Below are 144179 nucleotides of genomic sequence, written 5' to 3'. Positions count from 1 at the left end.
CCATGCAGTGACAAAGTGAGACTGGGGAGGTGGTCCACGTCGTAGCGTTGCCCTCTTCTGTGACTTTTCTCATCGGGGTGTCTGGGTAAAACTACCTCGCTGTGAGTGGGAGAGAGCTTCCCCTGAAGGGGATACATGTTACCCCTGCCAATCACCCTGGGAAGAGGCGGGCTCAGGCAGGAAATAAGGATTCAAGGAGACAAGGCCTTGATTGAGATGAGGACAAAAATCCTTTCTTTCTAGGACTGGAGGTGGTATCACAGAAAAGGTCTTATCTCCAGGGTTGACACAAAAGCAGGTGTACATGCTACCAGCTTGGCTCACTCCCTGGACTCGTTTTTCCAGGCCACTCTCTGCCAATGCTGCCTGAGTCCACAGAGGCACAGGCCCAAGTCGGCGCCCGGGCAAGAACAGTAAGCAAAAATCTCACTGTGGGCTGGGCAGCATGAGCGGCCTATGCCGCACCGAGCAGAAACCGTCAGTCTGAATGTTACAGTCAGTGCCCCAGGTCCACCAGCCACGCCTCTCCAGCTCTGGGCATCAGCCTGTCTCCTTAGCCTCTGACCTTCAGCCTGTTGCCAAGACCCCCACCAAAACCTTGTGGCCCAAATCTCCTTCTCCAAGGTCCTCTCAGAGGAAAAATCATTTCATGCGCCTTTCCCAATCAAAATATTCCGCTATTTCATCCAACTGCAGGTGACATCCATTTTCAGTTTGCTTTTGACATTTACTTTAAACAGAACTTGTTTAGCTTCCACTTGCCTTAAACCTTTCCACTCCAGAAGAGGGGCTTGCCTTTATCCTTACATAACCAGGAAGCCTATCAAGGTTTTGCTTTTGTTATAAAAGGAGAAATCTTCCCTCAAAAGTGAAGTCAGACTTCCTCTTTAGGAAAACGGAAAAAACTCTAGCAAGTTGTAAATAACTATCGCCCACCTCCATCCCAACCACTACTTCTTGCCCTCAAGGCTTAAAAAAGAATTGGGGGTTCCATCTAGTACCATTACAAGTTCCGGTGCTTTCTCCAAGTAGTTACAGACACATGCCTGACCTGTGGTGGCACAGTGGGATAAAGCGTCGACCTGGAAATGCTGAGGTCACCGGTTCAAAACCTTGGGCTTGCCTGGTCAAGGTACATATGGGAGTTGATGCTTCCTGCTCCTCCCCCCTTCTCTCTTTCTCTCTCTCTCTCTCTCTCTCTCTCACTCCTCTCTCTCTAAAAATCAATAAATAAAATATTAACAACAACAAGTAGTTACAGACACAGATGTTTACATGTTTTCCTGTTTCCTTCTGACCTTCACAGAATCTTCATATTTTTAGAGCTCTGACAACATTTTTTTTTATTTTATTTATTCATTTTAGAAAGGAGTGAGAGAGGGAGAGAGAGAGAGAGAAGAGGGAGAGAGAGAGACATAGAGAGAGAAGGGGGGGAGGAGCAGGAAGCATCAACTCCCATATGGGCCTTGACCAGGCAAGCCCAGGGTTTCGAACCGGCAACCTCAGCATTTCCAGGTCGATGCTTTATCCACTGCACCACCACAGGTCAGGCCTCTGCCAACATTTTTTTTCTGCCTCAATACACCCAAGGAAGATTGGTCCTGTCAGCCACAGCAGCTCACAGAGTCCAGCAAGGATTCTCATTCTGAAGTTGGCGTATGCAGATCTTATAGAGACATGGTAGAATCTTTGGGGGGTTGGGGGGCTGGCATAGTTTGGAGAGATGGTTAAAAGACTTCTCTCAACCCCCATGTTCCCCTTAAATAAAAATGGGTTCTTTGGAGGCTCTAACTTGCACACTTTTCCCCCCTCAGCCATCATATAATTTAACTGGATGTAAATTCAAGTCCTCGAGCCATAGTCAAGTCTGCTTCCATTTTTTCTTTCTTCTCTGCCCAACAAGTTGCTACTATCTAAGGTTCAGGAGGACCCCTGTAGGGAAACCTAATGCTCAATGCATTAGAACCAAATTTTATGTTGATAAAAGGGCACAAACACTGCCTCAAAACACAGTCATCTGATTCCTTCTATATACTCTCTAAGGCCTTACAGGTATTCTAAAAACTGATGTGCATTTCAAGCAGGAGCTTGGAAGTGCGCTCTCCTACAAATGTGACGCCTCACAGCCTTTCTGGGCTTGTTCACCTTCAGATTTCAGAATGATGGAGCTTTCTGGGGTGCTCCTCCTTCAAGCAAGAACAATATATGAAACTTTTTTTTTTTCCCGAAGCTAGAAACGGGGAGGCAGTCAGACAGACTCCTGCATGCGCCCGACCGGGATCCACCCGGCATGCCCACCAGGGAGCGATGCTCTGCCCATCCGGGGCATCACTCTGTTGCGACCAAAGCCACTCTAGCACCTGAGGCAGAGGCCATGGAGCCATCCTCAGCGCCTGGGCCAACTTTGCTCCAATGGAGCCTTGGCTGTGGGAGGGGAAAAGAGAGACAGAGAGGAAGGAGAGAGGGAGGGGTGGAGAAGCAGATGGGCACTTCTCCTGTGTGCCCTGGCTGGGAATCAAACCCGGGACTCCTGCATGCCAGGCCAACGCTCTACCACTGAGCCAACCGGCCAGGGCCCTATGGAACTTTTATTACACAAAAGAAAAAGAAATGCACATTCACTCTGGAAAATCATTGACCCATTGAGTTTCTTTACTAGCAAGTTTCCCTGGTACTTATGAAAATAATTCAATTTTCTTGAAATTTTGACTTATACTCACAAGGGGGGAAGCAGCTTTATAATGTAAAGCGAGGTATATACCTACACCCATAAAGAAAATTCTTCCTCACAAACTCACCAGCCCTCCTCAACGCATTCCGTGCAGTTATTTATCTATTTGTTACAGTCATGCACAGCCCAGTAGATTCAGAATAGGAACAACTGCACTAGCATATAGCGGCCAGCTGCTAGTTGGGTACTGATGCGGGAGAACCTCGGTGTTCCACATTACATCAGGATAGATGGAGCGGAAATGTCAGTTTTCAGACTGAATTCGTTTAGGTGTGTGAGCAGGTGAGTTAGGAGTTAGGTATCTCAGGCGCCAAAGGCTCTACCCTAACACTGACTCACTTTTACAGAAATTAAACAGCTATGTTGAGTCACAAGCAGAAAGATAAGAAAACACTTGAAGTTTGTAAAATAAGGTTAGTCATTCATTTTGCAACTGTGTTCGCTTCTGACAGCCTTGATGGACAAAGGTTCTAGGGGAAACTGTATATAAAGGCGACAAGTTGCCATCTGGAACTTGTCGTGCCTGGCACCCTTGAGCAGAAAAGAGCCCCATCCTTATTCTGCACACGGCACTTCCTGCTGCTCTGTTCTTTATTTAGTTCTCTTTAAAGTTCAGCAGCATTTCAATTCTTTCTAAATTCTCCAAAATTCTAAATCACTCCGCACATGACAGGATTTTGAACAAATCCTCCTGTTCTCAGAACATGAAGTCCTGAGCCACAAGGGAACGCAGCAGCCGCTGGCTTCCTCCTCGGGAACGACGCAGTGCCCCTGGCCAGCACCATCTCTCTGCCCGCTGGTGCCCGTGACCACAGCCGTCTGCTCCTCACGCACCGCACCGCGGGGCCTCCCGGTCGCATCATGTCAGCCTCTCAATGGCTCTCTCTGCACTGCGTGCACGCTAGTCTCATCACCCCTGCTCCGTCCCAATAAAATCCTGGCTTCGTCTTCAAATAGCCACGCCTCCACCCAGTCATATGGTTAGTCTAAGCAAATCAGGGCACAGCACTCAGAAAAGACAGAGCTGAAAAGTCGGTTTTCAACCTCACCACATTTAAGAGTCTGATCAGGTAAGTTAGGATTTAGGTATCTCAGGTGACCATGGTGACTAGAGTTGGTCCAATGAGACTTGCATAATTTCAAAACGGGTGCTTTGGTCCTCCCGTCCTTCTGCGGACATGAATGATGAAGTGTAAGGTCCCAGAAGCAGCCATCTTGTGACCATAGGAGAATCCTCTTTAGTATGAAACTGATGTAGAAATCTCTGGAATGGATTTTTGGTGTCCTCACCGAGCCTCCTCTGAAGACCATCTGACTCCTGAACTTCTTTCTGGAAGCACTCCCTGGAGGCTTTACTATTCCAAAATGCACTGTGATCTTTCAGGAGAAAAGTGTGGTATACTGTCTTTTCCAAGTATACTGTCTTTGCAAAATACAGGATGAGGCAAAAGTAGGTCTACAGTTGTAAGTACATAAAACATAGTTTATTACTGTTATTAATTATTGTACTTTTCACCTGAACAACTGTAAACCTGCTTTTGCCACACCCGGTCTATGAAAACAAAAAGCCCTATCTCTCGCAAAGACGAGTGTTCCATGGAACCCTGCTTGAGAAACATGCACTCTAGTCATTTTAGGGTTCTCTGGTGCAAAAATTTCTCCTGAGAAGTTAGCAATCTCCAGCCAATGAAGAGCTAGGGGTAAACAATGCACAACATAAGCCCTTAAACCTAAGGGTCTCTGCTTGAGATGCATACTCTATATTGGCAGTTTGGAAACAATGACTTAATCATTTCTTTCCTTTTCCAAATCAAGTCAATATGCATTTGTTAAATCATATATTTATTTCATTCACAAACAGTGTGTATGGCATGATTCCTCTGCCCAAGAAATTTAAATGCCAACTACAGCAAGTTTTACTTCTTCTGCCTAACTTCCAGAGCCAACCTGACCACCATTTCCTAGTTGCCATTTCTCAGAAGTCCCCAACGCCATCTTCACCCTGGACTCATTACCCATTCCCACCCCTGGGTCCTCGGCTCACACACCAAGCATCGCAGCCTCAACTTTCCGATCCTTTTCAGGTCTGAAATTTCAAATTAACTTTAATTACACATTTAATTATATAAGCAATACATTAATACATTCACCTTATAAAAACTGAAATACTAAGCTAATACCCCCTTCGATAGCCCCAATTCTGATTCTTTTCCAGAGGTTATCACCTTGGTGTGTAACCTTCCCGACCTTTTCCCTGGCATGTGTATACATGTATATGAACACAGAATACAGGGGCCATATTACATTCTACTCCCTGACCGCCTTAACATCGTGGAAGCCAGAACAGCTGTTTAGCTCCCAGAAACTGAGAATAGGGAGGAGAAAAGCACAACTTAGCCTCTCAGGAAAATTCGATGGTGCACAGAACCCAGTACTGCACAGAAAACGCCGTGTGCTCAGAGGGCAAATACCCAGCAGCAGGGCCCTCTCACCAGCAGGCTCGGAAGAGAAGGGGGAGGAGCCACGGGGTACCAGGAGCAAGGCCGTCAGGCTCCCTGAAGAAGCATTCCTACTGCCAGCAGGTGTCACCTAGCCACAACGGTTTGAGATCGGCAACACTCCAGCTGTCACCAACACTACGTAGTCCCACTTTCCAGTGGGACCCTCTTTGCAGCGTTGGGAGTCCCCAGCCACACCCTGCTCCACCACTCCCTCCATTTCCAGCCCTCTGTCTGGGAAAAGGGAAGGGCTGCCGTTTGGGATTCAGATAGGTACTTCCCAAAATTCCAAGCCAAGGGAGAACAGGGTTGGGAAAAGGGGCCTGCTCGTGTTTAAGCTGGATTTGCCTGTTCCTAGCCCACTTCTCATCTCCTGAGTTTGACAGAAACACACACAGGGCAAACGTGTCCGTGGCTATGTTTTCCCCCGGGAGCTCAGAGAGAATGTAACTGGGGCCTGGGGTGGCAGGGACCCCACAGACACCCATTTGCAGTGTCTCCAGATTCCCACCTTCATCTCACCCGCCCTCTCCCTCATTTCCTAAATTGGACCTTTGGTTATGGAGCCTGTTTTGTTAATACCCAGTAGACTGACTGGAATAAAATAATAAAATAGCCAAATATAAACCCAATGATTCCACTGGAGATGACCTCACTGAACTCACTACTCCCCCCGGAGCAGCAGAGCCGTGTGAAGCTGGCCAGGTGGGTGACAGGGAGCGGCACTAAGTCAGACGGTGTTTTCTCTCGGTTGACTGTGATCCTCAGTCCTGGCTCGTGCTCCAGAACAAAGGCCAGCCTCCTCTCTCTGGCCATCGACAGTCTCTGCTTTTACATTTATTTTTTTTTTTTTTTTTTTTACAGAGAAAGAGAGTCAGAGAGAGGGATAGACAGGGACAGACAGATGGGAACAGAGAGAGATGAGAAGCATCAATCATTAGTTTTTCGTTGTGACACCTTAGTTGTTCATTGATTGCTTTCTCGTATGTGCCTTGACCGTGGGGCTACAGCAGACCGAGTAACCCCTTGCTCAAGCCAGTGACCTTGAGTCCAAGCTGGTAAGCTTTTGCTCAAACCAGACGACCTCGGGGTCTCGAACCTGGGTCCTCGCCATCCCAGTCCGACACTCTATCCACTGCACCACCACCTGGTCAGGCCTCTGCTTTTTCAAGTGGAAAACCCCAGGGCAAAAAAATAATATATTATGCATTTGGAATTCTGCCAGATAATCTCGGCCTTCCCCTCAACTTCCTGTCATACCTCTCTCCCCACCGCCATTCTTTCCCCTCTCAGTTCAACGAGCAGGCCACATTCAATTCCGTCGTAGGCCTTCACACATGCTGTTCCCTTTGCCTGGGATGATCTGGTCCCTGTTTTCTGCATGGCTGTCTCTATCTTGTCATTCACCTTAAATGTCTTGTGCCCTAAATGTCATCTCCTAAGAGGTGAATGAGGCAACCTAACATGTTCTCTAAATAAGATGTGGTGCTTTATTTCACTGGGTATTGGGGCAGCTCTTATAGGTTAGTATGGTATGGTGCTTGGAATTGTACCTTGAGGCTTACTTAGAATTACAATTCACACACACACACACACACACACACACACAGCTTTAACCTAACCTACACTGTATAATTTCCTTCTCTTAAAGAGAGAAGTATACATATCATCTATTTCATTCTGCTCATAAACTTTATAAAGGGAGAAAAAGGACCCCTGATGCTCCTTCTCGGGTCTGTGCTGCCTTACATAATTCTAACCAAAGCTATTTCCTTCTATCCTCCCTTATTTCCTGGTGGTGCCAGGGTGTGGGCTGGGATGCAGATAAGCCTCTCCTGACATCAGGCTTTACTTCTGTGACACAAGTTCCTGCACTGGACCTCCTAAAACTCATAGTTAGCTGAATTTTTCTTCTTGATGTCCTAAGAGAGAAAGGAAATTATTTTCTAAAAATTGCAGGCTAACAGGTTGATGGTCCCATAACAAATAACAGCATCTTTCAAAGATGGAATCAATACTGATACAACACATAGCTGCACGACAGGAATATAATGCAAGAAGACAGATTTCCCAAGATTCATCCAGGCCTATTAGCTTCATTTCTGCAGCTGTACCTCATATGTCAAATGTCTCCAAGAGGGAGAACTGGTCACCTAGAGGCATAATATCCTCACTTCTCAAATCATCAAATACCTGCATTTGCCCTGGCCAGTTGGCTCAGTGGTAGAGCGTCGGCCTGGCGTGCAGGAGTCCCAGGTTCAATTCCCAGCCAGGGCACACAGGAGAAGCGCCCATCTGCTTCTCCACCCCTCCTCCTCTCCTCCCTCTCTGTCCCTCTCTGTCTCTCTCTTCTCCTCCTACAGCCAAGGCTTCACTGGAGCAAAGTTGGCCTGGGCGCTGAGGATGGCTCCATGGCCTCTGCCTCAGGTGCTAGGATGGCTCTGGATGCAACAGAGCAATGCCCCAGATGGGCAGAGCATTGCCCCCTGGTGGGCATGCCGGGTGCATCCCGGTCAGGTGCATGTGGGAGTCTGTCTGACTGCCTCCCCGTTTCCAACTTCAGAAATAAATAAATAAATAAACAATCAAATACCTGCATTTACTAAGGCAGTAAAGAACACCGTGTTCTAAGCATCACTGTCCCTGAAAGCTACCTGGGGGTAGGACATGGGGAGACCAAGAAGAGCACCAAGTCAAGGCATAAATACGGCACATCTTCCTAAAGTTCAGTTTTACTAAGAGATTTACAGGGTGAAATAATATGAAAAAAGTTTTTTAAAGTAGCTAAAAACAGTATTTGGTATACAAATAAGCTGGATATATTATAACACCCAATGCGAAAGACCGTGAATTTCAAAGACTAAATGGGGGGGGGGGGGTGAGCTTGCTGCAGGCAGGTTTGGAATCTGATCCCAGCCCCCTTCCCCTGACTGACCCTAACCAGGCTGGTGTTCACTCCACTTTGCCTTGGGGTATTTTTCAATGGAAAACTTTAAGAAGCCTTGAATCCTTACAGATTTTCAGAAATATTGAATGAGGGTTGAAACCAAAAGGGATGCTTGCGTGTACTTCAAATAAATAGAAAATTCGCCTGGGATGTGGTGGCACAGCGGATAAAGCGTCATCTTGGAATGCTGAGGTCGCCAGTTCGAAATCCCGGGCTTGCCTGGTCAAGGCACATGTGGGAGTTGATGCTTTCTGCTCCTCCCCCCTTCTCTCTCTCTCTCTCTCCCTCCCCCTCTTTAAAAATGAATTAAAAATTGTTTTTAAAAAAGAGAATCTCTAATAAATTAATAAATAAATAATTTGTATAATCAGAATATAGCTTCTCTTCATTCTAGAATCTGGCTCCTTTTTTTTCTATTGTACCACAGTACCCCTCCCAACCCCTGCAAAAAAGAAACCCAGGCACATATTCCCACTGCATCCAAGCATTCTCAGCCAGCAAAGCTTCATCCTGACGGATGACAATGTGAATTACACATGGGCATAGCTATCTACCCCCACGACTAACGATCACTGGGCTGGGGGATCACTCTGAGGATACAAACATAAGTGCAATGTTATCCGTACCCTAGAGAAATTCACAGGCATGTGAGGGATTGAGATATCAATTTTAAATGACTTGAAATGTGATAAATCCATTAATAAAGGCACAAAATCCTGCAGGAGCCAAGATGGATAAGGGATGACCTGCTCCTCACTGAAAGGATCATCTGGGAAGATTTCCCAAACAGAGCAGCACACAGGGCTGGACGCTCAGAGACTTGGCGCTGGCAGCCTGCGCCTCCATTGGGGTGAAATCCAGATGTGCTCTGGACACTCCTCTGCGCAGCTGGCTTCTTCCTCACACTCTCCCCAGCCCAAGCCCAAAGTGTCTTCATTGCCTGCACTGCACCCGAAGACACTTTCTTACTTTTTTTTTTTTTTTTGTATTTTCCCCCTGAAGTGAGAAGCAGAAAGGCAGTCAGACAGACTCCTGCATGCGCCCCACCGGGGTCCACCGGGCATGCCCACCAGGGGGCGATGCTCTGCCCATCTGAGGCATTGCTCTGTTGCAGCCGGACCATGGAGGCGTCCTCAGCACCCAGGTCAACTTTGCTCCCATGGAGCCTTGGCTGCAGGAGGGGAAGAGGGAGACAGAGAGGAAGGAGAGGGGGAGGGGTGGAGAAGCAGATGGGTGCTTCTCCTGTGTGCCCTGGCCAGGAATCAAACCCGGGACTTCCACACATCGGGCCAACGCTCTACCACTGAGCCAACCAGCCAGGGCCCCTTTCCTACTTCTTAATCATTGCACCATTTGTTGACCATCTGCCCTATGAAAGGCTACCTCTGCATAGCTTTTACTCTTAATGTTTAGTACTCCCAACGACCATATTTGATAGTTCCTTCTCTCCTCATGAGGAGATTGAGGCTCAAGGGGCTTAGGTTTCAAACCCTGACCTGTCTGCACTCACCATTGTACCGACTCTCTCCCTCAATTATAAAGCTGTCCTTGCCTGCAGGTATTTGACACGCCTATTTTTATGAATGAAACGCCAGTATCTGTCCTGCCTACTGAAAATATTCAGGAAGGAGAGGGTCATTTTTAATGAGAGAATTTTAAAAATTTCTAAAATGTTCTTTCTACTTTTTCCTGTTTCAAAAAAATGTCTTAGTCTGAGTATAAAATGGAAGTTCTGCATTATTTATGTATTTATCCAGAAAGGGGCAGTGCCATGCTCAAGAAGGTGACAGAGCAACCCAGGTGAGAAGGTGAGTGGGGAGGGGTCACCCAGCATGAGAGAACGACAGCGACAGCACAGCAAGCAGAGACAGGAAGTGAGGCAGCTTAGAGGGAAAGGCCACAGAGCCCAATTTCCACGCCTTTGAAGTTTTAAAGGCCCAGAAGCAGAGTCCAGAAATGATTGATCTAAAACCTGGAGGCGTCCGACTGCAAAATGAGCGTGGGTCGGGACTGCGCTCCCTGCTCAAAATGCACAGTCGTGCACAAGAGGGAGACCAGCGTGCGGGTGGGGTCCTGCTCCACAGTCAGATGTGGAGGAACAGCTGTCCCTTGGACTGGTGCTGTCAGCGCCTCTGAGCCCGGATGCAAAGCTGCAGCTGGCCACGTGACGCCCCCACGTGGCGGGCCGCGTCGGAGCTCAGCACTGCCTGCCCAGCGGGATCTGCACCGGGATCTGCTCCAGGATCTGCGCCGGGCCGGAGCCCGCTGCCAGAAGTCACCAGTCAGAGAGGGAGGCATGCAAACACCCTGCCCCTGTCAGCTCCTTGCCTTCTGCCGTGGGCTCTGAGGGTGATGAGAGTGAGCACTTCCCCTGCCACTCGGTCAAGGAGCAGGTCTCAGGGCACGTTTGTCAGGAGATGAGGCAGAGCCGGCTGCAAAGTCCTCCTCCACCTGACCCAGGTGGCGGCAAGAAGGCGTCTGGGCTAAAGACACGTCAACAAGGAAGCTAAACCTGACATTTTCAACTCCTCCTTGATTTCCACTCCATTTCTGTGATGAGGCCTTTTAAAAATCCATGTGGGCTTATTAAATGCTCACTTGAACCTATTAACAGTTGAAAAAGAAAAAATCAGGAACCCAAACAGGCCTCATCATTCTTTTCCTCTGTAGCTGCCTGTATCAAAGGGATGGTGGGTTGGGTCCTGTGCCATTTCCAGGAGCTGGTTATCACAAAGGAAAAGGATCTGATTTAAGGTGCTGGGGGAAAAGCCAGGAAGTAAACGAACGTCTGTGTGTTGGGAGCAGTGGCCGCCAGGGCAGGGCTGCAGATAAGATTACCTGAACTAAAAGTGGATAGCAGGGTAGCCTATTTCCCAGCCCATTGCTGATATTCTGCCTAGTGATAAATTGCCAATTAAAGAAATCCTCAAGCTGGTGTCTGTCAAAAGGGACATCAGTAGTCAGACTGAAAAACTCAGATGGGAGGAATCAGCAATATTCCAGGAAGCAAGCTGAGAAAAAACGTTTTATAAGTGAATACACAAATGAATACACACACACACACACTATAAACATATGGCACCAGGGGGTTGTCCTGCTGGTAAAAACATATGCAGAGCCCTGAGCTACAATTAATGGCTGTTTCTGTAACCTCAGCAAAATAGAGACTGTTCTCCTCCTAATCCCAAAGAGCCTGTCTAAATGAGTCAGGGGGGAAAAACGGTCCGGTTCCCCTGGTCGGGTGTGGTGATGTAGGTGGAGAAGCAGACGCGCCAGATGCAGGGTTCTCCTTACACTGCAAACGGTCCTCCCCTGGTCGGGTGTGATGATGTAGGTGGAGAAGCAGACGCGCCAGATGCAGGGTTCTCCTGACACTGCAAACGGCCTTCCACGGGGGGCAGCTTCTGATCTCCCCTCTGGCGGCAGCTACAGAGGAACGTTTTCATATTTCTAGGGATGCTCCTTCTACAGAAGGCGAAACAGCCTTCTCGGCAGCCACCGCCCTGGGCTAGGAGCCTGTGCTGGGCACCGGAGCTCATGGGGGTCATTTGTGTGCTGTCGCTCTGCTCAAGGGTCCCAACTATGGCCTGCATTTCCCACCTTGCGCTTTAAGTGACGCTCCCTGTGCTAATGACTGCTTCTCAGGGAACAGTCAGTGGTCTTCTCTCCTTTTCTGTAGGCTTTCGGCTAGCCCACTTCCCCACCTCTCACAGAGGGATGCACCACAGAAAGGTGATGGTACACAATTACCTCACTGCAGCCCAGCATTTCCCCCAAAGAGCAGTAACCCTGGGACATAGGTAGGGCCATCTTGGCAATGAGTTTAAGAGTGCACCTGTGTTTATGCAAACTGACCTATCATGGAGTCTGAAATTCTACCCTAAATGATTAATTTCTGGAATACAACATAGTCATAGGTAGCCTTACAAAATCCCACAAGTAGAGAACACTTAAAGCATTATCAGCGTGCGGCGAACCGTTTTCTCAACTATGCTGGATGACTGTGTGGGAATGTGGCAGAAGGAACAAGGAAACTCGGAACTTCCACAGCAACGCAGTAAACCCTGCGCCAGCCCAGCCCCTCCCAACCGGTCTGCCCTGCCGCTCAGAGGCCCAGCAGATAGGTATCTTCCTGTGCGACTTTTAAATAATTTTACCTTTAAATATAATACTAAACCCTCTGCTTGGCATGACAACTATTGTTATTACTGGCCTTTAGCTCCTAGCCATTTGCCATCTAAAACCAGGGTGCCCTGGCTGAAAAACTACCACCTTTTTCTGGCCACTCCCTAAAAAGTTTTTTTCTCTTTCTCTCTTCCACTCTTCCTCCCTTCTACCACCACCCCCCCACGCTACTCCCTCCTTTCACGCACTGCCCATCTCCAAAATTACTCTCCTTTATTTTACAGAACAGAGATGAGTTACATTGCCAAACACATCACGGGAAGCTTCATCCCAAATGGATTTCTAGTGAGTTAAGAGAAAAACCTGGAGTTAATATTTTTTGTGTTTCCATTGAGTTGGAAAAAAAAACCCTAGATACTGAGAGTTTGGAAACATGGAAGACAGTAAGACTATAGGAATTTAGTGACTGCATAAGGGCTGTATTGAACCCTGCTGGTAAGGAGATATGGTAGAAAGAGCCTGGGCTTCGGAGGCTGTCGGACTTGAGAGTCAGAAACAACTAGATTGAAATCCTGGCTCCAACACTTAATAGCTATACAACTTTGGACAAATTGTTCAATCTTTCTTTTTTTTTTTTTTTCTGAAGCTGGAAACAGGGAGAGACAGTCAGACAGACTCCCGCATGCGCCCGACCGGGATCCACCCGGCACACCCACCAGGGGCGAAGCTCTGCCCACCAGGGGGCGATGCTCTGCCCATCCTGGGCGTCGCCATGTTGCGACCAGAGCCACTCTAGCGCCTGGGGCAGAGGCCACAGAGCCATCCCCAGCGCCCGGGCCATCTTTGCTCCAATGGAGCCTTGGCTGCGGGAGGGGAAGAGAGAGACAGAGAGGAAAGCGCGGCGGAGGGGTGGAGAAGCAAATGGGCGCTTCTCCTGTGTGCCCTGGCCAGGAATCGAACCCGGGTCCTCCGCACGCTAGGCCGACGCTCTACCGCTGAGACAACCAGCCAGGGCGTTCAATCTTTCTGAGTCTCATTTTTCACATCTATAAAATGGGAATAACAGTATCTCTCTTTCAGAGTTGTACTAAATGAGGCAATAAATTCAAAGAAATACAATAAATGTAAATAAAAGTGTCTTTTTCATTTACTCTCTTCTCTTTTTCAGTAGTTTCTTTTGATTTTAAGAACAGAGAGCTCAGTTTCCAGTTCCATTTCTGGGATCCCGGGACTTCAGTTAAAAAGGAAGCTTACTGCCGTGGCCAGATAGCTCAGTGGGTTAGAACATCATCCTGTACCCCAGAGATTGCCAGTTTAATCCCCGGTCAGGGCACATATAGGAACAGCTCGATGTTCCTGTCTCTCTCTCTCTCTCTCTCTCTCTCTCCCTTTCTCTCTCTCTAAAATCAATAAACAAAATTTTTAAAAATGAAGCTTACTAAAATGAACAACAAACAAAATAGAAACAGACTCATAGATACTGATGGTTTGCTAGAGGGAAGGGGAACGGAGGGGCTGGGTGAGGAAGGTGAGGAATTAAGAACAACAAAACGGTAGTCACAAAACAGTCCTGGTGATATAAAGTACAGCACAGGGAATACAGTCAGTGATATTGTAACCACTACGTCTGGTGCCAGGTGGGCACCTGCAGCATCAGGGGGACCACTCTGTACAGTATATGACTGTCTGACAACTATGCTGTCCACCCGAAACTAATACAAAATGACACTGAATGGTAAAAAAATAAAAAAGAACCAATGATGCTTACTATATGGGCATGATTAAATCAACATCAAATAAAGAGCATGGAGTCAGATGACAATTCCGCTCAGGCTCTGCGTCACACTTGTCCCTCTCTTTATTTCTAGACAAGTCTACCTGAGGGATTCAAACCAGCTAAAAATCACCTCCTCTCTGAAGCCATTCAAAAACAGTAATTGACTGCCCTCTGTCCTCATTAGACAACACGGATAAAATAGTGAGAACAGACAGGAGGCCTGCCCTCCAGATGTGATTATGTATTTATGGATACACCTCTTTCATTACACTCCAGAGTCAGAGCCTAGTGTGCTTTATTCCAAGCTTGTCCTACAGGGGCTCAAAAAAAATGTTGAATGAATGTATGATTGGTTGAATGCAACACTTCATAAAATTTATGCTTTCAAAGAGAGAAAGAGAGAGAATTCAGACCCTGGCCAGGTGTCTCAGTAAATAAAGCATCATCCTAGAGCACCAAGGTCTTGGGTTCAATCCCCGGTTAGGGCACATATGAGAAACAACCAATGAGCGCAAAACTAAATGAAACAACTAAGTGGAACAATGAATTGATGCCTCTCTCTCTCTCTCTCTCTCAAATCAATGGGAAACATATTTTTTAAAAAAAAAGAGAATTTGGGTATAGTTTAACCATGATTGTTTTTTACTTTAAAAAAAACTAGTATGTTTATTCCTAATACATATCTAGTTGATTGGCTATGGTCTTAGTCTGCTCGAGCTGCCATAACAAAATACCATAAGGTCCTGGAGGATGATTAGCCCAAGATCAAGGTGCCAGCCAATTCAGTTTCCAGGTGAGGGATCTCTTCCTGGTTTGCAGATGGCCACCTCTAGCTGTGTCCTCACATGGCAGGAAAGACAAAGAGAGAGGGCCCCGTCTCTCCTCCTCTTCCTAGAAGAACACTGATCCCACGGCGGAGGAGTCCAGCCTCAAGACAGCATCTAATCTAACTGCCTCCAAACACCATCATATGACAGTTAGGCAATTTGGGAGAAGGGGACACAAATATTCGGTCCATAACAGTAACAGTCTTTCTTAATTTACCCAATGAAGGCAAAAAAAAAAACTTTTCCAGGGAGATACTTTTAAGTGATTCGTTTGTTTTAAATATTTTTTAATTTTAAAAAAAAGAAAAGTAAGTTTCCCAGAGACACACATCACATTTCATGAAACAATCAGTCAGGAGTGGTGGATCCTAACACCAGCTCTGTAACAACCTACGCTGGACTTGGATCCAGTCACCTCACCTCTTGTTGCCAACACGGGGAAGGAGCTGGGCTGGGCGACCCTGGGTCCCTCTCCAGCGCTGCCATCCTGGGACTCTCGTAGCAGTAGCCACCCTAAACATTATTTTTTAATTTGCAAGTCTCTATGGTTGCCTTTCCGCATCAGTCCCGGCACAGAGGAAATAGAATCCCACGAAGAGTGATAGCTGGTTCACGCACTGCACATCCACCAGGGGGCCATGGCCCTCGGGGTCCCCTCCCCACATGGGCGGCCAGGACTCTGCCTACCGCACCCAGAGCCCTCCTGGACGCAATCTGTACTCGCTTCATTTAGTGCAAAGACAGAAACAGAAACCAAATTGAAGGGTACCTTGAACCGGAAAAACTACCGAATTCCACTTACATTGAGATGCTCCTTAGGAGTTTGTGTATGCCTATCATCAAGCCTAATATATTCTAAAAAATAATGACTCAACACCAAAACCAAATAAATTCTCAATTTTTAAAAATACTGTGGCTGAGGCAGTGCTGCTATCGACATGCACTGTATTTTCTATTGTGAATTCTGCAAATGTATGAGTACAGTCAAAACAAGATGTCCCCACAGAATTCTCAAAGAACAGAAAGCCCCTTTTGAAGGCCTAATATAAGGAATGTTCATGTTGCTAGTTCAGGCTTCTTCTCTGTTTCTCCCAGATAGCCTTCATCTCAATTGGGAATTTTAATAGAGGTATATGAGTAATAAAAATGAAAAGGCCTTCTCTCTTTCCCCCTGCTGTTTTCTATTAGCAGTGCATTGTGTTGGATTATTATCCAGTGTTTACTTAAAACATCTCATAAATATTGGATGGAGGAACAGGCTAGCAAGAATGGTGACCACAAAATAACGAACACATTAGACATTTGAACAGAAGCAGCTCGCAGAAGCCACACTCACGTGCACTTCGCCAGACCAGCCCCCTTCAATGCAGTACTCCCATTAAATCACATGGGAAAGAAAAGCAGACTTCCTCTCTTTTGCACTGAATCCTATAGTTACTCCCTTTTTGCTGGGAGATGGTGACCCTGCAGTTGTAAATGAAAACCATGAACTCCATTACAGAACATCACAAATAAGCAAAGTGCCTACTGATATGCAAAACTACCTATTCACAATCACCATCACCGGGCAGGGCAGGGCCGGAAGCCTCCACAGACACTGCCTCATGCAGTCAGTCTCACAATGCTGTGAGAAGGCAGCATTATCTCCCTTTTAAAGGTAAGAGAACTAAGAGAGTTCAGCAACTTCCCCTCAGTCACTTAGTTGGTAAATGATAAGCACCCAGTTCGGGTGGATCCTAAGCTCATATCCCTCTACTGTGAACGGAGGGCACTGAGGGGTAAAGAGACACCCTGTGCTATGGACTGAATTGTGTTCCCCCCCTCCCCAAATAAAATCCATGTATCAAAGTCCTAATCCCATTGTAACTATGTTTGCAGATAGGGCCTTTGTGGGGGCAATTAAGGATAAATGAATTCATAAGGGTGGGGCTCTGATCCAATAGGCTTAATGTCCTTATAAAAAAAGACACTGAAGAATCCCTGCTCTCTCTGCCACACTCCCGTCCCTCCAAGGATGCACAGAAAAGAGGTCGTGTGAGCACACAGCAAGAAGGCAGCCCTCCGCAAACCAGGACACCCCACTTGCCGGAATCTCGGTAATGGATTGCTAGTTTCCAGAATTATGAGAAACTCACTTCTGTTTAAGCCACCCAGTCTACGGTATTTTGTTGCAGCAGCCTGAGCAGACAGATACCTGCTGTAAGGCCAGGAGCCACCATTGTGGCCATTCACATGCAGGTTCGCATTAGATTCAGACAGACGGTAATGAAACAACGGAGCCACAAACTGGTGGGCCATTATCTTTAATCCTAGCTTGCACCCAGCAAACAAGCAAAACACACACTGGGCTCTAAAACCCACTCATTCAGTGCTCACAAAGCTACTGACTTATCCAAGTTTCCTAGAATCCAAGGTTTCTAGCTCACTAGCCTCATTCTTCTTTGTTCCCCATCTCCTTCTCTCTACACAAACTCTGCACTAACTGGCTTCTCTTTCAGCACTCTGTCATCTTGGCTACCTCTCCTCTCCTCCACGTGGCCTTACTCTGATCTCCAACCTGCTCTCTGCTCTAATGCTAATCTCAGGAACCGAGCGAGAGCAAGCTCCCTGTCTGCCCCACTTTATAGTGTAGAAACCAAAACCTTTAATCCAATGTACAAACAAGGAAGTCTCTGATATAAAGTCACTTATCTGAGGCATGATGGGATTGCACCACCCCACATCAGAAAGGGTAGAAAAGGCTTAATCCTAAAACCAAGCCCCAGGCTACAAGGATCCTGCCTGCCCAGAGCCTGCCCCCAACACACATTAATATCACCTGGGCAATGGGCTTCCATGTGGGCAGCGCCATCTTTAACAAAGTGAGCATAATCTATTTTATCTGCCCAACACCTGCATATCCTGAGAACCCACTCAGCCTTCTCTAAACCTCCCACCACTTCCTCTCACCTGGTGCACTCTCCTCGGTCCGCCCTTCTGTCCTACCACCAACATAATCTTTCCAAAAGGCAAACTTCATCCGCCTTCTCCCTGAAACACTTCCTTTTGTTGTACAGGTAGGTTGTCTGCAGGCTTTTTCTATTACAAACAAAGCTACCACGAATAGCCTTGTGCATGAATCATTTCACACATACAAAACACACTTAACCTATTTTTTTCCACTGTATAGGCATGACATTGGCATGTTATAGAATTGGCTCTTGGGTTTTTGGAATTAATCCTACTGTTAAACAATTCTCCCCACGTTCCCATTTTTTGCCATTTTGTTATTTTTCGTCTTTCGTCTCCATCCCGATCACATGCCTTTTAACCAGCAACATGCTTCCTGTTGCACTCAAGAATAATGAGGCTGATAATGGTCATTTACATCCCCAAGACTAGATGCAAGCACAGCAGACACGCGGGAAACTGACAAGCACTAAGTGGCTGCACACACACTGCCACCATTGGCTCCTCGGTGAAGAAGGGCAGAAATTATATGTTTCGGTTCTGGAGTTTTAGCTTTGCTCCTGACCTGTGACTTTGGGCGAAACTGTGAATCAAGGAGTTTCAACAGCAGTAACAAAGACCATGCCTTCTTCACTATGGAGCCTAAATCCTCAGAGTCTGTCAATGTTGGCTTATGGGCAATTCTAATGAATAAAGCCCTCTATGTTCTCACCCTAGAAGACTAAGAGTAGCACATAATAAAGCTTGAACCAAACATTAACATCTAGAAGTGATGCTTTTAGAGTGAAGGTGAGGCATCTAAACTATCAGAACATAAAATAACACTCTAAGACCATTTAATGTAGAAGAAATAGCCCTGTATACGTAAACTGCTTCTGAGGGCACCATTAATGTATTAAAGCACAAGTAGGCAATGAGGCAGAGTCAAAGAAACACTGAATCATGCTCACTCTGGTATCTTTAAGAAAACAGAAAAAGGGGCAGGGAGCCCCTATATAAAAAGATTGGGAACAACTTGAGAAGGATTTTCATATTGTATTATCTCATTTAATCACCAATCACTTGAGGGTAGACATTATCATTATCGTGCTACAGAAGAGATTCAGAAACTAATGTAATTTGCCAGGGTTACCCAAATAGTCAAATTCAGGTCTATGAGTCCAAAATCCTTGTTTTTTACACTGTATCACACCCTCTCTGGCCACGCTCACGGACACATTAAGAATTAAAGTCCTGTGAGCCAACCCAGGTACCTTGATCCTTGTTCATATCACCATTTCTGTGGGAAGAATAGGTGACCTGTGTCAAGCAACCTACACATGAATTTTAAAAACCCAACGTATTCATTCCCTGGGTTCTTTCCGTAGGACATCTATTAGCCCTTAAAGTCCTACCTAGCACAATGCAGGAAGAGAAAAGGCCCCATAACTATTTGTTGGGCTTTTAGACAGTTTCCCATATGACTGTTTAAATAAAAACTTACTTGATTAATTATCTGATCATTAAGTGTTAGAAAAATGGGAAAACAGAGGCCAATATCCACTTTGGATGCATATTAGCATCATATTAAGTCAAGAGAAAGCTGGGATGTTGTTGAGGAATGTAACGCCTGAACATATAAGATATTTTCTGAAATGCCTTTTCCACAAGCCCTTAATGGTTCCACAGAGGCGAAACCTGTTTGGATATACTCTCTATCAGAGAAGTAGTGAGATGAGAAATACAGGTTCTGTAGCTGCTAGGGCATCCATACTACATTTGCAGAGATCATTAGAGAGTGGAAACTAGTCTTAGCAAATTTTCAAATTTTTGATAAAGCACATATCAGTAATGAAAAGAAGCACATTAACTTATGTACTTACATTTTCTTATTCATTAATTCATTCAAAGACTATTTATTAAGTGTCTATCATGTCTGAAGCACTTTTTAAAGCTTTAGACTTTTAACAATGAACAAGTTAATTCCCTACTCATATAGAGCTTACAGTTTTGGTAAATCCTTATAATTTTTTGTGTGTGAAAATAAGACAAGTATGTGCTGTATACAGTGAATGAAAGCATTCCCTTCCACAGAGCCACAGACAGTTCTCTCCAAGAATAGTGCCAGACACACAGTAGGTGCTTAAAAACCTGTGTGTGTGAATGTATGTGTAAATCAATGTGGCTTTAGAAAGGCAACTCAACTTTGGCAAACTGCTTTGACTGGGGAAAGTAAACAATTCACTGCAAACCAACTCATTGAATAAGCAATTTTCCAATGTTACAGTCAAAGGGAAACAAATTGATGAATTGATTAACTGACGAATTAACCATTTGGTAAATTGATGTTGGCAGACTAGTTAATAGGTAAATTGCTCATTTGAAACATTAGTAGTTTTTCAATACTTCTTGAGCAACAATTGAGCCTTGCATTTCAAGAGCAGGGGTGCAGCCGGGACTGTCTCTTCCCTTCCCTTTTCTGCGTCCTTCTACTCCTCTAGCTATTGTTTCCTGTCACATTAAATTTTCCCTTCTCTTATCTCTGGCATGCGCCTCCATCATTCCTGTCAGGTCCACAGCTCTGGGCACAAACTGTTGAATGTTTTAGTCCTTTCTGCTCTCACCCCTCCTCACCGGAGTTCTAACCTAACCCTCCATACCCACTGAGGTCTATTTGAGGCAAACATCTGGTGAGGAAAACAGAGAATGTATGTGCCAATGGAAGTAGGACAGGCCTCTAGGTCACGTGACCAGCCTGCATCGCTGGCACTGCCTGCATACAGCTCACTCTGCCGGGTCACCTGATTCTAGCCCTGCTCATTGTCTTTATTTTACAACTCTGTATAAATGCCTGCTCTTTGAATTCCTTCTGAACCAGTTATAACATCTGCCTACTTCTCTCACTGAATAAGCTAAACAAAATCGTTAACATATGTTCATTTTTATATCTGCATGAGAACCATGAGTTTTTTTTATTATTATTTTTGAATACATTCCTTTTTCTCTAGCTTACTTGCCTTTGTTACAGTGTTAACCTGCTTGCTGCTGTCTCTGACCTTGAATAGCCATTACAAGCCAGGGCACCTGGGTTCAATCGGTGCCCTTTGACCACTTCCTCCTAGTGCTCATAGTGTTTTCTTTGCCTTTACTTTCTATCATAATAAAAATATTTGGAAACATTTGAAGGAAACCATGAGCTTACTTTCAACAGCTTTGTTGGTACATAATTTATATGCCATAAATTTCATCCATTTAAAGTATATAATTCAATAGTTTTTAGCATATTCACAAAGTTATGCAACCATTACCGTAATCAGTTTTAGAACACTCTCGTTATTCCAAAAAGATTATCAGTTGCTCCCAATTTACACACAACTCCCTGAGCCCCTGGCAAGCACTAATCTACTTCTGTCTCTATGGATGTGTCTGTTCCAGACATTTCATATAAATGGAATCATACAATATGCAGTCTTTTGTAACCGGCTTATTTCACTTAGCACAATGTTTTTAAGATCAGTCCATATTGCAGCATGTGTCAACACTTTATTTCTGCTTCTAAACAAATTATCAAATTATGTCCCATTATATAAACCTACTACATTTTATTTATCCATTCAACAACTGATGAATATTTTACTTTTTAGCTGTTTTAAATAATGCTGACATAAACATTCTTTACGCCTGACCAGGCGGTGGTGCAGTGGATCGAGCGTCAGACAAGTGTTTATGTGGCTGTGTGTTTTTATTTCTCTTAGCAGGCTCACATGGTAATTCTACGTTGAACCTTTTCAGGAACTGCCAGACTTTCCCAAGGCACCATTTTACATTCCTACCAGCACTGTGTGAGGGTTTCCTTTCTTTCAAACTGACAATGAAGAGTAAAAACAAAAACTAGTTCACATAACTACTGTATTTGTTTTCCCTCAAATTTGTGTAAAGTCAATAAACCCACTTTAATCTCTTACTCAAATCAGAACTGGCAAATTTTGCATTCCATTATTACAGTCATTTATCTGTTCTACATAAATGGTCTCTGGCACTGGCTTTTGCCTGAAAAATGAGCTTCAACTATAAACTTTTTCTTTTTCTTTTTTTGTGACAGAGATAGAGAGAGGGACAGATAGGGACAGACAGACTGGAAAGGAAAGAGATGAGAAGCATCACTTCTTCATGGCAGGACTTCAGTTGTTCATTGATTCTTGCTCACATGTGCCTGGACAGGGGGGCTATAGCACAGCGAGTGACCCCTTGCTCAAACCAGCGACCTTGGGCTTCAAGCCAGCAACCTTTGGGCTCAAGCTAGCGACCATGGGGTCACATCTATGATCCCACACTCAAGCTGGTGAGCCCGCACTCAAGCAGGTGACCTCAGGGTTTCAAACCCGGGTCCTCTGCATCCCAGTCTGACGCTCTATCCACTGCACCACCGCCTGGTCAGGCTAGAGACATTTTCTATAAAAGAGGTCTTACCTCCTGCAATAGAGTATTCTGATAAAGAAAAAATTAAACATGCACAGAAATTAAATTTTATCTCTTTGCATGTTTAGTGCATCTTTCTGCCAGACATTCAAGGAAATGATCTTCACATTTTGAAACTACAAAGCTTCAAATTTAGTAAAGTAGTTAAAATAATGTGTGGCTTGATACCAAATATAAGAACATTTTATTTCTTGTACAGAAGACTTCCTTCCGTGTCACTTCAAAAATAATCTGGGGGCCTGCCCTGTGGTGGCACAATGGATAGAACATCGACCTGGAATGCTGAGGTCGCTGGGCTTGCCCGGTCAAGGCACATAGAGGGAGCAACTACTTCCCGCTCTTCAACCCCCTTTTTCTCTTTTAATGCTCTAAAATCAATTTTAAAAAAACAATCAGGGGAAATAGATTTTTAACTCTCTCAAAAATGTAAGAGCAGTAAACAGACTTATGCAAAAATGGTGGAGTTACACTTCACTGTAAACACTACCAGGGTCAAGTCTTAGATAGGTTTGCTGACCCAAAGGTCAATTCCCTTTTGCTAGGACACACGACTATAGTTTTAATGGCACTTAGCAAGCAATATTTGTCTCTCTCTTTTTCCTTTCACAGATACACCATGTCTTAACAACCATACTGAAGACTTGATAGAACAAAGATTCATACATCTTAAGTGTCAACAGCATCTCTCCTGGTGCCCCTCACATAATTTCAATGAGGATAAATGTGACCCTTGCCAAGAACTTAGTCTCTCATGCCTCACTTTCTTTCCTGCTCTGTAAAAGAGGAATATACTTGCACTTTTTAGGGTCCTTGGGAAGATTAAATGAGATCATGTAGACCAGTGGTAGTCAACCTGGTCCCTACCGCCCCCTAGTGGACGTTCCAGCTTTCATGGTGGGCGGTAGTGGAGCAACCAAAGTATAAAAAGATAGATTTAACTATAGTAAGTTGTTTTATAAAGATTCATTCTGCCAAACTTAGCAAAAATCTGACATTAAGTACTTGATAATTATTATTATATGCTTTAACTTACTATAACTCTGCTTTATAAATTTTATAAAGTTACTTCCCTACTTGATAAATCACCGTTACTGTGGAACCAGTGAGCAGTTAGAAAATGTTACTACTAACAGAGATACAAAAGTGGGCAGTAGGTATAAAAAGGTTGACTACCCCTAATGTAGATGAACCACCTTAACCCATGCACTATGGTAATTTATTTTACCACAGCTTTTCATTATGAAACAACATTTCCAGGCTGCAGGAATTTTTTACATAAAAAGAGGTGAGAATTGCAAATAGTAGATTAAACAATCAAAGTACATTTTAAGTCAACTGTTGTATCAGAATATAAGGGTTTCATTAATTACATTAAAGTTATCTATGGCTACTACCCTGGCTCAGATTTTCACTCTGTATACGTTACCATCCTGTTAAACAAACAACATCCCTTTCCAATTTACAAAAACACAGTGAAATAATTTTGTCAATCTTATTAATTGGTAAAGAATCAAATTTAAGGTCCTGGCTGGGTGGCTCAGTGAAGAAAGCATTGTCCCCACACACCAGAGGTCACAGGTTTGACCCCCGGTTAGGGCACATATGAAATACAATCAGTGAGTACACAACTAAATGGAACAACTAAATGAAACAATGAATTGAAGTTTCTTTCTCTCTGTCTCTTTGTTCTTCTCTTTCCCTCTCAAATGAATGAGAAAATTTTTTAAAAGAAGCAAATTTAACCTGACCAGGCAGTAGCACAGTGGATAGAGCTTCGGATTGGGATGTGGAGGACCAGGTTTGAGACCCCAAGGTCGCCAGCTTGAGCGCGGGCTCATCTGGTTTGAGCAAAGCTCACCAGCTTGGACCCAAGGTCGCTGGCTTGAGCAAGGGGTTACTCAGTCTGCTGATGGCTCCCAGTCAAGGCACATATGAGAAAGCAATCAATGAACAACTAAGGCGTCGCAACGAAAAATTGATGATTGATGCTTCTCATCTCTCTCCATTCCTGTCTGTCTGTCCTCTATCTAGCCCTCTCTCTGACTCTCTCTCTCTGTCTCTGTAAAAAAAATTGAAATAAATAAATAAAATTTAAAATAACCTCTAGCATGACTTCAAACACTATGAAACAAAAAATAAAAATTATTTAATGGGGCATAAGTTTATTGTTTGCTTTAAAGAGAAAGCCTAACATTCTTATAACACCCCAAAAGAAATTATCCAGGTTTTCCTGCTAAAGCAAATTGTTATCTGCTACAGCTGATGATTATGTGGAGTTGACAAAGATATAGTAGAAATAAAATTTTGTGAATCATAAATCGAATTGCAGAAGATGATGCAAGCCATGACTCAGGTAAACACAATAATCATGATCAAAACTATGTTTGCATTTTTCATGTATTTTGTCATAGCAATTGTAATTTGTAGTCACCAGTTGATTGCCATAAATGGAGTTGATATCACATAAAAATGAATCATGATGTTCAAGGAAAAGCAAAAAAAAGTTAAAAGTATTAATCTGCATGATATTTTGGAGCAGTTATAAAGACATCTTTATTATATGCGGCTTAAGTGTCTGTTTGTTGCCGATAGCTTATTGGTTGCTTGCGTAACTGTACTAGCCAATGGGGTGAAGTTGCCACGGCATTCAAATAGTCCCACCTTCTGGCATGCCACCTCACAAATTGAGGTTAAAGATTGGAGCAATTATTATGCTGTTAAGAAATCTTAACACCAGAAGGGGTCTTTGCAATGGTACAAGACTAGAGGTTCTCCAATTGAAAAATAATGTCATAATAGCTAAGTCTTTGACTGGCTCCTCTAAAGGTGAAATACATGTCATTCCAAGAATTGATTTGGCTCCATCTCAAACAGGGTTGCCGTTTCAATTGAGACGTAGACAATTTCAAGACGTAGACAACTTGCCTTTGCTATGACCATCAATAAGTCTCAGAGCCAAATACTTAAGCGTGTTGGCATTTTTTTACCTGAGCCTGCATTTGGACACGGTCAACTTTATGTTGCCTGTTCAAGAGTTCATAAAAGAACGGATGTAAAATTAAAAATAATTGATGGTCCTCTGCAAGGCGAGCTTAAAAATGATGGAAAGATCTACACAAGAAATGTTGTGTACAAAGAGATCTTTGACATGTGAATTAACATTTTATTATTTAAATCACCTTTATTTATTGAGCTAGCAGTGGCTCTTAAGAAATGTACCTACCGCCAGTGGTTTCCTTCATTGGACTCTACTTTAAGCAATTAAGCAAGTAGAAGGGGGAAACCCCGTGGGGCAGTAAGCAAAGGAGCGTCCTCGCCGCCTGCCCTGGGTAATTCAGTTTGAATTAGCAGACTCCTTTGCACAAATCATTTTAATTACAATTTATAATATCTAGAACAGCGGTCATTTCGTATGACCGCCAGGCTTTCTAGTAATAATATAATAACCTAAGTCTGTACCTTAGTATCTTAGCATGAAATTGTTCAAGGAATATTTTATGTTTCCATTCTATCTGTTGTAAACAGCAACTTAGTTCTTTCAGCAGTAACTAATCTTTCTCTAAATGAACTACTAGTGGTTTTTTTAAAAAAGTGAGTGGAAGGGAGGTGCAGGAAGAAAATAAATGGAGGGGAAAGAGGAGAGAAAAGAGGAAGAAGAAGGTATGCAAGACAGATAGCAATATACACATTACTTACCTTTCAAGAAAACGAAGGACAGGAAAGACCTTCAAAGTCCCTGCCATTCTTCCTTGTCAAGTACAAGTGAAAGAATACATGTAAAAGCAGAATAGAGAAAACTAAAAGTTTGTCAGTAATTTAATTCTTGAGCTAAGTCATTTTATGTGGTCTTATTTAATCTCTGGAATTTCTCCTCTTTCTGTAAAATAAGAGTCCTAAAAAAACAGCTATTAATGTTTCTTGTCTTCTCTCTTGATAGTATATCATTCTACTATACTATCAGAAATTCGAAAGCATGACACTAAATTCCTCGAGAAAGACATCTCTACTTAAACTAAAATTCTCCCAACATCTTTTACTCTGAATAGCTTCATTTAATGAAAAAAAAAATACTATTTTTCATAGAGAGCTTATCAAATATTCTCTTCTTTAAAAAAAAAAAAAAAACCTTCAAATTGGGAAATCCTTACCACAAGTTATTCCAGTAGACAGTTTAATTCACTTGACTATGTTATTAGATTTTTGCCTCCATAATTTTATTCTCGGTATAGCTGATGACATCTAACAGAGAGAGAAACTGAAGATTGATAGTTGATGATATCTAACATAGAAATTGAGGATTTCTTTAAGGTAAAGAAGAGAAAAATATTTATGATTAAAATGGATTTCAGCATACATAGGCTATACTTCCCTTTAAAAATGACTGTTGTTTTTCACAACTAAAAACAAAAATATATTTTCATCTGGGAGTTATTTTAATACTATGAAAAATATTTAAAGTTGATCCTTTTATCATTAAAATAAAGTTAAAATGGAACAAGCACACTTCTTAGAAAATAGATTTACAAATTCCTACAAAATGGCCTGCAGTAAAAGTTTCAATTAAGTCTTTATATTTTTTCATTCAACAAATATTTATTGAATGCCTGTCGTTGTGTCGGTAAAGTCCCAAACTTTATTGAGTTTAAAGACATGCAGACATTAATCAAATAATCACACCAAAGAAAAATTATACTTGCAATGAGTTTTCATTGTACAAAAAAAAAAAAAAAGTCTGAACATTTCTAATTCCATAACAAACCAAAACCTCCTTTAAAATTATTTCAAAACCTGGTAACATAAACATATTTGCTGCATACCCAATACCAGGGGTTGGGAAACTTTTTGGCTGAGAGAGCCATGAACATCACATATTTTAAAATGCAATTCCGTGAGAGCCATACAACAACCTGTGTATGTTATACATTATCCAATAAAAATTTGGTGTTGTCCCAGAGGACAGCTGTGATTGGCTCCAACCACCCGCAACCATGAACATGAGTGGTAGGAAATAAATGGATTGTAATACATGAGAATGTTTTATATTTTTAACATTTTTTTTATTAAAGATTTGTCTGTGAGCCAGATGCAGCCATCAAAAGAGCCACATCTGGCTTGTGAGCCATAGGTTCCCGACTCCTGTCCAAAACTTTTACCTGGAGGATGTGGTACTTAAGAAAGTCAAGTTTCAGGTAAGAGAAATTATGGCAAAAACTTTTTGAACAATAAAATGAATCTATAACCTAAACTACTTTAGATCTTAAGAATTAAGATCTCCTTCATTAATGAAGAGGAAATGTCCTATATCTTCATCCAAATAAACGAGTTCGATTGCATTTAAAAGTTCCCTTTACTAAAATCTTCCTTGCAGATGTTTATCCCAGGATGCTATGGGCCCAGAGCTACACCTGGTGGCCATACACAAACTTACAAAAAATTGTTCTAAACCTTTTAAAGAAAATTTAAGTCACTCTTCTGTTAATCAAAAATAGCACATTATTACTTAATGACTGGGGGAAATTTTAAACTGTTAATGAAAAACAAATATAAAAAGATTAAGGTAGATAAGTATAAGATAAAGTAAAACATGTGATTGGTAGAATTTAAGTGAGACGATATGAATATTCACTGTAAAATTCTTTTAAATTTGCTGTATGTTGAAGAAGTGTTCCTAATAAAATGTTGAAAAATTAAGAATTTTTTAAAAAATATTTCATCACCCATAGTTTTACCACAATCATCTTTTTAAGTATTGTTTCTCTTACGTATAAGCATAATATACGTCTTCATCATTCATGCTGTGAAACAGCCTATTTTATTACTGTGCAATGAATTATAAAACAATTTACTTGTTCTGCATTTAGTCAAGTTTCAGTTGAACATTTACATATGTGATTTTTGTTTATGATAAATCATATTCCTAAGACAAATTAATGATTTTCTACTAAATTCATACTATTTTTGTAAATGAAAACCTGCATCAATTTAACCAATATCATAGGACTTACCCATTTTAACATTTCTCTGCTTTACTAAGCATAAAAATATTACCCAGAGATTAATTTTCACCTGTTTGATTTTTTGAACTTTTTACATATTTATGCATTTACTGAACTAGAGTCTTAATCATTTTCTTATAAGTCTGAACAGTCGCCATGTTATAACTGCAACCCACTGTCTCCTGAACTCATGCAGATCTTTCTAGTCAGCTGTCATCCTTTATTTTCACTGTGTTGCTTTTCATCTATTCTAATCTGTCAGTCTCATCCTTTGTGATTTTTTAATCCATTCAGAACTAAGAAATATACCATTTCTCCACAAATATGGCAAATATTTTAAATATTTTGTTTTAATCTATATGTATTCAATTTGCTGCCTTTAAGAAGGTAAGAGGGAGGCCCTGGCAGGTTGGCTCAGCGGTAGAGCGTCAGCCTGTCGTGCGGGGACCCGGGTTTGATTCCCGGCCAGGGCACATAGGAGAGGCACCCATTTGCTTCTCCACCACCCCCCCCTCCTTCCTCTCTGTCTCTCTCTTCCCTTCCCTCAGCCAAGGCTCCATTGGAGCAAAGATGGCCCCAGGCGCTGGGGATGGCTCCTTGGCCTCTGCCCCAGGCGCTAGAGTGGCTCTGGTCATGGCAGAGCGACGCCCCAGAGGGGCAGAGCATCGCCCCCTGGTGGGCAGAGCGTCGCCCCTGGTGGGTGTGCCGGGTGGATCCCAGTTGGGCACATGCGGGAGTCTGTCTGACTGTCTCTCCCCGTTTCCAGCTTCAGGAAAAAAAAAAAAAAAAGAAGGTAAGAGGGAAATAAAAATATGGCTGGTAAAATTGAGACTTTATTCTTCCAGAACACTGCTTCTAAATGTGTTCCTCTGGAGTAGCTGCAACAGGGATTCCCAAGTCCCATCTCTAATGTACTGAGGCAGAATCTCTGGGTGTGGACACTGGGAAACTGCATTTGAAAACATAACCAGAGGACCTGTATGTAGATTTAGGGTTGAAAATCACAAACTAGGAGAAAGACTAGGTGAGTCACACAGAGTAGAGTTAATGGAAGAGCAACATAAGATGCCTGACAATCCATTAACACTTGTTTGAATTTTAGTTCTTTACTTTCAATCACCAATGTTTTATAGTTTTATAATTTACAAGTCTTAAACTTATATTAGATTTATTCCTAATTATTTTGTTTTGATGCTTTTGTAAATGGAACTGTTTTATTAATTTCACTTTCAGTTATAGAAATTTCTAGTAATTTAAATGCAATTTATTTTTATGTAACGATCGGGTATCTGTAACCATGCTGAACTTATTAGTTGTAAAGTTTATTAATGGATTTCTTAAGATTTTCTATGTAAAAAATCATGTAAAAAAAGGAGGCATTAAATCAGGATTTATATCTACCTTAGTTGAATGGCTTTTGATAGAATGTAGCAGGAAGACTAAATTGTGATTTTTTTGTAGATCCAGTATCTCCACTGCTGTAGTAGAACCTTGTAACTCTATCTCACCATTCATCATCCTAGAGTACCCCCCAGAAAGTACTTTATGGTAGATAATGAAGTCATCTGTGACATTCATACTTGGTGTAGAATGCCCTTCTTATGCTGATAGGTATTCCATTACTTTTGAAGCAGTAAAGAAGTGAAAACTGACAGAATTGAAGGGAGAAATAGACAATTCAACAAAGCTTCAGAAAATCGAAAATCCTTGAAGTCCACTGCATTGTTCTGCCAATGTTTGGATCCTCTGTAGTTCAAGGTCAACATTCTCAGACCACCCCCCACCCCAGACTAGTGACCTCAGGCATACTTGTGTGCAGCATCCTCCTTTCTGCTAACTAGCTGCTCTGGTTGAATGAGTAAATGGTACTTACCCGTATGAATCCCGTCTGTAACAGTTAGTTGTAGGTCTGGAAGAGTACTCTGGGTACAGGCTTCCCAGCTCTTGTCTCACAAAAAAGGAATCAAAAGATGCATTCAGATGCTCCATTTTAGCATTTCCCAACTGATCCTTTTCACTGCGAAGAATTATGCCATCTCACTGGATTCCATATTCCAGGCAATAGTTCCCAACAAGTGTCCCCAGTCTGGACGCCCACTTGGACAATGTGAACGAAAAGGCAAGCCCTCATGCAAATCTGAAGATGTTGACATTGCCCTGTGGTAATGACCCTAAACTGGGTCTCTTATAGATGGCATATATTTGTATTTTTTAATACACTTTTCCAGTTTCTACTTTTTGAATGGAAAGTTCATTATATTCGTATTTAATATAATTACTATAGTAGAATGTATATCTTTGATTTTGCTGTTTTTCTGTGTCTCGTGTCTTTTTTGTCTCTTGGCATCTCCACTACTGTCTGCTACAGTGTCAGATAGTTCTAGTGTACCATTCCCTTCTTGCTTCCTTTAACGTGGGGTTTTTTTTTCCTTAATGGTTGCCCTGGTAATTACAATTAAAATTTTAAAACAATCCAGTTTGGATTGATACCAGCTTAATTTCAACAGCACACAAAAGCTTTGCTCCAATATATCTGTTTGCTCCCCTCTCCTTTGTACTATTATTGTCATACAAATTATTATATGTTGTAAGTCCATTAATACACTTTTATTCTTCAGTTTTTTTAATCAGATAAGTTACAAACAAAAATACATTTATATTGTCATATTTAATCATATATGAGATATATATCTCACTAATATAGCATATATAATATATAAGTCATCTAAAGGTGGAAGATTAGGGCCTTTTTAAGGTCTTGCCTGAGTATGCCCACAGCCCTGAACATGTGCATGGTCTTTTAGGACCCAGGAAATTTGTTGGAGGTCTTAAGCGCACCCTATGAACATTATTCCCAGATCTTCCTTTTATATTAATAACAACTGCTTTTTATTTTTGTGTATGGGCTGAAGTTACGGCCTAGTGTGCTTTCTTTTCAGCCTGGAAGATGCCCTTTTTTGCTTTTTGTAGGGCAGGCAAGTATCTAGTAACAAATTCATCAGTTTTTGTTTATGTAGGAATATCTTAATATCATAAAGTCTTGCTATCTCCTTCATTTTTCTATAAAATGAAGATATAAAATTTTTGGTTGACTCTTCCCCCCCCCCCCCCCAGTGCTTTGGAAACATCATCCAGCTGAAACCTAGCCATCATCATTTCTGATGGAAAATCAGCTGTTAATCTTATTGATCATACCTTGCACTCAATAAGTTTTTTCTCTCTTGCTGCTTTCAACATTCCGTCTTTGGTATTAGCTTTCCACAGTTTGACATCTAGTTGTGAATCTCTTCAAGTTTATCCTACTTGGAATTTGCTGAGTTTCTTGAATATGCTGACATATTTTTCATCAAGTTTGGAAATTTGTCAGCCATTATTTCTTCAAATATTCTTTCTTCCCATTTATTTATTTATTTATTTTTAGTGAAGTGAGAGGCAAGGAGGCAGAGAAACAGAATCCCGCAAGTGCTCTGACCGGGATCCACCCAGCAAACCCCCTACCAGAAGATGCTCTGCCCATCTTATACTGCTACTCCGTTGCTCAGCACCAAACCATCTCAGTATCTGAGGCAAGGCCATAGATCCATTCTCAGTGCCCAGGGCCAACTTGCTCAAACCATTCAAGCTATGGCTGCAGGAGGAGAAGAAACAGAGAAGGTGGAGGGGGAAGGTTGGAGAAGCAGATGGTTGCTTCTCCTGTGTGCCCTGACCAGGAATCAAACCCAGGACTTCCACATGCTGGGCCAATGCTCTACTGCTGAGCCAACTGGCCAGGGCCCTTTCTTCCCCTTTCTTGCCTCTCCTGGGATTCTTACTATACTATTGGTACATTTGATGGTATCACACAGACCTCTTAGTCTCTTCAGTTTTATTTTTTCCCCACTGTTCTTCCATGTAAATAATCTCAATTGATCTATTTTTAACTTAACAAATCTTTTCTTTCGTCAATCCAAATCTGAAAGTGAGCCCCTCTAATGAATTTTTCATTTCAGTTATTGTACTTTTCAACTTCCTAATTTCTATTTAGCTCTTTCTTATAATTTCTACCTCTTTATTGATATTCTCTGGTGAGACATTGTTCTTATACCTTCATTTAATTATTTAGATGTGGTTCCCTTGAGTCCTTTGAACATAATTGTAACAGTGGATATCGAGTCTTTGCAGACTAAGTCCAACATCTAGGCTTCCTCTAGGACAGTTTTTATTGATTGATTTTTTTTTCTGGCTTATTTTTCTGTTCCTTTGTATGTCTTACCCTTTCTTGCTCAATACTGAACATTTTAAATATACTAATTTCTAACTTGAGAAATCCAGTTTACCCTGTCTATCCAGAGTTCGTTGTTACTGCCAGTTGTGGATAATGACAATCATGTTTGCTTAGTGACTTTCCTGGGTTAATACTGTGAAGTCTGTACTTTTTTCATGTGTCCCTTAGCCTAGTGGTCGGCAGATAACTGAACAGACATTTCCTTAAATGCCTGGAACCAGTAAACCTCCCAACCTTTGCTGAGAGGCTATGTGTGTTTGAGCACATCTTCAACACTCTGGCTGTTTAGAAATCTGTCTTGTCTTTCACACCCTATCTTCTAGAAACTCAAGGTCATCTAGAGATGGAAGATTGGGGCCTTTTTAAGGTCTTGCCTGAGTATGCGCACAACCCTGAACATGTGCATGGTCTTTTAGGTCCCAGGAAATTTGTTGGAGCTCTTCAGCGCACCCAATGAAAAGTATTCCCAGATCTTCCTATTAAATTGTGTTCTCCTACAGGTTTCACCATCTCAGAAAGCTGTCATGTTGAACAACTGCCATGATTTTTTTTCAGTAAGTACCCTAGGAAAAGTATTTTTTCCACTGAGCAAGCTCTGAGTCAATAAGGAAACAAGCCCGGTGAATGGGTTTTTCCCAGGCAGCTGCCAGACAGGTCAAATAGTGACAATTCTCTGGCAATGGGCTTTTTGAGGAACTCAAAACATTCTGCCACTTTCACTGCTTGTTAGGCCAGTGGTCATCATACCTAACCTCACTATAAAGCTGATTTAGAAGGCTACAGCAGGCCCTGGACAGTTGGCTCAGTTGTTGAGTGTCAGCCCGGCGTGTGGATGTTCCAGGTTTGATTCCCAGTCAGGGCACACAGGAGAAGAGACCATCAGCTTCTCCACCCCCACCTTCTCTCTCTCTCTCTCTCTCCCTCTCTCTCTCTCTCTCTCTCTCTCTCTCCCTCTCTCTCTCCCCGTCTCATAGCCATGGCTCAACTTGCTCATGCAAGTTGGCCTTGGGTGCTGAGGATTGCTCCATGGCCTCTGCCGCAGGTGCTAAAAAATTGCTCCAGTTGCAAGAGATCATCGTCCTCTAGTGGGCTTGCCAGGAGGGTCCCGATCAGGATGCACGCAGCAGTCTGTTTCTGCCTCCCCTCTTCTCACTAAAAAAAACCCAAACAAACAAACAAAAAAAAAGAGGATAGGAATAGAGAAAGTTAAAACACTACAGAGGATAGGAATAGAGAAAGTTAAAACACTACATGTTTCTAATTCTTACCAACATTCAGATGCTTTTCTTGAATAAATGCGCTTCAAATTGTTGCAAGTCCTTGGTTAATTCCCAGAGTTCTAAAAAAGTTGATTTTGACAATTTTTGCCAATGTTCAGAGAGCTTTCATAGCGATTTTCAGAGGTCTATACTCCACCCTTCTAGAACTGCTTGCACATATTTTAATGGCAGAAGATATCATTAGATTAACAACTAAGAAGTGATAAAGGATATCATATTATGAGTTAAAAGAGATACTAAGAAGAAATTTTACAAATGTATAACATTTAAACACACTGAAATGGCTTAGCATACTATAAAATGGACCAAAGGCTGACCATAAATTTCTTTTAAGTTTATACTCTTAATTCTCTCTTTCTCAATGCCTTGATCTAAAACAGGACATGTTTGGGTTTTTTTGCCTCAATTACTTGAATGAAATGTGCTATCCTTGACTGTTTCCTTCCATTATTTCCCTGTCCAATCATCCTCTCTAGTTAGCTATTTTATTCTAAAAAAAACAGGACTGTGATTCAACTGCTTCTAAGATTTTAAGCGTCCAGTTTCTTATAGAGCCAATCACAACCTTCTGTGTCTCCAAAATACTTCTCCAAGTTTCTCAGCTCCCCCATGAACGTCCTACAGTCCAGCAAAATCCTTGCCCTATTCTTTCCCAGGTCTACCCTTTGACAAAGCTCTCTTAATTCGCTTTGCCTAGAATACCTTCTTCCAGTTCAACAACTGGGATCCGCCTCTAAAATGAGTCAGCTGTGTATTCCTCAACTTCTCCATTCCTCTCTTCCCTTCCTCTTCTTTGTGGTGACTTACTTCCTTATAGATTAATTACATACTGTGTCACATGGTTTACTCCCCTGTAGGCAGTAAACCCATTTGTTTAAACTCTTTGCATTTCTCTTACACATATATACCTATTTCAAGAGACATTGATGGCATTGAAGAGATACTTAGGAACCTGTGTCTTTATACCACACGTTAATATTTGCCATTTTAAAATCAATAAAAATAAATACTAATTTAATGCCACAAAATCTGATTTTCTCCCTAGTTTCACACAACAGAAGTTGCTTGGTATTATGTATAAAAGGAGGTTTGTCAATTTCGGCAAATGCCGGGCTAAAAACTAAACAGGTTTCTCTTCTAGAGGTCTTTTCAGAACCTTTGCCATCTAATATGCATGATCAATCTCTAATTTAGTACTCATTACATCCCAAACAACTAATCACAGGATGTGTGTGTGTGTGTGTGTGTGTGTGCACGCGCGCACGCACGCATGTGCACTGAACCTCCCAAAGGATTTGTGTTCAGCAGAACACATTTGGAAAATACTGGTCTAATTCTTTATTTAAAATAGTGTATATAAATGACCTGTTCTTTGTTCCCTTCAATTATCCAAGTTTGCTTTAAATCTTACTGTGTTTTTATTACTGAATCAGCTAAAATTAATTCTGCTATAAAACAGGAAACCCAAAAGGTAGCAGTGGCTCTCTTTAAATACGTTAGAACAACTTAAAAGCACTTGTTCAAACACAGCTTGCCAGGTTCCGAGATTCTCCTTAGGGAGGCGGGGTCGAGCCAGAAACATACATTTCTAGTAAGTTCCCCAGTGATGCTGAGACTGCTGTTACAGTCTTTGATGCAAGGGTTTCTTCTCTCAAATAACATGAACTCTTGAGGCTCGTACAGAGGCTCCAGAATGATTCGACACACCAGCTACGTCTAACTCTCTGCTCCATCATCCCAGCTACTCAAATTATAACCATCATGTTAACGTCTAGACAACAGGAAAGGGGTCAAGGCAAAAGGACACATCTCTCAGCTAAATCACATCCTTTTAGGAGCCCTTTTTGCAAGAACCCAGTCAAAAGGCCTCAACTAACAGACAAAATGGTAAATGTACTATTTTAACCAAGTCCACTGCCACCTCCAGTAAAACTGGACTCTATTACTAAGAAGAAAGGAGGCCTGGATTTTGAACAGGCAACTAGAGATTCTACCATACTTGAGCATACATACATTTCAATCACCAAGTCCAACTGATTTGCCTAATTACTTCATAAATTTGCCCCGTGTCTCATCACTATTTTAATTTTCTAGATCTGTTGTCTTCATTCCTCACCGACTTTTTTATACAGCCTTCTAACCAGTCTCCTGGTGTTAGGTAGATGGATTTTGAGAAAGCTGAAGCTGTTTAAAATTCTTGAATGACCCATTTCCTACAAAATGATTAGACATGCCTTTTATTATTTCATACAGAGTCCTCATCTACCCACACGACTAACAGTATAAAATCTGAGGCAGGGAATAAACACAACACACTGTATCTCCCTTCAGTGCTTTCATCATACTTCCTCTGCTAATGAAGATACTCTTGCCCCTCCTTGGCCTTTACTACTCATCCTTGGAGTTAACCAAGGCACAATCATCCTCCAGAAAGCTTTCCCTGACACCCCTCTTCCGTAGTATAAGCACTCCTCCTCTGTCCAGAGCTATCATTGGATGTTCCATATCATATCATGGAGATCTGTTTATACCTCTGACTTTCTCAATAGACTGTATGCTTTAGAAGTGTAAGGACCATGTTTTATATATCCCCAGGACTGGGTACAAAGTAGAAGCAAACTATCAATTATTGAACAACAGTATCACCCTTCATCATCAGTGGCCAGCATAATAAAAATCTGTATAGGATCTGTCCAACAATCTAATAACCTTTTCTATTACAAATATAATAGTCTAATTGTGCAATTTAAAAAAGTAACAGACAGGCCTGACCTGTGGTGGCGCAGTGGGTAAAAGCATCGACCTGGAACACTGAGGTCACCGGTTCGAAACCCCGGGCTTTCCTGGTCAAGGCACATATGGAAGTTGATGCTTTCTGCTCCTCCCTCCCTTCTCTCCTCTCTCTAAAATGAATAAATAAAATCTAAAAATAAAAAGTAAGAGACAGAAAAATTCTTACTTAATACCTCTAGTCAAATGAAATTCCAAAGGATACAACTTTTTGCATAGCCAAGTATCTTTTATTTTTCACAACTGAAATACCAAACATAACTCAACAAGGTACATAACACTTCCAAATTTTTTTCTGTTCATTTAACCAAATTAAAGTTTCTTAAAAGGACAAGTGCAATAACAAAAAATCCTAATCTATCCATCAAAGTTGGCTTCACCACTTCAAATCTTTTCCTTTACTTATGCAAGTTCCCCAACTTCGATTCTTCTTCCTCGTTATATTGGGCATATTCAGTATCTTTTTCTGGGTTTAGAGTTGACTTTTCCTTTGGGAGCAAGAAACATTCAGCATTCAAAACTTGCTCAGCAGTCATTGAACTTCTACAATAGATCAAGCTACAGAGGAGGGATTTGACATTATCAACCTGCAAGAAAAAGAAGTTACAAAAATAAAATTAAACAAACAAAAGGACAAACCTGCAATAAGAAAAAAAGATCCAATTCAAAACCCTTTTAGCCTGACCACTGGTGGCACAGTGGATAAAGTGTCAATCTGGAAACTCTGAGATTGCTGGTTCAAAACCCTGAACTTGCCTGGTCAAGGCACATATGGAAGTTCATACTTCCGGCTCTTCCCCTTTTGTGTGTGTCTCTCTTTCTCTCTCTCTCCCCCCCCCCCCAAAGTGAATAAAATCTTTGAAAAAAATAACAAACCCTTTTAACCTGTAACACAGAAACCTAAACTCAATTTTTCCTATTTAGATTTTTAGATTTCTACAAAATTCAACTAGTTTTCATTAGAAATGGACTACTCACAAATAAAATAATGGAACTGAATTACAAAAGAATCACAGTTGAAATATCTTAAAAGGAGAAAGTCCAGAAAAGGACATTTTATGACTTTCCCTTTTCCCTCATTTTTAAAGCACTGGCCAGAGTCTGATATGATAAAATTTCACACTAAAGCTCCTTTGTCGGGGGTAGGTACCCGCTTTATCTGATGCACTGCTTCTGGGTTCAGTTTGGAAGTGATCTCTTCTGGGAACTCTTCTCACCCTACAGTTATCATCATTATTAGGGGTGTCAGAATTTATTATGTGCCACTACCTCAAATAATGTTTTTTAGTACTATCGATATGAACAGCACCATAATGTTGTCCCACCATTATTTCTGCTCCCAAATCACCTGGATATGTCTTTTTTGGCCCCTTATAATGACTCCACTCAGAGCATATTTCACACTGATTGAAAACCACCAGTTTATTGCCAGTGTCCTCCTTAGATTCTAAGATCTTTGAGATCAGAAACTTTAGCTTATCACTTCATCCTCAAAAACTAGTATTATGCCAGGAATATAGCAGACATTCACTTGCTGAATGAATGAATGCCAATGCCCATAATGCACTCTACAGAATACTTTTTAAAACATATTTAAAGATAGGTATAATCTTGACTAAAAATTACAAAATCTAAGTGACAAAAAAATAGCACATGCTCTTGAAAATCACAGAAGTAGGTTTAGAGTAAGCAGAAAATCAGATCATGTTTTTAGACAAAAAACTATCTCAAATGTGTCCATTTTACCTGAGTTAATTAATAAACTTTATATTAATTCCGTCTTTACCAGTTGGCTCAATGGTGGAGTGTCAGCCCTGCGTGTGGATGTCTGTGGTTTGACTCCAGATCAGGGCACAAAGGAGAAGCACCCATCTGCTTCTCCACCCTTCCCCCTCTCACTTCTCTCTCTCTCTCGCTTCTTCCGCTGCAGCCAAGGCTTGATTGGAGCAAGTTGGCTCCAAGTGCTGAGGAGGCTCCATGGCCTCCGCCTCAGGTGCTAAGAGCTCGGTTGCTGAACAACTAAGCAACACACCAGCTGGGCAGAGCATTGTCCCCTAGTAGGCTTGCCAGCTGGATTATGATCAGGGCGCATAAAGGAGTCTCTCTGCCTATCTGTCTCTCACTGAATAAAAAAAATTAAAATTAAAAAAAATACACACACACACACACACTCTTCCAACTAAACACCAGGATAATTCCAAATGTATCAAAAAATCTAAATTTAAAAAATAAAATTATGTACGTAAAGCCTGACCTGTGGTGGCACAGTCAATAAAGTGTGACCTGGAATGCTGAGGTTGCTGGTTCAAAAACCCCAGGCTTACCCAATCAAGGCACATGTGAAAAGCAACTACAAGTGGATGCTTCCTGCTTCCCTATTACCTTTCTCTCTCTCTCTCCTCTCTCTAAAGTCAATCAATAAATAAAGTCTTTTAAAAATATAGCCTAATCAGTGGTGGCGCAGTGGATAAAGTGTCAACCCAGGATGCTGAGGGCCCTGATTCAAAACCCTAAGGTCACCAGCTTGTGGGCTCCTCACAGTTTTGAGCACAGGCTCACCAGCTTGAGCACAGGGTCACTGGCTTGAAGTCCAAGGTGTCTGGCTTGAACCCAAGGTTGCTGCTGGCTTGAGCCCAAGGCTGCTGACTTGAGCAAGAGATTACTGGCTGGTCAAGGCACATATGAGAATTAATAAACAATTAAAAATGAAGAAACAATGAGTTGATGCTTCTCATCTCTCTCCTCCCTTTCTCCCTGCCTGTCTCTCTTTGAATGAAAGAGAGAGTTGTGCAACAGTGAAATGGGTCGCACAACAGTGAGATGGGCCGTACAACGAGATGAGTTGTACAACAGTGAGATGAGCCGTACTACAACAGTGAGATGGGCTGTACAACAGTGAGATAGGTTGTACAACAGTGAGATGGGCCGTACAACAGTGACATGGGCCATACAACAGTGAGATGGGCCATACAACAGTGACATGGGCCGTACAACAGTGACATGGGCCGTACAACAGTGACATGGGCCGTACAACAGTGACATGGGCTGTACAACAGTGAGATGAGTTGTACAACAGTGAGATGGGTTGTACAACAGTGAGATGGGTGCTCTGACTTAAAAGTACTTAATCAGAGGCTGAAAGTCTCCTGTTGAGGATGCTCCTGAAGAAACCCTGAAGGCTGGGGACTAGTGAATTAATTATCCTCTAATACCTCTTTTAACTGCATTATTCCATGATTCCCCTGCACTTGTGATGTGTCCTGTCATGTCCAGTTCCCTCACTTGTTTGACAACTATGTGTGATCGGGAAGTGTAGGTAAAGATAACCCCATTCCCAGCACGAATGGCTGCTTCAAATCATAGAAGCAAATACTACACAAGTCAAGTATTCTTCTAATCTGATGTCTACAAGCATTTACCCACATTAGATATGGACTTCTTGTATTTAATCACAACAAAGTTGAAAGATTTGACACTACCAGCTCTTTATACATACACCTAGAAGCGTGTCTAGCACATAGCTGACAGAATACAACCTGTGGTAGGCAGACTTCTAAGATGTACTCCAGTGATCCCTATTTCCTGGTTTCATGTCCTAATGTAAATCCCTTTCCCTTCAGTATAGGCTTGACCTAGTGAAACTCTTCTAACAAAAGAAATAGTGATGGATGATACTTCCTTGAGTTGGTTATATAAATACTGTGTCTTCTGTCTAGCTAGCAGGCTCCCTCTATTGCCTTTTCTGCTCACGCTCTTTGATGAAACAAGCCGCCATGATGGATATATGGCAAATATATAACTGAGGGCAACCTCTGGTCAAGCAACAGCTAGAGAAGAACTGAATTCTGCCCACAATCATGTAAGCCTGGAAGCAGATCCTTCCTTGGCCAAGCTTTAAGAGGACTACAGCCAGCCAACAACTTGACTGCTCTCTATGAAATTCCCTGAAGCAGAGGACCCAAATAAGCTGTGCCCAGATTCCTGACTCAAACTGTAAAAGAATAAACAGGCACTGAATCATTAAATTTCAAGATAACTTTATAGTAATTTTTCCATCAAAGAAATAGGAGTGACAGGTGTTCACTCTGAGTGAAGCTGGTATCTCTAACACAGCAGTATTGTTATTTTTCTAATAGCAAGAAATTTGCATAATAAGCTTTTCAAAAGTGTAAAACATTACCAACCTCCTTCATTATCCTATTCTACAGACAGCTAGTACGTGTAAAGAACAATTTCATAATCTCCCAAACACTGTCTCCAGTGTTTACTACTAGCCAACAAGTACATTAAAGCTCCTTGATAATCATTTCTTTTTTTATTTAAGTGAGAGGAGGGGAGATAGACTCCTACATGTGCCCTAACTGGGATCCACCCAGCAACCCCTATCTGGGGCCAATGCTCAAATCACCCAAGCTATTTTTAGCCCCTGAGGCTGGCAGTGGGACCAATGAGCCATCCTCAGCACCCAGGGTGACACTCAAACCAATTGAGCCACTGGCTGCAGGAGGAGAAGAGGGAGAGAAGGGAGAGTGGGAGGGGAAAGAAGCAAATGGTGGCTTCTCTTGTGTGCCCTGACTGGGAATCAAACCTGGGATGTCCATACACCAGGCTGACACTCTATCCACTGAGCCAACCAGCCAGGGCCATCATTTCAAATATATGTTTTGGCTAGTGACGTCACGAAGATGGCGCCGTGAGCAGCGCGTCCGACAGATCTCCCCAAAATCTCAACAAATTTGTCAACTAGAAACAGAAAAATTTATCTTCGGAGCATCCTAGAGTTCCACACACACACTGAAAGCAAAAGGACTGTTGCTGAGGAGGGAATGCGCCTGTGGTGAGTCAACCCACGCGTGCAGCTGCCCGCGCCGCGTCCCAGGGAGTGCCGGCAGCCACCAGCCTGCTCTGAGAAGCCGCACGCCCCCCGCACTTGCCGCTTCCGGTGGAGTGCCCACAACCGCCGGCGTGCTCTGAGAGGCCACGCGCCCCCCCCCAACCGCGTTCTGAGAAGCCGCGCGCGCGCCCCGAGCGGCCACATCCGTGCCGGCAACCTCCGGAGTGCTCTGGGAAGCCGCGCGCGCGCCCCGAGCGGCCACATCCGTGCCGGCAACCTCCGGAGTGCTCTGGGAAGCCGCGCGCGCGCCCCGAGCGGCCACATCCGTGCCGGCAACCACCGGAGTGCTCTGGGAAGCCACGCGCGCGCCCCGAGCGGCCACATCCGTGCCGGCAACCTCCGGAGTGCTCAGGGAAGCCGCGCGCGCGCCCCGAGCGGCCACATCCGTGCCGGCAACCTCCGGAGTGCTCTGGGAAGCCGCGCGCGCGCCCCGAGCGGCCACATCCGTGCCGGCAACCACCGGAGTGCTCTGGGAAGCCGCGCCCCCCCCCCAGCCGGGTCCCGGGGAGTGCCGGCAGCCACCGGCGTGCTCTGAGAAACCGCGGGCCCCGTGCCATAGTCTGGGAGGGGCGCCAAACCTGTCTTTCCTAGTCAGGAGATTCTCTCCGTGGACGGGGCACCTTACCCAGCCATTGGAGCTAACAATCAAGCGTTGGGCGAGGGGCGCGTAGGCAGCCTGAAATACTCTCTGGAGCACAGCTGCGACCCAATCACGGAAATTAGCTTAACCCATAAAATGTGCGCACCTTCGGTTCTAATTGATAAGATCTCTCTCAGTTCAGCGATCCAAGACAAGAGGCGTGATATTTTTTAAGTGCCTCTCGCTAAAGGGGCGGGGGTAACTTCTGATTGATAGAGCCCCCATATTCAGGGATAAACGCTAACAAGAAGGACTTGGCAGATAATAAGGTCTATACTACACTAGTCGCAAGCAGAGACTAGTGCCTCCTCTTCCCTGCAAAAACAGGCTACAAAGTGTGGAAAGCCTGGGTTGAGAGGTCCAACTAAATGATAGGCGCTGAACAGTCACCTTGACAACAATTGACTCCCACCCCCGCCTGATTACACTGGAGGCCCTGACTGTCAGAGCCTTTCCCAAAGCCTTGCACTGAGTGGGGATAGAGTGGGGATTTCCCAGCTCTTTGAGCCTCTTACTCCCCAGGCAGAAGCAGTTGCAGCCTTATAGCTGGATCAACAGGCTGCTAATTCAGAAAGGGGGGACCAGGAGAGAGAATCCAGGAAAGCAAACTCTCTCATCGTTGGACCCTGCAAACGCCAACAAGCCTTTACTTCCAGCAAGACTAAAGCCAATTATATGACATTGCCATAGAATCCCATCAACTGCAAATCCCTACCTAAGAGTGACACAGGGGCAGAACCTGGGGTACAGAGTCACCGACTAGGAAGAGGGAGAGAAAAGAAAAAGGAAGAAGTTAACCTCTCAAAATCAAGAAAAACCCACAGACTTTACAACTTGATCCACTAATTTTTTTTTTTTTTATTTTGTTATTGTTTGTTTCTTCTATCTTTTTGCCTTTATTTCCTCCACCTTGGTCCTTCTATTCTCTGCCCATCTTATGCTTCCCCTTTCTTGAACTCCACTACCCATGAGTGTTGCATTTTATTTTTCTTCTTCATCCTCACCCTCCTTTAAGGTTATACTCCAAAACACTTAACTCTCACTCTCTCCTCTTTTGTTTTTTTTTTGTTTTTTTTGTTTGTTTGTTTGTTTTGTCTTGCTTTATATTGTTTTTTTCTCCTCATATTTTATTTCTTCCTTCGTTTTTCTCTTTTTCTTATTTTTTCCTTTCTATTCGTTTTTTTCTTTTCTCATTTTACTTTCCTCCCATGTAATCCTCAATCACGAACAAATTAGTTAATTTGGGACTCAAGGCTTTTTTTTTTTTTTTTTTTTTTTTTTTCTTTGGCTTTATTTCTCTTTTTTGCTTTTGTTTTTATTTTTTTTTTCTCTCTTGTTTGTTTATTTTTGTGGCATTTTGGGTCCTCCCAACCCAAGGTCTCCATGGTATTTAGTCTTCGCTCCACTTAATACAACAGATTTTTACTTATTTTTATTTTTTCTTCTTTATTATTCTTTTTTGGTCCTTTTTTCTGATTCCCTCTTATCCCTCTCAGTATATCTCTTAGTTGACCATCACTTACAAGCAAATCATCTTATGCTTGTCTAAGATTTTTTTTTTTTTTTTTTTTTTTTTGCATTTAGTAGGTCCCTACTCCCTTTTTTTTGCCCCTTGAACTCTCCACCCCAAATCAGGCCCTCCATTATAGGCACGATATTTCCCTGAGGAGGGGAGAGGAGGGAAAGAGAAGAGAGAAAAAAAGGGGGAAATAATAAATTATTACTGTTTTTTTTTTTTTGTGGGGTGTTTTACCCTTTTTTTTTTTTTTTTTTTTTTTTACTCTTTATTAATTCTAATTAGTGCTATCAATAAGACCACCCTCAGATGCCGATAAGAAAGAGGAAATCGAATATTATGGATACAAAAGAAAGAGAGGTAACACAAATAGATGTGGAAAAATCTATGGAGAAAAGACTTAACATATTGGAAGCCTTGGAGCTAAATGACAGAGAATTTAAAATAGAAATCTTAAAAATACTCAGAGATATACAAGAAAACACAGAAAGGCAATATAGGGAGATCAGAAAACAACTCAATGAACACAAAGAATATATTACCAAGGAAATTGAAACTATAAAAACAAATCAAACAGAAATGAAAAACTCAATTCACGAGCTGAAAAACGAGGTAACAAGCTTAGCTAACAGAACAGCCCAGATTGAAGATAGGATTAGTGAAATAGAAGACAAACAACTTGAGGCACAACAGAGAGAAGAAGAAAGAGACTCAAAAATAATAAAAAATGAGAAAGCCCTACAGGAATTGTCTGACTCCATCAGAAAGAATAACATAAGAATAATAGGTATATCAGAGGGAGAAGAGAAAGAAAATGGAATGGAGAATATACTCAAACAAATAATAGACGAGAACTTCCCAAGCCTGTGGAAGGAACTAAAGCCTCAAATTCAAGAAGCAAACAGAACACCAAGTTTTCTTAACCCCAACAAACCCACTCCAAGGCACATCATAATGAAGATGACACAAACCAATGACAAAGAAAAAATTCTCAAGGCAGCCAGGGAAAAGAAGAGTACAACATATAAAGGAAGGCCTATTAGATTATCATCAGATTTCTCAGCAGAAACTCTACAAGCTAGAAGAGAGTGGACCCCAATATTTAAAGCCCTGAAAGAGAGGAACTTTCAGCCAAGAATACTATACCCATCAAAGCTATCCTTCAAGTATGAAGGAGATATAAAAACATTCACAAATACAGAAAAGATGAGAGAATTTATCAACAGAAAGCCCCCACTCCAGGAAATACTAAGGGGGGTTTTCCAACCAGATTCAAAGAACAAAAGAAAACAACACCACAAGTAACAGCTCCACCAAGAACACAATAAAACCAAACTTAAACTGTGACAACAAAGGAAAAAAAGGGGGGAGAGGATGGAGATTAACAGTAGCAAAGGATGATGAAGTGCAGAAATACTTACAAGATGGGGTACTACAATGAATATGGTAGGTACCCTTTTCATTACTTAATGGTAACCACCCTTAAAAAAACCACCACAAAAACACTTGACTTAAAAAAGGTAGCAACAGAGGAAAGAAGTATGGAACACAAACAAACAAAAACAAATGATAGAAAAACAAAAGAGAAGAATCAAACTAGATACAAAACTAACAGAAAGCAATTTATAAAATGGCAGTAGGGAACCCACAAGTGTCAATAATTACACTAAATGTAAATGGATTAAACTTACCAATAAAAAGACACAGAGTAGCAGAATGGATTAAAAAAGAAAATCCAACTATATGCTGCCTACAAGAAACACATCTAAGTAACAAGGATAAAAACAAATTCAAAGTGAAAGGCTGGAAAACAATACTCCAAGCAAACAACACCCAAAAAAAAGCAGGCGTAGCAATACTCATATCTAATAATGCTGACTACAAGACAGAAAAAGTACTCAGAGACAAAAATGGTCATTTCATAATGATTAAGGGGAAGTTGAATCAAGAAGACATAACAATCCTTAATATATATGCACCAAACCAAGGAGCACCAAAATATATAAGACAGCTACTTATTGACCTTAAAACAAAAACTAACAAAAATACAATCATACTTGGAGACCTCAATACACCGCTGACGGCTCTAGATCGGTCATCCAAACAGAGAATCAATAAAGATATAGTGGCCTTAAACGAAATACTAGAACACCTGGATATGATAGACATCTACAGGACACTTCATCCTAAAGCGACAGAGTATACATTTTTCTCTAGTGTACATGGAACATTCTCAAGAATTGACCATATGTTGGGCCACAAAGACAATATCAGCAAATTTAGAAAAATTGAAATTGTACCAAGCATATTTTCTGATCATAAAGCCTTGAAACTAGAATTCAACTGCAAAAAAGAGGGGGAAAAACCCACAAAAATGTGGAAACTAAACAACATACTTCTAAAAAATGAATGGGTCAAAGAAGAAATAAGCGCAGAAATCAAAAGATATATACAGACAAATGAAAATGAAAATACGACATATCAGAATCTCTGGGATGCAGCAAAAGCAGTAATAAGAGGAAAGTTCATATCACTTCAGGCCTATATGAACAAACAAGAGAGAGCCGAAGTAAACCACTTAACTTCACACCTTAAGGAACTAGAAAAAGAAGAACAAAGACAACCCAAAACCAGCCGAAGAAAGGAGATAATAAAAATCAGAGCAGAAATAAATGAAATAGAGAACAGAAAAACTATAGAAAAAATCAATAAAACAAGGAGCTGGTTCTTTGAAAAGATCAACAAAATTGACAAACCCTTGGCAAGACTCACCAAGGAAAAAAGACACAGGACTCAAATAAATAAAATCCAAAATGAAAGAGGAGAGATCACCACAGACATCATAGAAATACAAAGAATTATGGTAGAATACTATGAAAAATTATATGCCACCAAATACAACAATCTAGAAGAGATGGATAAATTCCTAGAACAATACAACCTTCCTAGACTGAGTCATGAAGAAGCAGAAAGCCTAAACAGACCAATCAGCAGGGAGGAAATAGAAAAAACTATTAAAAATCTCCCCAAAAATAAAAGTCCAGGCCCAGACGGTTATACTAGTGAATTCTATCAAACATTCAAAGAAGATTTGGTTCCTATTCTACTCAAAGTCTTCCAAAAAATTGAAGAAGAAGCAATACTTCCAAACACATTTTATGAGGCCAACATAACCCTCATACCAAAACCTGGCAAGGATGGCACAAAGAAAGAAAATTACAGACCAATATCGCTAATGAATACAGATGCTAAAATACTAAACAAAATACTGGCAAACCGAATACAACAACATTTTAAAAAAATAATACATCATGATCAAGTGGGATTCATCCCAGAATCTCAAGGATGGTTCAACATACGCAAAACGGTTAACGTAATACACCATATCAACAAAACAAAGAACAAAAACCACATGATCTTATCAATAGATGCAGAAAAGGCTTTTGATAAAATACAACACAATTTTATGTTTAAGACTCTCAACAAAATGGGTATAGAAGGAAAATATCTCAACATGATAAAGGCCATATATGATAAACCATCAGCCAACATCCTATTAAACGGCATAAAACTGAGGACTTTCTACCTTAAATCAGGAACAAGACAGGGTTGTCCACTATCTCCACTCTTATTCAACGTGGTGCTAGAAGTTCTGGCCAGAGCAATCAGACAAGACAAAGAAATAAAAGGCATCCATATCGGAAAAGAAGAAGTAAAGCTATCACTTTTTGCTGATGATATGATCCTATACATCGAAAACCCGAAGGACTCCACAAAAAGATTATTAGAAACAATAAACCAATACAGTAAGGTCGCAGGATACAAAATTAACATACAAAAGTCCATAGCCTTTCTATATGCCAACAATGAAATATTAGAAAACGAACTCAAAAAAATAATCCCCTTCACGATTGCAACAAAAAAAATAAAATACCTAGGAATAAACATAACAAAGAACGTAAAGGACCTATATAATGAAAATTACAAAGCATTGTTAAGGGAAATCGAAAAAGATACAATGAGATGGAAAAATATTCCTTGTTCTTGGATAGGAAGAATAAATATAATCAAAATGGCCATATTACCCAAAGCAATATACAAATTTAATGCAATTCCCATCAAAATCCCTATGAGATTTTTTAAAGAAATGGAACAAAAAATCATCAGATTTATACGGAACTATAAAAAACCCCGAATAGCCAAAACAATCCTAAGGAAAAAGAATGAAGCTGGGGGCATTACAATACCTGACTTTAAACTATATTATAGGGCCACGATAATCAAAACAGCATGGTATTGGCAAAAAAATAGACACTCAGACCAATGGAACAGAATAGAAAGCCCAGAAATAAAACCACATATATATGGTCAAATAATCTTTGATAAAGGGGCCAACAACACACAATGGAGAAAAGAAAACCTCTTCAACAAATGGTGTTGGGAAAACTGGAAAGCCACATGCAAAAGAATGAAACTCGACTACAGCCTGTCCCCATGTACTAAAATTAATTCAAAATGGATCAAAGACCTAAATATAAGACCTGAAACAATAAAGTACATAGAAGAAGACATAGGTACTAAAATCATGGACCTGGGTTTTAAAGAACATTTTATGAACTTGACTCCAATGGCAAGAGAAGTGAAGGCAAAGATAAATGAATGGGACTACATCAGAATTAAAAGTTTTTGCTCAGCAAGAGAAACTGATATCAAAATAAACAGACAGCCAACTATATGGGAACTGATATTTTCAAACGACAGCTCAGATAAGGGCCTAATATCCAAAATTTACAAAGAACTCATAAAACTCAACAACAAACAAACAAACAATCCAATAAAAAAATGGGAAGAGGACATGAACAGACACTTCTCCCAGGAAGAGATACAAATGGCCAACAGATATATGAAAAGATGCTCAGCTTCATTAGTTATTAGAGAAATGCAAATCAAAACTACAATGAGATACCACCTCACTCCTGTTAGATTAGCTATTATCAACAAGACGGGTAATAGCAAATGTTGGAGAGGCTGTGGAGAAAAAGGAACCCTCATTCACTGTTGGTGGGACTGTAAAGTATTACAACCATTATGGAGGAAAGTATGGTGGTTCCTCAAAAAACTGCAAATAGAACTACCTTATGACCCAGCAATCCCTCTACTGGGTATATACCCCAAAAACTCAGAAACATTGATACGTGAAGACACATGTAGCCCCATGTTCATTGCAGCACTGTTCACAGTGGCCAAGACATGGAAACAGCCAAAAAGCCCTTCAATAGAAGACTGGATTAAGAAGATGTGGCACATATACACTATGGAATACTACTCAGCCATAAGAAATGATGACATCAGATCATTTACAGCAAAATGGTGGGATCTTGATAATATTATAAGGAGTGAAATAAGTAAATCAGAAAAAAACAAGAATTACATGATTCCATACATTGGTGGAACATAAAAATGAGACTAAGAGACATGGACAAGAGTGTGGTGGTTACCATGGGTGGGGGGGGAGGGAGGACATGGGAGGGAGGGAGGGAGAGAGTTAGGGGGAGGGGGAGGGGCACAGAGAACTAGATAGAGGGTGACGGAGGACAACCTGACTTTGGGCGAGGGGTTTGCAACATAATTTGATGACAAAATAACCTAGACATGTTTTCTTTGAATATATGTACTCTGATTTATTAATGTCATCCCATTACCATTAATAAAAATTTATTAAAAAAAAAATATATATATATGTTTTTAAAAATTAATTTTATGGGATACTAGTAGATATTATAAAACAATATTTCTATGATAAAATAAGAAATGACAGAGTTAAATAAAATCATGTATGTTCCTTCACTGCAATCCAAACTAACAAAATGGCATAAGACATGTCATCTGGAAGGAAAAAATAAACTGTCTTCGTTCACAGATGACATGATTGTCTACGTAGAAAATCTGGAAACATCAGAAAAAAACTCCTGGAACTAAGAAGTGATTATAACAAGGTTGTAGCATAGGGTATAAGATCAATGTAAAAAAAAAAAAGTCAATCACTTTCCTATAAACCAGCAATGAACAAGTAGAACTGAATTTAAAAACAAAATACCACTTATATTAGCACCCCCCAAAAAGTAAAATACTTAGGTATAAATCTAAAAAAAATATGCACAAGATCTATATGAGGTAAACTATAAAACTCTGATGAGAGAAATTAAAAAACTAAATAGATATTCCAAGTTCATGAATAAGAATACTCAATATTGTCAAGACATACATTCTTTCTAAATTGATCTGCAGATTTAATGCAATCTCAGTCAAAATTCTAGCAAGTAGTTATTTTGTGAGTATCAACAAACTGATTCTAAAGTTTGTATGAAGAGGCGAAAGGCCCAGAACAGCCAACACAATGTTGAAGGAGAAGCAAAGAGCTGGAGGACAGACCCTGCCCAACGTCAAGAATTACAATCAAGCTACAGTAGTCAACAGTGCAGGGTTCTGGTAAAAGAATAAATGTTCCAGATCAATGGAACAAAATACATCCAAATAACCAAGTGAGCATTGCAAAGGGCATCATTGCAATACAATGGAAAGAGAGCCTTTTCAACAGATGGTCCTGGAACAACTAGACATCCACATGCAAAACAAAAAGTGAGTCTAGACAGATTTTCACACTTCACAAAAATTAACTCAAAACAGATCATAGATCTAAACTGTAAAATGAAAAACTGTAAAACTCCTACAAGATAACATAAGAGAAAACCTAGATAAACTTGGGTTTTGGCAATGACTTTCTAGATACAACACCTCTCCACTTTTTTATTTAAAACATAAATTAAATTAAAAATCACAATCCATGAAAAAAAGAACTGATAAACTGGACTTTATTAAAACTAAAAATTACTGTTCTGCAAAAGAAAATTAAAAAAAAAAACACAACAAGCCATTGTGAGAAAATATTTGCCAAGACATATCTGATAAAAGACTTTCAAAATATATAAAGAACTCCTAAAACTCAACCAGAAAACAACATGAGCCTGACCAGGCAGTGGCACAGTAGATAAGAGTGTTGACCTGGGATGCTAAAGACCCAGATTTGAAACCCCGACGTCACCAAATTGAGCACAAGGTCACTGGCTTGCGTGTGGGATCACAGATGACCCCACGGTCACTGACTTGAGCAAGGGGTCACTGGCTCAGCTGGAGCCCCCAAACAAGGCATATATAAGAAAGCAATAAAAAAAAAAAGCAATCAATGAACAACTAAGATGCTGTATCAATCAGTTGATGCTTCTCATCTCTCTCCCTTCCTGTCTGACCCTGTCTGTCGCGCGCGCGCGCTCTCTCTCTCTCTCTTGCAAAAAGAAAAGAAAAAAAAAAACGATTAAAAAATGGGCCAAAGGCCCTGCCAGGCACCTCACCAAAGAAGATATACAGATGGAAATAATAAGCATATTAAAAAGATGCTCCATACCTCCTGTCATCAGGGAAAGATAAATTCAAACAGAAAGATACCACTACACATCTTTTAGAATGACCAAAATCCAGATCACTGTCTCAACCAAATGCTGACAAGGATGTGAAGCAGGAGGAGCTCCCACTCATCACTGGTAAGAATGCAAAATAGTACAGCCATTTTGGAAGACAGTAAGGTAGTTTCTTATAAAATTAAACATACTCTTACCATACAATACAGCAGTTGTATTCCTTGGTGTTGACCCAAGGAAGTGAACTTATATCCCCACAGAAATCTGCACGTGTTTATTACAGTTTTATTTATAATTGCTGAAACCTGCAAGCAACCAAGATACCCTTCAGTAGGTGAATGGGTGAATAAATGGTGGTACACCCAGACAACAGAATTATTATTCAGCAATAAAAAGAAATGAGTTAGCAAGCCATAAAAAGACCTGAAGGAACCTTCAATGTATATTACTAATTGGAAAAAAGACAATCCAAAAGGGCTATATACTGTGTGATTCCCACTATATGACATTCTGGAAAAAGCAAAACTATGGAAACAGTAAAAATATCAGTGGTTACCCGGATCTGGGGAAAGTAGAGATGAACAGGAAAAGCATGGAGGACTTTTCGGGCAGTGAAAATATTCTCTATCATACTTTAATAGTGGCTGCACGTCATCATATATTTTTCCAGACCCACAGGAATATCCACCAAGAGTGAACACTGATGTAAGCTATAGACTTCAGGTAACAAGAACGTGTCAATGTAGGATCATCAGTTGTAACAAATGTACCCCCCTCGTGGAGGATGTTGCTAAGGAGCAGACTATGCATATGTGGGAGGAAGTATATGAGAAATCTCTGTACCTTTCTCTCAATTTTGTTGTGAATGTAAAACTGGTCTTTAAAAATATAGTCATAAAAAAGTGGTAAAATATATTTTCCCTTTTTAAAAAATAGCATGAGAACTTTTAGAGCCTGATCATTATACTTTTATAGACTCATTTACCACAATACTTAATCTCTTAATATCTAGCTATACTGGACTATTCCATTTCAAAATAATTTAATATTTTCACATCTTAGTGCAAGCTACTGTCTCTACCAGAAATGCCTATCACCTACCTCACCCTACCTTGCATAAACCCCTAATTCAATCTTGAAGAGTCACCTCAAATAACTATTTTACTTTCTTAATAATCTACGTATAGATCTTGGCTGTTTACTTGTTCACATCTATAAATTATTAATTTCTTCAATGCTGCAATCCTAGTAACCCAGCCCCTAGTATAGAACGGTTGCTCAATTACATTGGCTGAATATATCTATGAATGGCAAAGCAATACAAATGACATAGAAGTCTGATAAAAAAAAATGAGAGTTAGGTATTTATAAAAAAAAAGTTAAACATGAATTATAATAGAGTAATATCTTGGAGATAAAGCAGACTATTTTCTCCTTAACTGTTACTTAGATTATTTATACAATTTGTGTGACAAACACATCCCAGCTGTCTGCTCTAACAGTACTTCCCTGGCAGTAGTTTGAGTAGGGCACTGAACTATTTTTTAGTATTTCTCTACTGTGAATGTTATTTGGCATTCCTACAAAAATAAGATGACACTGTCAGTCAAATATTTAAGTTTATGTTACTACTACACATCGGTATCACATTTTCAGCAAGTAAACGACAAAAGTCACATACCAAATGAAACTGATCCACTTTCGGGATTCCGTCTTCATTTGTCTCAAGTTCCCGATTTTGAACAGAAAGCTGTTAAAGAAAATGAAAAGGAATAAATTCTGAATAAATCAATATCATCAATAATTCAACAAACAACTAGTGTTGGTGAGGACACAGAGAAAAGCAAACCTTTGTGCATTGTTTGTGGGAATGCAGACTAGTGCAGCCACTATGGAAAACAGTATGGAGATTCCTCAAAGAATTAAAAATGGAACTGCCTTACGACCCAGTAATTCCATTTTGGGGACTATATCCCAAGAAATGTGAAACACTGACTTGAAAGATTATATGCATCTCTATGTCACTGCAGTGTTATTTACAAAGCCAAGATCCGGAAGCAGCCCAGTAGATGAGTGGACATAAAAGCTGTGGGCCATTTACATGATGGAATAATACTCAGTAGTAAAAAAGAATGAAATTTTACCTTCTAAGTCAACACAAATGAACCTAGAGACTATTGTACTAAGTGAAATAAGCCAAACAGAGAAAGACAGCTACCATATGATTTCACTTCTATGTGGAATATAATAAACAAACAAAAGAGAAACAGACTCATACAGAGAATAGACCTACAGCTGTTGGGGGAAGAGGGCAGGGGGGCTGGGTAAAGAAGGTGAAGGTATTAAGCAAAAAAAAATAAAACAAAAACTTCATAGACACAAACAATAGTATAATGATCACCAGAGGGAAAGAGGGGGAGCGGGGGGTAGAAGAGGGTGAAGGGGGACAAATGGTGAGGGAAGGGGACCTGACTTAGGGTGAACACACAATATATGATACTAATGATGTATTACAGAACTGTATACCTGAAACCTATCATTTTATTAACTGTCACCCCAATAAATTCAACAAAAATTTTTAAAAAGAAGAAAATAAAGAAAAGCAGTTACCTAGTAGGTAGCTCCCATAAGACTGTTGGCTGATTTCTCAACAAACTTTGTAGGCCAGAAGCAACTGGCACTAAACATTCAAAGTGGTGAACATTAAGAAACTACAACCTAGATTACTCTACCCAGCAAAGCCATTATTTAGACCCAAAGGACAGAAAATGAGCTTCCCAGACAAGAAAAACCTAAAGAAGTTCCTGTATTATAGAAACCAACAAGCCTGTATTACAAGAAGAAATGTTAAAGCAGCGGTTCTCAACCTGTGGGTCGCGACCCCAGCGGGGGTCGAATGACCAAAACGCTGGGGTCGCGACCCACAGGTTGAGAACCGCTGTGTTAAAGGGTCTTCTTTATGAAGAAGAAGAAAATAAAAGATCAAAAGTATGATTAATAAAGTGGCAATAAATATGTATCTATCAACTATTTATTTATTTATTTAGGTGGGGTTTTTTTAAGTGAGAGGAGGGGACATAATGAGGCAGATTCCCACATGCATCTGGACTAGGATCCACCAGCAACCCTATCTGGGGCTGATGCTCAAGTACTGAGTTATTTTCAGCACCTGAGGCTGATGCGCTTGGACTAAACAAGCTATCCTCAGTACCCTGGGCCACATACAAACCAATCGAGCTACTGGCTGCAGGAGGGGAAGAGGGAGAGAAGGGGGAATGGAAGGGGGGAGAGAAGCAGAAATATATATATAATACATATAAATGACTGACCTATCTCAATAAAAAATAACATACCCACAATAAAATGCAACCATAAGCATACAAGTCAGAGCTTGGAGAAGCAGGTTTTCCCATTTTCACTTCAGGTGACATCAAACTCAAGTTACCAATCCTCATGTTCACTGAGGCTCGCTGATTCTACAAAAGCAACCAATTAAATACTTAAAAGCAACACAGTTGAGGTGGCTTTCTGTGAAGTACTGTACATTTAATCAACACACACACAAAAAAAAACAAATTTATATGAATTCTCTTTTGCTACTGAGCATTTTTACCTAATTTCTGCCATTATTAACTGTTCCTAAAATCTGTCTCACAAAATTAACAGCGAGACTTTGGTTATATTTCACAGTAGAGTCAGGTAGATTCAAAACTAAGAACCACTAATTGTTTAAATATTTGGTACTTTCTAAAAGTAAGTTTCATGGCCTGACCTGTGGTGGCGCAGTGGATAAAGCATAGACCTGGAATGCTGAGGTCACCAGTTCAAAACCCTGGGCTTGCCTGGTCAAGGCACATATGGGAGTTGATGCTTCCTGCTCCTCCCCCTGTTCTCTCTCTATCTCTCCCTCTCTCTCTCTCTCCCCTCTCTCTCTAATAAAAATGAATAAATAAAATCTAAAAAAATAATAATAAAATAAAATAAAAATAAGTTTCATAAAGGTAAAAAGGCAGTGCTATTTTCTAATTCTGAAAAATTCTAAGTAACTTTTTAAAAAACTGAAAAGTCTACAACGTACTTTCCTTCCCTACTAACCATTTTCTAAGGACACCATTTCTAATGTGAAAGGCTATCTAATGACAAGAACACACCCTGGAATCTGAGAGACCTTAGCTGCAATTCTCTATCTGCTGTGTGACCTTGGACTTGAACCTCTTTGAGCCTAAATTAATTCTTAAAACAGAAATAATATCTACCTTTCAGAGTTATAGTAGGGCTAAAGATAATTAGCACAATAATCACCTAGCACAGGGGTCCCCAAACTACGGCCCGCGGGCCGCACGCGGCCCCCTGAGGCCATTTATCCGGCCCCCACCACACTTCCGGAAGGGGCACCTCTTTCACTGGTGGTCAGTGAGAGGAGCACAAGATGTGGCGGCGCCAGAAAGCGTGGCGGCGGCACTTATGTACAGTACTACTTCCAGTGACGCGGGACGCACACGTCACGGCTCCAGAAGCGCGTCATATCACTTGTTACGGCTAGCAGTGACAAATATGGAACCGGACATTGACCATCTCATTAGCCAAAAGCAGGCCCATAGTTCCCATTGAAATACTGGTTAGTTTGTTGATTTAAATTTACTTGTTCTTTATTTTAAATATTGTATTTGTTCCCGTTTTGTTTTTTTATTTTAAAATAAGATATGCACACTGCACATAGGGATTTGTTCATAGTTTTTTTTATAGTCCAGCCCTCTGACGGTCTGAGGGACACTGAACTGGCCCCCTGTGTAAAAAGTTTGGGGACCCCTGACCTAGCACATATTACTGTTATTTCTTCCTCCGCTATCTTTATCCTTGTTTCTCAGAGTGATCCAAAGACCAGTATCTACAGTAGTGGTAGTCAACCTGGTCCCTACAGCCCACTAGTGGGCATTCCAGCTTTTATTGTGGGCAGTAGCGGAGAAACCAAAGTATAAATAAAAAGATAGATTTAACTATAGTAAGTTGTTTTATAAAAATTTATTCTGCAAAACTTAGCAAAAATCTGATATAAAGTACTTGTAATTATTATTATATGCTTTAACTTGCTGTAACTGCTTTATAAATTTTATAAAGTAAAGTTACTTCCCTACTTTATAAATCACCATTACTGTGGAACCGGTGGGCGGTTAGAAAATATTACTACTAACAGAGATACAAAAGTGGGCGGTAGGTATAAAAAGGTTGACTACCCCTGGTCTACAGCATCACCTGGGAGCCTGTCAGAAATGCACCATCGCCACTCCAGAACTGCTGCACAGAAATCTGCACTTCAACAAGACCCCCAGGGGATTCATACACCCTGTAACGTCTGAACAGCAATGATCTTGACCACAGACTACTCTTCAAATTTCTCTTCCTATTTAATAATTCAATCTGAGGGTGGTATGAAAGATGAAGTAAAAGGTGAATTTAATCAATATTTCAGAGTAAATTCATTATAAATAAAGATCAAAACAATGTTTTGAGAGCTAATATAGCTAAAATATCAGTATAAAAGAGGAAGAATAATTCTTGGAGTAGCCATGATAGCTACAGCTGTGCAAATAACATATTCAAAAGGGAAACTAATCAGGATCTCTAAGAGTTGTGAACTTTTTAAATTTCATAATTTACTTTTCTTAGAAAATTATCTTAATTTTCAGAAAAATTAATATGATAAAATAAATATTTCAGCAAATCTACTTTGTCTAAATCCTTCATATTTCATTACAGTTTTACATCTGCATTTTTAAAGTCTTTCTGAGCTACACCACCGAGCCTACATACATACAGGTCTCACTGCCCTGTAAGCCGATGACCAAAGGATAAAGTGTTATAACTTATACTATCAAAAAGGGAACTTGTCCAATAATAAAACATTTGCAAGGATGTAGGGAAATTGACATCCTCCTATGAGAATGTAAAATGGTATAGCCACTTTGGAAAATAGTTGTTTGGCTTCTCGAAAAGTAAGACAAGGACCTGCCTGGTTGGCTCAGTGGTAGAGCATCAGCCTGGCGTGCGGAAGTCCCGGGTTCGATTCCCGGCCAGGGCACACAGGAGAGGCGCCCATCTGCTTCTCCACCCCTCCCCCTCTCCTTCCTCTCTGTCTCTCTCTTCCCCTCCCGCAGCTGAGGCTCCATTGGAGCAAAAGATGGCCCAGGAGCTGGGGATGGCTCCTTGGCCTCTGCCCCAGGCGCTAGATTGATTCTGGTCGCGACAGAGCGACGCCCCAGATGGGCAGAGCATCGCCCCTGGTGGGCGTGCCGGTGGATCCCAGTCGGGCGCATGCGGGAATCTGACTGCCTCCCCATTTCCAGCTTCAGAAAAATACAAAAAAAAAAAAAAAAAAGAAAAGTAAGACAAGAGTTACCATATAACCCAACAATTCTCCCAAGAGAAAGGAAAACATATGTTCACACAAAAAATCTTGTACACTCATGTTCATAGTAGCATTATTCATAATAATCAAAAAGCAGAAATCACTCTAATGTCCATCAACTGATGAATGTGAAAACAAAATATCCACACAATGAAATATTTGGCCATTTTTTAAAAAATGATGTTTAGAATCAAGCCACAACATGGATGAACCCTGAAAACATGCTAAGTGAAATAAACCAATCACAAAGGCCACATACTGTTTGATTCCATTCATAGCAAATATCCAGAATAGGCAAATCCATCGAGAAAGAAAGGAGACTAGTGGTTTCCAAGGGTCTGGAGCAGAGGAGGAAATACGGGTGACTGCAAATGGGATGGGGTTTCTTTTAGGGATGATAAAAATGTTCTGAGATTAGATCAATGCACAACTCTGTAAACAGATTAAAAACTACTACTAACTTGTACACATTATATGTGAGTTATATCTCACTAAAGCTATTACCTTAAAAAAAGAATTGCTCCCTCATGTTTATGTGTATTTTAAGACTGCCCATTCTACCAAAAACAAATAAAAAGATCACAATATGCTCATTGTCTGATGTTTGCTATTTCTACAAACTGCCTCTTCTGAGGTAAAATGGCACCAAATTAACAACCAATGTAGTTAAACTAGCACTTAAACTAAATAAAAAAACGTACAAGGTTCCAAAGTTTCTAAAAATGCCCGTTAATCAAAAAATAACAAAGTGTGTGTGTGTGTGTGTGTGCGCGCGCGCGCGCGTGTGTGTGTTTCATCTGTTGGGAGGGAGGGCACTGGACAAAAGGGGAGGCAGGTGATAGCCACCTCATGTTCCCTGTGTATTTCCTTGCAATTAAATATATCTTATGATGACAAAATAATCATCAATGTTGTCAATGCCACTGACTACAACGTCAGTTTGCTCCTACGACTGATGGTTAAAAAATATAATGCAAAAATTTAGAAACTTGTGTTCCAGCACCTAGCTGGTAACAGCAAATTGCTTATACTGCATGACACACCTTAAACTGAAGGCAAAGATCTTATAAGAAATTATTGTACCATATAAAAGTGCTGAAATACTGCTTAATAATATTAAATGAAGCCTAGAACCTATTTGTAAAATCATGATATTTTACCACAGATTTGGTGAAGTCAAAATCTCCAACAATTCCTTGTTCGCGGTTTAAAACAAACACATTGTTCTGGTGTAGTGATCCATGAATTATGTCAGCCTTGTGCAATGTATGCAGGCCCTGGGCAACACCTTTCATGACCTTCAAAGCTTCCTATAGATAGTACATACAAAAAAGTCAGGAAATAGGTAAATCGTTTTAATAAATGAACCTTTTCTAATCAAAAGGCTTTCCAAAAGTGAGCAAAGCTTCCTCTAAATGAACATTTAAAAAGAATACGACATAGAGAAATAATTAAAGGCCAGAAGCCCTTATTATATAACTAGTGACATCATATATTATATTTTATATATATATACATATATGATTTATAGACATCAGTCTCTAAGAAGACTTAGATTATAAATAATTACCATTTACAGCATCTGGGTAGGAAAAGTCAGGGTGTCCTTTATTGGTATTAGTAATTCAAAGTTACAACAGAAATTAAAGCTTCACGCACTTATAATACCAAGTGCTATACTATGCAACTTACAGTGAGCTTTGGTACCAAAAGGACCTAATTCCAAGTCCCAACTCTGCCACTGGCTAAAAAATCCTGTGCAAGTCATTTAATCTCTGTGAGCCTCATTTTTCTCTCCTGCATTTAACAGGATAATGCCTATCACAGGGTTGATGTGACAGAGTTAAAAGTTTTACATAGTATAAAGCATGTAGTATGCCTCAATAAACATTCGGTATGAGGGGTTTTTTATACTTACCTCTGAAGTTAGAGGCATACTGGCTTGAACAGCACTCAGGTTTGCCCTAGGATAGTACGGGACCACCAGATAAACCATAGGATCGGACTAAGAAGCAAAACAGAGATGAGACTCAAAGTAAAAAATTCTTCAATATATTTTTAGTATGCACTGATTGTACGCGGTAACTTTATGTTAAAAGGAATGAATTAGCCCTGGCCGGTTGGCTCAGCGGTAGAGCGTCGGCCTAGCGTGCGGAGGACCCGGGTTCGATTCCCGGCCAGGGCACACAGGAGAAGCGCCCATTTGCTTCTCCACCCCTCCGCCGTGCTTTCCCTCTCTGTCTCTCTCTTCCCCTCCCGCAGCCAAGGCTCCATTGGAGCAAAGATGGCCCGGGCGCTGGGGATGGCTCTGTGGCCTCTGCCCCAGGCGCTAGAGTGGCTCTGGTCGCAACATGGCGACGCCCAGGATGGGCAGAGCAACGCCCCCTGGTGGGCAGAGCGTCGCCCCTGGTGGGCGTGCCGGGTGGATCCCGGTCGGGCGCATGCGGGAGTCTGTCTGACTGTCTCTCCCTGTTTCCAGCTTCAGAAAAATGAAAAAAAAAAAAAAAAAAAAGGAATGAATTGCCTCTCTAAAACTTGAAGCTAGAAGTTGTTTTAAATGTAATGTCTTCTGTAAAAGATCAGTATAAGAACTTACCTTACACAAAAAGAGGAATATCAACGGTATTAACCCAGACTGCTCCTTAGCTTCTCTCCAAGCTCTGTGATAGGCAGCTGCTCTCTGAATCACCCTGGCTTCCGTATCAACGTCCACAGAATAGCCCTTGTACCAAACAGGAGGGACTGGTTAATTCCAAGATGTAAATCCCACTCTAATTATACATCATTCCAATGTAAATATAATGACTTTTACATAAGTTAAATTACATCTTATTTTATTTTTTTAACTTTATAAGTATGCTTTCTATCTGCTTTGAATGATATAATTTAGAAAGGAAAACCCCAATTCTACCTGGGGCTTAATATACATTCCATAACAATAGACACTAAGGCAATTTAATTATATTATTATCAGAGTAACAGTTTCCCAGATCAATGAAAAGAAAAAAATCAAAAACATAGAAGTCTGAGTTGGCAAAACAGATAAAATTTCAAGGACCTTGGGCAGTTGGCTTAGTGGATAGAGCATCGGCCCAGCATGCAGATGTCTGGGGTTCAACCCCTGGTCAGGGCATACATGAGAAATAACCATCTGCTTCTCTTCCCCAGCTTCTCCTCCTTCTCTCTCTTTTCCCCTCTTGCAGCCAGTGGCTGGATTGGCTAGTATCAGCCCCAGGTGCTGAGGATAGCTCAGCTGATTAAAGCATCAACCCCAGACCCCAGACAAGAGTTGCTAGGTGGATCTTGGTCGGGGCACATGCGGGGGTCTATCTCCTCTCCTCTCACTTAAAAAATAATTTTCAAAGAAAAATATAAAAGATACTGGATAGGCCCTGCTCCTGGAGCTCAGCTGGTTAGAACAAGTCTGATCCCCAGTCAGGGCACATATAAGAATCAACCAATGATGGCATGAATAAGTGGACAACAAATCAATGTTTCTGTCTCTCTCCCTCTTTCTCTCTAAAAATCAATTTTTTAAAAAAGGTTATTGGATAGAATGTAGTAAGATAAGTTCACCTGAAAAAGGAACACAAGTATATCCTTTAAGGCAGTGGTCCCCAACCCCCAGGCCGCAGACCGGTTCCAGTCCGTGGGCCATTTGGTACCGGTCCTCAGAGAAAGAATAAATAACTTACATTATTTCCGTTTTATTTATATTTAAGTCTGAACGATGTTTTATTTTTTTTAAATGACCAGATTCCCTCCTCTATTACATCCGTCTAATACTCACTCTTGACACTTGTCTCATAAGTTCAACAATTATATTTTAAAACACCAGTTTTTATGCCGGTCACATAATTTTATTTTGTGCATTTATCCGTCCCACCCTAAAGGCCAGTCCATGAAAATATTTTCTGACATTAAACCGGTCCATGGCCCAAAAAAGGTTGGGGACCACTGCTTTAAGGAACATATATTACTTAGGGAAGCTTTAAATTCAAAATTAGTTCTGGCAATCAAACTAGAAGCATAATCATTAAATTAGTCAACTAATACAATTTAGAAAACAAACTGTGGGTTTTTACTTTCCTAAAAAGTAACACCAAGGCCCTGGCCGGTTGGCTCAGTGGTAGAGCGTCGGCCTGGCGTGCGGAGGACCCGGGTTCGATTCCCGGCCAGGGCACATAGGAGAAGCGCCCATTTGCTTCTCCACCCCTCCGCCGCGCCTTCCTCTCTGTCTCTCTCTTCCCCTCCCGCAGCCAAGGCTCCATTGGAGCAAAGATGGCCCGGGCGCTGGGGATGGCTCTGTGGCCTCTGCCCCAGGCGCTAGAGTGGCTCTGGTCGCAACATGGCGACGCCCAGGATGGTGGCAACATGGCGACGCCCAGGATGGGCAGAGCATCGCCCCCTGGTGGGCAGAGCATCGCCCCTGGTGGGCGTGCCGGGTGGATCCCGGTCGGGCACATGCGGGAGTCTGTCTGACTGTCTCTCCCTGTTTCCAGCTTCAGAAAAATGCAAAAAAAAAAGAAAAAAAAAAAGTAACACCAACACTCCCCTTTATATTTATGTATCTCCCATACATCAGAAGAACTTAAATTTACCTTTAAAAGAATTATCTGCCCATTAACCTCGGAACATACCAAAGGACGCTTGCTGCTAAGTTCTTTCATGGGCTCAGCATCAAGAAGGTCCCGTTCCAAGCTCATGGTAAGAAGACCACTAGAGTCCTAGGCACAAGTGTTTGTTACAGTAAGAATCCTAACAATCCCAGCACTTTGAAATCATCAGCATGATTAGTTACATGCTTTTAGCTGAATTGAACATCATCAACCACACTGGAGAAATCAATAAAATAAAATATTTAAAGTTTCATATTTTTCTAGTTACTGGCCCTTGAAATCCTACAACACAAAGTCCTATCATCATACATAACTGTTGCTCCAGTTCTACAACAGATTCTGAAGAAGACTGGGGGTACCCGGACGGAGTTCCAAGGAACCCTGATACTGACCTGTGAAACTTCCCTAGTTTCCTAAAAATATTAAAATGATAATAAAAAGGTTTCAGGATGGGACGAGAAGTCTCAAACTTATTACTACTATGAAGTAATCCTAATACCTCTGCAACTGTTTGTAGTAGAATGAAAATTGCTATCAAATATTTTAATTCTACCAGATATTTCTGCAACTCTTTAAAAGAAATAATTTTTTGCACTAAAACCTGACTATCAACAGTTTGGATCAAGCTAAGTTTAGTTGCATAATTTTAGTAACAGAGTTTTTAAAATTGTTTTGAGGTTTCTTTTTCTAAGTGTTGTCAATATATTTAGGTAATCTACAACCTATAATCAATCCAAAGAGATTTTCTAAGTAACAGTTAAGCATCTTAAAATCATTAAACATGTCCACAATCTTTCACAATAAAACAGGTTAGCCTATTTAATTTTCAAGTCCTACAAGGCACTACATATTCACACGTCCATCCTACATAAGATAGTCTCTAAGCTACAGTTAAAACAATTACAAGGAGCCCTGGCTGGCTGGCTCAGTTGATAGAGTGTTGGCCCAGTGTGTGGAAGTCCCAGGTTCGATTTCCAGCCAGGGCACACAGGAGAAGCGCCCATCTGCTTCTCCACCCCTCCCCCTCTCCTTCCTCTCTCTCTCTTCCCCTCCCACAGCCAAGGCTCCACTGGAGCAAAGTTGGCCCGGGCACTGAGGATGGCTCCATGGCCTCCCTCTCAGGCACTATAATGGCTCCAGTTGCAAAGGAGCAACACCCCAGATAGGCATAGCATCACCCCCTGGTGGGCATGCCGGGTAGATCCTGGTCGGGCACATGCAGGAGACTGTCTCTCTGCCTTCCCGCTTCTTACTTCAGAAAAATACACACAAAAAAAAAATTGCAAGGAAAACCCCAGATTATTTTTAAATCGAGTCTGGAAATATTTTACAGTAATTTCTTTAACAATGTAAGGGACTTTAATCTTCACTTTTATGAGTTCACAAGACTTCTGTCCCATATTTAAGCTACTATCATGGACTTAATGTCAATCATAAAGAATAAACATTGTTATCTAGTCCCCCATCGCCATCAGGTGATATAAAACACAGAGCTAACAGATTCGACCCTCAGAGCCAGAGCTGACCAATCCTGCTCCACACTGTCCTTCTGTCTAATACACTGATTCCCAGGCTTTGAATCCTGCTGGCCTAGAAAACTATACCCACATCACCATCTCTACCTTAACCAACTTCTTCAGAATTTTTTTTCAGTCTGCTTTAATTTAAAAGGTACATTCTGCATAAATTCCTCATGACAAGCTGTGTCCTGCTTTCATTCTAACTCTTGGAACAGCAGCTACAACTGCTTATCATTTCAAAAAACAAAACACCTGTAATGCAAATAAGTGAAGAGCTGTTGAGTGGGAGAAAAACAACAGAAAAAATCATTCAAACTAATATAAAAATTAAAATACACTATGCCAGAATTAAAGACAGTTTGAGAAAAAGTTCTAATAATACCCAGAAGCTATTCATCAGAAATGTTTTTATAGGCCCTGGCCAGTTGGCTCAGTGGTAGAGCGTCAGCCTGGCGTGCAGGAGTCCCGGGTTCGATTCCCGGCCGGGGCACACAGGAGAAGCGCCCATCTGCTTCTCCACTCCTCCCCCTCTCCTTCCTCTCTGTCTCTCTCTTCCCCTCCTGCAGCCGAGGCTCCATTGGAGCAAAGTTGGCCGGGGCGCTGAGGATGGCTCTGTGGCCTCTGCCTCAGGCACTCGAGTGGCTCTAGTTGCAACAGAGCAACGCCCCAGATGGGCAGAGCATCGCCCCCTGGTGGGCATGCCGGGTGGATCCCGGTCGGGCGTATGCGGGAGTCTGACTGCCTCCCCATTTCTGGCTTCGGAAAAATACAAAAAAAAAAAAAAAAGAAAGAAATGTTTTTATAGTAATGATGTTATAAATTTAACACTGACACAATTTTAACATCATCAATTTTCAACACTCTGCAGAGTAATTCGCAGGGGAAACAAAGCTTACCATGTACTTAAGAAATCCTATTTCAGGATAAAGTAGAGGCAGCTCAGGGAACCATTTCTGTACCAAGCAACTCAGCTTCTCCTAAATTTAAAAAGTATAGATACATACTCAATTGTGATGTGGTCTTCAGGAAAAAAATAACAGACTTGTGTCTCCCTTATTATATATATCTAACAAAATGTATAATCTAAAAATATATGACCTAAGCGACATAATCACTGATTTTACCTTCTACTACCAAAAAAAAAAAAAAAAAAAAAAAAAAGCAAATGAAACCAAGAGTCATGCTAGACCTAATAGACCTAATAATCATCTTAGTAACAGAAGAAAAACTTAATTACCAATTTTAGGCTTGGTTTATATATGTAGGCACAAATCTTCCCTAGTGTCAAACTCTGCACTCACAAGCTAAAATGAAAAAGTCTGATGATACACCTATTTGAATCACTAAATTGTCATTATTTCTCAAAAACTAATTGTCATTATTTCACCACAGTGACACCTTTAAAATATTGACAGTTTCATTTAGGAGAAAAAAAAACATAAAACCCTAAGAGTAAAAATATGTGGCTCTACAAAAGTCACTTTGAAGCAAATGTAAAAACTGAAGACCTTTAGAAAAGTCATTTATCACATATTTATTAAATGAAAGTTCTAGACACTTATCTAGGCACTGCCATTTTACTCCAAGTAAATAATGAAGTACACAGGTACATGAGTTTTCTAAATGAAACATAACCTTAAAATGTCTATTATTTTCACAGTATTTTTATTTTTCAAAGCACTGATCCTAACTTCTTCATATATAACATCCCTGAAACATAAAATACAATATTCTTTCCACTTTAAATAGGTTATATGCTAACTCTCCCAAGGTCACAAAAATTTATGGTAAATTGAAGACTTAAAAGATATAACCTCCCCCCAAAGCCAAGTAACTTAATTTTTTAATATTCTTCAACTAACCCACACTGCCCTGTTAATGCTGTCATTGCAGCATCACGCCAAAACAATGTTCATGTGAATTTTAATTAAAAAAACATGCATGCTTTCTGTTAAATACAGTGTGTCTGTAAAGTCATGGTGCACTTTTGACCGGTGCACAAGAAAGCAACAAAAGACTATAGAAATGTGAAATCTGCACCAAATAAAAGGAAAAGTAGGATGATGTGGCAGCATGTGTGCATGTGCAGATGAGGACGTAACACCGTGTATACAGCGGAGCAGCCCACAGCCATGCCAGTCAAGATGTGGACAGTACAGAGGAAAGTTCGGTGTGTTCTGTGGCCGCTAAATTCGAATCCGTGACCAAAGAGCAACGTGAATATCGGCGTGTTTATAACGAAGCACCACCACATAGGAATAACATTACTCAATGGGATAAGTAGTTGAAGGAAACTGGCAGTTTGGTAGAGAAACCCCGTTCTGGTAGGCCATCAGTCAGTGACGAGTCTGTAGAGGCTATACGGGATAGCTACCTAAGGAGCCCTAAAAAATCTGTCTCTGAGCCCACATCGAACTGCACTGAATAGGTATGAAACTGGGAGAGTTTTCCTTTTATTTGGTGCAGATTTCACATTTCTATCATCTTTCGTTGTTTTCCTGTGACCAGTCAAAAGTGCACCATGACTTTACGGACACACTGTATAAGCATTGTGCAAGTTGTGTTTCTGCTATAATCTCAATTCTTGTAAATATAAGCAGGAAAAAGATACCAAGAAAATTAATGCCCTGGGGTCCTGGCCGGTTGGCTCAGTGGTAGAGCATCGGCCTGGCGTGCAGAAGTCCCGGGTTCGATTCCCGGCCAGGGCACACAGGAGAAGCGCCCATCTGCTTTTCCACCCCTCCCCCTCTCCTTCTTCTCTGTCTCTCTCTTCCCCTCCCGCAGTGAGGCTCCATTGGAGCAAAGATGGCCCGGGCACTGGGGATGGCTCCTTGCCCTCTGCCCCAGGCGCTAGAGTGGCTCTGGTCGTGACAGAGCGACGCCCCAGAGGGGCAGAGCATCGCCCCCTGGTGGGCAGAGCGTCGCCCCCTGGTGGGCATGCCGGGTGGATCCCGGTCGGGCACATGCAGGAGTCTGTCTCTCCCTGTTTCCAGCTTCAGAAAAATAAAATAAAATAAAATAAATAAATAAATAAATAAATAATTAGCCCTGGCCTTTTGGCTCAGTGATAGAGCGTTGGCCCAATGTGTGGCTGTCTCAGGTTTGACTTCCAGTCAGGGCACACAAGAGAAGCAACCATTGCTTCTCCACTCCTCCCCTCTTCTCTCACTCCCCTCTCTCTTCCCCTCCCCATAGCTCAACTGGTTTGAATGCATAGGCTCAGGCACTGAGGATGGCTCTGTGGAGCCTCCACCTCAGGTGCTAAAAATAGCTCTTGTTGAGAGCACAGCCCCAGACGGGGGTTGCCAGGTGGATCCCAGTCTGGGCGCATGCAGGAGTCTGTCTCTGTATCTCCCCTTCTCTCTCTCTTTTTTTTTCTTTGGAGTCAGAGAGAGGGACAGATAAGGACGGACAGACAGGAAGGGAGAGAGATGAGAAACATCAATTCTTCATTGCAGCTCCTTAGTGGTTCGTTGATTGCTTTCTCATATGTGCCTTGACTGGGGGGCTAGAGCAGTCTGAGTGACCCCTTGCTCACGCCAGTGACCTTGAGCTCAAGCTGGTGAGCCTTGCTCAAACCAGATGAGCTCCCGCTCAAGCTGGCGACCTCAGGGTCTCGAACCTGGGTCCTCCACATCCTAGTCCAACGCTCTATCCATTGTGCCACCACCTGGTCAGTCTCCCCTTCTCTCACTTAGAAAAAGAAGAAAAAAATTAACTGATTACTACTGTCACCACTTAGCAGGAATGGTGATGTTTTTCTTCTTTATAACATTGTGTAAGTTCCACATTTGAGACAATGGTTCTGAATTAAGTTGTCATCAGAAGTTGATATCTAAATTCACATAAACGTTACTATGCCAACATAACTATGCCAATTCTCCATCCTTGTCCACTTCATAAAATGGATATATTAATTCAATTTCTAGTACAAACTAATTCAAAACTTCAAAGAATCAAATACTTACATATTCCTCCTGCTCACGATCAATTTCTTGAAAGACGCTATTACGCAACCGAGTTATTTCTTGTTTTATTTTTTCAATTTCAGATCCATCATAGTCATCAGACTTTAAACAAAAGAAAAAAAGACCTTACAGGCTTGTCAGACTGAAAATACATCTTCCTAATAAGAATGAATGCAGCTTCCCTAGCAAATAACTGTCTGATTTCTATATATTCTTCTGTACCTAGCAAATAATACTCTAACACTTGTTAAATAAATATGTATTAGCTTATTCTAATACTAACTTTCCAAAACCTACAAAAAATTATAAAAAATAAAGACAAAATAAATTACATAAATTTTTCTCATCACTTCATTTGCTGTAGAACTTCTCTATGATAAAGATGACCAATGACCAACTGACATTACAAAGTAAGTGTGAAGAACAGGAACCAGCCTGGCTGGACTGCACAGTGGATTAAGTATCATCCCTCCCAGCTGAGGTTGCAGGTTCAACTCCCAGTCAGGGCACATACAGGAGCAGCTAATGTTCCTGTCTCTCTCTTGCTCGCTCCCTGCCTCTCAAAAAAAAAAAAAAGAAAAAGCAACCAGTAAGTACACAACTAAATGGAACTAAGTGAAACACTGAGTTGATACTCCTCTCTCTCTCAAATCAATAGAAAACAACTTTTTAATTAAAAAAAAAAAAAAAAAACAGGAAGCAGAATACAACTAAATTGCCTGGAATTATTTTCTACATGAGATCGGTTTTTAAAAAATGAGTAAATGTGTGCTATGTCTACTAGAAGAAGACAACATAGGACTCACAAAGACTCCAATAATAAGCCACCTTAAAAGGTAACGTATTTTCAAAGTTAGATATATTTCTCCAAAAGTAAAACACTTTTCCCCACAGTTCAGAGTACAATGAAACTGGAAAAAATCTTTTTTTCTCTTTTATTCAGTGAGAGGAGAGGAGGCAAGTCAGACTCCCTTATGCACCCTGACCAGGATCCACCTGGCAAGCCCACTAGGGGGAGAAGCTCTGTCCATCTAGGGCGTTGCTCTATGCTCAGCAACCAAAACTCTTCTCAGCGCTGAGGCCGAGGCCATGGAGCCATCCTCAGCACCCAGAGCCAATTCACTCCATTTGAGCCATGGCTATAGGAGTGGGAGAGAGAGAGAGAGAGAGAGAGAGAGAGAGAGAGAGAAGAGGAGGGGGGGTAGAGGAGCAGATGGGCACTTCTCCTGTGTGCCCTGACCAGGAATCAGACCTGGGACATCCACACTTTGGGCTGATGCTCTACCACTGATCCATCTGGCCAGGGCCTAGAAAACTCTTAAATCACATTAGTTCTACTTATGTGCTCCAAAGAAAAACAGAGAAAATTCAAGTTGGATTAAGACATAAGCCCTGGTCAGTTGGCACAATGGTAGAGCGTCAGCCTGGCGTGTGGAAGTCCCGGGTTCGATTCCCAGTCAGGACACACAGAAGAAGCGCCCATCTTCTTCTCCACCCTTCCCCCTTTCCTTCCTCTCTGTCTCTCTCTTCCCCTCCTGCAGCCAAGGGTCCATTGGAGCAAAGTTGGACTGGGCGCTGAGGATGGCTCCATGGTCTCCTCCTCAGGTGCTAGAATGGCTCCCACCGCAATGGAGCAATGCCCCAGATGGGCAGAGCATCGCCCCCTGGTGGGTATGCTGGGTGGATCCCAGTCGGGTGCATGCGGGAGTCTGTCTGCCTCCCTGCTTCTTACTTCAGAAAAATACACACACAAAAAAAAAGACATAATATAAATCTATTTTGTATGGAAATTGAGTTACCAAGGGAACACTAAGAATTCACAAAATTTCAAGCCTAAGGAAGGAGGCTAGTCTAGGTTAGAATATCCTAATTCTTCTAGTTCTATTATCATATAAAAACAACTTAAAATATGTACAAGAAATAGTATGCCCAGCCATTAAAAAGATTTTAAAAATACTTTATGACAAAATTCTCTTTCGGAGAATACCCCATCACTTTGCATGTCATTGGCTTGTTATTATAATAGACATTATATAACATTATATAAAAACCAAAAGAATTTTTCAAATTATTCAAAGATATCTGTTACTAAAAACAAAGGCAGCCATGTAAATTGGGTTTTTGTTTTTGTTTTTGTTTTTTTGTTTTGTTTTTTGTATTTTTCTGAAACTGGAAACGGGGAGAGACAGTCAGACAGACTCCCGCATGCACCCGACCGGGATCCACCCGGCACGGGGCGAGGCTCTGCCCACCAGGGGGTGATGCTCTGCCCCTCCGGGGCGTCGCTCTGCTATAACCAGAGCCACTCTAGCGCCTGGGGCAGAGGCCAAGGAGCCATCCCCAGCACCCGGGCCATCCTTGCTCCAATGGAGCCTTGGCTGCGGGAGGGGAAGAGAGAGACAGAGAGGAAGGAGGGGGGTGGGGGGTGGAGAAGCAAATGGGCGCTTCTCCTATGTGCCCTGGCCGAGAATCGAACCCGGGTCCCCTGCACGCCAGGCCGGCGCTCTACCGCTGAGCCAACCGGCCAGGGCTGTAAACTGTTTTTAAAGAACATTTAGTGACATGGGAGAATGTTTACACTATTAATGTAATAATTTTATTTATATATCAAGAGGAAAAAAGATATATAAGACATCATGTGAATAATGATTCTATTTTAAAGAGTACATTTACTCATTACTTTTATAAAACAGAGCCCAAGTAAAATGAGGTACATAAAAAGTTCAGTAAGAACTGTTTGCTTACTTCTTCCAAATTATTCTTTTCAACCAATTTCCATCTCAGTTGAGCTTTTAAACTTTTCAGTGTCTTTTTAACAGACAGCAAGTGATCCAGACTGGGGCTCTTATTTAAACACTTGGTAATCTGCTTCTTAAACTAAGTAAGAGAAAGAGACAGACAACATAGTCACTGATTGACAATTTATTATTTCTTTATTAAGATTCAACTAGTATTTACTGAATTCGGGTTGAAATAAAAAAGTTTACAACTTTGAACAAGATAATCCTACCACTTGATTTCTTAACTATCCATATTTCTATTTAAAAGAGTATGTGTTCCAGTAATCAAAGTAGCAAAGGTAAAGAAAATCTCTCAAGCTGACACATACAGTAAGGCATAGTTGGCTAGAAAGGATGCAAACTGAATTTTCTATTGAGGATGCAAGTTAAAATTACCTTTCCCAAAAGTAGTTTAATATTATGTATCAAGTTTTAAGAATGTCATTCCTTTTGATTTAGTAATTAATATTTTTTAGGAATCTAGCTGAAGAAACATATACAAAATTATGTACAAAGATTATGTTCAGTATTACTGAAGGTAAAAAATAATTGGATGTAGTCTTCACATCTAATACAGAGAAAAGGTTAACCAGCATACATGTGTATGAGGGGTGATGTTTTAGTCACTCAAAATGACCTGTCATGTAGGACAATGTTCAGGATACACCATTAAGTGAAGAAAACATTTTCGATTACAGCTTACAAAATGATACAATGCACATATTAATAATATGCATACATACATACAAGTCACAGCACAGAAAGGAAATACAGGCACACCTCGTTTTGCTGTGCTTTGCTGTACTGCACTTTGCAGTTACTCTGTTTTTTAAAAATTGAAAGTTTATAGCAAACCTGTGTCACAGAAGTCTACTGGCACCATTTTTCCAACAGCATTTGCTCACTCCATGTTTCCTGTCACATTTTGGTAATTTTCATAATATTCAAATTTTTCATTATTATTATATTTGTTAGGGTGCTCTGTGATCAGTGCTCTGATACTCCCACTGTAACTGTTTTGGAAGGGCCACAAAGCACGCCCATGGAAAACAGTACACTTAACCAATCAGTGTGTGAGTTCTGACTGCTCAGCCAATCAGTCACCCCCCCCCGCCCCCCCCCCCCCCCCCCCCCGTCTTTCTCCTTCTCCTTGGACCTATTTCTTGGGACACAATATTGCAGTTAGGCCCACTGATAACCTCACAATGGCCTCTACGTGACAGAAGGGTACCACGTCGCTCACTGAAAGGCTAGAAATGATTAAGCTGAGTGAAGAAGACTCTCAAAAGCTGACAGAGGCCAGAAGCTAGGCCTCTTGCCTCAGCGAGCCAAGTTGTGAATGCAAAAGATAACTTTTAAATTAAGAGTGCTGCTCCAGTAAACATATGAATGATAAGGAAGTGAAAAAGCCTTATTGCTAATATGGAAAACGTTTAGTAGTCTGGATAGAAAATCAAACCAGCCACACTTCCTTAAGCCAAAATCTAATCCAGAGCAAGACTCTAACCCTCTTCATATATGAAGGCCGAGAGGCGAGAGAGCTGCGGGGTGAATTTAATTCTATACCAGCTAGCAATGGCCTCTGTGCCCTGCTGGCAACAAATAACTCACCTCCATACTGGGCACTAAACTACTCGAGAGAAGTTGAAGTATCAAAAAACACAAAGCCTCAATATGCACGACAAATAAAACATAATCCAACCTCCATACTGTTGTTGTACTTGGCTTGTACTGTGGCAATAAGCTCTTCCTCTGAATGGATCTTTTGCAGTACTTGACTATATGTATTTAAAATGATCTCCTTATCTGCATCACCTTGCTCCTAAATGAGATCACACACATGGAGTTATAGACAGAGGAGTATCCAAAAGCTAAAAATTTCAAGAATAGATAAACTTCAAAGTGATGCCTTTAACACATTTCTATATCCATTTCAAAATATTTCTTAAACACAAATCTTTTTCTAGACAGAAGACTAATAAAGATATTCATATGGGAAATTTTATACCCATGACACTATTATCCTTAGAGCTGTCTGGAACAGAAAAACATTAAAGGAAATCAGGGATACTACAATGCTAAATGCAGGAACTAAACAATATACAGAATTTCAACACAAAATTATTTTTAGAAATCATCTATTAACAACCTATTAACAACCACTTCTAAAATCAAGTCTGACAAATCCATCTAATAAGGACTATTTGAGAATAAAGGAATATAGTAATATGTATATATTTTTAATGCCAATATAAATAAAATCACAAAAGGTAAAAAGAAACAAGTAAAATAAAGAACATTACCACTGAGACTTTGGTAAGCAGCTAAAAAACTGGGAAAGAGTAACAGTGAGCAATACTAACATTACAAAATCCTCTCTTAGCTACACTAATCTTTAACTTGACATAACAACACACAATATACACAACAGAGAAATGGAGCTATTGTGCATCTGTTTCCACAGCTCTCACAAATTTTACTTCAAGTTTTCACAAATTCTAAGTCTTTTCTTAGTCATTAGGGACGATGAACTCAAGAATCAAATGATACAGAGAGCTGATACGCTTAGATTAAGAGAAGTTTTTCTAGAATTAAACATTAGTGTATTTTTAATGTAAAATGTCTTATTAAACTAAAAATATCACTCTGTGAAAGAATGAGATTTTCCTTTGTATTTGGATTAGAATTTGAAAATATTACCATTTCAAAGAGGCCTATGAGAGAAAAGCTATGAATAGTCTTGATACTTTTTAACTAGCAATAGAACTATTGCTTCAAAGGAAGCAACAATAAATATCAATACTCACAATCGCAGATAGCTCCAGCTCTTTGCAGACACTTGACTCAGTCTTCTCTAGGATATCATCAATATTATCAATTGTGTCCTCAGAAGTCAGTGATTCTTCCACAGACAGATCAAAAGCCTCATTTGCAAAAATAAAGGTATGAAGTATCTCATTTAATTATTTCAATTAGTACCGTGTCCTTATAACAGGAGCAGAGCATTCGCCTGTGCCCTGAACAATGTGGCGGGAAAGAAGGGTACCCAAGAAAGATCAAGTACTACCCTCAGAAAACTTATGTACGCACCAGAAAAGAACTAAAAGGTAGATACATAACATGCCTTAAAAAAAAACCACACAGATTTTTTAAATGTAGTTAGTAGTTAACGAAGGTGAGAGAACAGTACAGAGGGGAAGTATGGAGAAGAAAAAAAAACAGAGACAAGATCAAGATGTTTTGGGAAACAGCAAAGGAGGCAGTCTGAGTAAAAACTGGTAAAGAGCCTTGAATGCTCAAAGAATAAGCTTAATTCTGAAAGGGATTAAGCAGGCAATATTAGCTCTTGAAAAAGAAGAAATATGACTACACCTGATATTCACTGAGGAGTTACTACTAGTTAGTAATCTGGCAATTAAGTTAAAGACTAAACCCAAATGGTTCCATTTCATCATAAACACAAAAGTATTTTCTGTCAGGAAATAAATTTGATAATAACTTGATAAGAATATAATCAGGGGCCCATATTATAATACTGAACATAAAAGTCACAGTCACTCTGATTTCAGATATTCAGATTTGTGATTATGTAGATCTGGATTTGGGAAATAACTGTGGAAATGAAAGAAAAGGATACTGATTAATTAAACAAAAAGACAATTACGATCGGCCCTGGCCGGTTGGCTCAGTGGTAGAGCCTCGGCCTGGCGTGCAGAAGTCCCGGGTTTGATTCCCGGCCAGGGCACACAGGAGAAGCGCCCATCTGCTTCTCCACCCCTCCCCCTTTCCTTCCTCTCTGTCTCTCTCTTCCCCTCCCGCAGCCAAGGCTCCATTGGAGCAAAGATGGCCCGGGCGCTGGGAATGGCTCCTTGGCCTCTGCCCCAGGTGCTGGAGTGGCTCTGGTCGCAACAGAGCAACGCCCCGGAGGGGCAGAGCATCGCCCCCTGGTGGGCGTGCCGGGTGGATCCTGGTCGTGCTCAAAGCAATAACTTAGTTATGTTAATTATCTATTAGGGAGTTCCAAAAAACAAAGAAGTAGCTAGAGAATAAAGATTTTTTTTTCCCCAAAATAAAGCAAGAAATTCATAAGATAAATGACATCATGGGTGTCCTCGTCCTTGCTAACAAAGTTGTAAAGCAGACAGAAGAACAAAAAACCAGTAACAAAATTAGGCTAAAATTTCAAGTTCTGAGTACACTTTACAAAACCACATGCCCATGCATCTTAAAAATTTACATGCTATTTTTGTAATAATAAACAAGGACTAAAAAAGTATATATAAAGCACCATTTCTAATATCTAATATCAACTGAGATTAATATTCTCCATCTTAGATATCTCTGAGATATTTAAGATATTTAAAACACCAAAGACTTAAACACTGCCAAGTAACAAATCATATTAAGCATGACTACTTAGCCAAATGATGTTTAATCACATCTTGCTAGAGAAGGAAAAAGAGAACTTCCAGTCAATATGGCAGCATATGTAAATGCAGTTCCGGCAGTCCCCAAGTTATGAACAAGATAGGATCTGTAGGTTTGAAAATATTTAAGTATTTATATGCACAGAAAGGTCAAAATAAATACTATTTAAAACAAATAGCTAAGTTTCACTTAATAGGTAAATGCACCTCTTCCAATTTACATACAAATTCAAGTTAAGAACAAACCTACAAAACCTATCTCATCCATAACCCGGGGCTGCCTGTCCTCACATCCTCCCACAACCCCATCAAAACTACAATACAACTAAACTACACAACCACCATCATCCAGAACCACCTGAAATTTACCTGAATGGAAGTCCTACAACTGTGTATTTCAAGAAGAAGCTACAACGAGACTGGTTGGAGGAAGAGGGGAGACACCAAACAGGCTGGTAAACACCCGTATGTGGCAGATAAAATTTGGGAGGAATATCTCGGCTATGGAGGTCCCCCTGAGGAGCGAGGTGTCCCAGTCCCACATCAGGTCCCCCTGCCCACGATTCCAATGCCAGGAAAAGAAGTCTCCATAACTCATGGCTGTAAAAACCAGCAAGGATTGACACTGGCCAGTTTGCTCAGTGGCAGAGCATCAGCCTGGCATGTGGAAGTCCTGGGTTCAATTCCTGGTCAGGGCACACAGGAGAAGCAACCATCTGCTTCTCCACCCCTCCTCCACCCTCTTCTCTCTCTCCCTTCCTCTCTCTCTCTTCTCTTCCCACAGCCATGGCTCAACTGGTTTGAGTGCATAGGCCCCGGGCACTGAGGATGGCTCCACAGCCTCGTCTCAGCACTGAAATAGCTCACTTGCCAAGCAACGGAGTAGCTGCCCCAGATAGGTCTTGCCAAGTGGATCCTGGTCAGGGCACATGTGGGAGTCTGTCTCTCTGCCTCCCTGCCTCCCTACCTCTCAATTAAAAAAACAAACAAACAAAACAGCAAGAATTGTTGCTGAGAGGGAGGCTGCTAAAGTCCCAAACAGTTTCCTCTTAAAGGGCTCATGTGCAGACTTACTCAGATTCACACCCTCTGAGCTCCAGCACTGGGGATCCAGCTTCAAAGGAACCAGGACATAAAGGGAGTAACTGTATTATTGGCATCAAGGCAACAGCTGGAGAGACAGCTTTCTGCCAGACAAAAGTACTAGCAAAGGCCACTGTTCCTTTTCTGAGACTCCTCTCTACAGGGCCAAAAGGCAGGTGCCATATTTCAGTCTCCATCAACCTGGCTCACACTGTCACACCCTCCCCTCCCCCCACACCTACTGTGAATTCCTAAGACCCTGCACTACCAATCTGTGGGCCCACCCAAGCTGTTTCCAGTAGCTTTTCCATAAGAATGACTTCTCTTGTCTCATACTTTAGACTTTCCTAAAATCTCTCAAACATGCCGTTTCTGGCCTCTGTGTACCCCATACCTCTCACTAAGTGGCCTCAGGCCCGGTCTAGCAGCAGCTGGCCTTGGTTCACAGCGTGGCCTCTCCTGAGCATCTCCAAGCCACCCAAGTGGCAGCCATCTGCAGATTATTCTGCAGCTCATGCCAGGTGGCCCCAGGCAGTGGGTGGCCATGCACCTTCCGGGAGGCCCCAGAGCCAGTGCACCCAGTGAACAGCTTCAGAGCACACCAGATACAACCCTACCACCTCTATGAGCAGACTCGGAGAGCACCAGGGCCCCACTGAAGCAAGTTCTGCTCCACAGGGTCAACTAGCACAGCAGCTCCTCTGCTGTAGTCACAGCCGGTTCTCACAGCCAGCTGCAGTCGGCCTGTGGATCAGTCCCTCCCACTGAGACAACTGAAGATCAATCAAAGCTTCACTACCACAGGACAGTGCACACAGCCAATACCGGAGCACACCTGGAGTGCCCACTGGGCCCCACAGATCTACCACGACACAAGGTCATTCTACCAAGTGCTGTACCTCATACACAGAAACAAACACAGGGAGGCAGCCAAAACACAGAAACAAAGAAACAGGTCCCAAATGGAAAAAACAGGAGAAATCTCCAGAAAAAGAACTAAATGAAACGGAGGCAAGCAAACTACCAGATACAGAGTTCAAAACAAGGGTTATAAGAATGCTCAAGCCCCATTAAAATAAAATTATTTAAAAACTTTAAAAAAAAAAAGAATGCTCAAGAATTTAGTAAGAACCTCAACAAACTTCTAAAGCATGAAAAAGAACACAGAAACCGTAAAAAAGAGCCACTCAGAAATGAAGGATACACTAACTATAAAATAAAGAATAATTTACAGAGAAATAGTAAAAAAGATGAAGCTGAGAATCAAATCAGTGATTTGGAACATAGGAAAACAATAACACCAAATCAGAGCAGCAAAAGAAAGAATAATCCAAAAAACAAAGATAGTGTAAGGAGCCTCAGGGATAAGTTCAAGCACAACATTTGCATTGTGGGGGTGCCATAGAGAAGAAGAGGCAAGCAAGAAACTGAAAACTTATCTGAAAAAAATGACAAAAAACTTCCTTATCTGATGAAGAAAACAGACATATAAAGTTCAGGAAGCACAGACAGTCCCAGACAAGATGAACCCAAGAGGCCCACACCAAGACACACATAATTAACTTGCAAAAGATTATAGACAAAGAGAGACTCTTAAAAGCAGTAAAAGAAAGGCCGTTAGTTACCTACAAGAGAGCTCCCAAAAGACTGTCAGCTGATTTCTCAGCAGAAACTCTGCGGGCCAAACGAGAGTGACAGGATATATTCAAAGTGATGAAAAGCAAGGACCCACAACCAAGATTACTCTACCCATCAAAGCTATCATTTAGAATTGAAGGACAGATAAAGAAAGAGCTTCCCAGACAAGAAAAGCTTTCGGAGTTCATCACCGCCAAACCAGTATTAAATGAAATGCTAGCCTGACCAGGTGGTGGCGCAGTGGATACAGCGTCGGACTGTGATGCTGAGGACCCAGGTTCGAGACCCCGAGGTTGCCAGCTTGAGCATGAGCTCATCTGGTTTGAGCAAAAGCTCACTAGCTTGAAACCAAGGTCGCTGGCTCAAGCAAGGGGTTACTCTGTCTACTCAAGGCCCACGGTCAAGGCACATATGAGAAAGCAATCAATGAACAACTAAGGTGTTGCAATGCGCAACGAAAAACTAATGACTGATGCTTCTCGTCTCTCCATTCCTGTCTGTCTATCCCTCTCTCTGACTCTCTCTGTCTCTGTAAAAAAAAAAAAAAAAAAAAAAAAAAAAAGCTAAAGGATCTTAAGAAAAAGAAGAAAAACAAAAGATAAATATGTGAACAATAAAATGGCAATAAATACAAATTTATCAACAATTGAAATCTAAAAAACAAAATAAATGAATGAGCAGAAGGGAAAAAGACTCATTCATACAGAGAACATTTGATGGCTGCCAGGAGACTGGCGGGATGAGGGGAAAGGTGAAGGGACTAAGAAGTAGAAACCGGTTGTTACAGAACAGTCATGGGGATGTAAAGCACAGCACAGGGAATAGAGTCAATAATATTCTAACAACTACATATGGTGTCAGATGAGTACAAGAATTATCAGGATGATCTCTTAGTAGGTTATATAATTTCTAATTGCCAGGTGTATATCCAAAACTAATATAATATTGTATGTCAACTGTAAGTGAAAAAATAAAGAATTTCTTTTTTTAAAAGGGTAAAGCTCCACTATACACTAAAGCACCTACCTTTTTACATACACTTATCTCTACACTATAGCTGCAAAATACACACTACCTTTAATAAACTCCAGTAATACTATCTTACACCTACAGACCGGCTGAAGTTGTTCCTCATGTATGTCTTAAACAGAGACTACAAATATGTCAACTCCTCTCTCCTCCATCCCAGCACACACGTTCTCATTCCTATTCATTCTCTCATTCTCTCATTCTCTCTCTCTCCCCACTCCCTTCTCTCTTAGAAAGGAGGCAAATTACATTTGGATTTGTTTTTAATCCCCTGGTTCATGGCACTGGGAGAGAGCTCTCATTACCTGTAAGGTGCTCTGGAACCATGCCACCAGACGCTGCAGAGAAACCTCTGTTTGGCTTCTAACGCTGGAGAACTCCTTTCTTTTAGCACACTTCCAGTCACAAAATTTCTTAATTATTTCTTCAGAGTTTGTCCATTCTTTGGCTTGTCCATATACTGCTTCTAAAGAGGTTGACAAGTCCTGCAGAGAAATATTTCTGTTTATTAGGATTCAAGCACTGTATTAGAACCTGACGGACAGAAAGGTAGCATGTTGAATCCCTAGCCTTGAGAATTGTATAAATAAAACTTAGAATAAGACATGAAAGTATAAAACTACCTAGAAGCTGATTTATTTGGACTTTTTTCCTAAGTGAGAAGGAGAGAGGCGTAGTGACAGACTCCCACATGCCACCCAACCAGGACCTACTCAGCAAGGCCCCCACTGGGCAATGTTGTGCCCACAAGGGGCCATTGGTCTATTGCTTGGCAACCAAGCAATTTTAGCACCTGAGGCAAGGTCATGAAGCCATCCGCAGCACTTCAAGCCAGCTTGCTCCAACCAAGCCGTGGCTTCAGGAGGGGAAAAGAGAAATAGAGAGAGAGGAAGGAGAAGGGGAGGGGTGGAGAAGTAGATGGTTGCTTCTCCTGTGCACCCTGACCAGGAATCAAACCCAGGACATCCACACACCAGGCTGATGCTCTACCACTGAGCCACCAGTCAGGGCTTATTTGGACTCTTAATACTAAAAGTTTACTAAGTGAATTAATGTTACAAATAGAAAGCTTTATATACTAAGGTTCTTAATTAAGCAGAAAGTCCTGACTTTCTACTTTTCTCTGACTTTAAATCAGAATCACTAAAGTTTTATCCTGACATGGAAGTTCCCATGACCTACCTCTTAATAAAAATAAACTACACGTTAAAATACACAAATAATTTCAATTAAGAAAAGACCATAAACATATGTATGTACTTAAAAGCATTTCTTAAAATACTGGAAGAGACAAGAGAGCCTGCAACTCTACAAATGTCACAGAGACAAGAGAAAAACTTAATAGAGCCCGAATTTTTCATCACAAGACTCTGAGACACACCTGAAAAGACAGAGGACAGCTGGTGCTCAGCACTGTATGAATACAGTCTGTGCCAGTGGGAGGAGGTCTGTACTACGTGGGGGAAAAGAGAACTTTCTGCATCTGCCCTTCTGCCTCCCTCACGTCGGGCAAGAAAGCAGCAGCACCAGAAGAGGCAAGGGCTTTACACAACACAGAACAGGAGCCCAGCCGAGGCAAACACTGACAGCCAGAGCAGAAGGGCTGTCCAGCCCCTATGCATCCCTTTTCTGCCCTCTTCCTCTGAACACCTGGTGGCATTTACATCTAAGGGCAGCCCCTGGGAAAGAGACACGTCTGAGGTAGAACTGCGAGGCCCATGGAAGAGAATGATTACCTAGAAGAGAAGCCAACAGGAAGCAGAGCCCAAACCACAACCCTAGAAGCTAAGAAGTATCCCCACCTTATCCCCTTAACCCACCTGAAGTCTGTGAAGTTATGGTCCAAGCTTTTACCTTTCCCTAGGTCCCTCTCCCACACTATCCTGTTTCTGCACAATAGCAAAGAACTAAGATAGTTTGTAGTTCTCCACGGGAATTAGAGATCTCAATGGGAGGTACAGGGAAGGATGAAAGTTCTAACCACTATCAACACTGAAAAGAATCTAACAAACTAAGCCACCCTATAAAAAGAAAACAAAATCTGCCTGACCAGGCGGTGGCACAGTTAATAGAGCATCGGACTGGGACATGGAGGACCCGGGTTCAAGACCCGAGACCACCAGCTTGAGCGCGGGCTCATCAGATTTGAGCACAGGCTCACCAGCTTGAGCCCAAGGTTGCTGGCTCGAGCAAGGGTCACTCAGTCTGCTGTAGCCCCCTGCCCCCAGTCAAGGCATATATGAGAAATCAATCAGTGGACAACTAAGGAACCGCAATGAAGAATTGATGTTTCTCATCTCTCTTCCTTCCTGTCTGTCTGTCCCTCTGTCCCTGCCACAAAAAAGGAAGCAAAATCAGTGGTGACCCAGATAATAGTAATAGCTCAAAATAAGCGTAACAAATATTCTCAACAAAGAGAAGGAATACTGGAAACACAATGCAAAACCAAGTAGTTATAAATAATAACCAACTGAAGTTATATAATATGAAAGAAATAATCTCTGAAATAAAGAACACAGTAGACTGGCTAAATGGCAGAAGGGACTGGCCACAGAACCAATAAGTGAGCTAGAAGGTTAGGTCAAGGGTCCTTTCAAAAAAACAAAGAAAGGTATCAAAAGAAAAAAATGGATAAACAGTTAAAAATATAGAGAATAAATGTTTAAATATTCATCTAACAAAAGTCCCAGAAAGAGAAAAAGTAAGTGAGGTGAGAGGGAAAAGGGAGACAGTATATCAAATAATTATCAAGTACTTGGCTCAAGTTAAAGAAAGCTATAAAACCTCAGACTAACCTAAGATTAAATATAAACTTAAATATGTTTTAGTGCAATTAAAGAACAAAGTCAAGACTTACAGGGGCATTAAAGGATCACAGAAGAACAAAAATCATACTGATGTTAACACTATGGAAACAAGAAGTCAATGGCTAATTATTCTAAAGAAAAAAAAATGGCCTTTGGACCTAATATTTTATAGCAAGTTAAACAACTGTTTTTTTAAAAACAACTGTTTAAAGTGTTTAAATGTACATAATTGTTTAAATAAGATATCCTGAGACATTTACTACCTCACAAAGTCAACCACAAAGGGCTCTTCGAAAGCACTCAAACAAAATGCTCTAATACATAGAGAAAACCAAAAAAACATACAGCAACTTACAAAATAAGAATGAGAAAATAACTCTAAAGTTTGTTATGTGAGATAACACATATAACATGCATAGTAATCTTGAACTAAAATCCTTAACAATTGTGGGTGTTCAGTGAGTTGGTTCTTGGAAGGTAGATAACAGAGAAGGAAGACCCACCCAGACAAGTGATCATGTTCTAAGACAGGGGTCCCCAAACTTTTTACACAGGGGGCCAGTTCACTGTCCCTCAGACTGTTGGAGGGACGGGCTATAAAAAAAACTATGAACAAATCCCTATGCACACTGCGCATATCTTAAAGTAAAAAAACAAAACGGGAACAAATACAATATTTAAAATAAAGAACAAATAAATTTAAATTAACAAACTGACCAGTATTTCAATGGGAACTATGCTCCTCTCACTGACCACCAGTGAAAGAGGTGCCCCTTCTGGAAGTGTGGCGGGGCCGGATAAATGGCCTCAGGGGGCCGCATGCAGCCCACGGGCCGTAGTTTGGGGACCCTTGTTCTAAAATATTAGGAAGAGAAAGTAGAAAAGGAAACCATCATAAACAGAAACACAAAACAATCACAGAAATAAGTTCTTATAAAACAGTAACTATAATATGTAAATTGATCAAGTTACCCATTCAAAGACAGATTTATAGGTTGGATACAGCTACTACTCAACTTGGTATGAAAGATACTGACCAAAGCAGTAGAAATTCAAAGATATATATATATAAAAGGCAGAAGGAATACAAGAGGATTATTGTTTTCAAATTATATGACCACAAAGAGATCCCAAAGGGTATCAACAAAAAACTGACAACTAAGAGAGAGTTCAGCAGAGTTGCAAGAGTAACGTCAATAAATAAAAGTTAGTAGTATTCCTATACACCATCAAAAATAACTAGAAAATGGAAAGCAAAATATTCACAAAAGCAACCAAAAATATAAATATCTCGGAGTTAAGTAAAGAAAACACATGAGGCCTTTTAGAGAAAAATTTAAGGTCTTGGCCGGTTGGCTCAGTGTTAGAGTATCAGCCTGGCATGTGGATGTCCTGGGTACGATTCCTGGTCAAGGTACACAAGAAAAGCAACCATCTGCTTCTCCACTCCTCCCCCTCTCTCTTCTCTTTTTCTATCTCTCTCTTCCCCTCCTGCAGCTATGGCTCATTGGAGCCGGCACCAAGGATGGCTCCATGGCCTCACCTCAGGTGCTGAAATAGCTCAATTGCTGAGCAACGAAACAATGGCTCCAGATGGGCAGAGCATCACCCCTTGGGGGGCTTGGGCGGGTGGATCCTGGTCGGGGTTCATGTGGGAATCTGTCACTTTTCCTCCCTGTTTCTCACTTAAGAAAAAAAAATTTTTAATTTTTAAAAAGGAGAAAAATTTTAAACATCATTAAAGGATATAAAAAGATCTGAATAAGTGAAGAGAAATATTTTAATAGGTTGAATGATTAAATGCCATGCTCATTTACTCGAAATTAAAGTCATTGTTGAGATGGCTGGATAGGGCTCAAGACAAGGTTCCACAACATCATATAGCTATTGTATTGTCCCGAACATGGGTCTTAACAGCCCTATAGCTAAAGGGTCAGGTTCCTCTCCCTAACTCTGACATGGGGTCTTCCTGGACTTGCTGCTGTAACGGAACGGGCATCAGAGACTCACATGACTGCTATGCTCCTGTCTCCGGTTTCCCCCTGAATGCAGCTCTAGCAAGCACAACTGGTTTACCTTGTTTGTACAATAGATACACATACATACATAAACATGTTAAATATATTCACATTAAATTTTAATTCCATTAAGAAGAAATAGATTCATCAAAGAAGAGAAAAATTTTTGCAGCTATCAGTACTATCTGAAGTCTCAAGGTAAACGCTGATTTCACCTCACAAATGATAAGTACATGTATTTAATGTATAATGTAATGAATATTTAATCTCTTTTTCGATTCCAACCTGCAACGTTTTCAAGCGTTTGTTCAGAGGTAACTCTTGCACTTCCAGAATGAAGGTGTCCACTGCCGTGCACAGCTTCTGCTGCACTTCATTCCTCCTGGCGATCAAAACACTCCCTTCATCCTGAAGGCAGAGGAAGAAGAACCACCGTCATTGATAAACACATACAGTGTTTTTTACACATTGACCGACACGAAAAAACTGATCTCCTAAAAAATAGTAAAATTTAATATTACAATCTCCAAACGTAGTAGCAACTCAAATACCTCTCTCCTTAGATCAACACACTGACAAAGAGCTCCTTTTCCCTTAATTAGAAATAAGACATTTAAATTCAACAATCCTACTTCACTAATCTTTATTTTTTCCCATTATTTCCACAACAATGAAATATTTTTCTTAATAAAATTATACACGTTCCTATTATTAATCACACACTCCTTCCCTCCTACTACCCTCCCATCCTCATGTTCTTTATCTACTTATCCTTCAAGATTTGGTCAATCTCTACTGACTTATCTACTGATAAAACCTCTTACTTGAACAAGAGGCTATATTTGGAAATAGATACATGACAGATATCCAAGAACCTTATGCATTCTTTACCTCTAGTATAGTCCTTATGAAACTACATTGATATTATCTATTTACATTTCTACCCCATTCCCAAGCAACGTAGAGAGAATCATGTGTGTCTCTACTACCTACAACAACGTGTGTCACATACACTCAAAAGATTGAATTTTAGAATATTCCTTTTCTGGTAAAGCTCAACAGACCATTTTATAACTGTAAAGACAAAAGAAACTCTTTCACCATAAATATACATAGCAATCAAGTTAAACTGCAAAATACATAAATGAAATCCAGACCAAAACCTAAATGAACTTCAGTAAGGGAACACGTCAACTCTGAGTGGCAATTATGACTCTGTATTTATCAAAAAATCACTCTTTAGCAATCAAATAAACTTTAGAGCAACAAAGCCTAAAAGTCCTGAAACATGAGAAGCAGAAACAAATATTTGCTTTAAAAAAATGTTTTTGGTTCTCCTACCAAGTCCCAGAGCTACATTAAGCCCTCGCCTGGCCCTGGCCAGTTGGCTCAGTGGTAGAGTGTCGGCCTGGCATACAGGAGTCCCGGGTTCGATTCCCGGCCAGGGTACACAGGAGAAGCGCCCATCTGCTTCTCCACCCCTCCCCCTCTCCTTCCTCTCTGTCTTTTTCTTCCCCTCCTACAGCCAAGGCTCCATTGGAGCAAAGTTGGCCCGGGCGCTGAGGATGGCTCTATGGCCTCTGCCTCAGGCACTAGAATGGCTCTGGTTGCAACAGAGTGACGACCCAAATGGGCAGAGCATCGCCCCCTGGTGGGCATGCTGGGTGGATCCCGGTCAGGCACATGTGGGAGTCTGTCTGACTGCCTCCCCGTTTCCAACTTCAGAAAAATACAAAAAAATAAAAAATAAAAAAAAATAAGAGGCCCTCTCCTTCTGTCCTGAATCACTTGTCCTCACTCAAACCACAAAAACAAAAGAAAAAATTTAAAAGTAGGTTTTTTATCTTATTACATAAACTACATAATGATATATTTTAACACTGGCAGTACAGTTTAAATGGAAAGAGAATGCACCTCGCAATCAACCATATTATCATATAGATCTTATGTAAATCTTGAGAAATTCCCTTAAACCCTGTGGGCTTCAGTTTCCTCATTTATAAAACAGGAATGAAAGTGGCCATTTTAAAAGTCAGTATAAGAGAAGAGGGTGTAGGAGACCAATGGTAATGGAAGAAGACTTGGCTTGGGGTGGTGAACACACAAGAGCAGGGGTCCCCAAACTACGGCTGGCAGGCTGCATGCGGCCCCCTAAGGCCATTTATCCACCCCTGCCACACTTCTGGCACCTCTTTTATTGGACACACAAAGCGCAGCATCGCTCACGTACAGTACTACTTCCAGTGACGCGAGATGCAGGCATCATATCACTTGTTACTGCTAGCAGTGACAAATATGGAACCGGACATTGACCATCTCATTAGCCAAAAGCAGGCCCATAGTTCCCACTGAAATACTGGTCAGTTTGTTGATTTAAATTTACTTGTTCTTTATTTTAAACATTGTATTTGTTCCCTTTTTGTTTTTTTACTTTAAAGTAAGATATGTGCAGTGTGCATAGGGATTTGTTCATAGTTTTTTTTATAGTCCGCCCCTCCAACGGTCTGAGGGACAGTGAACTGGCCCCCGTGTAAAAAGTTTGAGGATCCCTGCACAAGAGAAATCACAGATGCTGTGTTACACAATTGTATTCCTGAAACCTATTTTATTAAACAATGTCACCCCAATAAATTCGATTTAAAAAAGTTAGTGTAAGAAAAACTTTATATAAGTACCTATAGCATTGCCAGTGTTTCACAGAGATTCAGAAAGTATTGTTTTTTTCTTTTCATAATCAGAAGTGACCAGTTAGAGTCTAATATGTAAAATAACCCAAATCTAACCCTTCTCCAAACTAAACACTTGTGACATTTTCAGAGGCCTAGTTATCCTGTTCACTTTGTTCATTCCGAGCCAGTCGGGTTGCCAGCTGACCGACTGAGTATGAATAAGGAACAAGACTTTCAGAGTACAATCCCCAGAGGCAGAAATCACCAATGGCCCTGGCCGGTTGGCTCAGCAGTAGAGCGTCGGCCTGGCGTGCAGGGAACCTGGGTTCGGTTCCCGGCCAGGGCACATAGGAGAAGCACCCATTTGCTTCTCCACTCCCTCCCTTCCTCTCTGTCTGTCTCTTCCCCTCCCGCAGCCAAGGCTCCATTGGAGCAAAGATGGCCCAGGCGCTGGGAATGGCTCCTTGGCCTCTGCCCCAGGCACTAGAGTGGCTCTGGTCACGGCAGAGCAACGCCCCGGAGGGGCAGAGCATCGCCCCCGGTGGGCGTGCCGGGTGGATCCCGGTCGGGCGCATGCGGGAGTCTGTCTGACTGTCTCTCCCCGTTTCCAGCTTCAGGAAAATACAAAAAAAAAAAAAAAAAAAGAAATCACCAATACTTAACATTGGACAGTTCCAAACACAAGTATAAAACTCATCGGTACTATGGAAAGCTATGATTGTTGTTGCGCCAAATATCTTTATATTAAAAACAAGGAGTTCTGGAGTGACCTCACGGAAATGGCGCCGTGAGAAGCGCGTCCGACAGCTCTCCCCTAAATCACAACAAATTTATCAACTAGAAACAGAAAAATTTATCCTCGGAGCATTCCGGAGTTCCACACAAACTGAAAGCAAAAGGACTGTTATCACTTGAATCTGAGAGACGAGGGTGTGGAGGAAGCTACCGCAGCGACGCTCATTCAAGCCGCGAGGGAGTGCGCCTGTGGTGAGTCAGCCCATATACTTGGGAACCGCGAGCCACCGGAGCGGCCGACGCGAGCAGCCGCGGGCCCGGTCCGGTTGAGCACTGCTGACGTTCCCAGCGGCCCGCACACTGCGAGTGGGGGTCGCCAGCCACCGGTGCCCGGAGCGCCCCATTCCCGCGCGTGCTTGGGCATTCCACGCGCCCAGGGCGCCGTGCTGGCCCGCACACCCAGGGGGCTCCATTATCCTGCGCCTGGTGCGGTCCAGCCGCCAGCGGTGGGGCGAGCGGGAGAGGCTTGGGAGATTCTCTCCGTGGGCGGGGCACCTCACCCAGCCATTCAAGCTAACAATCAAGCGTTGGGGGAGGGGCGCGCACAGGCAGCCTAAAATACCTTCGGAAGCACAGCTGCGACCCAATCACTGAAATTAGCTTAACCCATAAAATCTGCGCACCCTCGGTTCTAATTGATAAGATCTCTCTCAGTTCAGCGATCCAAGACAAGAGGCGTGATATTTTTTAGTGCCTCTCGCTAAAGGGGCGGGGGCAACTTCTGATTGATAGAGCCTCCATATTCAGGGATAAACGCTAACAAGAAGGACTTGGCAGATAATAAGGTCTATACTACACTAGTCGTAAGCAGAGACTAGTGCCTCTTCTTCCCTACAAAAACAGGCTACAAAGTGTAGAAAGCCTGGGTTGAGAGGTCCAACTAAATGATAGGCGCTGAACAGTCACCTTGACAACAATTGACTCCCACCCCCGCCTGATTACACTGGAGGCCCTGACTCTCAGAGCCTTTCCCAAAGCCTTGCACTGAGTGGGGATAGAGTGGGGATTTCCCAGCTCTTTGAGCCTCTTACTCCCCAGGCAGAAGCAGTTGCAGCCTTATAGCTGGATCACCAGGCTGCTAATTCAGAAAGGGGGGACTAGGAGAGAGAATCCAGGAAAGCAAACTCTCTCATCGTTGGACCCTGCAAACGCCAACAAGCCTTGACTTCCAGCAAGACTAAAGCCAAATATATGACATTGCCATAGAATCCCATCAACTGCAAATCCCTACCTAAGAGTGACACAGGGGCAGAGCCTGGGGTACAGAGTCACCGACTAGGAAGAGGGAGAGAAAAGAAAAAGGAAGAAGTTAACCTCTCAAAATCAAGAAAAACCCACAGACTTTACAACTTGATCCACTAATTTGTTGTTGTTGTTGTTCTTTGTTTCTTCTATCTTTTTGCCTTTATTTCCTCCACCTCGGTCCTTCTATTCTCTGCCCATCTTATGCTTCCCCTTTCTTGAACTACACTACCCATGAGTGTTGCATTTTATTTTTCTTCTTCATCCTCACCCTCCTTTAAGGTTATACTCCAAAACACTTAACTCTCACTCTCTCCTCTTTTGTTTTTTTTTTGTGTTTTTTTTTTGTCTTGCTTTATTTTGTTTTTTTCTCCTCCTATTTTATTTCTTCCTTCGTTTTTCTCTTTTTCTTATTTTTTCCTTTCTATTCGTTTTTTCTTTTCTCATTTTACTTTCCTCCCATATAATCCTCAATCACGAACAAATTAGTTAATTTGGGACTCAAGGCTTTTTTTTGGCTTTATTTCTCTTTTTTGCTTTTGTTTTTTTTTTTTTTTTCTGTTTATTTTTGTGGCATTTTGGGTCCTCCCAACCCAAGGTCTCCATTGTATTTAGTCTTCGCTCCACTTAATACAACAGATTTTTACTTATTATTTTTATTTTTTCTTCTTTATTATTCTTTTTTGGTCCTTTTTTCTGATTCCCTCTTATCCCTCTCATTATATCTCTTAGTTGACCATCACTTACAAGCAAATCATCTTATGCTTATCTAAGATTTTCTTCCTTTTTTTTTTTTTTTTTTTTTTGCATTTAGTAGGTCCCTACTCCCTTTTTTTTGCCCCTTGAACTCTTCACCCCAAATCAGGCCCTTCATTATAGGCACGATATTTCCCTGAGGAGGGGAGAGGAGGGAAAGAGAAGAGAGAAAAAAGGGGGAAATAATAAATTATTACTGTTTTTTTTTGTGTGGGGTGTTTTACCCTTTTTTTTTTTCTTTTTACTCTTTATTAATTCTAATTAGTGCTATCAATAAGACCACCCTCAGATGCCGATAAGAAAGAGGAAATCGAATATTATGGATACAAAAGAAAGAGAGGTAACACAAATAGATGTGGAAAAATCTATGGAGAAAAGATTTAACATATTGGAAGCCTTGGAGCTAAATGACAGAGAATTTAAAATAGAAATCTTAAAAATACTCAGAGATATACAAGAAAACACAGAAAGACAACTTAGGGAGATCAGAAAACAACTCAATGAACACAAAGAATATATTACCAAGGAAATTGAAACTATAAAAACAAATCAAACAGAAATGAAAAACTCAATTCACGAGCTGAAAAACGAGGTAACAAGCTTAGCTAACAGAACAGCCCAGATTGAAGATAGGATTAGTGAAATAGAAGACAAACAACTTGAGGCACAACAGAGAGAAGAAGAAAGAGACTCAAAAATAATAAAAAATGAGAAAGCCCTACAGGAATTGTCTGACTCCATCAGAAAGAATAACATAAGAATAATAGGTATATCAGAGGGAGAAGAGAAAGAAAATGGAATGGAGAATATACTCAAACAAATAATAGACGAGAACTTCCCAAGCCTGTGGAAGGAACTAAAGCCTCAAATTCAAGAAGCAAACAGAACACCAAGTTTTCTTAACCCCAACAAACCCACTCCAAGGCACATCATAATGAAGATGACACAAACCAATGACAAAGAAAAAATTCTCAAGGCAGCCAGGGAAAAGAAGAGTACAACATATAAAGGAAGGCCTATTAGATTATCATCAGATTTCTCAGCAGAAACTCTACAAGCTAGAAGAGAGTGGACCCCAATATTTAAAGCCCTGAAAGAGAGGAACTTTCAGCCAAGAATACTATACCCATCAAAGCTATCCTTCAAGTATGAAGGAGATATAAAAACATTCACAAATACAGAAAAGATGAGAGAATTTATCAACAGAAAGCCCCCACTCCAGGAAATACTAAAGGGGTTTTCCAACCAGATTCAAAGAACAAAAGAAAACAACACCACAAGTAACAGCTCCACCAAGAACACAATAAAACCAAACTTAAACTGTGACAACAAAGGAAAAAAAGGGGGGAGAGGATGGAGATTAACAGTAGCAAAGGATGATGAAGTGCAGAAATACATATAAGATAGGGTACTACAATGAATATGGTAGGTACCCTTTTCATTACTTAATGGTAACCACCCTTAAAAAAACCACCACAAAAACACTTGACTTAAAAAAGGTAGCAACAGAGGAAAGAAGTATGGAACACAAACAAACAAAAACAAATGATAGCAAAAAACAAAAGAGAAGAATCAAACTAGATACAAAACTAACAGAAAGCAATTTATAAAATGGCAGTAGGGAACCCACAAGTGTCAATAATTACACTAAATGTAAATGGATTAAACTTACCAATAAAAAGACACAGAGTAGCAGAATGGATTAAAAAAGAAAATCCAACTATACGCTGCCTACAAGAAACACATCTAAGCAACAAGGATAAAAACAAATTCAAAGTGAAAGGCTGGAAAACAATACTCCAAGCAAACAACACCCAAAAAAAAGCAGGTGTAGCAATACTCATATCTAATAATGCTGACTACAAGACAGAAAAAGTACTCAGAGACAAAAATGGTCATTTCATAATGATTAAGGGGAAGTTGAATCAAGAAGACATAACAATCCTTAATATATATGCACCAAACCAAGGAGCACCAAAATATATAAGACAGCTACTTATTGACCTTAAAACAAAAACTAACAAAAATGCAATCATACTTGGAGACCTCAATACACCGCTGACGGCTCTAGATCGGTCATCCAAACAGAGAATCAATAAAGATATAGTGGCCTTAAACGAAATACTAGAACACCTGGATATGATAGACATCTACAGGACACTTCATCCCAAAGCGACAGAGTATACATTTTTCTCTAGTGTACATGGAACATTCTCAAGAATTGACCATATGTTGGGCCACAAAGACAATATCAGCAAATTTAGAAAAACTGAAATTGTACCAAGCATATTTTCTGATCATAAAGCCTTGAAACTAGAATTCAACTGCAAAAAAGAGGGGGAAAAACCCACAAAAATGTGGAAACTAAACAACATACTTCTAAAAAATGAATGGGTCAAAGAAGAAATAAGCGCAGAAATCAAAAGATATATACAGACAAATGAAAATGAAAATACGACATATCAGAATCTCTGGGATGCAGCAAAAGCAGTAATAAGAGGAAAGTTCATATCACTTCAGGCCTATATGAACAAACAAGAGAGAGCCGAAGTAAACCACTTAACTTCACACCTTAAGGAACTAGAAAAAGAAGAACAAAGACAACCCAAAACCAGACGAAGAAAGGAGATAATAAAAATCAGAGCAGAAATAAATGAAATAGAGAATAGAAAAACTATAGAAAAAATCAATAAAACAAGGAGCTGGTTCTTTGAAAAGATCAACAAAATTGACAAACCCTTGGCAAGACTCACCAAGGAAAAAAGGCACAGGACTCAAATAAATAAAATCCAAAATGAAAGAGGAGAGATCACCACAGACATCACAGATATACAAAGAATTATTGTAGAATACTATGAAAAATTATATGCCACCAAATACAACAATCTAGAAGAGATGGATAAATTCCTAGAACAATACAACCTTCCTAGACTGAGTCATGAAGAAGCAGAAAGCCTAAACAGACCAATCAGCAGGGAGGAAATAGAAAAAACTATTAAAAATCTCCCCAAAAATAAAAGTCCAGGCCCAGATGGTTATACTAGTGAATTCTATCAAACATTCAAAGAAGACTTGGTTCCTATTCTACTCAAAGTCTTCCAAAAAATTGAAGAAGAAGCAATACTTCCAAACACATTTTATGAGGCCAACATAACCCTCATACCAAAACCTGGCAAGGATGGCACAAAGAAAGAAAACTACAGACCAATATCTCTAATGAATACAGATGCTAAAATACTAAACAAAATACTGGCAAACCGAATACAACAACATATTTAAAAAATAATACATCATGATCAAGTGGGATTCATCCCAGAATCTCAAGGATGGTTCAACATACGCAAAACGGTTAACGTAATACACCATATCAACAAAACAAAGAAAAACCACATGATCTTATCAATAGATGCAGAAAAGGCTTTTGATAAAATACAACACAATTTTATGTTTAAGACTCTCAACAAAATGGGTATAGAAGGAAAATATCTCAACATGATAAAGGCCAAATATGATAAACCATCAGCCAACATCCTATTAAACGGCATAAAACTGAGGACTTTCTACCTTAAATCAGGAACAAGACAGGGTTGTCCACTCTCTCCACTCTTATTCAACGTGGTGCTAGAAGTTCTGGCCAGAGCAATCAGACAAGACAAAGAAATAAAAGGCATCCATATCGGAAAAGAAGAAGTAAAGGTATCACTTTTTCCTGATGATATGATCCTATACATCGAAAACCCGAAGGACTCCACAAAAAGATTATTAGAAACAATAAACCAATACAGTAAGGTCGCAGGATACAAAATTAACATACAAAAGTCCATAGCATTTCTATATACCAACAATGAAATATTAGAAAACGAACTCAAAAAAATAATCCCCTTCACGATTGCAACAAAAAAAATAAAATACCTAGGAATAAACATAACAAAGAACGTAAAGGACCTATATAATGAAAATTACAAAGCATTGTTAAGGGAAATCGAAAAAGATACAATGACATGGAAAAATATTCCTTGTTCTTGGATAGGAAGAATAAATATAATCAAAATGGCCATATTACCCAAAGCAATATACAAATTTAATGCAATTCCCATCAAAATCCCTATGAGATTTTTTAAAGAAATGGAACAAAAAATCATCAGATTTATATGGAACTATAAAAAACCCCGAATAGCCAAAACAATCCTAAGGAAAAAGAATGAAGCTGGGGGCATTACAATACCTGACTTTAAACTATATTATAGGGCCACGATAATCAAAACAGCATGGTATTGGCAAAAAAATAGACACTCAGACCAATGGAACAGAATAGAAAGCCCAGAAATAAAACCACATATATATGGTCAAATAATCTTTGATAAAGGGGCCAACAACATACAATGGAGAAAAGAAAGCCTCTTCAACAAATGGTGTTGGGAAAACTGGAAAGCCACATGCAAAAGAATGAAACTCGACTACAGCCTGTCCCCGTGTACTAAAATTAATTCAAAATGGATCAAAGACCTAAATATAAGACCTGAAACAATAAAGTACATAGAAGAAGACATAGGTACTAAAATCATGGACCTGGGTTTTAAAGAACATTTTATGAACTTGACTCCAATGGCAAGAGAAGTGAAGGCAAAGATAAATGAATGGGACTACATCAGAATTAAAAGTTTTTGCTCAGCAAGAGAAACTGATATCAAAATAAACAGACAGCCAACTATATGGGAACTGATATTTTCAAACGACAGCTCAGATAAGGGCCTAATATCCAAAATTTACAAAGAACTCATAAAACTCAACAACAAACAAACAAACAATCCAATAAAAAAATGGGAAGAGGACATGAACAGACACTTCTCCCAGGAAGAGATACAAATGGCCAACAGATATATGAAAAGATGCTCAGCTTCATTAGTTATTAGAGAAATGCAAATCAAAACTACAATGAGATACCACCTCACCCCTGTTAGATTAGCTATTATCAACAAGACGGGTAATAGCAAATGTTGGAGAGGCTGTGGAGAAAAAGGAACCCTCATTCACTGTTGGTGGGACTGTAAAGTAGTACAATCATTATGGAGGAAAGTATGGTGGTTCCTCAAAAAACTGAAAATAGAACTATCTTATGACCCAGCAATCCCTCTACTGGGTATATACCCCAAAACCTCAGAAACATTGATACGTGAAGACACATGTAGCCCCATGTTCATTGCAGCACTGTTCACAGTGGCCAAGACATGGAAACAACCAAAAAGCCCTTCAATAGAAGACTGGATAAAGAAGATGTGGCACATATACACTATGGAATACTACTCAGCCATAAGAAATGATGACATCAGATCATTTACAGCAAAATGGTGGGATCTTGATAACATTATAAGGAGTGAAATAAGTAAATCAGAAAAAAACAAGAACTACATGATTCCATACATTGGTGGAACATAAAAATGAGACTAAGAGACATGGACAAGAGTGTGGTGGTTACCAAGGGTGGGGGGGGGAGGGAGGACATGGGAGGGAGGGAGGGAGAGAGTTAGGGGGAGGGGGAGGGGCACAGAGAACTAGATAGAGGGTGACGGAGGACAATCTGACTTTGGGTGAGGGGTTTGCAACATAATTTGATGACAAAATAACCTAGACATGTTTTCTTTGAATATATGTACCCTGATTTATTAATGTCATCCCATTACCATTAATAAAAATTTATTAAAAAAAAAACAAAAAAAAAAAAAAAACAAGGAGTTCTGCTCAGCTCAGTATAATAAACTAAACAAAAGAAAAGAAAAAAGAAAGAAAAACACCTCAAGAGGAAATAAACATACTTGCACTTATCCCAATAAATATTGGGATATGAAATATTCCCTTCTTCATACTCTTACCCTTTTACCCTACCCACAAATAACCACCTCTCAACAATGGGTGGTTTAGATAGCATTTAATAGTAGGCAGAGCCCACAGCTGCAGCATAAAACACAAGACCTTTGTTAACAGGTGTGGGAGCTTCCCTAGTTTACAAACCTCGTGCCTCTCAATAACTATCTCTTACAAGTGCAGCTCCAGGGTCCCTCAGAAGTATGCCTAGTAGCAGGAATTCCACCAAGTATTTGTTTTTTATAATTCCTCCCAGTCCAGATACAATTTACCAATCAGGGCTTTTATTTACTTACACAAAGTTGCCTAGTAACATGACTAAAATATCATTTTATCAAATTACCAAGGGAACAGAGGGAATTAACCAAAGGTCAAGTTTTCATGCAACATGGTAAAACTTTTGTTAACCCTATTTCCTACCTTTCTTACAAGCAATAAAAAGAATCAAATGATGACTATAAAGGTACTGTAAAAATTAAGATTTCATGCAAAGTTTCATTACAGTATATGTAGTCCTGCTTTCTCAAAAGCTATCTCATGTTCAACAGATAAAAAACATAATAGAGAAAAATTCTTGACCCACCACATTTTGACAAGTTTTAATCTTCTCCTGAGTCAGACTGTATTCTGCCCAAATTATCTCTAATTCATTCAAAGAAACTGGGGTAGTAAAGCACTCTTCATCCAACATTTGTATAGCATCTGAAAGGTCATTTCCAAAACGAACACCGATGTTAACACGTCTATTTTTAAAAAAAAAAATTTTTTTAAGGAAAAGAACAAAAAATTTTTAAGTTATGAGAAAAAAATTGCACTTAAATAGTAATGGCCTCAAGTTACTATTTACAAAACTAGCTATAAAGAAGTACTTCTAAAAACTGTACATAAAATCATAAATAGCTGATAAAGTAAACTTTTAATTAAATATATTTGATTGAGAAAAAATATGTACTTAAAACCTTTATATAAAACGACATCAAAAGTCTGAAGAACTTAAAAGATATCAAATGGACCTTCAATTCTTGTCTACTATTAGATTTGTAAATATCTTTTCACAAATTTTAGACTTAGCTAACCTTGCTTACCAAGAATACAAGCACCTTAGGATACAATTAACCCTTGTACACTAATAAGCAGACAGCATCTGTAGAGTTTAGAAATGAAATTAAAGGGGGGGGAAAAGCAATCAAAGAAGCAGGTCATCTAGCAAAACCAACAGAGCCTATGATACTCTTTCTCTCGCTTCCAGCTAGACTGCCACCATCTGAGTAACACCTCACTCCCTCAAATATGGACTGAAATATATTGGATTGTTTTAGTCCAAAGTCTGTTCCACAGCTTTGCCAGTGCAGCCACTTAATTTCTGGTAGTGCATTATAGGCTGACTGGCCTATAGAGGGATCAAAATACTCAAACTATTTAGACACTTATGAACCAAATGCCAATTGATGGATTTATGCTGAAGAATATAAGTTTTCACTGACAAAAGACCACCATAGCAGTACTCATTCAGGGCAACCTCTTAGTGTTCCACAGCCCATCAGAAAATGAACTGGTTTTAAGTTCTGTGTGTAGTTTGAAAAGAGAAGTAGGTTGTTTTGAGAACTATTTTATCTACATTCCAGAAAAGTAGAACAAATTATTCCTCCTAATTGACAATAAGCAATCCTCTATTAAGACAAAATGCCTCCACAGTTCACATACAGAGTCTGAGAAATGCTGAATAAACTCTGCACAAGACTTGCCGATCCATTTTTTTTCTTTTTTTTTTAATCCATTTTTTTTCTTCTGATTTCATGATGATCCCTTTTTTTTGTCCTTGAGACACAGTATAATTAAGTAATTTAGATTACGGAAATCTTTAATTTCAGTACAGGCCTGAAAATAACATCAAGCAAAACAACTGGACGTGGTAGTTCCCCACTGCTGATTTTTTCATTTCTCTCTCATAGATGACTTTAGGACAATATTAATGCCTTGTAGTAACAACATACCACTGACAAAAACACTACAAAATCTGTCTCAGGACTATTTTTAGTTTCTCCCTTTAAAGTCATAAAAATATAAAGATTAAATTTCAAAGCAAAAATGGTGAGCATACAACTTAAACAGCACCAACTAATTAGCAATTATTTTAAATTATCCTTCTTCAAAATATGCTTTTACCTACCTAATTTCTTTCAATATTTCAACCTTAGCTGCCAGATTTTTCATCCGAGTGCCGACATGAGTCTTCAGAGTGCTTTCTAAGTGTCTAGTCAAATCCAGGGTAGTGGCTCTCTCTTGCTGCAACAAAGAACAAGCACATCCTAGTGAGACCTAAATAGGGAAATATACTTCTACTGTTATTTCAATAATTTTTAAAATTAAATTTTAAAGGTTAAAAACATGTTAGCCCACAGGGTAACAAACATTGACTTTCCTATTAGTTGAAAAAGATAATCTATTCCAATCTCCTGTCTTCACATAGATTAGACCCTTATATTTCATCTTAATTAGAAGCCAAATAGAAACAAAATTTCATGTACTTTGTCTTAATACTTAGATTAAAAAAAAAAAAAGATCTTCATAGAAACCAAATTATTATCATTGAAATTTTGTTTTCTAGTAAAGTCTTATGTCACTCTGCACTAGAAAAGAACCAAAAAAAAAAAATCATTTCCTTGACTCACGCTAGATTCCTCTCCCTGATCCCGAGCGGTATCTCTATGTATGTCTACCGTGATTATTCAAAAAATAATGTATAGAGCTGTGAGATGAATAAAGACTTGGTAATTTTATTCCAATAATATTATAAATCAGATATTATATAAACATAGAACTTATGTTCAATATTTATACATGCTCACCAGTCCTCAGATTCTCTCAAAAAGAACCACCATATACTGAAATTTATTAATAGTAGGCTACCCTCAAGTATCCTCATACTCTTCTACTTCCATTTATTTAGCAGGATGACCATGAAGAATCACTGATGTTTGCTCTTAACTCTGTTTCTATCCACTGTGATTGTTAGAATAATTACTTTAAAAATTATACAAATCTACAATATAGAAGGGTGAAAATAAAAAGTTGTTAATCTTTGAAAATCTATTTAATGGCTTCCAGAGACTCTATAAAGCAAATTTTTTTACAAATTGCTAATGAATTACATATAGATAAGAACTATAAAATATTGATGAAATGAGTCATTTAAATCTAAAAGAATTCTGAACTTAGATTGTTTCTCAAATGTCAACTACTAATCTACTAGTTAAAAACAAAACTGCCTAACCAGGTGGTGGCACAGTGGATAGAGCATCGAACTGGGATGCAGAGGACCCAGGTTCGAGACCCCGAGGTCACCAGCTTGAGCGCAGGCTCATGTGGCTTGAGCAAAGCTCACCAGCTTGGACCCAAGGTCGCTGGCTCGAGCAAGGAGTTACTCAGTCTGCTGAAGGCCCACAGTCAAGGCACATAGGAGAAAGCAATCAATGAGAAAGCAAGGTGTCGCAACGAAAAATTGATGATTGATGCTTCTCATCTCTCTCCGTTCCTGTCTGTCTGTCCCTATCTATCCCTCTGTCTCTGAAAAACAAACAAACTGAAAATCAGATAAATAATGAGTACGGTTTTTTAAAAAAAAGAACAAGATGGCTGCACTGGTAAACACTATACTTGCCAAGCACTGGAAACAACGGAAATGCCCATCAACAAGAGAACGGGTAAACACACTGTGGTATACTGATACAATGGAATACTCATCAGCAATAAAAATGAGCAAGCTATTGATATACACAGCATAAGATCAATCTCACAGACATTATGTTAAGTGAAGGAAGCCAGACACAACAGAGTGTGTATCAGAAGATTCCACTTGTATAAAGGACGGACCAGGAAAACTACACTATGACGATACAAATCCAAGTAGTGGTTGCTCTAGGTGGAAGAGAGAACAGGCTGCAAAGAGGCACCAAGGAACTACCTGGGTTGAAGAAATGTTTTTATCTCCAGTCCATAAAGCTGATGACCTGCAACCCATCTATTCTCTTAATGCAAGAGCACAGGAGAACCCCAGAGAAAAGAATAAAGGCAGGTGTCTAGTCTAACCTCGTCACTAGACCTCTAAAGAAAACAATTTGCTAAGAAGAAACTGTCTCTCTGAAATGCCCTTAGCAAGATGTTCTTGGCTAAAGAATTATAGTGGATAGAACCTTGATTTATGAGGTATATGTTACATATGGATTTAATGGCTAAAGATCAAGCCTAATCACTAATGGTCAATGATTTAATCAACCAGATCTATGTAATGAAACCTTGATTTAAAAAAAAAAAAAAAGAATGATGAAGTTTTGGGGACCTTCCAGACTGGTGGACAATCCATGGGCTCGGAAGAGTGGCAATCAAGAAACATAGCTATCCCCACCCCACCCCCCAACTTCCTCTAAGCGTCTCTTTCTTTTACTTGGCTATTTCTCAGGTATATCCTTTATAATAAAACCAGAATCATAAGTATAGCACTTCCCTGAGTTTCAGGAGCTGCTTTAGGAAATTTTTGAACTGGGGGTTTTGGGGAGGCAGAGGGAACGTAAGAATCCTCAAATTCATCGTTGGCCAGGCAGAAGAGTGCACAGCCTTGGGACTTGATTCGCGCTGGTGTCTGAAGTGGGGTAAGTCTTGTGAGACTGAGTCCTTCACTTGTGACATCTTAGCTAATTCCTGATATTTAGTGTCAAAAATGAACTGTAGGACATCCAGTTGGTACTGGAGAATTAGTGTAGGAATAAATGCATTCGGTGTTAGAAAAACTACAAAATTTGTAAACCAAGCAGTATTCTTGAATAGTGGGTGGGAGAAAAGTGCCCTGAATCTAAGCAAACCTGGAGACCTAACCATCATACAAGGAAACATGTGCATGAAGATAAAGAAGCCTGTTAAGCAACACTGGATGCAAATTAAGCAACTTTTATCAACCAAAAAGCAATGTATGTGCCTAAATGGGATCGTGATTAGAAGAAACCAACCATTAAAGAACATTCCCAGAATAATGAGAAATATGAACACTGATGATACTAAATGATATTAAGAAATCATTAATTTTAAGTATGAATAATGTTATGATTATATCTTTTTTATGCTCTTTTCTATTAGAGAAACATACTAAAGCATATACAGTAAAATACATACTAACAATGTAGTCTGTTTTAAAATAAGAGGTTTAGGTGGGGGTTTTTTTAAGATTTTATTCATTTTACAGAGAAGAGAGAAAGAGAGAGACAGAAGAAGGGAGGAGCAGGAAATATCAACTCCTATATGTGCCTTGACCAGGGAAGTCAGGGTTTTGAACCGGCAACCTCAGTGTTCCAGGTCAACGCTTTATCCACTGCGCCACCACAGATAAGGTGAGGTTTAGGTTTTAAAAAAAGATTACCGGAGTTTGCACTTAGTGACGTCACAGAAATGGCACCGTGAGCAGCGCGTCCGACAGATCTCCCCAAAATCACAACAAATTTATCAACTAGAAACAGAAAAATTTATCCTCGGAGCATTCCGGAGTTCCACACAAACTGAAAGCGAAAGGACTGTTATCACTTGAATCTGAGAAACGAGGGTGTAGAGGAAGCTACTGCAGGGACGTTCATCCAAGCTGCGGAGGGAGTGCGCCTGTGGTGAGTCAGCTCACACTCGGGAGCGGCTAGCAGCCGCCGGCGCACGCCCGGTCTGGTTGCAGAGCGAGCACCACTAACGTTCCCAGGGGCCCGCGCACTGCGAGTGAGAGTCCCCAGCCACCGGTGCCCAGAGCACCCCATTTGCGCGCGTGCCCTGGGCATTCCACACGCCCAGAGCGCCCTACTGGCCCGCACACCCAGGGTGCCCCATTATCCTGCGCCCAGTGCGCCCCAGCCGCCAGCAGCGGGGCGAGTGGGAGAGGCGCCAGGGCGGTCTTCCCTACTTGGGAGATTCTCTCCGTGGGCGGGGCACCTTACCCAGCCATTCAAGCTAACAATCAAGCGTTGGGGGAGGGGCGCTCAGGCAGCCTGAAATACCTTCAGGAACACAGCTGTGGACCCAATCACTGAAATTAGCTTAACCCATGAAATCTACGCACCCACGGGTTCTAATTGATAAGATCTCTCTCAGTTCAGCGATCCAAGACAAGAGGGGTGATATTTTTTAGTGCCTCTCGCTAAAGGGGCGGGGGCAACTTCTGATTGATAGAGCCTCCATATTCAAGGATAAACGCTAACAAGAAGGACTTGGCAGATAATAAGATCTATACTACACTAGTCGCAAGCAGAGACTAGTGCCTCTTCTTCCCAGCCAAAACAGGCTACAAAGTGTGGAAAGCCTGGGTTGAGTGGTCCAACTGAATGCTAGGCGCTAAACAGTCACCTTGACAACAATTGACTCCCACCCCCGCCTGATTACACTGGAGGCTCTGACTGCCAGAGCCTTTCCCAAAGCCTTGTGCTGAGTGGGGATAGAGTGGGATTTCCCAGCTCTTTGAGCCTCTTACTCCCCAGGCAGAAGCAGTTGCAGCCTTATAGCTGGATCACCAGGCTGCTAATTCAGGAAGGGGGGACTAGGAGAGAGACTCCAGGAAAGCAAACTCTCTCGTTAGACCCTGCAAACGCCAACAAGCCTTGACTACCAGCAAGACTAAAGCCAATTATATGACATTGCCATAGAATCCCATCAACTGCAAATCCCTACCTAAGTGTGACACAGGGGCAGAGCCTGGGGTACAGAGTCACCGACCAGGAAGAGGGAGAGAAAAGAAAAAGGAAGAAGTTAACCTCTCAAAATCAAGAAAAATCCACAGACTTTACAACTTGTTCCACTAATATTTTTCTGTTGTTGTTTGTTTCTTCTATCTTATTGCCTTTATTATTATTATTTCTATTTCCTCCACCTCGGTCCTTCTATTCTCTGCCCATCTTATGCTTCCCTTTTCTTGAACTACACTACCCATGAGTGTTACATTTTATTTCTCTTCTTCATCCTCACCCTCCTTTAAGGTTATACTCCAAAACACTTAACTCTTACTCTCTCCTCTTTTGTTTTTGTTTTGCTTTATTTTGTTTTTTTCTCTTCCTTTTTTCTTCCTTCGTTTTTCTCTTTTTCTTATTTTTGCCTTTCTATTCGTTTTTTCTTTTCTCGTTTTCCTTTCCTCCCATTTAATCCTCAATCATGAACAAATTAGTTAATTTGGGACTCAAGGGTTTTTTTTGGCTTTATTTTTCTTTTTCGCTTTTGTTTTTGTTTTTTTCTTGTTTGTTTATTTTTGTGGCATTTTGGGTACTTTTTACGTTGCTTTTTAACTCACTAGCATTCCTCCCAACCCAAGGTCTCCATTGTATTTAGTCTTCGCTCCACTTAATACAACAGACTTTTACTTATTATTTTTATTTTTTTTCTTCTTTATTATTCTTTTTTTTTCCTCCTTTTTTCTGGTTCCCTCTTATCCCTCTCATTATATCTCTTAGTTGACCATCACTTACAAGCAAATCATCTTATGCTTGTCTAAGATTTTCTTCCCTTTTTTTTTTTTTTTGCATTTAGTAGGTCCCTACTCCCCTTTTTTGCCCCTTGAACTCTTCACCCCAAATCAGGCCCTCCATTATAGGCAGTTTTTGTTCCATTTAGCATAATATAATTCACAGGTCATCACGATATTTCCCTGAGGAGGGGAAAGGAGGGAAAGAGAAGAAAGAAAAAAGGGGGAAATAATAAATTATTACTGTTTTTTTTGTGTGGGTGTTTTACCTTTTTTTTTTTTTTACTTTTTACTCTTTATTAATTCTAATTAGTGCTATCAACAAGACCACACTCTGATGCCAATAAGAAAGAGGAAATTGAATATTATGGATACAAAAGAAAGAGAGGTAACACAAATAGATGTGGAAAAATCTATGGAGAAAAGATTTAACATATTGGAAGCCTTGGAGCTAAATGACAGAGAATTTAAAATAGAAATCTTAAAAATACTCAGAGATATACAAGAAAACACAGAAAGACAACTTAGGGAGATCAGAAAACAACTCAATGAACACAAAGAATATATTACCAAGGAAACTGAAACTATAAAAACAAATCAAACAGAAATGAAAAACTCAATTCATAAGCTGAAAAACGAGGTAACAAGCTTAGCTAACAGAACAGCCCAGATTGAAGATAGGATTAGTGAAATAGAAGACAAACAACTTGAGGCACAACAGAGAGAAGAAGAAAGAGACTCAAAAATAATAAAAAATGAGAAAGCCCTACAGGAATTGTCTGACTCCATCAGAAAGAATAACATAAGAATAATAGGTATATCAGAGGGAGAAGAGAAAGAAAACAGAATGGAGAATATACTCAAATAATAGACGAGAACTTCCCAAGCCTGTGGAAAGAACTAAAGCCTCAAATTCAAGAAGCAAACAGAACACCGAGTTTTCTTAACCCCAACAAACCCACTCCAAGGCACATCATAATAAAGATGACACAAACCAATGACAAAGAAAAAATTCTCAAGGCAGCCAGGGAAAAGAAGAGTACAACATATAAAGGAAGGCCTATTAGATTATCATCAGATTTCTCAGCAGAAACTCTACAAGCTAGAAGAGAGTGGACCCCAATATTTAAAGTCCTGAAAGAGAGGAACTTTCAGCCACGAATACTATACCCATCAAAGCTATCCTTCAAGTATGAAGGAGATATAAAAACATTCACAAATACAGAAAAGATGAGAGAATTTATCAGCAGAAAGCCCCCACTCCAGGAAATACTAAAGGGGTTTTCCAACCAGATTCAAAGAACAAAAGAAAACAACACCACAAGTAACAGCTCCACCAAGAACACAATAAAACCAAACTTAAACTGTGACAACAAAGGAAAAAAAGGGGGGAGAGGATGGAGATTAACAGTAGCAAAGGACGATGAAGTGCAGAAATACTCATAAGATAGGATACTACAATGAATATGGTAGGTACCCTTTTCATTACTTAATGGTAACCACCCTTGAAAAAACCACCACAAAAACACTTGACTTAAAAAAGGTAGCAACAGAGGAAAGAAGTATGGAACACAAACAAACAAAAACAAATAATAGAAAAACAAAAGAGAAGAATCAAACAAGATACAAAACTAATGAAAAGCAATTTATAAAATGGCAGGGAACCCACAAGTGTCAATAATTACACTAAATGTAAATGGATTAAACTTACCAATAAAAAGACACAGAGTAGCAGAATGGATTAAAAAAGAAAATCCAACTATACGCTGCCTACAAGAAACACATCTAAGCAACAAGGATAAAAACAAATTCAAAGTGAAAGGCTGGAAAACAATACTCCAAGCAAACAACACCCAAAAAGAAGCAGGTGTAGCAATACTCATATCTAATAATGCTGACTACAAGACAGAAAAAGTACTCAGAGACAAAAATGGTCATTTCATAATGATTAAGGGGAAGTTGAATCAAGAAGACATAACAATCCTTAATATATATGCACCAAACCAAGGAGCACCAAAATATATAAGACAGCTACTTATTGACCTTAAAACAAAAACTAACAAAAATGCAATCATACTTGGAGACCTCAATACACCGCTGACGGCTCTAGATCGGTCATCCAAACAGAGAATCAATAAAGATATAGTGGCCTTAAACGAAATACTAGAACACCTGGATATGATAGACATCTACAGGACACTTCATCCCAAAGCGACAGAGTATACATTTTTCTCTAGTGTACATGGAACATTCTCAAGAATTGACCATATGTTGGGCCACAAAGACAATATCAGCAAATTTAGAAAACTGAAATTGTACCAAGCATATTTTCTGATCATAAAGCCTTGAAACTAGAATTCAACTGCAAAAAAGAGGGGGAAAAACCCACAAAAATGTGGAAACTAAACAACATACTTCTAAAAAATGAATGGGTCAAAGAAGAAATAAGCGCAGAAATCAAAAGATATATACAGACAAATGAAAATGAAAATACGACATATCAGAATCTCTGGGATGCAGCAAAAGCAGTAATAAGAGGAAAGTTCATATCACTTCAGGCCTATATGAACAAACAAGAGAGAGCCGAAGTAAACCACTTAACTTCACACCTTAAGGAACTAGAAAAAGAAGAACAAAGACAACCCAAAACCAGCCGAAGAAAGGAGATAATAAAAATCAGAGCAGAAATAAATGAAATAGAGAACAGAAAAACTATAGAAAAAATCAATAAAACAAGGAGCTGGTTCTTTGAAAAGATCAACAAAATTGACAAACCCTTGGCAAGACTCACCAAGGAAAAAAGGCACAGGACTCAAATAAATAAAATCCAAAATGAAAGAGGAGAGATCACCACAGACATCACAGATATACAAAGAATTATTGTAGAATACTATGAAAAATTATATGCCACCAAATACAACAATCTAGAAGAAATGGATAAATTCCTAGAACAATACAACCTTCCTAGACTGAGTCATGAAGAAGTAGAAAGCCTAAACAGACCAATCAGCAGGGAGGAAATAGAAAAAACTATTAAAAACCTCCCCAAAAATAAAAGTCCAGGCCCAGATGGTTATACTAGTGAATTCTATCAAACATTCAAAGAAGACTTGGTTCCTATTCTACTCAAAGTCTTCCAAAAAATTGAAGAAGAAGCAATACTTCCAAACACATTTTATGAGGCCAACAAAACCCTCATACCAAAACCTGGCAAGGATGGCACAAAGAAAGAAAACTACAGACCAATATCTCTAATGAATACAGATGCTAAAATACTAAACAAAATACTGGCAAACCGAATACAACAACATATTTAAAAAATAATACATCATGATCAAGTGGGATTCATCCCAGAATCTCAAGGATGGTTCAACATACGCAAAACGGTTAACGTAATACACCATATCAACAAAACAAAGAACAAAAACCACATGATCTTATCAATAGATGCAGAAAAGGCTTTTGATAAAATACAACACAATTTTATGTTTAAGACTCTCAACAAAATGGGTATAGAAGGAAAATATCTCAACATGATAAAGGCCATATATGATAAACCATCAGCCAACATCCTATTAAACGGCATAAAACTGAGGACTTTCTACCTTAAATCAGGAACAAGACAGGGTTGTCCACTCTCTCCACTCTTATTTAACGTGGTGCTAGAAGTTCTGGCCAGAGCAATCAGACAAGACAAAGAAATAAAAGGCATCCATATCGGAAAAGAAGAAGTAAAGGTATCACTTTTTCCTGATGATATGATCCTATACATCGAAAACCCGAAGGACTCCACAAAAAGATTATTAGAAACAATAAACCAATACAGTAAGGTCGCAGGATACAATATTAACATACAAAAGTCCATAGCCTTTCTATATGCCAACAATAAAATATTAGAAAATGAACTCAAAAAAATAATCCCCTTCACGATTACAACAAAAAAAATAAAATACCTAGGAATAAACATAACAAAGAATGTAAAGGACCTTTATAATGAAAATTACAAAGCATTAAGGGAAATCGAAAAAGATACAATGACATGGAAAAATATTCCTTGTTCTTGGATAGGAAGAATAAATATAATCAAAATGGCCATATTACCCAAAGTAATATACAAATTTAATGCAATTCCCATCAAAATCCCTATGAGATTTTTTAAAGAAATGGAACAAAAAATCATCAGATTTATATGGAACTATAAAAAACCCCGAATAGCCAAAACAATCCTAAGGAAAAAGAATGAAGCTGTGGGCATTACAATACCTGACTCTAAACTATATTATAGGGCCACGATAATCAAAACAGCATGGTATTGGCAAAAAAATAGACACTCAGACCAATGGAACAGAATAGAAAGCCCAGAAATAAAACCACATATATATGGTCAAATAATCTTTGATAAAGGGGCCAACAACACATAATGGAGAAAAGAAAGCCTCTTCAACAAATGGTGTTGGGAAAACTGGAAAGCCACATGCAAAAGAATGAAACTCAACTACAGCCTGTCCCCGTGTACTAAAATTAATTCAAAATGGATCAAAGACCTAAATATAAGACCTGAAACAATAAAGTACATAGAAGAAGACATAGGTACTAAAATCATGGACCTGGGTTTTAAAGAACATTTTATGAACTTGACTCCAATGGCAAGAGAAGTGAAGGCAAAGATAAATGAATGGGACTACATCAGAATAAAAAGTTTTTGCTCAGCAAGAGAAACTGATATCAAAATAAACATCCAACTAAATGGGAAATGATATTTTCAAACAACAGCTCAGATAAGGGCCTAATATCCAAAATTTACAAAGAACTCATAAAACTCAACAACAAACAAACAAACAATCCAATAAAAAAATGGGAAGAGGACATGAACAGACACTTCTCCCAGGAAGAGATACAAATGGCCAACAGATATATGAAAAGATGCTCAGCTTCATTAGTTATTAGAGAAACGCAAATCAAAACTACAATGAGATACCACCTCACCCCTGTTAGATTAGCTATTATCAACAAGACGGGTAATAGCAAATGTTGGAGAGGCTGTGGAGAAAAAGGAACCCTCATTCACTGTTGGTGGGACTGTAAAGTAGTACAACCATTATGGAGGAAAGTATGGTGGTTCCTCAAAAAACTGCAAATAGAACTACCTTATGACCCAGCAATCCCTCTACTGGGTATATACCCCAAAACCTCAGAAACATTGATACGTGGAGACACATGTAGCCCCATGTTCATTGCAGCACTGTTCACAGTGGCCAAGACATGGAAACAACCAAAAAGCCCTTCAATAGAAGACTGGATAAAGAAGATGTGGCACATATACACTATGGAATACTACTCAGCCATAAGAAATGATGACATCAGATCATTTACAGCAAAATGGTGGGAACTTGATAACATTATACGGAGTGAAATAAGTAAATCAGAAAAAAACAAGAACTACATGATTCCATACATTGGTGGAACATAAAAACGAGACTAAGAGACATGGACAAGAGTGTGGTGGTTACCAGGGGTGGAGGGAGGGAGGACATGGGAGGGAGGGAGGGAGGGAGTTAGGGGGAGGGGGAGGGGGAGGGGCACAGAGAACTAGATAGAGGGTGGCGGAGGACAATCTGACTTTGGGCAAGGGGTATGCAACATAATTTAATGACAAAATAACCTAGACATGTTTTCTTTGAATATATGTACCCTGATTTATTAATGTCATCCCATTAACATTAATAAAAATTTATTTAAAAAAAAAACAACTGAAAATCGAAAAAAGAAAAAAAAAGATTACCAATATATTTAATACTTGTAAAAACTGAGTGATGGGGGCCCTGGCCGGTTGGCTCAGTGGTAGAGCATCGGCCTGGCGTGCAGGGGTCCCGGGTTCGATACCCAGCCAGGGCACACAGGAGAAGCGCCCATCTGCTTCTCCACTCCTCCCCCCTCTCCTTCCTCTCTTGTCTCTCTCTTCCCCTCCTGCAGCCAAGGCCCCACTGGAGCAAAGTTGGCCCAGGCACTGAGGATGGCTCTATGGCCTCTGCCTCAGGTGCTAGAATGGCTCTGGTTGCATCAGAGCAATGCCCCAGATGGGCAGAGCATCGCCCCCTGGTGGGCATTGTTGGGTGGATCCTGGTCAGCGCATGTGGGAGTCTGTCTGACTGCCTCCCCGTTTCCAACTTCAGAAAAAATACAAAAAAAAAACCCTGAGTGATGGGTACATAAGGATTAATCATTCAGTTCTCTATCTTTTTGGAATGTTTGAAAATTCCATAGTTAATAGTTTTTAAAATATAAGAGGAAATGTAAATAAGAAATTATTCATCTTTTTTTTTTTTCTTTTTTTTTTTTTTTTTTTTCATTTTTCTGAAGCTGGAAACAGGGAGAGACAGTCAGACAGACTCCCGCATGCGCCCGACCGGGATCCACCCGGCACACCCACCAGGGGCGGTGCTCTGCCCCCCAGGGGGCGATGCTCTGCCCATCCTGGGCGTCGCCATATTGCGACCAGAGCCACTCTAGCGCCTGAGGCAGAGGCCACAGAGCCATGCCCAGCGCCCGGGCCATCTCTGCTCCAATGGAGCCTTGGCTGCGGGAGGGGAAGAGAGAGACAGAGAGGAAAGCGCGGCGGAGCGGTGGAGAAGCAAATGGGCGCTTCTCCTGTGTGCCCTGGCCGGGAATCGACCCCGGGTCCTCCGCACGCTAGGCCGACGCTCTACCGCTGAGCCAACCGGCCAGGGCATATTATTCATCTTTTAAACATCCAAAAAATCCAAAGGTGACTAGTTTGAAGTATAAGAAAAAAAAATTCATTTAAAAACAAAGTAAGGAGAGAATGAAAGAGGATGGAAAGAAAGGGAAGAAAAGGAAAATGACAGAAAATTTAACAAATAAAGAGTACATGAATATACATATCTCCCAGTTGGTCATTCTTTACTTGACTTAAGCCATCGAACATACCATACCTCCAGTTCTTGGGTAGTCTGTTCTACTTTTGATTCTAATGCCTTGTAATTTTCAAGAAGATTCTCCTTCTCTGTTTTAAGCTTTTCATTTTCTTCAATCAGTTTCTGGTCCTGCTTAATTTTTGCCAGGCTGACATTAGACCCTAAATTAAAGTCAGCGATAGCCAGACAATCCCTGTTAAAAACAAATTCACTCGTTTTAAAAGCCAAACTGAAAAAAAGAAAGAAAAATAAAAACCAAACTGTGTAAGGCTGACAGAGATCGGAAATCTAAACTAAATTATCTTAGGCTTTTTGTATCATAATATATCTTAAAGTTAACTTTGGAAACTATTCTAAAACCTTTACCCAGATAGTATCATAATATATCTTAAAGTTAACTTTGGAAACTACTCTAAAACCTTTACCTAAAACCTTACCTACTAAAAAATATTTTAATACAAACTAGATTGTATAACTGGAGTCCTTCTTCAGAAACAATGCTTCCAACTCTCAAAATATATGTATTTCAACTTCTTCAAAGCAGTATCAACTCCAGACAATATAGTAAAATGCACTCTGTATCTGTTTCTTCCAATTCCTCCTCCCTATCACCCCTCCAACATTAGACAGTTTAGTTCAGGGGTCGGGAACCTATGGCTCGCGAGCCAGATGTGGCTCTTTTGATAGCTGCATCTGGCTCACAGACAAATCTTTAATTAAAAAGATGTTAAAAATATAAAACATTCTCATGTATTACAATCCATTCATTTCCTACCACTCATGTTCATGGTTTTGAGTGGCTGGAGCCAATCACAGCTGTGCTCTGGGACAACACCAAATTTTTATTGGATAATGCATAACATACACGGGTCATTGTGAGGTCAAGAAGTAAACTTCCCTCCTTTTAATCAAGTAGTCAGCTAGCTAATTGCAGAAACCCTTTTGACGAAGAAGATGGCTAAAAGAAAAAAGAGGAGTATCGTACTTTTCAGCAGGAATGGACAGAGGAATTCGCCTTTGTGGAAAGAGCAGGTTCTGCAGTGTGTCTAATATGCAATGATAAAATTGCATCAATGAAATGGTCAAATATAAAGCAGCACTTCAACACACGCCATACTACATTGCATCAAAATATCCAGCAGGGGACAGCAGGAAGAAAGCATGTCAAGAGCTACTGTGCAGAATGCAAGCTAGTCAGCAGCAACTCCGTGTTTGGACTCAACTGGAATTTGGCTAGCTTTGCTGGTGCTTCAGCAATTGTGAGAAACGGAAAGCCATTCACAGATGGGGAGTATGCCAAAACATTCGTGCTTGATGTGGCCAATGAACTTTTTGACGACTTTTCAGATAAAAATAAATGAATAAAAGACATGCTTCTGTCAGCAAGAACTGTTCACGATCGTACCATCATGATGGCAAATCAAATTGAAGCAACACAAGTGAAGGACATAAATACAGCACCATTCTTTTCTCTTGCTTTGGATGAGTCAACGACGTAAGCCATTTATCCCAGGTCAGCATGATTGCAAGGTATGCTGTCAGTGACACACTACGTGAGGAAAGTCTTGCTGTTTTGCCTATGAAAGAGACAACAAGAGGGAAGGATTTATTCAAGTCTTTCACTGAGTTTGCTAAAGAAAAAAAATCTACTGATGGATAAACTTATTTTGTTGTGTACTGATGGTGCTCCATGCATGGTGGGGAAAAACAGAGGATTTGTAGCACTTCTTCGTGAACATGAAAAGAGACCCATCCTAAGTTTTCACTGCATCCTACATCAGGAGGCACTTTTGCTCAGATGTGTGACGAGCAGCTTGGGGAGGTGATGTCGCTGGTCATTCGGGTGGTCAATTTTATTGTTACCCGAGCTTTAAATAATCGCCAGTTTAAAACGCTGCTGGATGAAGTTGGGAATAATTATCCTGGTCTGCTTCTGCACAGCAATGTGCATTGGTTGTCAACAGGGAAGGTGTTCAGCTGTTTCGTGGCTTGTCTGAGCAAACTCTGGACTTTTCTTGAAATGAAAAACGTCAAGCCTCCTGAGTTAGCTAACACTGAGTGGCTCCTGAAGTTCTACTATCTCGTGGACATGACTGAACATCTGAAGCAGTTCAATGTGAAAATGCAAGGCATAGGAAATACAGTCTTATCCCTTCAACAAGCAGTGTTTGCATTTGAAAACAGCTGGAACTCTTCATCGCCGACATTGAAACAGGTCGTTTACTACACTTTGAAAAACTGGGAGAGTTTAAAGATGCATGCACAGCAAGTGACCCTGCTCAACATCTTGATCTCCAGTAGCTAGCGGGCTTCACATCTAATCTCCTGCAGTCATTCAAAGCGTGCTTTGGAGAATTTCATGAGCACACTCGTCTTTTTAAGTTCATCACCCATCCACACAAGTGTGCAGTGAACAGCGCCAACCTGAGTTACATCCCCGGTGTCTCCGTCAGAGATTTTTGAGCTACAAGCTGCTGACCTGAAGGCTTCACACATGTGGGTGAATAAGTTCAAGTCACTGAATGAAGATTTGGAAAGACTTGCATGACAGCAAGCAGAGTTGGTGAGCAAACACAAGTGGGGAGAAATGAAAAATCTTCAACCTGCAGACCAGCTGATTGTCAAAACTTGGACCACGCTTCCCATCACATACCACACACTGCAGTGTGTGAGTATTGCTGTACTGACAATGTTTGGCTCTACATATGCATGTGAGCAGTCTTTCTCACATCTCACATCTAAAGAACGTTAAGACCAACCTAAGATCACATTTAACAGATGGAAGTCTCAACGCCTGCATGAAGCTTAACCTCACCATGTATCAACCAGACTACAAAGCTATCAGCAAAACCATGCAGCACCAGAAGTCGCATTAATGGTAAAAAGTACTTTATTCATCATTGGTTAGCAACAGCATAACAACGTTATTAAAAAGAATTCAGAGACTTATTATACTTCAAAAGTGTTGGTCTTACATAAAATGCACATATTTACTTGTATTTAGTGTTAAACATATTGTATGGCTCTCATGGAATTACATTTTAAAATATGTGGCATTCATGGCTCTCTCAGCCAAAAAGGTTCTCGACCCCTGGTTTAGTTCCTAAAGGACTAATAAAATCCCAACAAATAGCTGTATCACTTAACACATAGCATCGTGACTTGGATCCTGTTACCGAAGTAGGAATGATTTGGTACTTACAAATATCAAATGTGGCTTTCCCCTTCAAGTTTATGATTCAAAATTATCTAAAAAGTGAACTCCTTTTGTAATAATCAAATTCTGTCACAATAAGTTTTCACAGGAAGAACAAAGAGCCTCTCTTTTGATAAAAAGAAAGGCAATTTTCTGAAACTTGTTAAAATGTTCCTAAAGCCACAGAAAAAACGTCAAAGCTTATCTGAAATTCTAGCTACCCCTGAATAATTCAGATTTAGGGGTAGATTCTATTTTTGATAAATGTACTTAAGAGAGTTGGCATGTTTATGACCCAGCAATTCCATTTCTGAGAAAATATCCGAAGAAACCCAAACCACTAATTTAAAAGACTATCTGCACCCCTATGTTCATTGCAGCATTAATTAACAATAGCCAAGATATGCAAACAACCCAAGTGCCCATCAATAGAAGAGTAGACAGAAAAAGTTGTGGCATTTATATAAAATGGTATATTATTCAGTCATATAAAAGAATGAAATCTTACCATTTGCAACAGCATGGATAGACCTAAAAGATATTACGTTAAGTGAAATAAGTCAGAGAAAGACAAACACCCTATGATTTCACTTATATGTGGAATCTAAAGAACAAAATAAACAAACTGAAAGAGACTCACAGAGAACAGACGGATCACTGCCAGAAGGGATGAGTAATAGGTGAAAAAGGGGAAGGAATTAAGCACAAACTGGTAGTTACAAAATAGTCATGGAGACATGAAGTACAGCATAGAAAATGGTCAATAACAGTGTAATAACACAGTTATTGGTGCAGGGTGGAAATACCAGGGAAACAATTTATAAAGTATATGATTTTCTAACCACCATGCTGTACACCTGAAACTAATAAAAAATAATACTGAATGTAAACTATAATTGAAAAATAAAAAATAATTTTTAAAAAAAGAGTTGGCATAGAGTTGGTATGTGAACTTTAAACAATTCGGGAATAATTTTTCTTTCAAAATGGCTTTTAATGAAAGCACCTCTGCTAAAATAAAAATAGTAATAATACATGTTTGAGAAAAAAGAAATAATTAGTATCATTCCTCAAAATCTTGCCAAAGCTGAAGACTCTAAGAACAGAAGTCTTGACTTCTACTATGACAAGAATTTCTACCATGAATTAAAAATTAAGTAAGACTAAAAAACCCCACCACAGTCTTACTTTGGAAATGTCACATGATTTTCTGCATCATTTTCATCCTTCAAGTCAAGAGTCTGCCTCCCACTTAATCGTCCCTTTGGCCTGCTGAAGGTTGACTGGTTTGATCTATGACCCCACAAAGGAATAGGGCCTTTGAGGTTCCTGAGAACAAGCTGACCAGGATCCGAAGTCTTTTCATCACTGGTGTTAGTACTGGAAGTGAGTTTGCATTTTTTTGCATATCCTTTTTTAACCACCTCTTCCCCTATATCCACAGTGCCATACTCAGCCTGAGCAATAACTGTTCCATCTTGATAGGTTCCTTTAATTCTCATTTTTATTTCCTTTTCAAAAATCAAGCTCCCCAAAAAGGTCCTGCCCTAAAAAAAAAAACAGAAAAAAAAGACATAAACCAGCTACAGCCACGTTTTTTCTTCACTTATTTTGTTTCCAAACACAGTTTTTCCAACAATCCTATTTACTCATTCTCAAATATCTACAGAGAAGTAGTCTTACCTTGTTATGCAAATATATGTTCATATGTATATAAATATATTCCAATTACACACTTGCTGAGGTACAGCTAATACCTGCAACAGCACCAAATTTATATATTTTTAAATGTGTATCAATTAAATACCCTCAAATAATTTTTTTAAACCAAGGAGATTGTGTTGACCATTTGGCCCCAACTGTCCTCAGAAGCAACAACACATAAAAATAATTTTTGGTACCTAGAAAATGTGCTAAAACTCAGCAAAACTTAAAAAATACTTTAAAGGCAGAATCAGGTCTATACTCTGACTTTAAAGACAAGAGCAGAAGCGAAAAACAAATGAGCACAAAATATCAACACTCTTTAAAATCAACAAATTGAAATTACAGAATATAAGATAGATATTCTTAAATTCAAAACCTCTTTACATTGAATTTTAAGGGCCTAACATTTATACAACTGACATATGAAAAGCTGTATGAGTAATTAAATATGTACTTGCTAACTCTTAATTATTATCCATCCTGTATAATAAGCACAAATTTACCTAAAACATATTTGGAATTGAAATATATCTTAAGATCTAATTTTTATAACGACGTTCTTATAGCTCAAGAATATTAAAATTCCTAAAATTACTTTGATACACTCTTACCAGCAAGACAGAAAACTAAACTTGGAATACATTCTGAGTTTTCCTAAGTGCTAAAGAACAAAAAGAATGACAGAATAGATGATACATGGGTATTTAGATATATTTTATAATATATATCCCGCATATTCTTTAAAATTTCAAATATGTGATTTTTATAGTGAGAAATGTGTTATATTTCCCATTACATCTTGTGTGAAGATATATTGACATATGTATGTATACATTTTTAAACATATTTAGGTATTTTAAATATATCAAATTTATCTTTCAAATAAATCTGGTAATTGGTTTAGAACACTGAGCTTTCTTTTTTTAATTATTAATTTAAATTTATTGTGTTCACATGGATTCAAGTGTCCCACTAAATATAACACCCTCACCCCCCACCCCCATGTCCCCATTTACACCCCTTTTGCCCCCCACCACCCAACTCCCTCTAAACACTGAGCTTTCAACCATTAAAAGGTAATGTTACTTTTCTAAAATGTTTTCCAAACCAGTAAACTTTATTCAGAAACAAGAAAGCATCCCTTACTTTCTGCTGTAGCCTAGTTAATTTTGTCTAGATGTATTAGAAAAAAGGCTAAAAGGCCTTTAAATTCTCAAACCCAAATTCCAATTTCTAGCTCTCATTCCCTAATTCTACATAAAAAAAAAATTAATGTAAAAATTAGAACATAATTTAATCTTCATTTGATCTTTAGCAATTTGTAATCATGATTCTATCAATTTAAACTGTGCTATAAGCATGGGTGTGAAAATGTTGGTTTAAAAATATGCTGAAATGGCTTGGCCAGGAGTGGCGCAGCGGACAGAGCATTGGACTAGGACATAGGGGACCCAGGTTCGAACCCCAAGGTCGCTGGCTTGAGCACGGGCTCATTTGGTTTGAGCACAACTCACCAGCTTGAACCCAAGATCACTGGCTTGAGCTGAACAAGGAAAGGGTCACTCGGTCTGCTGTAGTCCCCCAGTCAAGGCACATACAAGAAAGTAATCAATGAACAACTAAAGTGCCACAACGAAGAATTGATGCTTCTCATCTCTCTCCCTTTCTCCCTCTCTCTGTCTCTCTGTCTCTATCACTAAATAAATGTAAATAATATTATAATAAATAAAAGTAAAAATGTGCTGAAATGAAGGTCATGTGCCACAGAAATGGACACCTAAAACCTGTGTGATCTTAGACCAATGTCACCCTACTAAATTTAATTTCTAAATTAAAAAAAAGTGAAGGTATTTCAACGCCCAGAATACCCTCTTGAAGTGTCTCTCTTTTTTTTAAAGTGAGAAAAAAGAGAGCAAGAGAGATAGAGAGATGAGAAGCATCTACTTATAGTTGCGTCACTTTAGTTGTTCATTGATTGCTTTCTCATGTGTCTTGATTTGGGGGGGGGGGGGGGAATCTAGCCGAGCCACTGACCCCTTGCTCAAGCCAGCAACCTAGGATTACAAGCCAGCGACCTTTGGGTTCAAGTCAGCGACCATGGGGTCACATCTACGATACCACACTCAAGCTGGCAACCCCAAGCTCAAGCTGGTCAGCCCACGTTCAAGTTGGCGATCTCAGGGTTTCAAACGTGGGCCCTCAGCATCCCAGGTCAACGCTCTATCCACTGCGCCACCACCTGGTCAGGCTCGCTCTTTCTTTCTTTCTTTTTTTAAACTGAATCCCTACTATTCATTCATCTGTTCAAATGATAGATAAACCAGATACTCATCAAACAGCACCTAACAGGCAGAAGCAGGAAGAACAGGCATAGAAAAATGAATAAAATACTTGTCTCTAGCAAGCTCACTATCTATAGAGAAAAAAACTACAACTCTACATGTCTTACATACAGTGAGTGACTAAAACAGCTACAGGGGAACAGATGGTGGATACTAACAAAAACTTTATATAGGAAATTACTTTTGAGCCTTGAGCTGAGAAATAATGGCTAATCATGGGCTTTCTAAGAAGAAACATTCAAGAATAACTTCTTTTACAGAAAACATTCATTGTGGTAAATGTGACTAGTACAACTCCAAACAGTGGCCTTTTTATTGAATTCAAACACACAAATACAAATAGTAACACTATTTGAAACTATGAGACATGCATACCATTCTCAATAACTAAAGTTTACTCCTTCAGTCCCAAAACTAATTTTTAAATAGGACTTTTTAAAGAAATTAATAAATTAATGACTTTTTTTCTTGACTCAAATGTTTCGACCAACATAAATTTTATATTTTACTATGAGAATAGCAACAAACTAGAGTTCTAGCCCCAGCTCACTCTTAACCGTCTGAGTAGTGAGTTTTTTTCATGCTCGCTGACCCCTGAAAGTGAGTTTTTATTCAAAAAATGAAATTAGTTGCAGTTAGTTTTATTAACTTAAAATCATGTTTGTTTGATAACCAATTTATGGAAACAAGAAGAACATACACTTACCTTTTTTTCATGTTGCCTTACACATTTTTAAAATAAATCAATCGTACTCTGGGTAGTCAGGAGGCACGAGGATGTACATGAACATTCGTACTACTCAAAGGGCTAATTAGCTTTATGACTTTAAGTCATTTAATTGTCCTAGACTAGGGGTCCCCAAACTTTTTACACAGGGGGCCAGTTCACTGTCCCTCAGCCCGTTGGAGGGCCGCCACATATGGTGCTCCTCTCACTGACCACCAATGAAAGAGGTGCCCCTTCCGGAAGTCTGGTGGGGGCCGGATAAATGGCCTCAGGGGGCCACATGCGGCCTGCAGGCCGTAGTTTGGGGACGCCTGTTCTAGACCCAGTATCATTATTTGTAAAATAATACAGAGAGAGCAAATGAATTCAGAGGTCTGTAAATGTAAGAGTCTAGGGTCCTAAGTGTGCAAGAAATTCAAAACCAGACCCTGCCTTGGTCAAAACACTTAAGATTTAAAAACTGTTAATGAACTTGAGATTTTAAATCAAAAATTTATAGTTTTACAATAATGTTTTACTCTATATATTTATAAAAGTCTGAGTTCTAACTACAGAAATGTTTCTTATAAATAACTATAGTGCAGACAAAACTATACCCAACAATCTACAAGATTCTCAAAAAGAAAAAGAGGCAAATAGAAGGTTTTGAATTATACTGTTCCTTATGATGCTGATTAAATTATTTTTCACATAAATCATTTGAGCTGCTAAATATACCAATACAAATCTCATTATTTCACAATGTAATAACCCTCAACAGCCGCAACAGCCACCAAAAGACATCATCATACCCCTGATAGTCTTGTAAGACTACCCCTAAAATTATCAGATATCTTCCAGAATTAGGTTACTAACCCAAAATTTAATGGAAATGAATACAAACTAGAATCTAGATTAGCAGAACATCACTGCCAATTACATCAAACAGTATGAGCCTCTGCCAAAATGATAAAATCAGATTAATTTACAACTCCATTAATTTGAATTGTGTGATATTTATGACCAGGGCTAGGTTAAAGATTACTTTTACTTAAATAATTTCTCAAAAGCCAAAAACAATGAAATAATTATATTCATCATTTTCTCCATCATATAAAAGACTCTCCTTTTGCCCTGGCTGGTTGGCTCAGTGGTAGAGCATCAGCCTGGCATGCAGGAGTCCCAGGTTCGATTCCCGGTCAGGGCACATAGGAGAAGCGCCCATCTGCTTCTCCACCCCTCCCCCTCTCCTTCTTCTCTGTCTCTCTCTTCCCCTCCCACAGCCGAGGCTCCATTGGAGCAAAGTTGGGCCTGGCACTGAGGATGGCTCCATGGCCTCTGCCTCAGGCACTAGAATGGCTCTGGTCACAATAGAGCGATGCCCCAGACGGGCAGAGCATCGCCCCCTGGTGGGCGTGCAGGGTGGATCCCAGTGGGGCACATGCGGGAGCCTGTCTGACTGCCTCCCCGGTTCCAACTTCAGGAAAATACAAAAAAAAAAAAAAAACTCTCCTTTTAAGTTTTCACAACAGAAGAAACTATATTTATTCTATAAAATACACACATATACCACTTTTATCTGAATGTCAAGATGTTTACCTAGCAAAAGATAAGCATAAACATGTTATATAATTGCTTTTGAATTACCCTATAATTCATATTTTTCACTTGTTTATACAGGTTTTTATATTTAATTAATGAAATTTAATTACACTCATTCTGTTTCAAGCATATAGTTTTATTTCCATTAACAAAATATTTAAAATCTGTGACTTGCCTGATCAAACTGGGTCACTTCCTGGCCAGAAGGAATCTGTAGTCCCCAAAGTTTATACTTTTTGGCGACACTAGAAGATTGCAAATTCAAAGGAATCTCAACTATATCAGACCGATTTAGAATTTCAGTATTTCCATAGTCGATGTATCTCACCAGCCACTGGGGGAAAAAATGGAACATACTAATATGGAACTAAGATTAACTATCTTAAAGTAATCACCAATTTACTACTTTTTACTGATTACCTACAAATCAAGATAGCATTTTACCTCAAACTGACAAACAAGAGCTCCAGCAATAGCCTCAAAATAAGGAAAATCCATAGTCCATGAGAACCCAGTGATGTCTATATTTGGTAACAAAAAGTACTATTTCCAATAGTACCATTTCTCACTCTGTTTTGTTGTTGTTCTTTTTTTTAAAGCAACTGGTATTAAGTAAACTGAAGTCTATAAAGCTTATAGCCCTTTCCTACCTGGAATGTTAAATCAATTAAAATTCTTAAATTCAAGTTGAAAAGAAAGGCAAAGTTATCAAATTTCCTGTGATAAAATTAAACCCACTCTAGCTATTAGACCTTGGAAATGAATCAAATTCATCTTTATGTCCAGCTCTACATCTGTTTAAAAAGCTTATCACAAAGTCAAAGGCCATCTTGTGATTTAAAAATGCAATATATCCTTGACACTTGTCAAATTATAAGGAAAAGGTCTATCAGAAAGGTCTATTTCACTAAGATAAACCATTATCTTTTACAGGAATAAAATAAGGTGTTTTATTTTCAAGTAAGAGTAGGGCAGGCCCTGGCCAGTTGGCTCAGTGGTAGAGCATCGGCCTGGCGTGCAGGGGTCCCGGGTTCGATTCCCAGCCAGGGCACACAGGAGAAGCGCCCATCTGCTTCTCCACCCCTCCCCCTCTACTTCCTCTCTGTCTCTCTCTTCCCCTCCCACAGCCGAGGCTCCATTTGAGCAAAGTTGGCCCAGGAGCTGAGGATGGCTCTATGGCCTCTGCCTCAGGCGCTAGAATGGCTCTGGTTGCAACAGAGCGACGCCCCAGATGGGCAGAGCATCGCCCCCTGGTGGGCATGCTGGGTGGATCCCGGTCGGGCACATGCAGGAGTCTGTCTGACTGCCTCCCCGTTTCCAACTTCAGAAAAATACAAAAAAAAAAAAAAAGAGTAGGGCAGATACAGACACAAACACAGACTCTCACATGCGCCCTGACTAGGATCCACCTGGCAACCCCGTCTAGGGCTGATGCTCTGCCCATCTGGGGCCATGCTTGCAATCGAGCTATTTTTAGTGCCTGAGAAGAAGGCTCCATGGAGCCATCCTCAGTGCCCAGGGCAATGCGCTTGAACCAATCAAATCATGGCTGTGGAAGAGGGAGAGAGAGAGAGAAGAGGTGGGGGAGAAGCATATGGTCACCTCTTCTGTGTGCCCTAAGCCAGAATCAAACCTGGGACTTCCATACACTGGGTTGATGCTCTACCGCTGAGCCAACCAGCCAGGGCCAAACGAGATCTTTTTAAGAAGTATCTGAAACATTACTCAAATTGTTTGATCTTTGCATTTTCTTATTACATCAAGAAAAATATTTATAAAATATATACATAATAAAATATTTTATATCCAGGAAAATCACAACCGAAAAAACCACAAAGGAAAGCCTACGGAGATGCTTTCACACACAGTTCGCAACCTAGAACTGCCACCAAACAAGCCCACTGCTCCATGAATCCCATTAAAAATCTCCCACAAAGTCAAAAATAAAGTAGCTGTATACAAAGAAAATTCATCACATGTAACCAAGGCAGGAGAAAGCTGCAAGCCCATCTTCTCTACTAACAATATGCACATCAACTAAGCGAAAGATAGATAACTTCAGGATCAATAAAATGTTATTTTCCTACTCAATCTTAATAGAACAAACTTCTAAAAGTTGCTCAGCAAGAATCAAATGTAGTTATTAAGAACTGAGGTACAAAAAAACAATCACCAAAAATTATGTAATCTGTTCTTGGACAATCTGGAGTAATTATGATCAGAAGAATATTCCTGAATCTGACCTGGATTTTTTTAAGCAATTCATTTCTTTTGTATTCACTAGGAAAAGAAACATATGCTTTAATTAATTTATAAATTCACTGAACCAGATCTTATTACGACTATGAATAAGTAATGAAGGGATACATAAGCCTCAAATTTTAGAACCAGAATAAATATTCCTCAGAGAAGAAAACTGAACATTTATTCCTGCCTTTTCATCACTGATGATTTTCAGTACTCTGCATCTGTACCAACATTTATCTTCAGAAAATAATCCGCCATAAATCTACAAAGAGAAAAGGAAAGTAAAATTATTTGGAATTTTAACAAGTCAAAGCATGCTAAGTAGATCAGAATAGTGGTTAGCAATCTGCTTGTACCTGGTCCCAATCTTCTCTCACAACTCAACTCTTTATAGCCTATGACCTGCCTACATGGTGAGAGAGAGAACCACTCAACCACTGAAGAAAATTTACAAATATAATCCATTCGTGGATAATCAGAGATGAGTGAGTAATCACTTATAATAAGTCTACTATTGAAACTTGTTTGAATTTTTTGTTAAGCAAGTAATTTATCTTGCATTCAACAGAGAAAAAGCAGGTATATCCTCATCTTTAACACTATTAAACACAGTCACAGACAACATGGATGCTTAAAAAAACCTAAAAACTTTACAAACTGCATTACCTCCCAGTCTGATGCTCAACTCCAAGCTACATTGCTCACTTCCTTTTAAATTTTTTCTTTTTATACCTTTTTATATATGCCATTGGGGTTTTAATTATTTTTAAATAAAACAGAAAGCAGCATGTTATTAGAAGAATATCAAAATATACGGAAAAGGGTAAAGAATGTCTTCCTTTCCAACCCTCTTCAACATGCGTCTCCTGAAAATAGTTTTACATTTATATTAATCTTCCATATACACTAGGATATATGTTTATACTTTTGTATCTACACAAACGGGTTCATTTTACATATATATACTATTTTGTATCTAATTCCATATCAAAATACTGAATTCCACCTCCCTCATTTAAATAACCATGGCTTGGAGCTGGGTAAGACAAGCAAGGCACCCAACATACAATTGAAGCAGCACTTACTCTGAGGTATCAACCCTGCACTGGTATAAAGGCCTCCTTCAATTGCACACAAGGATTCTACTTTGTTCACCAGTGCCTACTCAATGCCTAACAGTACCTAGTACACAGCTGATTGTCCACTTAAGTACTTTTGAAAGAATAAACTATGTCTACAGTTTACACATATTCTAAAATTTGGCTTCTTCCTTTCAAACATATCAAAAATTTCAAAAACTATACATTTTAAGATATAGAAAAGATTAACAAGACAGATGGCATAATTATAACCAAGAATGTGTGTGGCTCACTTTCTTTGGATCAAGATTCCCAAAAACTGAATTGGCATGAGGACAAACTTCAGAAAGTGAGCACCCAATCTTCATAATATCCTTATTTCTATTGATGCTCTAGAAGAAAAAATAGATATAGTATAAAATCAGTAAAATATTATTTGACAGAGTTACACAATTAAGAGTTCTACTAAGCATAAGGAGCATTAGAAATTAAATCAAATTCTTACATCAGTGTTTTTTCATAATTCAATGAGTTCTTTATAAGAAATGGGACTAAGCAATAGAAAAATTTTAATTCCCAATGAGCTCAAATTACTTGGAATTCAAACCAAGATACCAAATACTACTAAATCATATAAAGAGGTAACTTGAAACAATTGTCTCTGGGTTTTACTTTAGATCTTTTTTTTTTACTTTAGCTCAAATTCTAATTAGTCAAAATGGATAGCATATTTTAATTTAATGACATGAATTATTTGTTGTGTAAAGGAAATATGTAAAAACAATTTTAAAATGTATACATTCCTCTATACACAAATACTGTAATCTAGTTAGAAAATTCATTTTTCACAGGGTCATGGATTAACAATATGAAACTATTTTAAGTATATACTAGAATTGAACAAATAAGTAAATATACTGTAAATAATGAACAAGCAGAAATAAATTACAAATAAAGAAGGCTAAATAAACCTACAGCATTAGAGTAGAACTGGAAGGTATCAGAATAAACTCATAACATATACATATGTATGTGTGTGTGTATTCATGCATATATGAAAGAGACACACAAAGATAGAAATACACATGCGTATATGAGTGGGCTTTCATACATATTTATCGTTCCTATCTCTGTCTGAGAGGCCCTAGAAACAAAAACATTCCAGTAGCAATAAGCACACCTGGTACCGAAATCTTGATTTCTAAACACCATTCCCAAATAAAGGGAACCAGGGTTCCTTCAAGTGGTTGATTCCAGGGCTAAGCAAGAGAAATAAACAATGATCCTGCAGTATCTGGTGGTGCCAGTAAATAAAGAAATGCTCAAAAAAATAAATAAATGGAGATATATAAGGTCTACCAGAAAGTTCTGTCTGTTTCTATCACAAGTTTCGACACGTAAGCACATTTATTTGGCGCATGTGTGCCTCTCTATTTTTATCACTTAATGTATACATACTGATGTAGCAAATTAACTAAAACAACATTGATTCACGTTAGTCTTATGTGTTAAGCAATAGTGTACCCATGGCTACTGATAAAGTTCATTTACGCCACTGTAATTTTTACGAATTTCAACAAGGAAGAAATGCTACAGAAGTATGTCTGTCGCATCCACCATATTCCCCGGACTTAGCACCCTCCAACTATCACTTGTTTTTGCCCTTCAAAATTTTTTGAAGGGCAAAAAATTCAAAAATGAAGAAGTTATCAAACAAGCACTGGTTCAATTTTTCGCATCAAAAGATAAAACATTTTTCAAAAATAGGATATACGAATTGCCCTCACGCTGGCAAGAAATCATTAATAATAATGGCAATTATATTATTTAATAAAGTTTATTGATGGTAAGAAAAATTTATATTTTGTTTTATTGCAAAAATGAACAGAACTTTCCGTTAGACCTTATATTTAAAGGACACAATACCAATGTGAACAATTTCCTAATGGCCAAAGCTGCAACAAATTAAACTATAAAATAAATAATAAGAGCATTGGATCATATCTCACAGACTAAATATCCACTTTCCATATTAATATAAACATTCAAAAAACAAATAAATGGAGAATAGACAGCTCTTCTTTACAGAATTCTAGTTAATAAATGTAGAAGGAATGAAAGAAAATTATCATTAGGTAAGACCATATTAATAAATAATAAAATTTCTGGATGAAGAGTTGAAGAAACATTTAACCCTTTGAGTAGTCAGGTTTTTTTCAATGCTCACTGACCCGCAGGAGTGAGGTGGGTTCTTTTTTCAAAAACTGAAATTAGCCCTGGCTGGTTGGCTCAGTGGTAGAGCATCATCCCGGAGTGTGGAAGTCCAGGGTTCAATTCCTGGTCAGGGCACACAGGAGAAGCACCCATCTGCTTCTCCGCCCTTCCCCCTCTCCTTCTTCTCTATATCCTTCTTCCCCTCCCGCAGCCACGGCTCCATGGGAGCAAAGTTGGCTCGGGCGCTGAGGATGGCTCCATGGCCTCTGGTGGATCCTCATGGCATGCCGGGTGGATCCTGGTTGGGCATATGTGGGAGTCTGTCTGACTGCCTCCACACTTCTAACTTCGAAAAAATACAAAAAAAAAAAAAAATGAGGCCCTGGCCGGTTGGCTCAGCGGTAGAGCGTCGGCCTGGCGTGCGGGGGACCTGGGTTCGATTCCCAGCCAGGGCACATAGGAGAAGCGCCCATTTGCTTCTCCACCCCCATCCCCTCCTTCCTCTCTGTCTCTCTCTCTTCCCCTCTCGCAGCCAAGGCTCCATTGGAGCAAAGATGGCCCAGGCGCTGGGGATGGCTCCTTGGCCTCTGCCCCAGGTGCTAGAGTGGCTCTGGCCGCGGCAGAGCGACGCCCCGGAGGGGCAGAGCATCGCCCCCTGGTGGGTAGAGCATCGCCCCTGGTGGGCGTGCCGGGTGGATCCCGGTCGGGCACATGCGGGACTGTCTCTCCCCGTTTCCAGCTTCAGAAAAATACAAAAAAAAATTATAATAATAAAAAAAAATGAAATTAGTTCCAGTTTTATTAACTTAAAATGTTTGTATATCAACATTACACAACCCCAATATGATGCACTGAACAGGACACATCTCTTCTGCAATATTGCTGACAATCTATGAGAAATCATCAAACAAATTCAAACTGAGGGATACTCTATAAAATAACTGACCAGCATCCATCAAAAATGTCATAGTCATAAAAAACAAGGATAAATAAAAGAACTATCAAAGGTTGTAGTGCTTAAGAATACACGATGCTAAATTAACAATGTGGAATTCTGAATTGAACTTTGAACACAAAAAAGACAATGAAAAACTGGGGAAATCTGAATAAGGGTTGTAGTTAATAACAATGTTAGCTTCCTGGCTTTGATAATTATACTATGGTTATATAAAATGTTAGCATTAAGAGAAGCTGGATGAGGGTATAAAGAAAGCACCTGTGAGAAGCTGGTGGAAGTGGTAGAGGGGCAGGTGGCAAAGGAAAGCCCTGCAGAGTGGAGGTCCTGCCGCTGGAACCCCACGCCGGGCCGGACAGCCACCCCAAAAGGCGGAGCCCAGCATCTGTATCAAAAATTATTATGACAGAGGGAGACAAGATGGCGATGGAGTAGGCGGACGTACCAACTTCCACCTCCCAGAACCAAAGTAGATTACAAACTAATTTTAAGAACCATCATCTAGAAAAACCAACTTTGGACTAAACTAAGAGGACTCTTCAACCAAGGAACACTGAAAAAGGTACACTGAGACTGGTAGGAAAAGCGGAAATACGAAGAGGGCTGCCCAGCTCCCCAGAGCGAACAGCAGCCGGGGGAGACTTGCGTGGTGGGAAGTGAGTTTAGCAGAGAGGGGAGGGTCCTGAATCCCAGGAACAAAGCCCCAGCCTGCAGCCCAAGAGCCTAGAAGAGGCGTATGGACAGTATTTAGCTGGAAACAAGAGACGATACTGTTTGTGAGAAAGAGACTGATTTCTCAGACCCAGGATTCTTCTTAAAGGGACCACGCAGAAAACCTCTCTCACAACCACTTACCCAGGACTCCAGGGGACAGGGAGAGGACTGGAGTAGCAGGAAGAGAGTGTAATCTAGGAGGCACAGGGAAAAACATTTTGAGAGACAGTCACCCTAACCCCTGAGACGAGAACTCCCAAAATCTGAAGTGAATATTTCCCCTGGAAACAGCAATACCAGCAAAGGGAAGCAGGACACCAACCAAACAAGCTCTCTCGGGGCACTCAGAGCAGAGTCGCTTAGAAGGAGGGAGCTTTCAGGACTACAGTAGTGAGAGTTAGGGTTTGAGCTGCAGTGCCCCCACCCACACGGCTGAGGGCTTCCCCAAGGGTGGGCAGCGGTGGGACACGGAAGCACGGTTCTATCGGCAAGGGCGGAAGCCGGCTGGCCACCACTGAGGCCCAGGTGTGAGCTCAGTCTTGCCCGGCTGGGGAGGAGGAGACATGCAAAAGTGGTCAAGCCCACCTGCGGGCCACCTGCAATCCAGCCTGTAGGGGAAGGGCAGGAGCCCCATAAGGGGCAGAGACCCGCCCTTGAGCAAGGGCGCAGGAGCACAGCCTTGCCCCGCCTGGGAACCAAAGCTTGTAGCCTGACCTGGGAGCCAGCTCCTCCCACAGGGGTGGAGCCAAAAGCCCAGAACAGGTGGAATCCCACTACTGAGCGTGGGCACGCAGTCCCACCCAGCCTGTGGAGCCAAGGCTTGCAGCCGTTCCATGAGCAGGCTCCTCCTGCAAGGGCAAGGCGAAAGCCCGGAATCAGGTGGAGACCCGCAGCTGAGCAAAGGTGCTCACCCCTGCCCTCAAGGCCAAGCATAACGCCACCCGCAGGGGCGGGGCGAAGGCCAAGGCCACTGAGGCTTGTACACCTGAGCACGTGATTACAGCCACTCCCTAGAAGGAGAGGCAGAAACCACAGCAACAGCCCCAGTGGGCAGGCACCAGCAACACCCATACCCAAACTCCCTAGGCAGCAACAGCAGAGGGGGAGGCAGACCTGTAGACAGACCACACCTAGGGAACACAGAGGCCACACCAAGTGGATTCCAGTGGCCAAAACCTTCTTTTACACAGACAAAATGAGAAGGCAGAAAAATGCAACACAAATGAATCAAGAGAAATCCCCAGAAAAGGACTTAAATGAGTCAGATATAGCCAAATTACCAGATGCAGAGTTTAAAATAACAATTGTTAGGATGCTCAAAGATATTAGAACAATAGATACGTCATTACGAACACCTAAATAAAGAGATAGCAGGCCCTGGCCGGTTGGCTCAGTGGTAGAGCGTCGGCCTGGCTGCGGAAGTCCCAGGTTCAATTCCCGACCAGGGCACACAGGAGAAGCGCCCATCTGCTTCTCCACCCCTCCCCCTCTTCTTCTTCTCTGTCTCTCTCTTCCCCTCCTGCAGCCAAGGCTCCATTGGAGCAAAAGATGTCCCGGGCACTGGGGATGGCTCCTTGGCCTCTGCCCCAGGTGCTACAGTGGCTCTGGTCGCGACAAAGCGATGCCCCAGATGGGCAGAGCATCACCCCCTGGTGGGTGTGCCAGATGGATCCCGGTCGGGCGTATGCGGGAGTCTGTCTGACTGCCTCCCTGTTTCCAGCTTTGGAAAAATACAAAAAAAAAAAAAAAAAAGAGAGATAGCAAATATAAAAAAGGACAGTGAAATAATAAAAAAGAATCAGTCAGAAATGACAAATATAATATCAGAAATGAAGAACACAATGAAAGGAATTAAAAGCAGGATGGATGAAGCTGAGAATCGAATCAGCAAGTTAGAGGACAAGATAAATAAAGGCATGGAAGCAGAGCATAAAAAAAAAAAAGACTCAAAAAGTCAGAGGAAACACTAAGAGAGCTCTGTAACAACATGAAGAGAAATAACATCCACATCATAGGAGTTCCTGAAGAAGAAGAGAACGAACAAGGGATAGAGACTTTCTTCAAACATATCATAGCTGAAAACTTCCCTCAATTAAGGCAGGAAAACATCTCACAAGTTCAAGAAGCACAGAGGACTCCATTAAAGAGAAACCCAAAGAAATCTACACCAAGACACATCATAATTAAAATACCAAAGCTAAGTGATAAAGAGAAAATATTAAAAGCTGCTAGAGAAAAAAATACTATCACCTACAAAGGAGCCCCATAAGGATGACTTCCAACTTCTCAATAGAAACACTTGAGGCCAGAAGGGAATGGCAAGAAATATTCAAAGTAATGCAGAACAAGAGCCTACAACCAAGACTACTTTATCCAGCAAGGCTATCATTTAAAATTGAAGGAGAAATAAAAAGGCTTTCCAGACAAAAAAAACTCAAGGAATTCACAACAACCAAACCAAGGCTGCAAGAAATGCTAAGGGGCCTGTTGTAAACAGATCAAAGGACAAAAAGAATATACCAAAAGAGGAATACAGTTTTAAAGAATAAAATGGCAATAAACAATTACATATCAATAATAACCTTAAATGTAAATGGATTAAATGATCCAATCAAAAGACATAAGGTAGCTGCGTGGATAAGAAAACAGGACTCATACATATGCTGTCTACAAGAGACACACCTTAAAACAAAAGATGCACATAGACTGAAGATAAAAGGATGGAAAAAATACTGCACGCAAATGGAAATGAAAAAAAACTGGGGTAGCAATACTTATATCAGAAAAAATGGACTTTAAAACAAAGACTATAGTAAAAGATAAAGAAGGTCACTACATAATGATAAAGGGAGCAATCCAACAGGAAGATATAACCGTTATAAATATCTACGCACCTAATATAGAAGCAACTAAATATATAAAGCAGACTTTGATGGATTTAAAGGGCGAGATCAACAGCAATACTATAATAGTAGGGGATTTCAATACTCCACTAACATCACTAGACAGATCCTCAAGAAAGAAAATTAACAAAGAAACAGCAGACTTAAAAGGACATACTAGATCAACTCGATTTAATAGATATCTTCAGAACCTTTCACCCTAAAGCAGCAGAATATACATTCTTTTCAAGTGCTCATGGTACATTCTCTAGGATAGACCACATGTTAGGGCACAAAAGCGGTATCAACAAATTTAAGAAGATTGAAATCATATCGAGCACTTTGTCTGATCACAATGGCATGAAACTAGAAATCAACCACAACAGAAAAACTGAAAAATACTCAAACACTTGGAAACTAAATAACATGTTATTAAATAACAAATGGGTTAACAATGAGATCAAAGAAGAAATTTTAAAATTCCTAGAAATGAATGATAACGAGTATACATCAACTCAAAATTTATGGGACACAGCAAAAGCAGTCCTGAGAGGGAAGTTCACAGCATTACAGGCATACCTCAAGAAGCTAGAAAAAGCTCAAATAAACAACTTGACCTTGCATCTAAAAGAACTAGAAAAAGAACAGCAAGTAAAGCCCAGAGCTACTAGAAGGAAGAAAATAATGAAGATCAGAGCAGAAATAAATGACACAGAGGCTAAAGAAACAATACAGAGGATCAATGAAACCAGGAGCTGATTCTCTGAAAAGGTAAACAAGATCGATGAACCTTTAACCAGACTCACCAAGAAAAAAAGAGGACTCAAATAAATAAAATTAGAAATCAGAGTGGAGAAATAACTGACATAACAGAAATACAAAATACTGTAAGAAAATACTATGAAGAATTGTACGCCTAAAAACTAGACAACCTGGATGAAATGGACAAATTCCTTGAAACATATAAACTTCCAAAAATCAATCTGGAAGAAGCAGAAAACCTAAACAGACTGATTACAACAAATGAGATAAAACAGTTATCAAAAAACTCCCCAAAAAGAAAAGTCCTGGGCCTGATGGCTTCACAAGTGAATTCTACCAAATATTTGAAGAAGAACTAACTCCTATCCTTCTCAAGCTATTTCAAAAAATTCAAGAGGAAGGAAGACTTCCAAGCTCCTTTTATGAGGCGAGTATAATTCTGATTCCAAAACCAGGTAAAGACACAAAAAGAAAAAAAATTATAGGCCAATATCCCTGATGAATTTAGATGCTAAAATCCTCAACAAAATATTAGCAAACCGAATCCAGCAATATATGGAAAAAACCATACACCATGATCCAGTGGGATTTATCCTTGGGAGGCAAGGCTAGTACAATATTCGCAAATCAATCAATGTAATTCATCACATAAACAAAAGGAAGGGGAAAAACCACATGATAATTTCAATAGATGCAGAAAAAGCATTTGATAAAATCCAGCACCCATTCATGATCAAAACTCTCAGCAAAGTGGGAATACAGGGAACATACCTCAACATGATAAAGGCCATCTATGACAAACCCACAGCCAACATCATACTCAATGGGCAAAAATTAAAAGCAATCCCCTTAAGATCAGGAACAAGGCAGGGGTGCCCCCTTTCACAATTCTTATTCAACATAGTTCTGGAAGTCCTAGCCACAGCAATCAGCCAAAAAAAAGAAAAGGCATCCAAATTGGAAAAGAAGAAGTAAAACTATCATTATTTGCAGATGATATATTGTATATAGAAAACCCTAAAGTCTCAGTCAAAAAACTGCTAGACCTGATAAATGAATTCAGCAAGGTGGCAGGATATAAAATTAATACTCAGAAATCAGAGGCATTTTTATGCACTAACAATGAACAGTCAGAAAGAGAAATTAAGGATGCAATCCCCTTTACCATTGCACCAAAAAAATAAAGTACCTAGGAATAAATTTAACCAGGGAGATTAAAGACTTGTACTCAGAAAATTATAAAACATTGATAAAAGAAACCAGGGAAGATACAAACAAGTGAAAGCATATACCGTGCTCTCAGCTAGGAAGAATAAACATCATTAAAATGTCTATATTACCAAAAGCAATTTATAAATTCAATACAATACTGATTAAAATACCAATGACTTACTTCAAAGATATAGAACACATATGCCAAAAATTTATATGGAACTAAAAGAGAACACGAATAGCCTCAGCAATCTTGAAAAGGAAGAATAAAGTGGGAGGTATCACACTTCCTGATATCAAGTTATACTACAAGGCCATTGTACTCAAAACAGCCTGGTACTGGCATAGGAACAGGCATATAGATCAATGGAACAGAACTGAGAACCCAGAAATAAACCCACAGTTCTATGGACAACTGATATTTGACAAAGGAGGTAAGAGCATACATTGGAGTAAAGACAGCCTCTTCAACAAATGGTGTTGGGAAAACTGGACAGCTACCTGCAAAAATATGAAACTAGACCACCAACTTACACCATTCACAAAAATAAACTCAAAATGGATAAAAGACTTAAATGTAAGCCGTAAAACTATAAGCATCCTAGAAGAAAACATAGGCAGTAAGCTCTCTGACATCTCTCGCAGCAATATATTTGCCTATTTATCTCCACGGGCAAGTGAAATAAAAGACAGGATAAACAAATGGGACTATATCAAACTAAAAAGCTTCTGCATAGCTAAAGACAGTAAGAACAGAATAAAAAGACAAACTACACAATGGGAGAACATATTTGACAGTATGTCTGATAAGGGGTTAATAACCAAAATTTATAAAGAACTTGTATAACTCAACACCAGAAAGACAAACAATCCAATCAAAAAATGGGCAAAAGAAATGAATAGAACTTCTCCAAAGAGGACATACAGATGGCCAATAGGTATATGAAAAAATGCTCAGCATCACTAATCATTAGAGAAATGCAAATTAAAACCACAATGAGATATCACCTCACACCAGTCAGAATGGCGCTCATCAACAAAACAACACAGAATAAGTGCTGGTGAGGATGTGGAGAAAAGGGAACCCTCCTGCACTGCTGGTGGGAATGCAGACTGGTGCAGCCACTGTGGAAAACAGTATGGAGATTCCTCAAAAAATTGAAAATCGAACTGCCTTTTGACCCAGCCATCCCACTTTTAGGAATATACCCCAAGAACACCATAGCACTATTTGAAAAGAAGAAATGCACCCCCATGTTTATGGCAGCATTGTTCTCAATAGCGAAGATCTGGAAACAGGGTCCGTCAGTGGACAAGTAGATTATAAAGCTATGATACATATATACTATGGAATACTACTCAGCCATAAGAAATGATGACATTGGATCATTTACAACAACATGGATGGACCTTGATAACATTATACTGAGCAAAATAAGTAAATCAGAAAAAACTAAGAACTATATGATTCCATACATAGGTGGGACATAAAAATGAGACTCAGAGAATGGACAAGAGTGTGGGGGTTATGGTATGGGGAGAGGAGAGGGAGGGGGTTGGGGAAGGGGAGGGGCACAAAGAAAACCAGTTAGAAGGTGACGGAAGACAATTGGACTTTGGGTGATGGGAATGCAGCATAATCAAATGTCAAAATAACCTAAAGATGTTTTCTCTGAACATATGTACCCTGATTTATCAATGTCACCCCTTAAAATTAATTTTAAAAAAAGAAAGCACCTGTACTAATTTTATACCTTTCCTTTAAGACTAAAGTATCAAAAGAAACAAATACATATATATGTTCTTAAAATATATGTATCAACAAAATATTCAGTAAGGCTAGAAAGAACATGATTATCTCTGATGACGAAAACACTGACACCATGATGAATATCAGAATCACTGTACAGTAAAAAGGAGAACTGAATTTACACTCACCGCAACACACATTAGAAGCAGCCTTTGTAAAGAAGGCCCTGAAATTACCTAAATTCAGAACACACCAAAATATTCTACCTAGTAAGATTGGGTAGCAATATGAATTAACTAAATTCATGCTCTTTCAAATAAAAAGTTAAGTCAAATACTTAAAACGTCTTCAGCTTCCACACATCCAACTGGGCCTCAAGTGTTTCGTGTAAGTGGCTTATCTGGCAGAAATTCACAGTGGCAGAAAAACAGAATATACATGAGCAGATCCATCTAGGCCTGCAGATAGATCTCTAAATCTCTATTTACCCTTCATCTACATCCCATCCCAATCCAATCCAATTTTACAATCTGCCTCTTAAAATAATCATTTGATTCATATGGATGCCATTAGTAGTTTTATTTTTTTTATTTATTTATTTTTATTTTTTTTTTTTTTGTATTTTTCTGAAGCTGGAAACGGGGAGAGACAGTCAGACAGACTCCCGCATGCGCCCGACTGGGATCCACCCGGCACGCCCACTAGGGGCGACGCTCTGCCCACCAGGGGGCGATGCTCTGCCCCTCCGAGCAAGTCGCTCTGTGGCGACCAGAGCCACTCTAGCGCCTGGGGCAGAGGCCAAGGAGCCATCCCCAGCGCCCGGGCCATCTTAGCTCCAATGGAGCCTTGGCTGCGGGAGGGGAAGAGAGAGACAGAGAGGAAGGAGGGGGGGGGCGGGGGTGGAGAAGCAAATGAGCGCTTCTCCTATGTGCCCTGGCCGAAAATCGAACCCGGGTCCTCCGTACGCCAGGCCGACGCTCTACCGCTGAGCCAACCGGCCAGGGCTACCACTAGTAGTTTTAACTCTTAATCTTCTCATCCACTTAAGACACATTTCCTTTGTATTAGTGTGTTTAAATTTCTACAAGGGCTTCAACCTCATGCTGATATCAAAAGTTGGTAAATTACAGCTTTTGACCCATTTCGTAAACAAACTTTTAATGGATCACATTAAAGATTAAAAATCTCTCTGATTAAAAATCAGAAAAAACTAAAAACTATATGATTCCACACATAGGTGGGACATAAAAATGAGACTCAGAGAAATGGACAAGAGTGTGGGGGTTACGGTGGGGGGGGAGGAGAGGGAGGGAGTTAGGGGAGGGGAGGGGCACAAAGAAAACCAGTTAGGTGACGGAAGACAACTGGACTTTGGGTGATGGGAATGCAGCATAATCAAATGTCAAAATAACCTAGAGATGTTTCTGATTAAAGTACACCTATTTGTTTATGTACTGTCTATGACTGCCTTTGCACTGTACTGGCAGAGTTGATAAAGTTGAACAGTTCCAACAGAGACTCTGTATGTTACAGTTTATATATATAACCCAAAAACGTTAAAGTATCTACTATCTAATCTTTTGCAGAAAAATTTTCTGACACCAGATTTCAAAAACCACTTAGTAAGAAAAAAGAAAAATATCGTTTTAACACAGTATACAGAGATGTGCTGTAGGACTGGACACCTGAAATCCATATAATTATGTTAATCAATGTCACCCTAATAAATTCAACTTAAAAAGGAAAATATCTTAATATATTTGTACTGGTTACATTTTGAAATAACATTTTAGATTTTTTTGTATATGTGACAGAGAGAGGGGCAGATAGGAACAGACAGACAGGAAGGGAGAGAAATGAGAAGCATCAATTCTTCATTGTGGCATCTTAGTTGTTCATTGACTGTTTTCCCATATGTGCCTTGACTGGGGGGCTACAGCAGTAAGTGACCCCTTGCTCAAGCCAGCGACCTTGGGCTCAAGCCAGTGACCCTGGGCTTCAAACCAGAGACCTTTGGGCTCAAGCCAGTGACCATGGGGTTATGTCTATGATAAGCCAGAAACCCAACACTCAAGCTGGTAAACCCATGCTCAAGCCAGCAACCCCAAAGTTTCGAACCTGGGTCCTTTGCATCCTACTCTGACACTCTATATCAGGCGTTCCCAAACTACGGCCTGCGGGCCGCATGCAGCCCCCGATGTCATTTATCTGGCTCCCGCTGCACTTCTGGAAGGGGCACCTCTTTCACTGGTGTTCAGTGAGAGGAGCACTGTATGTGGCGGCCCTCCAACGGTCTGAGGGACAGTGAACTGGCCCCCTGTGTAAAAAGTTTGGGGACCCCTGCTCTATATTCACTGTACCACCACCTGGTAAGGCAACATTTTGGATATTTTCAGTTAAATAAAATATATTTACTAAAATTGATTTCACCTGTTTCTTTTTAATTATGTGTCTGCTAAATTTTAAATTAATTAGGTGGTGCAAATATTACTGAACAGCGCTTGTCTAGAAAATCTTATTTAAGCTAATAAATGTTGTTCCTATAAAAAACTTTCAACATTATTTACCATCCAACCTGAGAAACTGTTGAGAGTGACACAAATGTGACTAATACAAAGGGGATAGAACAGAATATGTGGGCACGTTAGAAAATATATGCGTAAGAATCTATTTCTATGAATACCACCCTTCTCCAAAGTATTTTCTACACAGATTTAGGAACTCTGGCTTAGTCATGTGACTTTTCTTCTCATGAAGTCCATTTTCCACATTCCCAATCACTCTACCCTGATGAAAAGTTGTTCTCATGCTATATGAAGTATAGAGGAATGTCATTCCCTTCCCTCCATGCGTAGTTCACAAAATTAAAAATCAGTGAGTACAACAGAGGGATTCACCATCTTAAATTCCGGAACACACGCACTTCGGTGCCTTGCTCTGTATTTAAACCTGAGTAAACTCCTCTGACTTGAAGCCTGGAAATAGAAACTTAGTAATGTGTCCTTACTGCTTCCAATTCTGTGATGAGAAAGATGTATTTCAAATTCAAAATTAAGTCATTAGAAAATATGACAGATTTTTAAATTTACTATCTTTTAAGAAACAATCTTATAAAATATCACTAGATGGAGCTGTGACTTCACAAATAAGAGTTTCTCGGCATCTTCAGTAATTTATGCAGCCTAATTTGTTGGAGTTAAACTGAGTGTAATTCTGAAACCACAATTACATTGTTTTCTTATATGCGGTATATAATGAACATCCTACTAATAACAAGTATTTAATTCTAGTTGTAGCCATTTGTCTTCTAATAATGCTGTATGTTAAATAATTGTCGATAAAAATTAGAAATTCAGAATGACAATGATATACATATTCTGGGGTTTTTATTTTTGTTTTTGTTGGGGTGGACCTGTGTTAGTGGAGAAAGAAATGGGAGAGGAAATCAACCAGGCTGCTATTTACCTGGGCCCAAAATGTTACTGCATCTTCCACATGACTTCCAACCACATCTTCAACTAAAATCAAATCATAATACAAAGCAAATTAGAAATTAATCAAGATCATCTACCTTTTACATCCAAAAATAATTTTTAATGTCAGTACCTTTATTGTATTGCGTATCTTCATCCATTTTGACAATTTCTGAAAAACTAAAACAATACAATATCTTGAATTGGGTTCTAACAATCTGTTAACAGTGAATAAACACTAAACCTAATGTTCAAAGTCCTACAAGCATGTTTTGTCCTAAATAAAGTTATCAAAATTCCAACTCCATATTAATAAAGACCTCAAAAATATTTGTTCAGGCCCTGGCCGGTTGGCTCAGCGGTAGAGCGTCGGCCTAGCGTGCGGAGGACCCGGGTTCGATTCCCGGCCAGGGCACACAGGAGAAGCGCCCATTTGCTTCTCCACCCCTCCGCCGCGCTTTCCTCTCTGTCTCTCTCTTCCCCTCCTGCAGCCAAGGCTCCATTGGAGCAAAGATGGCCCGGGCGCTGGGCATGGCTCTGTGGCCTCTGCCTCAGGCGCTAGAGTGGCTCTGGTCGCAATATGGCGACGCCCAGGATGGGCAGAGCACCGCCCCTGGTGGGCGTGTCCGGTGGATCCCGGTCGGGCACATGCGGGAGTCTGTCTGACTGTCTCTCCCTGTTTCCAGCTTCAGAAAAATGAAAAAAAAAAAAAAAAAAAAAAAATTGTTCATTCTTTTGTTTTTATATTGTATTTTGCAATTCATCATATACAAACGCCATCTTTCAAATTATCTCTTCAAACTTTTACAAATTTGCACCAAAGCGGATAATTCATGCACATTTTGATCAATTATTTAAATCAATACTTCATAACAATGTGCATGTTTTTTACAGTAATTGATGCCATCCCAAAAGTAGGACTTCCACAATTTACACAATATAAAACACTACAAATACGTACACAACAAATGCTTCAGATTAGTAATCAAATTTACTTTAAAGGCACGGTGGTTTTTGCTTTTGAAGATACCCTACAATTCAAGACTTGCAAAACGAGTCAAAATTTGCCCGTTACTTCAAAAATAATTTGCATTACATAATATATTTTCCCACTGCAAAATATTTCAAGATAAATGCCTACCAATTTATGTTATCCTTATTACACTAGAATATTGCTTTACATGCATAAATGTTAGTTCTTTGAAGGAAACTGAAAATACAGATTTAAGAGCTTTAAAATTATCCAAGAACATCACTGTACCAAAGTTTAAAACGCTCTCTGAACTTTCATGAAAGAAAAAAAGTTAGCTGTGTCACAGGAGGAAAAAAGTCAAAAAAAAACTTTAACTTTATTCTTCTAATTTTTGTTACAGCTTTTAAAAAAACTTTATTTTCCACATATACTAAGCAGCATGAAAACATCTTCAGAACAAAGATTCTTCGTCAACAAATAATTTTAAATTGAACAAACATTTTGTAAAACCAAGTGGAAATCACCTTAAGGTGACCCTGACTTAAATTGGTAAAAATGAAAATGTTTACTTTGGAAATCCCACCAGACGGACTAGGAAGCTATTTCTAGAATAGTCTGGAAATCGTACTTTAAAGGGGATCGGAAAGACTTCCGCCACAGCGACGGCGGCACACCTACGCAACCGCTTCCTGCAAACCCGTGTCACCAAATGGCCCTTCCCAATCTCCAATTCACCGCGAGAACTTGAAATTCGTGAATCCACGTCCTTCCTTAGCAATGATTCCGAGAGATTTTGAAGCTTAAATGGCACTGAAGAGAAAATTCCACCGTCTTCCCCGACCGAGGACCCTCCACCGGCGTCGCCCGTAGGCCCGGGGTGCCTGGCACCCTCGGACATGGGCCCGGGCTCGAAGGCGAAGGCCAGAAAACGGACCTCGCCATCCTCGTGACCTAACCGGGGACCATGGGTAAAACGATGGTCCTGGACGTGACCGCCATCGAACCTAGCAATAGGGCTCCTCCTGACCCCCCACTCGCCGCCACGGACTCCCTAGGAAGGTGCCCCCAGCCTCCCAGGCCGGGCCCCCTGCCCGCCGCCACCGCTCACCGTCAGCCGTCGGGCGCGCACACACTTACCGCTGGGACTCCACGCACCTCTTGCCCTTGCGCACGCGGTCCTGCGCCATCACCGGATCCTGCTCACGTGGCCGCTGAGGTTCGGGTCCCGCGGCGGGGCGCGCTGGGCGGGGCCGCGCACGCTGAGAGCCACGCACGCTGAGCCACGCACGGAGGGCGCGGGCGGGAGGAGTTCTGGGCCGGAGTGACCCCCGCCCTCCCCCATTCTCCCCGCTGGGCGTCAAGGCAGGTTCCTTGAACGAGGCGTCGAGGAACGGTGTCAAGTGGGGGGTCTGACTTTGGTGGTCTTTCCTAATGGTTTCACCCTGATGCACATTCTGCAACAGCGAAGTTAGAAGAATTCCCAACATTCTTTTTGCAAGATAGAAAAGAGAAATTGACACTGGTCAACGACAATGCGGTCTTCGCATTACTAGGTTGAAAACCGTTTTTCCGCCCACCCTCTCTCTCTTGTGTTGCAGCTTTTTTATTTTTTTCACGGCTTTAATGGAAGCATGGGGGACGTAATATAGCGTAGGTGTCTGGTTATATGTGCATATAACATAATTTGTGGCAGACCTTGCACAACTGTTAAAATTCTTTCCATTATTTTATTATCCTAATTGAGATGTAGTTAACAATATAAACTGCAGGTATTAAAAGTACACAAATTGATTAGAGCAAAGGTACAGTGTTGAAAAAAAAAAGGTACAGTGTTGAAATCATCCTCAAAATCAATATAACAATCATTTCCATTACCCCAAAAAGTTTCCTTGTGCCCATTTATAATACTTCGGTCTCCTACTTACTCCAAGGGACAGATTCTGCTTTGTTGGCATACGTAAGTTTGCATTTTCTAGAATTCAACGTTAATAAAATCATACAGGATGGACGTTTTGTTTGGTTTCTTTCAGCATAATTATTTTGAGATTCGTCTATTTTGTCATGTATATATCAATAGTTTACTATTCATGGCTAAATACCGTTCCATTGCATGATTTTAATACAGTGTATGTACTTTTTGAGAGGCATTTGCATTGTTTCCAGTTTGGGGTTGTTTCAAATAAAGCCGCTATGGATAATCAGGTGCTGGTCCCTGCATGAGCATACCCTTTCATTTCTGTTGGGTTAATAATCAGAGTAGAATGTTAGGGTCTGGTAGTTGTGTGTGTTTCACTCAAAGAAACTACAAGACCGTTTAACAAAGTAGTTTTACTATTTTATATTCCCTCCAGCAGTGTTTAAGAGTTCTAGTTGCTGTATATCCTCATCGTCATTTTATGGTCAGTGTTGTTTTAAGTTTAGACATTTAGGTAGAGTGGTATCTCTTTGTGGTTTTAATTGATTGTCTCTATTAACTAAAAATATTGAGCATCTTTTTTATTTTCTTTTTATATCGTTTCCTAGGTGAAGTGTCTGTTCAAACTTTTTCCTTTTTTTAAATTGTTTTCTTGTTGAGTTTTGCAGTTGATTATATACTGTGGACACAACTCCTTCAGAGTTGCAAATATTCTCTTCTACTTTGTGACTTGTCTTTTCATTCTCTAGAAAAGGTTATATCAAAGAGCCTTTCTTGATTGTGATGAAGTTCAGTTTATCATGCTTTTGTCTTGGGTCTAGGAAGTCTCTAGATAACCCAGAACAGTGGTCGGCATACTCATTAGTCAACAGAGCCAAATATCAGCAGTACAATGATTGAAATTTCTTTTGAGAGCCAAATTTTTTAAACTATATAGGTAGGTACATTCCTTATCGAGATAGCACCCACACGTGGTATTTTGTGGAAGAGCCACACTCAAGGGGCCAAAGAGCTCACATGTGGCTCGCGAGCCACAGTTTGCCGACCACTGACCCAGAACACAAAACGTTTCTCTTATATTTTATTCTAGAAGTCTTACATGTTTAGACTTGACATTTAAACTTAAAATCCTTTTTGAGTTTACTTTAAATAGTATAAGATGCAAAGCCTTACTTTTTTCTGTATGAATACCCATATCACTATCTCCTATCAAGGCTTATATTCCAACCCCGATCAAACACCCTCAAGATCTACCCCCAGATATTATTTCCTGCCAGTATTTTAACTAGAACCTGCAATTCATTCAGATTGTAACCTACCCTCAGGAAGGACTGAATTTCCCCACTAGGGTATGCTCAGACCTAATCCTAGTTATCAATTTGAAGACAATGAAAGGTGCCAGGGGTGAGTACTGAGGAAGACAAGTGTCACCTTACAATGTAAGTGCCTTAAAGTCTCTGCAGGGTCTTCCGGCAAGCACAGGTTGCTCTCCTCTAGCAAAGATGGAGGAGAGCCCTGGCCGGTTGGCTCAGCGGTAGAGCGTCGGCCTAGCGTGCGGAGGACCCGGGTTCGATTCCCGGCCAGGGCACACAGGAGAAGCGCCCATTTGCTTCTCCACCCCTCCGCCGCGCTTTCCTCTCTGTCTCTCTCTTCCCCTCCCGCAGCCAAGGCTCCATTGGAGCAGAGATGGCCTGGGCGCTGGGGATGGCTCTGTGGCCTCTGCCTCAGGCGCTAGAGTGGCTCTGGTCGCAACATGGCGACGCCCAGGATGGGCAGAGCATCGCCCCCTGGTGGGCAGAGCGTCGCCCCTGGTGGGCGTGCCGGGTGGATCCCGGTCGGGCGTATGCGGGAGTCTGTCTGACTGTCTCTCCCTGTTTCCAGCTTCAGAAAAATGAATAAAAAATAAAAATAAATTTAAAAAAATTTTAAAAAAAAGATGGAGGAGGCTGCTTCTACCAGTTCAAAAGTTCAAAAACACCTGAAGTCCAAGATCAGGCTTACCAGCACAAACATTCACACCCCATGACTCGAGTCTAGTCTTATCCTATCAGCATGCTGGCTTTGTTGGAGAGGATCAAGGCTGTGCATTCAGTTTCCTTTGCAGCCTTGCCACTTTTCTAGTAGCTTTGGGCAGGTTGCCAGTGCAGGTTGCTTGCATCTGCAGGAGATAAGACCTGGGTGCTACTGAGGCATTCTAGCATTGACGGCATGTCTTGACTTAAGTAGCTAACATGAGCCTTTGTTCAAGGTTTCTAAAACAGTTAACAATAGCTAACCAACACTTCCGTCTTTATTTCCATGAGTCCCATCCATTGTAATGCCACAGCTATGCTATAGCCTAACACAGGGGTCCCCAAACCTTTTACACAGGGGCCAGTTCACTGTCCCTCAGACCATTGGAGGGCCAGACTATAAAAAAAAAAGCTATGAACAAATCACTATGCACACTGCACATATCTTTTTTTTGTTTTTTGTTTTTTGTATTTTTCTGAAGCTGGAAACCGGGAGAGACAGTCAGACAGACTCCCGCATGTGCCAGATCGGGATCCACCCGGCACGCCCACCAGGGGGCGATGCTCTGCCCCTCCTGGGCGTTGTGCCCAGAGCCACTCACTCTAGTGCCTGGGGCAGAGGCCAAGGAGCCATCCCCAGCACCCGGGCCATCTTTGCTCCAATGGAGCCTCGCTGCAGGAGGGGAAGAGAGAGACAGAGAGGAAGGAGAGGGGGAGGGGTGGAGAAGCAGATGGGCGCTTCTCCTGTGTGCCCTGACGGGGAATCGAACCCGGGACTTCTGCACGCCAGGCTGACACTCTACCACTGAGCCAACCGGCCAGGGCCCACATATCTTATTTTAAAGTAAAAAAACAAAAAGGAAGTAGTACTGTACATGAGCGATGCCGCAGTTTGCTCTCACTGACCACCAATGAAAGAGGTGCCCCTTCCGGAAGTGTGGCTGGGGCAGATGAATGGCCTCAGGAGGCCACATGCAGACCGCGGGCCATAGTTTGGGGACCCCTGGCCTAACATGTCACCTTCCACCTGCACTTCACCCAAATCCACTAGAGCAGTGGTTCTCAAAGTGTGCACCAGGGCACACTGGTGCACCCTAGAAGATTTCCAGGTGTGCCCTATGGTATTCCAGAGAAATATGAGCCTATTGGGAACCAAAAAACCAACAAGGTTTTTGGAGTTTAGATTTTTGGGGGACAGAGGTGTGGGGAATTGGCTGTAAGCTGACAGTCTGCCCAACACCCCACCTCACTTGCCTGATTAGGTTGCAAAAGGCTGTTAAGCTGTAGTGCTGAATTCTTTACACCGCCCCCCATGTTCCCCAAAAGACTGGAGGCAAGTTTCTTCTATCCTCTGTTTGGTGCAAAGTTGATATGTATGGTGGAGTTTTCTGGACTCAACACAAGAGTAAAAAAAGCCTGACCAGGTGGTGGCACAGTGGATAGAGCGTCAGACTGGGATGCCGAGGACACAGGTTCGAGACCTCAAGGTCGCCAGCTTGAGTGCTAGCTCATCTGGTTTGAGCAAAAGCTCACCAGCTTGGACCCAAGGTCGCTGGCTCGAGCAAGGGACTACTTGGTCTGTTGAAGGCCCGCAGTCAAGGCTCATATGAGAAAGTAATCAATGAACAACTAATGTGTCACAATGCACAACAAAAAACTAGTAATTGATGCTTCTCATCTCTCCGTTCCTGTCTGTCTGTCCCTGTCTATCCCTCTCTCTGACTCTCTGTCTCTGTTAAAAGAGTAAAAAGAGGCCCTGGCCGGTTGGCTCAGCAGTAGAGCATCGGCCTGGCGTGCGGGGGACCCGGGTTCAATTCCTGGCCAGGGCACATAGGAGAAGCGCCCATTTGCTTCTCCACCCCCCCCCTCCTTCCTCTCTGTCTCTCTCTTCCCCTCCCACAGCCAAGGCTCCATTGGAGCAAAGATGGCCTGGGCGCTGGGGATGGCTCCTTGGCCTCTGCCCCAGGCGCTAGAGTGGCTCTGGTCGTGGCAGAGCAACGCCCTGGAAGGGCAGAGCATCGCCCCCTGGTGGGTAGAGCGTCCGCCCCTGGTGGGCGTGCCGGGTGGATCCCAGTCGGGCGCATGCGGGAGTCTGACTGTCTCCCCCATTTCCAGCTTCAGAAAAATACAAAAAAAAAAAAAAGAGTAAAAGGAGTGGAATTCTTCAATGTATTTATGAGGAAATGAGAGTTTGCCTTTCAAATATTTGCCCAAACATTGAAGAAATCGCTAGGACACATCCAGCTCACGTTTCTCAAAAACACAAGAATGATAAAATTTAACACTTTCGTGCCGGGACCTGCCGAATTTACTAAATCTTACTAAAAATGTATCTATATATACAAAAAGATAACTTTTTGTCATTTTTATTTTTTAATCCTTTTTTACAAATTCTAAAAATAACAAAAAATGTAACATAGAAGTGTTTTTTAATATCAGAATAAATTTAATTTTGTTGTGTTTATTTCATTTAATTACCATAAAAACACGCTTGGACTTTATTTTTTTTCTTTAATATTTGACTTATTAAAACATATTTCTGTTGGTGGGACTGTAAAGTAGTACAACCATTATGGAGGAAAGTATGGTGGTTCCTCAAAAAACTGAAAATAGAACTACCTTATGACCCAGCAATCCCTCTACTGGGTATATACCCCAAAAACTCAGAAACATTGATACGTGAAGACACATGTAGCCCCATGTTCATTGCAGCACTGTTCACAGTGGCCAAGACATGGAAACAACCAAAAAGCCCTTCAATAGAAGACTGGATAAAGAAGATGTGGCACATATACACTATGGAATACTACTCAGCCATAAGAAATGATGACATCAGATCATTTACAGCAAAATGGTGGGATCTTGATAACATTATAAGAAGTGAAATAAGTAAATCAGAAAAAAACAAGAACTACATGATTCCATACATTGGTGGAACATAAAAATGAGACTAAGAGACATGGACAAGAGTGTGGTAGTTACCAGGGGTGGGGGGGGAGGGAGGACATGGGAGGGAGGGAGGGAGAGGGGGAGGGGGAGGGGCACAGAGAACTAGATAGAGGGTGACGGAGGACAATCTGACTTTGGGCGAGGGGTTTGCAACATAATTTGATGACAAAATAACCTAGACATGTTTTCTTTGAATATATGTACCCTGATTTATTAATGTCATCCCATTACCATTAATAAAAATTTATTAAAACAAAAACAAAACAAAACAAAAAAACATATTTCTCAGAA

At 40.4% G+C, this 144179-nt stretch overlaps 1 protein-coding gene across 1 annotated transcript; it reads right to left on the bottom strand.

Moving 5' to 3' along the window:
* Positions 1–36993: 36993 nt before the first annotated feature.
* STK31 (serine/threonine kinase 31) lies at positions 36994–136210 on the bottom strand. The gene is made up of 23 exons (XM_066239300.1): positions 136173–136210; positions 136032–136084; positions 122371–122469; positions 121186–121260; positions 118927–119085; positions 113583–113941; positions 109217–109391; positions 96957–97072; positions 95370–95529; positions 83748–83870; positions 78943–79122; positions 73268–73384; positions 72163–72282; positions 70426–70557; positions 67681–67782; positions 64609–64689; positions 62175–62300; positions 60170–60295; positions 59492–59578; positions 58734–58883; positions 54521–54643; positions 52849–52917; positions 36994–37229 (listed from the first exon to the last, which is right to left on the bottom strand). Exons 1-23 carry the CDS (start codon positions 136198–136200, stop codon positions 37041–37043), a joined length of 2949 nt encoding a protein of 982 aa, XP_066095397.1. The 5' UTR covers positions 136201–136210; the 3' UTR covers positions 36994–37040.
* Between the last annotated feature and the right edge of the window lie 7969 nt (positions 136211–144179).

Source organism: Saccopteryx bilineata, chromosome 7 (assembly GCF_036850765.1).
Source record: "Saccopteryx bilineata isolate mSacBil1 chromosome 7, mSacBil1_pri_phased_curated, whole genome shotgun sequence".
Classification (NCBI taxonomy): Eukaryota; Metazoa; Chordata; class Mammalia; order Chiroptera; family Emballonuridae; genus Saccopteryx; species Saccopteryx bilineata.
Note: the sequence above shows the minus strand (reverse complement) of the source record. Positions and strands in the feature narration are given on the sequence as shown.

What these genes read in the sequence shown, in the direction of transcription:
- STK31 (XM_066239300.1), bottom strand. Translation starts at nt 136,200, where the DNA reads ATGGATGAAGATACGCAATACAATAAAG. An exon ending in AAATCATCAGTGATGAAAAG is followed by an intron (nt 119,086 to 121,185) that starts GCAGGAATAAAT and finishes TTTTTCCCCCAG; the next exon opens with TGGCTGGTGAGATACATCGA. An exon ending in GTATGCCTCTAACTTCAGAG is followed by an intron (nt 58,884 to 59,491) that starts GTAAGTATAAAA and finishes TACTATCTATAG; the next exon opens with GAAGCTTTGAAGGTCATGAA.